This window comes from Micropterus salmoides, unplaced genomic scaffold (genome assembly GCF_014851395.1).
Source record: "Micropterus salmoides isolate LMB-PRFRI ecotype aquatic unplaced genomic scaffold, ASM1485139v1 Ms_hic_scaffold_17, whole genome shotgun sequence".
Lineage (NCBI taxonomy): Eukaryota > Metazoa > Chordata > Actinopteri > Centrarchiformes > Centrarchidae > Micropterus > Micropterus salmoides.
Window position 1 is genome coordinate 21,582,295 of NW_024040817.1, and position 116,870 is coordinate 21,699,164.

The window sequence follows — 116,870 nt, forward strand, 5'->3', positions numbered from 1 at the left end:
AAAGCGCTTGCACATGTTCTAACTAATATACTGCAACAGGAATTAGGTGTATGGACTTCATTAATGATATATAGCATATTGTAGCAATACCACATTTATTCAACTTAATTACATGTTCTATTAATTAGTGCTGGGTAACGATTAAATTTTTTTAATCGTGATTAATCACATGATTTTCTGAGATTTATCGCATAGTTGTGCGCAAAATTGAATAATGAATTCTAAAGTAGTGCATTGCGCACTTTTAATTTAAATGTACTGCTATATAAAAAATGCAATCACATGTGGTTTGCAAACACTTTAAACAAATAAGGTGGTTTTACCAGCAGTATTCCCTTTAAACAGTAGCAATAAAATATTTATTGTAAATCTCAACTTAAACATTGATGTAATCAAATCAAATATAAAACCAAAGCTATTTGCCACTGGCAGGGCGTTACCTTTTATAGCTTGTTAAAAAAAGTTAGTGTCCAGAGCCATGTTAATAGTATCATAACAGGCACCTTCTAAGCAACAGGTTAGCATATATAAATCTGTTTTCTTGGGGGGGGAGGTTTCTGAACAGGTATCAGCAGAAACATTTTCTTTTATCAGGGTCCCTGTTAGATTGAGGTGAAGTGGTCGCCTCACGCACACGCCTGCTGCCAAAGTTGAATTGTCTTGGCGAGGCGGAGCACAAATTATTGGAAGAGAGACTGATGCTCGCTATCTATTACAGTTTACCAAATAGACATCAACAGGAGGGAATTCGCATGGCAGAGCATCCCCGCAAAACTAGAAGGCCTATCAGGTAAAGTTATATAACGTTAGCCTATAATTTTAACTAATTATAACACAGAAGCCGTTGTCATGGTTACCATCCATAGAGTGCCTGCCGTTTTACTCGTGGAGCGCTTGTCTCCCTGTCTGCGACTATGTTGTGATTTTAAGAACGTTCCTAAGACCGACATCTTCCCCAATAATAATCAGCCTGCAGTGTGTAGCTATCCACTTCCCTATGGCATTTGATTGATTTGAGTGGGTGATTTGCAGGCTGATCAACATCCCACCCCTCCTGTGACCCACGGTTTGACTGTATGTGTATACAGAGCCAGTGAGCAACAGACTTTCAAAATAATAATAATAATAACTGCGTTAATGTGCCCAGCCCTACTATTAATGTATGCAGCATTCCAATCTTTTCTCTGCTGTGTAATCATGATACTTTCATGAGGGACTTTTTACCTAACCCTAAACGTACTAGCCATTTGTATGAACATAATAAAATAAAGACTATTTAGGTTGACTATATTTCTACCCATTTTAACCATATAGGTATAACATATAGCACATGTTTCAAATTGATGTTGACAGCACAATATATTCAGGTGAAACAAGACAGGTACAGTACAGGCAAGAGTACATATCTGCAAATTGAAACAATGTGGTTGTTGGGGAAGACATACAATTGACTTCTTTGATCTCCATATCAGGAGAGGTGAGGTAATACTGCTCACACAGCATCTTTGAAGTCTCATAGGCATCTACAAAGTGAAAAAACATCTGTGGTTACTTTTTACTGTAAGAAATTCTAACCACAAAAGACAACTAATGATGAATGGAGAAGAACATTAGAAGACATTATGTTTCCTGCCTTTCAGTGAACTGTTTTTATGGGATTAGTTTTTATGGGAACAGTCTCAAGTATTCAAAAACAAATGTCAAGGTACGTAAACTTGTAAAAGCCAATGTACAATGAAATGTAGAGTGATATGTATCTGTAAATCTAGATCCGTATCTGTGCCAGAGTGATTTGTATATGGAATCTACAGGAAAGGCTCGGTCTTCCCTGCACGTGAATGTTTTGCAACACAAAGGGCGCATGAGGACAGTCTCAAAAGGATCCACACAAAAATGTTGAGATTCACAAAAAAAAATGCCAAGTTGATGAACAAATGACGATATACGTGTTGTAAATTAGACAGACAAATACAGATTTACACATACAAATCACTCTGGCACAGATATGGGTCCAGATTTACAAATGACTCCATGTATTTGTGCATTGTGTTTTATACTTATGAGACTGTTCTAGTCCCCAACAGTTTACACAACACTCAGAGATGGGTCTATTGCAGCCATGCACATCGTGATAACATGTTTCCACTTCCCACTCTGTATACTGACTCTAAAAATATCAGATAATAAAGGGTCAAACAGTCATGAATCTGTACAAACAGAGAGCAGGGTAAAATAGGTAAAGCATGTGTGTGCATATAGACTGCAGTACTGGAGCAGAGGAAGATCCTTCAATACCTTTTACTACCTCCACAACATCACAGGTGGGATCAATGCTGCCAATATGTTTGGGATGGGCTGGGTTCACACTGCCTTCGAAGATTAATGCTACAGGGTACAACACAACAAATGTCAGTCCATAAACACAAACATATATACACACACGATTAACCGTCCATAGATCTTGTACTTTTGTGAACATCAATTTGAATGAGTTCTTCTGCAATTGGACATATTAACAAGAGCTGAACACTATTGCTAACAAAGCAACACAACACTATTATTCTACTTGCAATAATGCCAGATGCATTAATCACTCAGTGCTACAGAGGTGCTGCACTACTGTAGAGCTATCAAGGCAGGCCGGGTGTTGACTATGTGGCGCTGTCTGACAGAAAAAAGAATGTGCAGTGACAGAGCCCCTTTCTCAGGTCAACACTTTCAAATGTCAGCTCTCAAGCATGATTAGCCCTTTCAGTGAGGGATGCACCGAAATGAAAACTCTTGGCCGAAGCCGAAATTGAATATAATGAAAAAAATTGCTGAATACTGAACACCAAACAAGTACATTCTCAGTTTTTTCCATTTATTTAGCCTTTTTTTTACCATTGCATGAATTATATAGTCAAAATGTGCTTTTTACTCTGTCACCCACTGGATTTGGAGAGACTATGGTTGGTGGGTCCGAGGCCCAAGAGGGTCCGGTAAAGTAAATTACATGTGTCCATTTACTTTTAATGTACAACTGTAATATGTTTTATACTTTCTGTGAATATAATCCAATTAATCGTATTTCCATACTGTATAGACACCTTGTGTTGATTAACTCACAGTCAATCACAGAGTGCTATACTGACTGTGCTGGTTCATGAGCATGCGCGTGGAGATGCGGCTCATGTAGAAGCGGTCCAGGAAGTATTGAACGTTCTGGTTGGTGACGGGGTCCACACCGAAGGCCTCCTTGTACTCCACCACACCCTGAGCCATGGTGGGCACCACGTTGTTGTGCCGATTACGGATGTTCACCAGAGTCTGTGTAAAGCTGAGGGCAAAGACGTGACAGACTTGTGGGTATGTGAGGATAGGTAGTAGCCTACACCGTGTTTCTACACACCAGCGTGCACGGTTTTATGTTGCTCCCTTGTCTACATGCCTGCTTAACATAGCACACTGCTGTAAATTCACATAACAACAGGGCTGGATCTTCTGATAAACACATCAAAAACCTATCATTTTTGGCTAAAATTCAAACTAGAACTACTATGACATTTTCAACAAGAATTTTGTGTTGCCAATATCTTCCCAGCCATAACACATAAAAATGCATGCACACACCAGCCTATTAGGGATGTACCAATGTCCATTACCTAGTAATCGAATCAGAGCTGATCCCAGCTAATTTTGACGTACTGGTATCATCGGCATACATGTATTATTTTGTTTTTACCTGCACCTAATCAATGCATCCTAACTGACATGGAAAAAATAATTGCATCAAAACAAGCATCATCCTACACTTACTATCCACCACTTACAGCATACGCAATCAAACAGGTAAACCTATTGTTTGCAGAGCTGTCCAATGGTGACTGGCTGCAGTGTGTTTAATTTTAATAGTACTCCTTCAATCATCAATTTGAAGAAACCCGATTACAAGCAGTAAAAGAAAAAAATTCTAACCGAAGGTGCCCGATTAAAAAAAAGTAGCAAATATTGAAATGTGTGCTGAATAAATAAAGACAAATTAAAGACTCCAAATTAAAGGAATTATTCCTTTTCATGGTGGACCATGCAGTGGAACATTAACTTAATGGAGCCATTGGAGGAACACTGTAATTAATCTTCTATCTTTGAGTGTGACAGTGGCTTTCAGGAGCTGTACAACAAGGTATGTGAACATGAAAGATGTGACCACAGCCATTAGGTTTTCAGGCGTCTGCATTACTGAGTCTGCTCACACTTTTGAAAGTGTCTGTAAGTGACTTACCTTGTCAGGACATCCTTATCATCTGGATCTTGTTCTAAAAAATCTACCAGCTCCAACAAACTCTGTGAATACCTGGTGGAGACAAAAGGGTAGATTTTAAAAGAAGATTCAGAAACACACTTACTGTATAACAATGACAAGGAAGCTCCAGTATTATGAAAAAAGAAAAACATTTATCTGGTCATTGAATTTATGTGAAATTGTGTGTAGGGCATATAAACCAATAATAGAATAACAATGTTCTCGCTTTAGATAAGAGTGGCTTGTTCACAGATCTGTAGGCCAGTGCGTTGAACCGGAATTAAGTGCTGAGCTCATTGAGTCACACTCTCCACCGCTGTCTCACTGTAGAAAAATTGGGTGAAAGGTGAACAGCAGTGTGGCTATGAGTGCTCAGTTTGTCCCTCAACTGACCTCCAGCGCTCTAATTTTGGATTAAGTCCCGTCATGCAAACAGATCTACATCTTGAAATAGACTATTTTGCAACTTTGTTGTAAGAAAGGAAATATCAAGGCGTCGCCTCTCTTCCCTTGTCAACAACATTAACAAGTGGCAATCCAAAGAGCTCTGCAAGAGTGGGAAGAGAAACCCACAGTACAGGAGGTGTATGGCCAAATATAGACACTGCTGCGACTCTTCTGAAAAGTGTGGGGGTGGGGTACTGACCTTGTTGTTAACATGTCTTAATGTGACTTTTACACCAAACATTATCAACATGCTAACGTAAAGTCTGCAGTACAATACTGTGTTTTACCATGATGCAGCTGCGTTGGGAAGACAAACTCTTAAGTAGTGAGATTACCCTGAGAGAGGACTGGGAGCTCTCTTACAACTACCCAGTATCTTTAGCGCTAATTTATTGCTATATGCAATAACAAAAACTGGAGTTTAAAGACAGGAGAATGTGGTTGGAGCCAACATCCCACTAGTGGTCAAGCCTGTCACATGTGTCCAGGGGGAGGTTCATTGTATCTCATCAAGTGAAAATGATTACAGCTATTCTACTAACAGCTGAAAACTATCATTTCACTATCAAATTATCATTTCCCCTACACACACTCTGTATGTGGGTGCATTCGCTATGTTTACAGCCTTAAAGGACTCTTTAGGACATGTACACTGAAATGGGTGTGTGCACACACAAATGCAGGTATAACTCTCCCTGTCTGTGGGTTGTGACCACAAACAAAAAAGGTGGCACTGGTGTTATGTAGTATGACTTCCTCAAACTTCTAAATCTGTGCTACACTCTTTATGGTACAACAAGAAATTGGAGCACATATGTAACAGTAACATACCAACACAGTACACAGATAAATGGCATGTAACCATAAAGTGCACAGAGAACAGCTGGATGTGGGAGGAGGGGGACTGATATATTTAAACAAAACGGACAGTGACAAAACCTCACACGTAAGCCTGTGACTTACTGAATTTACCAAAACTAAAGGAAGCAAATGGCATACAGAATGGATCTGTTTTATATTTAAAGCTAAACATCGGAAAGTTGGAATATAAAGAAAGAGTGATTTGAGAGATAATAAGGAGTGGGCTTAAATGACCCAGACTTTTGTTTCATAGCAATCCCCTGCTGAAACAAGAACCAGTTCCTGTACAGCCTTATATAATCTGGGAACCCGGGGGAAAAAATTAAAATAGATAAACAGTAGGACTCTCACTCTTCAGTTTGTAGGCACCCTACATTTCCTTTCCTCACTCCTGCTATAAAACTTAAAGACTTGATCATTCCCAGATTTTGGTGCAACAGATTATGCAGAAATATATATGTAGTGTCTTGAGATCTTACCAGCTGGTGAGGAGCTTTAGGGATGGAGTGCTGAGGAGCTTGTCAGGGAGGAAATCAATTTCCTTCATGATGTTGGCCAGTCTGACAGGAAGCTCCTGCCGCAGGAACACAAAGGAGGTCTTCTCACATGCATTGGCCGAGCCTGCAGTCACATGAGGGACAGAATCATGAGAAAAAATTACTGAGCAAGCACTGAACTTCGACCCCATTCTGTAAGAAAATATAGACAAATAAAACAGCAACCTTCCTAATCATTAACATTTGGTGGAAATAGGGCCGGGTATCGCTGTATTGTTCAAACTGTTTTGATACCAGTGTCTGTACTGTTACCTTATATTAGTTACCCTATATCTGAACAGTACTGGACTTTGGAAAAAACAACTGTCAAAAGGAACATTAATAACAAACAGAGGTTGCAGAGGTCAAGAACGTGTCAGTGCAACCAGCAGCAACATTGCACACAGCAAGGGCGGCCAGCACCCCAGGGAGAGACTGGTCTCCTGCACGGGTCGTCCCGGACCTCACCAGCTGACCCTCCACTACCTGCACACCTCTTTTCTGCCCTAACACTTGCAAGCCCCCTGCTGCCCCTATGTTTCCGGTCAACACCCGCTGCTACAATTATTATTATCATTAGTCCTACTGTTATTATCATTACTAATGCTATCATTATTAGTACTATTATTTATTTTCATTGATATCAGTACCACTACCACCATTACTATCGTTTTACATCTCTTTCTCTCTCTCTCTAACCAGTCAAGGCAGATGGACGCCCACCCTGAGTCTAGGTTCTGCTTCCTTGCCACTGTTGCCAAGTGCTTGCCCATGGTGGGATATGCTTGGTCTCTGTAAATAATATTACTTGACATTTATGCAGTCCTATCTCAGGGATATGACTGCCAGGTCTTTGGCTCATTCCATGCTTGGTGCATCGACTGAAGCAGTCTAAGGTGTTTTTTGGTTCAGGCCCAGTTGGGGGGTATATCTTATCCCTATGGCCTTCGCCTTTGTCTTGGTATTGTGTGGTAGGATGGGTGGCTGTGGTGCACCAATATTCTGCTGAAGTGCAGTATGGCTTGTGTGGATGCAATTATTTGTGAGCAGAATTTTGCTTATTAAAAAATTTGCTGTTTGTTTGTTCATTTTTGTTGTTTGGTTATTTATGGTGGAGGGAGGTCACCAGTCCCCCATCAAGGAAGCTCAAAGAACAATATTTGTAGCTATGGGGAGCGCCATATAAAAAAATAAAAATAAACACTGTTTAAACTGATAAACAGCCCCTTAGTATCGTTTGACACTCATCCCTAGGTGGAAAATTGTTCAGGATTATCTGTGTACATGGTCTTTTCTTACAGGAACCTGTTGTGCAAATAAAATGGAAAACCATGACGAAAATATCTGCACTTTTCAAGCATTTTTTTTTTGCTGGATTCAATTATGATGTTATAATGTAAGAAGGCCTATTGTAGATTAAGTCAGTCATCAAAAGCAAACCTTCAAAGTGGTAATTGCAGAAGCGTGTACAGTAAAGGACACGATAAAACATCTAAGAAACGTCAGAACCTGCCTTATCTATGTGCATGGGAATTTTACTTGTATTAGCTGCAGCTGTCTGTCAAATAGGCTACCTGCAGTATGTTACTGCAAAGTCAGCTGTGAAGACACACTGAAGGAATAACGTGACTTGTGTGACTGCCATGTGAGCGTGGGGAGGAATTAACGTTAAGTAACGTGCATTGCATCCAACGCAATTAATACTACTCGAGGCACTTACCAAAGTCTATGAATTGCTTCATAGACAAGGGAGAAGGGGAAAACTTAGAAAACCTCTCCACTTGTTTCGGTATCCCAGCAACAGAGCCATTTTTCAGCAAGAACTGAGCGAACTTCATTTTTCCTCTGTTTCGGACCCCAAATGTCAGTGTATCAGGGACAAACTGTCCTTCCTCTGTTCAGCACGCTCCAGTTTGACGACTGCTAAGCTAGCGGGGCTAATGCTCGACGTCGTACAAGACTCATTAAATCTACGTCTTTAAGGATGCTGGTAATGAGTCCACCATCGTTATTTTTCTCGAGCCGTCTGTCTTATGCCCTTCAAACGCTACTTCCAACAGTGCGGGATGTTATTGTTGTCGGACAGGGAAGAGGAGTGATTGACATTCCTATCAACCAATGAGCGCCAAGAGATTCCTGGCAATGGCGCATGCGTGGATTGGTAGGCGGGCATGAATCATGGCAAGAATTGTTGGTTGTTGAATTATTGTACACGTTTAATAGACTTTAACAAACTTGAAAAAAAAATTGAGTAGGGCAGAGCATCGTGTGGTGTGGGGACATAACACACTGTGGGGGAGTGAGAAAACTGTCAGTAACAGATTTGTTAGCTAGGGGGAATTTAGTGTGCCTCAATAATGGAAGGCCTAGCCTATATAACAAGGATATATGTTAATACAGTAAAGAAGTCTTTTATATTAAAAGCATAATTAAACTCATCCTCCTTTACTGTTCAACCTGTTATTTCAATATTCTCACCGTGCCAAATAGGAACAAACTTACATGCATCACAAAGAACGGCACCAAAATAATTGGTCTACCCACCCCCAGCCTCTCTGACCTCAAAAGGAAAGCCATTTTACGGAAAACACTCATAATAGTACACAACATCAGTCATCCTCTCAACACATTCTTTACTCTGCTTACATCAGGATGTGGATACAGATCCCTGGCCTGGAGATGGGCTTGATATAGCAGGAGTTTTATCCCCTCTCCCGTAGCACTACTCAACAAAACTACTTGTTTAGTAAGAAAGTATGTTAGATTGGTATCAATTTGTGTATAAATGCGCTGTCTGATATAGGATATATGTTGCTGTAGATGTGTTTACATTGTTTATATGTGAGGCTATTTATATTGTACATATCCATACTCCTTTATATTTCTTCTTTACATTTCATATTTCTTCTTTTTATGTCGATATATTCTTTACCTTTAACCTTCTATTATTTCTATTCCTTTATGCCTCGATGTGTGCAACTTTGACACAAGAATTTCCCCCAGGGGATGTGATACTGATTCTGATATAGATTGCGGAAAACAATTTCCTGAAAAGGACAATAAAGAATCTAATCTAATCTGTCTTAATATGATATTAAATTGGTTTCAAATATTGCTCCAATTTGTGTCTGGAAAGTATACTAAGAAGGAACCATGCATTATCCAATGTATTGATGCTTTATTGATGCTTGTATGTTGTTCCTCAAATGTAAGTCACTTTGAAAGAATTAGTAAATGTAAATTATGTAAAATAAACATCAGTGCATGTAGACTGTGTTTGAGAAAGCTAACCGGTAGAGGTTTAAGTAGGAAAGTGATGACTATATGGATCAGATTAATGGTAATATGACCCTAGAAACTCTTGATAATTAAATAGAAGAAGGTATTAGAACAGCTGCACTGAGATCCATTGCTAAGAGTAAATGCAAAATAAAGAGTGCGACAGTACCATGGAAGGAGGACAAATGTAAAGAAGATGTGAGAAACTGAAAAAGGCATTTAAAATAATGAAATTATTTTTCATCATATGATACAGTACAAAAACATGGTTAGGCAGTAGTAAGGATGACAATAAGACAAGCAAAAAGGTCATACTGGAGAAAGTTTTGTGGCTCAGTTAGCAGCTCGACTCCAGTAGGAGAGGTGTTGAGAATAATTAGAAAGATGGAAGGGTACAGAGAAGAGTGAAGTTGTCCTGTGGTTATGGGGCTTGTAAAAAAAATTGCAAGGAGATAGTTGCAAGATTTCGATTCTTTGGAACATAGATTGACTCCAGGAGAGAATATTGCATTAAAAATATTGTGAATAAGTGTAAAGATTGAGGACTGGGGAGCGGATTGCATCCTCAAAAATATACATGTTGTTCTAATTACTCCAAGGTTAGATTCTGAAAATGTAGTTTATGGATCTGCATTAAAAACTGTACTTTTATTAGGATTAGATGTGGTGGAGGCCCAGGCTTTCAGATTATTTATTTCAGAACTGTGTGTGCCCTACAAGTTGAGATAAGAGTAGTGCCACTGTGTTAAAGCAAAATCATCATCACAGTGTTTTGTTCACTGTGATGATCCCTATATCACTACAAACTCTAATGGTAGATTTAGAATTACTTCAAATTAAAGCTTTAGAACAAAGTTATATTCCGTAGTCACTCAGTCTTTGCTCCGTCCTGCCAGGACTTACTATTCAAAATAATGGCAATACATTGAAGAGTAATAAAACAAGGCACTGATGTCACATTCATGTGGGTTCCTGCAGATGGTTCCTGCTCGTATGCACATTTGTGGTAATGAGAGAATGGACAAACCAAAGATGTTCTAGATAGAACAATCTAAACAAACTGTTTTAAAAAGAAAACACAGATATACATACTAAACTTTCAAATTCAGAGGGAAAGGGCATTGTATGAAAGAAAATCAATAAAGAGTAGCAACTCTTCTGGGATCAGGAAATGAAACTCATGGCAGTAACACAACCAGAATCTCACACAAAGGATGTCAGCTAGAAGAAGAATAAGAAGGGTTGGAGTACAGGATCCAAACTGTGCTGTGAAATAACAGAATATTTTATTACAGCGTCCCCTACCGACGAACTACAACAAATACATTTACATTATTTTACATTTTTGAACTCGTCTGCTAACAACATTTTTTTTACCCGTCATACATCTTCATTAGCTGAAGACACATCTGGACCAGACGTTGCAACGCTACTCCAACGACCGTAACGTTAGTAACGGTCACCTGCCTGCTGCTTTTTATCTAAATATTACTGGGCCGCCAACTAAATCTAAATCTCCGCAAGCGAGTTAGAGCATCTTTTCTTACCTAACTATGCATAACAGACGGGTAACGTCTGATAAGTATTAACATTTGTTTATTTACTAGGTACGACCGCTCCAACGCACTTCTCCAAATGGCCAGAAGATGGCGGCGTTGCAAAAGCCAGCAGCAGACGATGACAGTGCGCGTCAGAGGCATCCATGACCAGAGGAGGTGGGATTTCCCTTCCTCCTTCTCCTCCTCCTCCTCCTCCTCCTCCTCAACATCATCCTCCTCCTCCCAGGGATGTATCGGCGTGCAGTGCACCTGCTTTATGTCTTATTTGGGTCATCGTCCGCTGAAATGCTCTGTTTTTACCAGTGTCATCAATAGCCACAGGAAAAGGTTCAAACGGCCTGTTCGGTGAGGCCTCGATTCACTGTGATTTAGGTTAGAGGATGTGTTGATTTTTCTTTCGGGGTGCAGCAGTGAGACAGCATCTTTGCCGGGTGACACATCATAATCAATACGAGTGGAAAAGGTACGAGTGGAACAATAACAATAACGTTACATTATGTGGTTATTTATGATTAAATATTCCCCCTTTTTATGAGCTAATCGTTATCGAAGTTCAGTAACATTATTGGGCCTTAACGCTTTGACGCAAAATTGCTGTCAAATTCGTGTTTAGCTAGCTGCGAATGTATAAATGCTCTGCTAGTTAAGTGAACACGTAATGGGTTTGCTGTTTACATATTTATCTATGTGTTATGATTATACTGTGTATTTGTCAGTTCCCATCTATTTCCCAATTTTTGTTCCATATAATTTGCTATGTCTGAGAGATGTGACACTGGCCTAACACCCAGCAAATGACTAGTCAGGGCGCAGACTGCTATGAATAGGTAGCCCACCTTTCTGTAATAACTCATTGTCAGTGAGCCTGAGACAAGATCCTAACCATAAGGCTACCTTTAGTTCCTCCACCCCAACCGCACACACTTATTTATCTTTTTAATTACATGTTAACTGAATTTGAATAGTGGCAAATAAAGTGTTGAGTAGAAAAGTGGCTGCCTAAATATAGCCCACTGGACTAGCTCTACCAGAATAGGTACAAGTGTCACACCAATGTGTAAATCGATCTTGGGTAAGTATGGCCTGTTATTGAAAGCCTTTTTGCCAATATCAACTTATTGGTTGCTGGTCCTGCAAGATTTTTGATGCACTGTATGTGGATGTATAACTGCCACACCCAGTGGGTTTTCAGAAGCATCACTTAGGCTCACTGGATAAACCTATGCTCCTCCATCCAGTATCATGTCACAATGAAACCAGAGTACATTGTGACAGTGCAACACGTAGCTCATTCCTGTTCAAACCTCTTCCTTGAAGCCCCCGTAGGACACCATGTCGGACAAAAGTGACCTGAAAGCAGAGCTGGAGCGCAAGAAGCAGCGCCTCGCCCAAATCAGGGAGGAAAAAAAGAGAAAGGAGGAGGAGAGGAAGAAGAAAGAGGTAAGGAAGAAAGTGAGTAACTTCACACAACTGGCTCTCATGCTGTACCGCACTCTAGTGTGTATTGTTTGTGTGTTCGATTGCTTTTTGTCAGGCCGTGACACATAAAAGGCTGAGGTTGTGTGTGTCCATGCGTGCATACAGTCATCTATGTGTGTGCAGAAGGTTGGTGTTGGAATTTTTGATCAAAATGTGCATGGACATGCATGTTTTAACTTGTCCTTTCGCTCATGATGGGCAAACTGACCTTTCTCTATGTATCCTGAGCAGTCAGAGAGCCAGCAGAAGAGAGAGATGACCCCAGAGGATTCAGACTTAGACCGTAAGCGCAGGGAGACTGAGGCCCTGCTACAGAGCATTGGCATTTCACCGGAGCCTCCTCTAGGTACATAATACTCTTTCACTATAAACCATAAATGAATCATCAAATGGTCTGCAGCTGCCCTTTTGCGATTGTGCTGTAGAAGATATTGTTCTACAGTAAATCTTAAATAGATGTAAAATTACAGCCAAAAAACTTTTGAGGAGCCCTTTAATGATTCAGCTATACTCACTTACATAAGATGCACACGCCAGCCTACCAGATGTGTAATTTGCTGAAATATTTCAGTCCAATAGTGAAATGATCAGAAAAATTAAGTATGTTATTCTATGTGTTGCCATAACTCTGCATATTATAGCACTTCTGTTGTATTTGTTTTGTTTTGTTTTTACAAAAAATTGTAACTTTGTCACACATACTGTTTTAATAGATTTCATCAGATAACACTGCTTTTTATCCTTAGTTGATCCCATAGTTGTGCTTGAACTGTGATCCTTTCTCATAATTACTTTGTGTCACTTTTATAGCAGCTCCCTTTTTTCTGTCCAACTGTGTACCTTATCTTGTAATAAGGAATTTGGACAAAAATAGTGTTGACTAAAAGTATGCTGCTCAACAAAATATCTTCCCTTCACTTGTGGTCAAATCTAATAGATTGCTGCAGCTTGAATTCCCAGGGTGTCTGTCACTTCCAGCAAGCTTTTGGCCTTGCACTGTTCTCTAGTGGTCTGAAATTGTAACAACACTTTCAACACTTCAAAATTGGGTCACCGCTGTCCCGGTTATTAGTTTGATTTATTTATAATGCACCTTCAAATGACACTGAGTACAAATAAATAACAGATACAAAATCAACAATGCATTTGATGCCCTGCCTTCCTTCTCCTTTCTTTTATTTCTTTGTTTAATTTGTCCATCACTCGTTTTACTGTTGCTTTTCATCCCAATTTCTTTGAGCAGTCCATTCTTTGCAGCCTTTAATGTTAGATTCATGTTATTTTCATTATTTAGTCCCGACCCCTGTGTCCCCCTCCAAATCAGTGAGCACGCCCAGTGAGACGGGGAGCCAGGATTCAGCTGACGGAGGAGCAGCAGGCAGGTAGGTCAAAATCACACACTTCCTATGTACCAATGTACAATGTCAGAAGTCTTTCTTGGTTCATGAGTCTTATTTTGCCAAAGCTCAATGGAAATATTCACATTCTTATATAAAACTAAAAGAAATGCTTGATGCTCATATGAAGGAAATATCACACTTGGAAATACTAGAAGGTTTTGCTTACTCTTACTAGACGTGCTCTTTGAGAAGTTACCAATAAACTGTATGTGGTGCCTGAGTCTTCCACAAAGAACGTGGCCTAAAAATGATGAAAACGTGAAGTTACCTTGGGCTGTGGATATTTTTGGGTACTTTTGACACATATCCTGTCTCTTTTCTTGTGTGGCACACCAGGTTTAGGTAAGGATGAGTGTCACTAATGGTGAGGTTGTGGTCCCCTTGTTAGGTTTTGAGTGTGGTATCTGTCTCTTGTCATGGCATCTAGTGTTTTGATGACCACTGTACAGCTGGTTGCTTCTCATAACTAGTCCTGAGAAGTTAAGTTTGATCTCAAGGTAAGTCTCCACTGTAGTCATTCCTGCAAAGAAGCTGGTAGTTTGAAAATACTGCGAGGTTGCAGATTTCCAGATATTATCTGTGCCACATTGGTAAACTTTCAGAAAGCAGCCTTAGTGATCCAGTTAGTGGAATATTTTTTGAAAATAGAGCCTGATGGGCATGAACCATACGCTTGCTGTAAAGGCCTGTAGCTGATTTAAGCGCAAGTGACAAGATGTAAGCTTTTGTCCTTTTGTCGCTGTTCTGTAGGGTCTATTCGCAGTGCTGACTAGCTCATGTCTCATACATGCTTCCGCCACTGCAGCATTTATTTACATGCTTTTACATCCATAACACACCAGACCAGTGGAGCAACTATTTGCCTTTAAGTTCTGCACATGGCTGCTCGGGTGAATAAAACTTGCAGTTGAGAAAAAAGTGGTCATCAAGCGCTTTCCATTTGCTTTTTAATGGCAGCTGACCGCAGAGGTCAGTGTGTGAGTGATGCCCTCAGGGGTCATTAGTGATGTGTTGTTCTGGTATGGCCAAGGGTGGAATTGGGGATGAAGAATGTGTGTTAACTCTGTAAAGTTCATAGCAGAAATAAATTCTCATATGTAAGACTTTTGTTTCTTTTTAGCTTTTACCAATTGGATTTTTGGTGAGTTAGTTCCAGTGCCTGGAATGAAAGATTTTCTTACCCCCCCAAATCCACCCTGGATGATGGCATGCCATTTTGAGCTTCTCCATTTGTGGCTGTGTATGTGTGTGTCCCTTCTTAGGTCAGGGTTCTCTAAAAACAAGTCCCAAGCACTGAGCTCAAGGTAAGCATTTTCACGTCAAACCCAGGAACCCCCCCCTCCCATTTCTTTAGTTGAGTTTACCCTCATGTGAACACAGAGAGGTACCCACAGTGTTGTCAGTGGTCTTATAGCAATGTGTTCCTATCATGCTTTATAAGATCAAAACAGCGCAGTGCCCCTCTGTTCTTCGTTCCTCTGCTCTCCCCTGGCGACTTCCTGTCTGAAGCCCTACTGTCTCCCTTAATACCAGCTCCAAAGATTTTCGCTCGCATGAGTTGAGCCATAGAAGTAATTTAAGCCTTCACAGAGTTGACAATCTGCTGCTTAAAGTGTCATCGCTGTTACTGTAAAACAGCCGGTCTGTCAGGCTAAAGAAATGCCTTGCCACTCTCACCTGGGGCTGTGTGGCACAAGCTGAAGGTCTAATGGGCGTATTCGCTGGCCCTAAAAGGTATCATCAAAAAGTGTAGCGATGTTGGAAGCGCTATCCTTTCACAGCTGGTACATTTCTACCAAGTTGCCATTAAAAAACTCTCTAGGTTTCAGTTGCTGCTTGATTTCCCTGTAAGCAAGTCGTTCCTACCTCCCCAATAACACTGCTTTTTATCCTTAGTTTATCCCATAGTTGTGCTTGAATGAGCTCATGAATTAAGACTTGTCAAACTCATTGATCATGCATGGCAAGTAAACTGTCATATCGAGCGAGTAAAATCTTTATAAATGCAATAATTTGATTTTCATATGCCCAATGTTTTCACGTGAGTATGTATATATAGATTATGTTTTTTGTGCTGTGGTTGTGAGATGGAAAATCCAGTTTCTGGACACATTGTTCATGGCGTTCATGCATTATTTGGCACAAATGTGTCCTTGAAACATCAAGACACAGAATGTCAGACAAACATTAACAACAAAAAAAAGATTAATGTCATACATGTTGCTAAACCTAGATGCTGTAGATGATTAAGAAATCCAAATAAAGATTTCTGCAGAGCTTTCCTGCATTGTATCTGTATCTTAAATGTATCTGTATTTTCCACTTGTAGATACTTGGCAGAAGACCAAGAAATCTATAACAAGACATGAACAGAGCATATTTAAATGAGTAGCATACATTAAAGTATAATGAAATATAATGTCTCCCTGATGCATAGCCCTCCCACGCTATATCCACTTATCTAGACATTGTTCCATCTTTGCATGAAATTCGATGGGAATTCCCGTGTTAAGCCCTTCTCTAGATAAGTGGTCTGTTAGTGAGTGTGAGTGTGCTGATGTTTGTGTGTTTGTTGTAATGTGTCTGTTTGTAAACTCGCATGTCCTCTCTTGCCCCCCCCCCCCCCCCCCCCCCCCCGTTGGTGACATCAGGACGCTGCAGTGGGACACAGACCCCTCTGTGCTGCAGCTGCAAGCAGATTCTGAGCTCGGGTACATCTTCCTTCTCTCCTCTTGTTCACTGCCTGACAAAAAAAATACTGTCATACATCTTATTTAGCATTGCATGACACTTGTTAATAGTCTAATTTAATAGTCCATTTAAAAGGTCAAGCCCTCTAATGATACAGTCTTCTGAATATTGAGCTAGTTCTTACAAGCAGTGCATGGCTCCTCATTTTATTCATTGCTAGAAACATTTAAACAATTTGAGATATATTATCTCAAATTGTATATATCGGACTGATTGGGTTTATGCAGAATATGATTATGCTAATAGGAACATCTTGTCTCTGTTACCCAGGCGCAGGATGCAGAGGCTGGGTGCCTCTAAGATCACACAGGTAGACTTCCTTCCCAAGGAGTTGGTCTCTTACAGCAAGGAGACACAGACGCCGCTCACCGCCCACCTGTCTGAAGGTGAGTATTTGTGTGTGTGCGTGTGCATGAGTGACTTCTCTTTGACAGTCCATATCCACATCAATAGTCTGAGATACAAGCTGTTTTCGGAGTCCGTGGAGGAACAAAGGTCACAGGAGGCAATAGAAGGTTTCACGTTGCAATGACTGTCGACGTTGTGTGGTTGAATTTGATCCTCCTTCGGTTAGCCAGGGCACGGCCTGTAAAGCTGGAGAGATTTAAAGGTTGACACATGATGAAAAGTTACCCAAGATGATTCCTTATGGATGTTAGAGCATCACTGTGTGTGTGTTTGTGTATATGTGTGTGCGCGCGTGTGTGTAGGTGCAAACAATAATATACATTTGTGTGTGAATGTTTATATATTCTTTAAATCATCAAGTTTTCAATTTTTCCATTATGGATATTATTCTTGGGAATAGGAATAGGAAGGACATCCCGTCGTGACTTGGTCTGGGAAGAAATGGTGTACGTGTGTTTGCATGTGAGGTTATGTGTGCATGCATGTGTCTCTGCAAGTGGGCGTGCACATTTATACTGAGCTGCAGTTGCTAAATACATCCATATGGTGAAAACTGAGGTTAGTCCTGCGCTGGATTTGGCATAATGGTGGTGTTCATAAATTCGAGGCTTATACATTTCAGGATTTTTCTGTTGGAGGAGAAAGACAACAGCGATTTGGATGCGTGACAGTTGCAGTTGTTCCACTTAATTGAACTTCACGCCTTTAGTATTACTGCAATAAACAGATATTACACACGTGTAGGAATGCGCATACCAATACTACTCCACTTGCACGCTCTCTATCCAAACTGACTGTCAGACATGTAAATATATTAACTCACAAACACACACACACACACATACACACACAACATGCTCCCTATCATCTTCTCTATCTTCCTCCCTTTAGTTGCCAAGACAGCTGGCAGCCATGTGACTGTGAAGGGGTTGGACTTCCTGCTTCCTGTCATTATAATAGATGGGTCTGGTGTGGATTCCACTGCCTTCCTCCACCGGCGACCACCACGCACATACACACATGTCTATCGTGATCAGCATCCAAACGGCCCACCTCAACCCCCCCATTTCCTTGGCAGACCCAGGAATAGATCATTTATTCAACAAGTGCACAGGCATTGACTCACATATGTGTCCTGGGAGATACACGCATGCATGTGCACTCACACATAGAGAGAGAGAGAGACACACACATCAGAATCAAGTTTTTTTTAGGCTGCTCGTACACACAAGGACTCCCGTTGTCAAAGGGTGTCAGTGTAACTACACAAACAATACAGCTGTTGTAAACTGTACAGAGTGTTTAGGAAAAGAGATAAAAACTATCAATTAAACATCCAAACAAATAAACATGCAGTAGTTACCATATACAGGTCAAGTAATCGGTGTATACATACAAACAAATGTGCGCACTGTGACTGGTCATTGCCTGTAGCAATGCGATATGTCGGCTCATTTAAGTTTGTTTATTTTCAGCATCCAACAGCATTTTCTGGAGGTCCCTCTGTGTGTGTGTGTGTGTGTGTGTGAAAGAGAGAGAGAAAGAGAGAGAACATCTGGGAGCCAGAGCAGAGCTGTGGTGGTCTACAGGGAGGTGACCCCGGCCTTAGGAGACCCTTCCTTTGCATACTACCACAAAGCGTGTGTGTTTGGAGAAAGAGGAGGAAAAGCAGCTGATGGTCGCACCTGCCTGCACTTCTGGCTTTATTGTTTGTTTAGGCCCATTCCTTTTGTTGATTACTGGAGCCAACACGCAATCGCAATTTCAGGTTGCAGCTACAGGTTGTGTACATGACCATTTAGGCAACAGCTTCAAATGTTCTGTCTGCGTTTCCGTCGTCACAGCCAACCAAAGCTGATCTTAGATTTTTGTTGCTATTTATAACGGTAGGTACTTAAACATATTGATTGCTAATCCGTAGTTGATTTGTTAAGGGATGCAAAATGATTCACATTTAATAAAATGTGACTTTTAGGATTAAATATAACAAATAGTCTCTTTGAGCTACAAACATAGGCATGAGTTCAGTATACATGTGTTTGTGTTTGTGTTCCATATGTACATTTCTGTAGGTCATCAGTGTGTATGTAGCTTTGAGCTAAGCTCACCTTGAAGCTCCTGGTGGTTTTCCCATGCAGATGTTTAGTGTTTCCAAAGGTTCTACTCTAATGGCTGGATGAGGACTGACTATCTTACAAACTCTTAACTAATACAATCTTACTTTGAAATGATTTCCAATAGCTACATTTAAATAATGTAAGTAACTTAATTTTAAGTCCCCTACTATGCTAATAACCATTTCATTGTGTTTTTCCTCTTCCACAATTTGGTTTACTTACACCCTAATGCTCTCTTTATGTCTTATACATTCTGATTCTCTCTTTTAGCTCTCTTCTTCTCCACATTGCTTATCTTCCTTTCCTTCATATCATCCTCTACATTCCTTTTCTCCCGTAAGGGTCTGACCTGGGCCAAACTGTTCTGTAAAGTACTGCTACCTTTGGTGTGTGTCAGAGTTGTACAAAGCACAATAGAGGGACCTCTAGTTGAATGGATTTCTATATGTGCGTGTTCAATTTTGTGTTTAAGGATAATTTCAACAGTGATTGAAAATGTCTCACACTTAAGAAACCAGTCCCGGCATTGCTGACCTGCCAAACTGACTATTTTTAAGGTCACATGTCTTTTTTTATATTCCAGACATGATCTCTATGACTAGATGTGTTTTTATCTCTATCAAATGTTATTAGATTTATTAGATATGCCTGAGTTTACTAGATGACCCTCAATATAAGAGGTGGTTTCATATTAAAACTGTAATACTGACATCAAGTGTGTGTGACAGGAAGGATAAGCATAGGCTCATCGTAATCACTTTAAGTCGTTGACGCATGACTTAGGGATTCTCTCATGTCTTCTTCTCCTCATGAACTTCTGACCTCCCCAGCTCTCGTATCATATGAGTGGCTGGCTGGCTGCGCGTGTGTGACGAGAGTGATGCAAGTACACTTTATAGGAGTGTGTGTGCTGGAGACTGAATACAGCTTTATCGAACAGGATTGATTTGATCTGACTGTTGTGTGTGTTCATCTTCTACATAAGAGTTTGCGTTTTAAAGCACACATGGAGTTTGTGTGTGTGACTCTCATTTAAACTAGTTAATGATATGGCTTTTCATTTCCGTGACCAATTGCCTTCCTGTAATCGTGATGTGTAGCTGTCATTGAATGTTCCTTTTCCCAGTGGCTGCTCACTGATCTGTCTGTCCCGAGTGTCCATTGTGTCAGGCAATCAGATTAGCCCCAGTCACGGTTGGCTCCAGCTATTTACTGCTATCCTAATGGGTATGAATGGACATGCCTGTCGTGAGGGAAGGATGTTTTGTCTGACGACATATCAGGGAAATAAAGTAAGGTCTAATGTGGTGTGTGATAGTAACCTAACCTACTGAGGTCAAACAAAGTGTGTGTTGGTAGTGTTTCATGCCTCTATCGTGTGCCTAACCATGTTTACATGTTGTTGACAAAGAGAAGTGGCTTGCATTTTGAATTTTACTTAGCTTTATTAATATTTCCTAAATGTTTTTGAAAGGTGACGCTGTTCAGCACAGAAACTTGCAGTCTTATGGTAAACAGCGAGTTTACAGTAAGACTGTGACTGTTGATAGAAACAAGATTCTTATTTTAATTGTGATGTGAAACAGAGAAAGTCACACATCCTCACATGTGAAGTGGCACAATATTTCTGTATTAACAATGGATCAAATGAAGGGGTCACGCAGTAGTGATGAACCCACAGAGAATTTTCACCCAGCTCTGCTGTTCCTCTCTGCTCTGTGGGGCATTTTAGTGTCTTTCAGCTCGTTGGTTTTGGTTTTTGCGACTATCCATCTTTTCAGTTTTGGTTCAGTCTCACTGCTCTTATTAGCTGCATTTCCAGCTGTAGCGAGCAGCTATTTCCAGAGAAAAAAGTACACTACCCGCCCATCACCAGATGACAGACAAAATCTATAAACTAAAATCAGATGAACAGATTGCTGTTACACCACCAAAAAGCCAGGCTTTTTTGGGGCGTGACCAGAATGTTACTTTGAAGTGACAATCTTATATTACATGAAAACATTTCTCTCTGCTAAATGGAAATAGTGCGATATTTTGTCCTTACGTTTTACGATACAAAATCGAATTATCAGTGTTGAACAACGACACAGGAGATTCACTCAGACTGAACCTTCTCTTATGTCTACTATTTAACCACAGCAGTTGCAATGCTTCACCTCTATTTTCCTCAGGTCTGACAGCATTTTGTAGAGCCAAGTTTAAAACACTATGCATGGGAGGAGGGGGTGCGATTTCACATAGTTTCAGCAAAATGTGGGCAACCTTTCTGTCTCTCTCTTGTTTCTCCCTGCATCCCTCCTCTGGACCAGCCAATCCCTCTTGGCCACGAACGGAGTGAATGTCAGCACAAACCCACTCTTTTACTGTACTGATCCCAATCTGAAGATAACTATCGGTGTGTGTGTGTGCTTACTTGAGATGTTGGCAAGAACAGGAAAGGTCAAGGGGAATGAAGGCAGTTTGTGCATGTGCCTGTGCACGTATACATGTGTGCAGGTTGTGAGGGTGTAGTGTGAGCCTGACCCAGATTGTAGTAAATTGGTTTCGCTCAGTGGAGCCTTAAAAGATCCATAATAGGCCACAGTGGAAAGGTAGCCAACGCAATTGAGAAAAAATGAAGGGAAGGTAGAAAGAGAGAATGTAAATGTGGAGAGCAACTGGAGAATAAAGAGAGGAATGGAGAAGAAGCAGTGACGACCACCGAGGGATGCTGCAGCAGTTATGATATTACAGCAGTAATTGTTTGCAGTGAACCACAAGTATGCCTTCAGAAGTACATGTCTGTGTGTGTGTTTGTTTATGATTTGATGCAACTTTGGAAAACCCTCTTTTTAGGGTTAAAGGTTCACAGGGTCAAGAGTTTGTGTTAACTGAGCGTTTGTATAGAGTGCAAGACTCTCTCTCTCTCTCTCTCTCTCTCTCTCTCTCTCCCCCTCTAGTATTTTCTGGCCCATTAGTTTTCAGGGTCTGTACAGCTTGAGTATATAGTTGGTCAGTAATTCACTCCTTAAGTATATTTACTGCAATAAGAGGCTTTCTTTTGACATGTGGTGGACTGGTAATGGCCTCTAATTGCAAGAGAAAACCTATTTCCAAGCATCAGTCTGAAAAGACACTTTTTTGGTTTGTACTCACACGCATACACATAAGCATACAGATTCATAAATGTAAATACACATGTGCACACTAACATACATGGGGATAAACAAACATGCACACGCCAGCAGATATGTACACGGAAGCACACGTGCACACTGGCAAAGCAGCCACCCACCCGCACACGTGCTTGTACGTCACCTGAGCTCTACATAATCCCATAATGGAGCAGTTAAGAAACCAAACTGCAAATTTATGAAATGATCCTGACCATTGGCAGCACATTGGTTCAATTAGACTGTTTACTTTTGTGTGTTTTTTCCACAAACTCCTAAATATATCAAATATGGCTCAACAGGTCCTGAAGCGGTACATATTTATCAACAGTTGTGCAAAAAAATGTCTTTCAGGATTGAATCCAATAGGCTGGATTTTAAATTGGCACCGAAAGTTTTGTAATCTGTGTCTGAAACTCATTACTACATAAGTTTAACAGTTTATAGTACTAGGTTATAGAAGTTTTTGTGTTGCACATATGAGTTTGTGCTGCATAACAGACAAGCATGGTTCACTGGATTGAAAATCTGCTTAATCTTAATGTGTAATTTATGTTATATATATAAAAATATTTATAGGTTTTATCTGTCACTAAATTTGAGTTCTGGTTGGTGCATTTATAGCCATGTTTGCAGTCATAAAAAAAACAGTCGTATTAAAAACATTAAAGCAAGTATTGCCGCCAAGCCTGGAATACCTTATTTCCTATATGTAGCTTAGGTGCAGTAATGTTCAAGCTGGGTATGGGAACCTTAATACTTTGTGTTATTTACCAAAATGTGTCTGTAGCACCAAGTATTAAAAATATTGAAAGTTGTCATCGAATGATTCGTTGATTAAATTTTTCTTTAGTGTAATATTTAAATACAATTCCAATTCCAGATTCTATTTAGTTTAGGCAAAATTCTTGTACAGCTCCTTATGTTGAAGCAGCATTTAACATTTGAGAGGTTCTCGGCTTCTTCTGTTATATTGTCAAAAAATGTGTTTATATTTCTCAAAGTAAAGTATGGTTTTCATAATGGTAACAAAACTCATATATTGTATTGGCACTGGTAGGAAAAACCTGTCAAATGATACCCAAGCCCTACTTTTAGTCATGTGCGTGGGCTACACACGTTTAATAGATAAACAAGTCAGATAACATATACAGTACGCTGTCAAAAAGTAAAGTGTGTACGGTTTAGTCTGGGGTGCTCAAGTCAGCAATGCAGTAAATATAGCAACCATATGTCAAATGTAGGTTTATGTAAACAGCTTATCTTATTGGCTGTCATTATGCTCAAGTAAGGCCTGATTGGAGCCTTTTTTTCCACCAGTTTCTCCTACAAGACATCATCAGGAGGGAAAGTATTACTGTGTTGGACAGTGGGCTGAGGCTCATAGCAAACACTCATAAGGTTGAGGTCCTTTAAGTTCCCTCAGCCAGTTTATCCCGTGTCTGTCTTTGGCATTTTCTACAATCCAGTGAAGCAACGAGGCATTAAAATGAAAAGAGTGAATGTTAACACACTCCCAGTCCATACAAAACCGACATGACCGAAGGGTTTGTGGGCAGTCTTCAAGGTCCTGGATGGAGGAATGTGGTTGCATGAGTGTGTGTCTTGCATGGTTAGGTACTTATATGTATCTGTATGTGTCTGCGTATGTGCATATATATGTGTATGCAGCAACATATGGAAGTGCTTGTCTCATAAATTGTTGTTGTTCCAGTCAGGCGGCTACAACAGACTGAACAGACCAGAGGTTGCTTGTGTGTGTGTGTGTGTGTGTGTGTGTGTGTGTATGTATGTGTGTTTTTTAAAGGGAAAATTCAAGACAAATCGAGAATAATCACAGCATGTGTGTGAGTATACCCAGAGGACTCTGAACCAAATGTAGTTTTACTTTGAATTTCTTCTACTGAAAGTACATTAAAGAATTGTCTTGTTAGTTTGGCGACTTCTGGACATTTGCAAGAGGGACTGCCTTGAGGTAGCAGCTTCTAGAGATAGTATTTAAAACAAGCGTGCATGTGCTGTAGGTACAGAATCACGCACATGCTGAACTCATACTTCATGTCAGACTTGGGTTTTACCATTAGGATCTCCCCTCCCTGCAGACACACATAATCGTCCAACACTTCTCACTTTCTGTCCTTATAAAACAACCCAGAGTTTGACTTTCATCTTCAAAAGGGCGTAGCCTTCACTCCTGTTTCACTCTCAAAATTGATGCAGGGTCCCAAGTGGTTTCTGTCAAAATGGCCATGGCAGTCAAAACCCAGAGAAACTCTTGATATTAGAGGAATATAATGTCTTTCACAGTGTGTAAGGTATTCCAAGTGAATCACAGATGATTGCAATTTTCCCCTATGACCACCGTATAATAAGGTACATGAACCCCTTCTTCATCTCCCTCCCTCTAGCTTTCTGGCAAAATGGCCATCATCCAAAATAATATTTGCCATCTGATGAGTGTTTGAGATGAGTAGCAATACAGTTTCACATGTCTCTTTTTTCTCTTCTCAACTGTTTTATTTTTTTTTCTTTTCACTTGCATTTCATTGAACTTGACTTTTTGACATGCGTGCCCCACCCTTCCCCCTCCTTGCTGCATTTTTTTCTGTACGTGTGTAAAACAACAGCGGGTCTTGAACGTTTGCCTGGGTGGTCTCCCTTGTACTCCAAGATCCTTTTCGACTCTCCAGGGATTTTCATTTGAGAGAGTAGCGGTTCACTGCCACAGTCCGTCTCTAGCTCATGCCCCTGCTTCACTTAGTTGTTCCAGTTTGATGTTTGTTGAGTCTTTGTTTGTCATGTTGTGCCTTTGACTGTTTTATACTCTCAGTTTAAATACTGCCACCTTTTAACAGACCTTTTTAGCACGGGCAATCAATTAAACATATAAACCCCAAGTCAAAATCAATGTAGGTTGAAACAACATCCGTTTGTTTCCAATTGTTCTTCAGCCAACCCAGGTAATCAAATTCAACAGCCTTTCAAATTATTGTTGCAACTGATGTAAACCTTAAATTTCCAGATCATTATTGCAGTGTATAGCTTGACACTTGATTGAAGTGAAATTTGATAACCATGCTGGTTTTTTGTTTGGCTGCAGTGTGGCATGCTATTCTGCAACTCTCCAGCAGGGTGCACTCTTGGCACATATACTTGAGGGCTCTGTCAAAGTCTCACCAACCCATAGTGTGAGATTTTTATTATAAATTGATATTATGAAATAAAAACAGTTTTACAATTAATCTCAAACATGTGTTGGCTTTTAAAGTCTTATTTTGATTGGCAAAATCTCACTAGATTTAAGGGCAGTGCTTTCTTTGACTTATAAAGGTGTTGAGCAGAATATGTGTTTGTATATTTATTTGACAGTGTTGCTGAGGTGCTGGGAATACTTTTGTCTATTTAAGTACAATCCAGAAGGATTCAACCCCACGCGTCAACCTTTAGCAGGACTATAAAAACAGTCTGTCCCATCTGTCCGTCCGTCCCTCATTAAAACAAAATGAAACACCATCGTCATCCAAGTGGTAAACATAGACCTCCAATCACCATCTGAGCCACACACACTCACAAACACACAGATGCACACGGCCCTATTTCTGAGTGACACAAATCCCAGCTCAGATGACGCGTTGAAAAGTGAGTCGATGCCACAGCGGTGATTTTATGTAAGACGTTTTCTTTCTGTCGGTCTTTCTGTCTGTGTCTCTCTCTCTCTCTGACTGGGTTTTTGACAGTTTGGAAAGTTTGAAGTCATGGGTTTTAATCAGGGCCTTGTGGCCAGGCTCAAAGCATGGCGTGGCGTGGCATGATGGCTCAGTTTAAAGATGTGGGTCTGGGTCGGGGCCAAGCCTGGGTGGCACTGCTAGAAAAAAGGGTGGGGGGACTGAACGAGAGAAAGAGATGGGGAGAGCATCTACTCTAACTACACCCACAGCACAGAGCAGAGTTGGCCGCAGACCCTCAAAGTCCTGAATGGGCTAAAGTAAAGCTGATTTTGTGTGCGCATGCGGATGTGCATACGGTGTAGACTTGTGTGTGCATAGACTTGAGCACACACACACACACACGTACGCAATGTTTGATCAGTGTGGGGAAGTGTGGTGAAGAGATGAATTAATCTAAATCATCCTGTGGGTTTTAGCCTCACCAGTTTTACATCAGGTCCTGCTGCTAATGTATGTGTATGTGGCGAATACTTTTACCCCTACTGTGGTAATCATGAGTTGATGAACCGTGATGAATTTTAGACATTATTTTCTATTAAAACAAATGGAAAGGAAAAAAAAAATACAACATCAACTTAAAAAAACAGAATAAAAGAAAAGAAAAAGAAGTAAAAGGGTTTGGAGGATTATCAGTGCCTGACATGTTATGTACTTTCACTTTGTCTTTCACTCTATGGGAGGAAACAAGTATTTTACAAGCAATTACTCAACATTTGACTGACTTCTTTAAGAGGCTTAAGTGGTGTTGTGTCTTTGCAATACAATTTACTTGCATGAAGTTGCAACTGTGGACTCATACATTGAGTGCATGCCGTATTGTTGCACTTTTCTCTACAGTCCGTCCTGTCTGTTATGACCATCTACAGTGAGATTCTTCAGCAGGTTGGACCGCCCTCTCACCTCTCTGCAAAAGATCTGTTTGACTTTACAGCGTGGCTGGCTCCAAACCATCAATTTACTGTCCAACCGGACTAACAGAGGTCCCTAAAATGTTAGCAGCGTTTCTCTGTGCTCAGAAAGATAGTTTTATGTGAATCTAGCGGAGTATTAACAAAACCGTATGATATGCCTTTGGTTGTCAAGACAGTTCTTAAAGACACTTGTGAGTGGGTGCAAAGCTTGCAAAGAGCTTGACAAAAGCATGAAAACATAGAGCAGTGTTTATTTTAATCTCTAGGTCTGTACCCAAAATGAGCCATGAGCCTGTTCCATATGGGTGAAAACATGATGTTTCTCCTTTAATGTCCCAAAGCAAAAGAGGTCGTTGAGCTAAATGGTGCTAAATCCTTTAAGAATTGAGAAGAGCCACGGTACTGTAATTCCAGTGTTACTCTTTGCTTTATGTATTTATGTAGAGATTATAATGTTTTCAAGATTTATCCTATTGATACGTATCTTTTTTTTAAATGTTGGTGCCAAAAATAATATCTTGTATTTCGGTGGGCCTATCATATCACATTTAATTTACCTCAGAATTGCGTCATTTTATTTGTGACCTATATCATTGTCTCAGTTGTATAAAATCATTGTAGTAATATCTTTTCTTTTTTTTTTGGTATTTGAATAACAAGGATTATATTACTGGAAGTGGGATGAATAAAAGTGAGAAAATTCTCCTGATGCCTCAGGTAATTTGTAATATATGCAGAGGTGAAGTGGATGCAGTATGTGTTTGTGTATTTCTCTAACAATAAGAGTTGTTCTCTGTGAAGTTAATGCATATAAGTGTGTGTGTCTGTGTGTGTGTCTGTGTGTGTGTCTGTGTGTCGTGCCAGTGCCACATTAGAGGGGCCTTTCAAGTCATGTCTGCCTCCTCCTACTCCTCTGCATAGTGCTTGTGTTGTGGTCTTCTCAACAGCCAACCTCCCAGAACCCCTGCGAACTCTGTGTGTGTGTGCATGCGTGTGTGTGTGTGTGTCCATATGAATGTGTATAATGTTGTAGGGTTATTCCCAGTATGTGGCATCCCCCCAAATCTTGCTGTATTTCTTTTTTGTGTCCTTCTCTCTTTTTCCGCCGCCTCTTATCTCTCATATCAGTATCTCTCTTTCTTTGTGATTAATACAAAAGAGATCTATAAAAATTATGAATACTGTCAACTTTGATTGTGTGTGTGACTCAGTTTAGTAGTCACCTCCATACTGGTATGAGAAGTCTGCAGCCCTGCCCCCATAATGTAGTTGATGACAAACTTGGGGCCTGGTCTCATCCTCCCCACTACACACACACACACACACACACACACACACACACACACACACACACACACACACACACACACACACACACAGCTCTTTGATAACTATGCCAATCGCTTCAAGCATGCGATAACACACAATTCCGCACACTAGCACTTACTGTGGATTGGGTTCAGAATAAAAGGTTAGCTAGCACTTTGATCCTTACCAAACAGAACACATGCTAACACAGTACCGCTGTGACACACCATACCATTGTGCTTTAAGGACTAGCCGAAGGGGAGCAGAAGACAGTGTGTACATCTTTTATGTGCTGTCAGTATCTTTAAAACTCTTCTCTCCGCATGCCCGATACTAGCTGCCTACTGTGAAATAATACAAGATGTTTAAACTAATGAAACTCTCAGCAGTGTATCAACCTTCATTAAAACTATGTTTTCTTTATTCAACAAACAGATCAGCCCATTACTCTCCCCTGAACTGTTCACTCTTCTGTTAGTCAATAAAAGCAATAATGATGCTTATACTGGCAAACAAGAAAATAAAGGGTCAATTAGCCTCAATACATTAGCCAGTTGTGTTGTAATTACTAGCTAACCCCGTCTTGTCAGTCTGACAGGGTTAGGAGTGATCTATCTTTGGAGAAGAGACAAGTAAAATTTCAGAATATCCTATTATTATTATGTATAAGCTATCTTATTTGAGAGATTTAAGATTTCTTATTTGTCGTCATTTTTAATAGTTTGCCTTGGAGATGCCAGCAAATGTTGCAGAGTTACATGAACAACAAAAGAGAATAGTGTTGTACTGAATATGATATTTGCGATACAATGCAAAAAGGATGTAAGAACAGAGAAGTCAAACTACATTACTGTAGTTTTTGTAACAGATATTAGTAGAGCAGAAAGTATATTTTTTTTGACATGGCAGAATTACACATAAAGGAATCCATTTTATCTTTAATAATGAGAAAGATTCACTGGAACCAGCTTCTATAATGTGAATATTTTGCTTATTTTCTTTACTTTCTTTATTATGATAGTAAGCTTTTTTGTGCCCATTGGTTGGAAAAAACAAGCAATTTCAAAATGTCTACATGGACCCTTGGAAATTGTGTTTTCATTTTAAAGACCACACAATGAGAAAAAAATCGTCAGATTATTCAATAATATAAATAATTGGCAGTTGCAGTTCTACAAAGCTAACACAAAAATCTTAATTACTCATTTTGTTTGTTTTTAATAATAATTTGCTTGAAATCACAGAGTTGAATTTGAACAAGAACACGTTATGATCATATCGTCACTGTATGATTCCAACAAAAGTTGATATAAACTAGGAGTGCATCGATCCAACCTCTGTTCTCCTAATACTAATTCTGATACCTCAACTCAGGGTATCTGCCAATACCAAGAACTGATCTGAGTGTTTCCTTTTTCCCAGATTTTAAATCTGTAGATCTACTGTAGCTGTGGGGAACTTAACAGAATTTTTGTGTTTAGTAATATGAAAACTCGGTCACTTGTCTGAACGACTGAATTTAAAAACTGAATTTTATGATGATATTGAAAAAGACGTGTTATGGCCAATACCTAATCAGCTCAATCAGGTTATATTAGCACTTGTATGGATATATACTACATATGCAATAATAGTGAATAAATGTCCCACCCAAAATTTAGTGCAGTAGTTCTAGCATCCTTTATTGTAGAGTTTCTCTGCTTTCAAACAATTTCACAGATTGACGTGTGTACATCCCTCAGTTTGTCTGTGTGTGTGTGTGTGTGTGTGTGTGTGTGTGTGTGTGTGTGTGTGTGTGTGGGGATATGCATTGACAAACACCTTTACACAGACGTTTAGACATTTGTGTGTGCGTGTACTTGTGTTTGTATTTCCGCATTGTGAACCTGTGTGTCGACATACCTGCTGGGCTGTGCTGAATTGACTGGGCCCGGTCAGCATGAGTAAGCAGCCAGGGGAAGATTGAGGCAGCCAGATGTGGCGGCCCTGGGCTACCGAGGATATCATTACTCCGGGTGTGTAGCCGGCCAAAACGGGAGCCCCCAAGTGGAGTTTCATCAAGGTGGACCCCCCGTCTGCGGTGAGGGGGAGGATACCAGTTAACCTGTTGTCCTGCAGTGAGGAGCGGTATTAAGCGGCAGGTGGAAAGAGAAAGCATCCCGTGACTAGAATGTGGTGGAAACAAGAAAGTGTGCAGACACATTCAAACTGTGGAAGACTGTCCTATTTGATTTCTATTCCCTGCTTCTTTTGCAACTCAATAGGAAACCCTCTAGTGCCACTGTGTGTGTGTGTGTGTGTGTGTGTGTGTGTGTGTGTGTGTGTGTGTGTGTGTGTGTGTGTGTGCACATTTTAAGTTTTTTTATTATCCTTGCTAAACCATGAGTCTTACTTGTATAGCTTTCACTTTAGTTAAAACACACACAGAAATGTCCACTCCATGGAAATATCCAGGATATTTTTGGTGCAGGACTTTGACAGAACAACTTGATACATGGCTGCTGGCAAAGAGATCAGCAGTATCTTCATACGGGAATTGGACCGTCTCCCCTCAGTGAGGTAACCCATAGGCCATGAATCACGCTGCCTTGCTCCAGAGTCCTGTGGTCCCGGGGGTTGACAGTTTGACCGCTCCTCAATGTGGTCTCTCTCCTCTACTCACGCTCCTCCCATCCCCATCGCCACACATTCCAACCACCGGACCGGTCACGTAAGGTCAAGAAAATAAAATAGAATAGAGCAGGATAGAATAGAAGTTGTGTGTAATGTATTTATCCCAATGTTAATTAGCAGGACCACATTTGCTGTTTCACATCCTGAGGCCTTTGCAGATTGATTACCTCAGTTTGTGGAGGGGAAGAGTGACTGATGGATGTCAAAAAAAGAACAACATCAGAGAGAAATGAAGCTCTTCAAAGTAAAGAATGGAGGAGGAGACAAAGGGGCATTGAAGAAGGGTATTCCTGTGCGTTTCTGTTTGCAGCTTGTCTGTTTTGGCAGGCCTGACATGGAGCTAGTCTGGCAGTCTGCCTGTCTGGTCCTCTCTGGTCTCTCCTCCATACTGGTGGGTCACTGGTGTTTGGATCACTACAGCTGGCTGTTAACCACCGACTTGGATAGAGCCTCATCGCCATGTGTTTGATTTAGCTTAGTCATTTATTATATACACACAGTATGAAAATTAAAGTCATATATCAAAAACTTAATCTTGGAACTGAAAAAGAAAAGAAAACACAAAGACAGGGTGAGAGGAAGGATGTACCGGGAAGCCTAAAATAAGGAATAAAATAAGGCCAGAAACTATTGTAATCATAATAATAAAATCACTGATGTGTCCCACCAGTTACAATCATATTTGTACCAGCGATTCATCAAAAGCTTTGGCGAGTCCAAGTGATAAATGGACAGTTCATCCGGTGCAAGAGCGGCCCTTGAGTGAGTGGTTTTAACTGTGCCCCAGGCCATACTCCAGCTGAGTTAAACACACCCCGACGTGCGTGCATGTGAGTGTGAGCGAGAGACATGACACGTCTGAGGGTGTGATGTAGTCACTTCCTCCCACTGGACTGAACGACTGTTGTCAGCTTGACCCTGCGCCAGTTAACCCCTCTCCACCCCTGGCACTGCGGGCGAGGGCCTCTGGTGTGTGTGTGTTTGATAGAGAGAGAGAGAAAGAAAGACAGATTGTATGTGTGCGTAGCGTGTGTGTTGGCAGACCACAGGTGTCTGGTCACGGTGTCAGGGTGTTAAGAGGTCTTCTGAGAGGCCCTCCTAGTCGGAGAGTCTCAGCATCTGTTTCGTGGGGCGGGGGAGCGGCAGAAAAGAGGAGGAGAGGTTGGCAAGGGTTACCAACACATACCCCGAGGGGCCTGGGGGCTTGTTGGGGGGCAGTAGCTGACAAGCAGGTGCCTATGTTGACAGTAACCCTTCATACTTGAACCCCACCTCCTCCCAAACACACACGCACACTGCACACACTTACAATAAATCCTGGAGAGTCAAGCGTAATTGCAGAGCCTGATTGGGGGGAATGCAGAGGGAATCCCCTTTTACACACACACACACACACACATCATTGAATCTTTTTTCGCTTGGGGTCAGAGTTGAGAGAAAAAGACGAGAGCACACCAAACTCTGACATTTCCTTCTGTGTGTGTGTGTGTGTGTGTGTGTGATTTGCATGCACAGTAACCGAAATGTCCACACGTGCGGACCATGTGAACACACAGGGTGCAGGGGCTTTTTTCCTGCTATGTATCTTTTCCAAGACAGTGCAAACTTAATATACATAATATACATATGTAACAGTAAAAGAAAATCTGCAGAATTTATGCTCCACATTTTTGTGTTTGCTATAAAACAAAATGTGCGTGTGTTTTGTAAATGAAACCCATTTGGACCAAATGTTAGTTAGTCAGGTGTACCGGTGCATGTCTGGGAGTGATTATTTTGGTAAGAAGGGGGGGAAGGCAGTACACAGCGGGGGGTTGAGGAAAATTGGAACAGCTGTTGATTAACATGAGTGCTCTCTCTCTCTTTCCTTCTTTTTTACTCTCTCACAGTAGAGGAGGAGGAGGAAGATGAGGAGATGATGGAGGTGAAGCCAGGCCCTGAGTCGGAGCAGCAGGATGAAGACGACAACAGAGAAACCAAAGAAGGTACAAAGGATGGATGAACGATGGAAGAGTAAAAATGCTCAGCTATTATCATTTTAATGGTTTTCTTAAATTCAGTAAATCTCCTCCTGCATAAATTTACTTAATTTATGTAGCTGTTGTGCCAAACACAAAACTTTCCATTCTTTATCCTCCAGTCTCCTTCTTCCCTCGACTTCTCACATGTTGTTGGTCAAACTGTCACGAAACATGGTCACTTGTGTGTGACACCCTCTCCCAGTCAGTGGGTGTATCAGATGGAAGGGTGGGGGTAGGTTATGGTGGGGGTTAAGTCGGGTCCAGCATATCAGCTCCATGGCATGTTGGGGTCAGTGCTGATTAAAAACCTGTCACTTGACCCCCCGACTACACTTCAAAGTGAAGAGGAATGGAGAAGTGTGTGTGTGCATGCGTATGCGGAGGGTTCATATAGTAAAATAAGGAGAAAAGGCTTTGGGTTGGTAAAAACAGTTGATGGACACACAGATGGGTTGACATATTCATATTCAGCCACACATGCATACACAATCCTGACTGTACTAACTGTGACTCAAACACAGAGACAGACAGATGTAAGCACGCACGCACTTTTAAACACACAGTCATCCGTCTCCTCTCCATCCTGGCCCATTAGAAGGTCTGGCCTTTGATCTCTGCCACTCGATTCACTGAGTCTTTTCTGACAACTCGTAAGAAATACAAAGGGATGAGGGGGATCAAAGTCAAGAGGCAGGGTAAAGGTCGATATATGTGTGTCTGTGCGTGCTTGTGTGTGTAAAATCGCATTTGTGCTTGGGGACAGTGACTTCAAAAAACGGACGCCGTGCTGTGCAGCCATTACGTTCAAAGGGAGGCGGGTCGCTCACAGGGCTTTTGTTTTCCTCTTGTTTATGAAGTTCTTACTGTAGGGTTTTATTAGAAAAGATGCATTAGGTACTGTTTGTAGTTTATTATTTCCTGGATGGGATTCTGGTTTTGATAGAGATGAAGTGAATGTTAATCTGACATCGGAAGCACACAATGTACTCTTTATATTTATTGCAGAAGTAGACATGACAGTACTATATGTACTGTACTATATGCAGTAAGATTCAGTAACATATCTTTACTATTGTCAGTAACTAAAAGTATAATGTCACAATGTCAGTTGATTAGAATAAATAGACATTTCTCAGTTTGGGGCTCTTGAACAGTAATTGAGAGCAACAGTGGTTTTGACAGCTATTTCCAAACTAAAACGTGCCTGTATTTTGCAGGTCACATCAAATACTAAATACTTAATATTTCTATGTATGATCTGTACGTTCAAATGCATGATTATATGTTTGTTAAGATATATAAATAATATCAATGGGGGCCTATATTTGCAAAAACAAAAGAGCTGCAACTCCCTATAATAAACAGCAACGACTTATGCCCATTACTATTTATATTACTTTAATGCAGGTTTTTTCACTTCAAGTTATCAAATTCATCACTTGTTGAGAGAGAGAGAGAAAAAAAGGGCTCCTGCTTTACTTTTAGTTTTACTATTCCACTCTATCTATTTCCATGACCCCTTTGTTCATTATTATTTGTGGTATTATTGGTTATAAGAAACCTTTTCCAGAAATAAAGTACTTTGATAATCGATGAATTATCCAAGTTCCTTTTCATGCAAAAATGCCCAACATTCCCTTTCAAACATATATTTATAGAACTAATAATAGTTATATTGGTGAAATGAATCAATAATTATAAAATACTAATATAACTGTAAACCTTAGTGCTAACACCTTATGCGTATGTTCCTTCCACCAGGCTCGGTGCTGCGGGAGCTGACGGAGGAGGAGAGGCAGCAGATCCTGCACTCCTCCGAGTTTCAGAGTTTCTTCGACTGCAGCATCCGGGTGATGGAGAGAGCTCTGGCTGAAGACAGCAACATCTTCTTTGACTACAGCGGCCGGGACCTGGAGGACAAAGAGGGGTGAGCAGGGAGGAGGGGGGAAGTAGGGAAGGAGGAAAGTCTCTGTGTTTGGATGTGAGAGCACATGTGAGTGTTTACTTGCATGCCACAAACTAGGAGACTGACTCATGCCCACTGTGTCACTCTAGGGGCCTGGGAGCTCCTTTGTTCTTCAAAATACATGTCTTCCTGCTGATGTCACACTTTCACGGGGTTAAAAACTCCTTCTGAAGGGCTGCCTCCAAATGGAGGTTATCAAAGTGTTGGTTGAAGGTATAAGAGTCATAAGTGCAAAGCTGTTTTAGTATACTGCTCTGCTATTATAGAAGAATGCTGCTTTAACCAGCTCACTTCAACTTTGACCACGGCAGCCACAGAGGAGCATCAAGCCTGTGGTCAAATAGAGATTATGTCTAAAACAGGCCATGGCTCAGTGCTTAACATCAGTCCTCTTCTTTTTTCCGTAGACATGCTATTTGTGAAATTGTAACGACATAACCTACATTTCACTACCAGTACCACTACCATACTATTGCAGACAAAGTGGATAATTTCCACGTATTAGTGCACAGAATTCGTTGTAATTAGCACTCAAATAGAAGTCGACCCACAACAGAAGGTCAGCTTTCCTCTCACACAGCTGACATGGACGAATAGATGGAAACAAAAAACAGCTCAAGCTCTCAAGCGGCCAATGACACAACAATCTGCATGGGATCTGATTTGACCACAGGCAACATGCTGGCTGAAATTACTGACTCACTAGAGTTAACAGCCATTCAGACAGCTCTCTCAATTGATGTCAATTCAGTAGAGCCGGCAGTGCCAAAAACAACTATGCAACTACGCCGTTTCTTTTATTTGTTACACAGAAAGACATCAACTGTTTTTTAAAACCTTTGTAACCAAGGTGTGCTTTGGTCCTTAAAGACTATTTTTGACTTAAAGTAATGTACTTTCAGTAAATTTGTGTCATGATATGATATGATATGTGATATAATATGACTTATGATATAATTTCACTTAGCTATCAGTAAAGTGTAGTGCACCTCAGTGATTGTGTCAGTGATTAGTGTCAGCTGTTAAAGGACCCACCCAGCAATACTTTAAGGTTAAAAAGCTTCTCCACCTCCTCAATTCTTACTATAGTTAGTACACTTACCCAGATTAAAGGTACCTTATCAGTGATCACAAATGACCCCTGCCAACAAATGGCTTTTTTTTTTTTTCTTGGCAGGTACCTATTTACGTCGGCACGTACCTCTCGACTGGAACAAATCTGTTGTCTTCAGGTTTGATCACAAAATAATGTCTGACCGTTATCTCTACTGTCTTTTTTCAGAGACTTGGGTAGCGGCTCCAGCCTGTCATTCAGCAGACTCTTCTATGATGAACACTGGTCGAAACATCGTGTGATCACCTGCCTTGACTGGTCCCCCCAGGTGAGGCCTGCAGCTTTGTGAATGTCACTTTGAATTTGTGAAGATTTTCTTTTATTTTACAAAACTATGTGTTTCCAAATTTGAAGTCTTGGCACTAATTATGCTGGTGTTCAGCATCACTATTGTATGTATCTCTGTATTGTATGACCCTCTCTGCCTCTGTCGTCCCTCCTTTCCTCTGTCTCTCTCTCTCTCTCTCTCTCTCTCTCTCTCAGTATCCTGAGTTGCTGGTTGCCTCCTATAACAATAATGAAGATGCTCCTCACGAACCTGATGGCGTTGCCCTAGTATGGAACATCAAATTTAAGAAGAACACACCAGAGTACATCTTTCACTGTCAGGTACTGGGTACTTACACTTATCAAAACTCCCACATGTTTCTAAACTAAAGAATATGATGGCAGCCTTGACTGCAGGTTACTGTGGAGAAGAAGTTAGTTTAGCTCTTTTATTTTTTTCCTTTGTTTTGTTGGGTGGTAAGTTTGAACTTACCAGCAACTGCCACAAAGCTGCATGCTGATAAAAGAACAAAACATCTATTACCTTTCCTCTTATCTCCTTGTTTGTGCACAGAATTTCACACTCAAAACCATCATTCTTTTCCTTAATTTGTCATACTTTATCTAGGAAACCAACTATCGGCCCTGTGAACTACAGCTTGTTTCTCTTCTCTAGAGTGAAGCAAAGGGAAATGAAAGGCAGCACCACATGCGTTCATTTCACTCTCTAGATTGGATTATAGCGGAGCGCTGCCACCGGAGGCCAGTTTTAATGCAAGAAACCCATTGATGGGTGTGATGCTAATAGCAAATGACACTGAGAAAACGGTAGAAGGAGGGAGGGAGGGGAGAAGGGATGGGAGGATTGGGTGTGAGGGCTTCACGGCTCCCACGAGACAGGCAAGGCCATATAGAGACTTCTTGGTAGTAATATGATGTGGCCTACCACTTCCTAATCCATTGCTGCCACATGTCTGTGTTAGCCCACCCACAATGATGCTGCGTCTAATGTCAGCAGTGCTGTGTTTCCCAATAACTGAAAGTCCTCCTCATACACATCACTGTAAATGTGGAAATACACCTGTAATAGTATTAATGTCAATGGCGTTCACCTCATTGCTTAGACGTAATGTTAGAAATGCTCACACATACTCTCACATTCAAGCTTCATTGAAACAGAGGAAATACATGTTCTTTTTTTTTCTCTAACACATGCAGGACCACATATTCCTGCAGACCGCATACTGCGTGCAAATATTTCGATACGAAGCTTGCCATATAAGTCTAGCTCTGTAATGGATTTTTAAAGCACGCCACTCTTTCACTGCACCATAATTTATGCCGCTGCTGAAATCCATGTGGTCTTATGGATAGATTACAGCTATGCATCTTGTAGCTGTAGGATTCAGTAGTTTTTCCATGTGGTTCTCTGAGGAAATATGTACAGTGCATCTGACTTTATTAACAATGTGGTTTCTGAGCATGCTGATCTGTGAATTGTCAGCGTTGAACATTAGACGTTTGGGAACAAGGATATTTGTGTAAGTGGCTGATCAGAAGGGGGCAATCAGCTGCAAATGTGTACAACAGAGGTGGACCCTGTTCAGGTTTTAAGATCACTGGAATACAGTGGTCATCCATCCATCCATCCATCGTCAACCGCTTATCCTGCATACAGGGGGGAATACAGTGGTCTCCAATCACAAACACAGAACTGGTTATGTGTAACATAACAAAGCATCATCATTGTTTTTGATTCTCCTACACATACAAAGCACTTCTGCAAACACAGTCCACATGCAGAGATTTTATTCAAGTGAGTGTTTACTGGAAATATGTGCGTAAGATGAAGTGATACGAGGTGGAGAAAAGACAGAAGACAAACTGAGAGAGAACAGAAATTCCCAAGTGCCCCACTTTCCTAACTTACCCCTAATCCCCCCCACCCCCTTGCTGGTCAGTGAGTTAGTGTGGCCTGGGGCTGTGCCATAGTCTTTTCATGAGGGGAGAAAGAAATGTGAATGACAGAGAAACGTAGAAAGAACGATAGATTGTTGAGCAAATGTTGGGGGACTTTGAAACGGAGTGCCCGTATAAACAGTAGAGGATACAGTGCAGATAGAGTAAAATAGAAAGAACGAAGAAGTTGCACGTCATTTGGAAGCAGCCGTGACTTCCCCTGTCACTGTTTGATTTGGATGAAAGGAGCACAGGAGTGGTTAGACAGAAGGAGGAGTCATTTTTTCTTGCTCTTTCTTTCCGCGGGGGCCTTTTGCAAACAGTTGCGACTCTCTAGTTAGCCGCGGGATCAGATGGCTCTTAATGTGCGAGCATGTTCTGCCGTTTAACCCCCCAAAACCACAGGGCTGGGTGCCTCTTCCCCTTTCTGTCTCTTCTTTCTCCTATTTTTCTTTTCACCTTCCACCTCCCATCCTTAGCTAGAGAAACAAAAGATTCAAGCTTGCATCTGTGATCATACACACTTGCTGTTTACTGTGCAGATGCAGTTCCGCACATACACAAATACACACACACACACACACACACACACACACACACATGGGTAGGCGCTCATTGCTGCTGTTGGCAGCCCCCAGCAGACTATACAACTGTATTTCATTTTTGTTTTTACAGTCTTACCCCACAGAAGCAGCCATCATGTGGATGGATAGGTAAATGGCTGAATACTATGTGTATGCACATGTTTACGCGAGTATTGTACACATGTGTAAAGGCTGTGGCGTGTGTGTGTGTGTGTGTGTTCGTGTTTGGAGGATACAAAAGAATGACAGTGCTGGGTCGGTATTGGAGGTTGGGGTTTGTGGTTGAGGTCTGGGTCTGCAGGGGCTTTATTGTATAAGGCAATGGCTCATAGTAGGCTTCATGTTTCAGATGGGGTTTTGGTGAGGTCAAGCTTCTTTATTTCATGCCTGGCTGTGTGCAGTTAGGTGAATGAGCAAAGCAAAAAACAACATTTAACCTCATATTCAGAATTTAACTCTTTGTCTAAACATGGAAAAATCTACTTGTTGGGGTTAAATAATATCAGTTGTTCTTTTTTGAGATGTATTTTGATGCAAGATAGAATAAGAAGGATTATCCTCTCTTATAAAAGTCTTGCTTATTTGCATTGGACACTACACAATGAGTCCTTAAAGAACAATTACCCAAATTTTACTTTGCAGCAGTGTTGTCGAGGTCTTTGACGTCTAGAAGTTTAAAAGCTGGCGTTGGTTTGATTTTGGGAGGAGTCTCAGTGTGTCAGACAAGTGCAATCTGGGGATTGTGCTCTTAACATTTTTGGCAATATGCAACTGTGTTGTAATATTGCATTCTAATGCAATAGTTAGACTGACAGGTCCTGGTTTGAAAAATGTTGTTCCCTAGTGGAGTAAACAAATGTCGCAGAAATCTGACAGAGATGCATTTAATGTTCCATCTCTCTCTCTTCTTGCTTTGCTGTATCCTTTCCTCCCATATTTAAGCTCTTATTAATTTACCTTACATTTCTTTATTACAACCACTCACAGGAATACTGTGGCCTTCAAGCTTATTACTTGCTTGGCCAGTTGGTTGTGATGTTGATAATTAACTTTTTGAATATTTGTTGTTTTTGGCTCTCGGGATAAAAACTAAAATATTGAAAGCACTGTCAAACTGTAGGAAACACTGAGCTATGTTATACTGCAAATCATTTTCATTTTCAGTTTTTATTTGTTCAAAAAAAGTTGTCCAGTAGCCTAACTTGGAGCACTTTGTATACTGAGATGTGTGTGAGTGAGAGTGAGAGAAAGTCTTGTAACCTGGTACAGTTTTGGAGAAAATGTGAAAGTTACTATAATATTCACTGTTTTACAAACAATGAACATACATTTGAATGGACCCCTGGAATAATAGTGCTTATGCTTGTGCTAATTGGGATCCTAAGAAAGAAAGAAAGAAATGTTACGTTAAATAAAAGTTACAAAAATGTTTATGCTGACAATTATAGTTTGTAAAAAGAAAGCCAAAAATGCAATCAGCCCATCTCTAGGTATTTATGCCCCTTTTTCTTTGATTATCATGAAATGCATGTTACAAACAAAATAGATCATTGTTCTCTAACTGCTTCATTCTAGAAAGTGAATCAACTTTATCTGCAATTAAACAGTATCTCAGTACATTCCCCTTAAGGACCCCTGACAGTTTCATGACCTCACTTTAGGAGCCATTGATCTGTGATATAGTGGAGGAAGTGTGTGATCAATCAGTGCGTGGGTTGGGTTTGTACTTTAGGATAGGGGCTGCCGCTGATGTGGATTCTGGTACCAGTTGAGCGTGCCTCCCCTCATCACGGCCATCCCAGCAGTTGGACCCATCATCGCCCCGTCTCAGTTGGGTCCAATCTTGTAACTTCACACCAGCCTCTCAAGTGGGCAAAGTCACACCACATTAAAGGGCCCGTTTGACTTAAAACCTCTGCTCAACCCCCCAAACCACACACCTCCCTGTAACAACCCCCGCCGCTACTGTCATATTCCATTGGACTCAGTCATATTTTTATTAATATCTTGCTGCCTTGTGTCGGTCCTAGGCCTTTGGCACTTACAGAGAGTTTGAGTAAGAGAAGCAGAGTCGGAGGGAGGGCAAAGGCAGAGAGCATTAAAAAGAGAAAACAACAGTTTTCACTGGCCTTGTTTAAGAGAAGCTGTATTGTGTTCAGAAAGCTTAACAGAGAAATCTTCTATCTGCTTGCTTAACACAGGCGAAAAGACTGTGCGACTGTATTTGATTTGTGGCACATTAAATAGAATGAAACGTCTACTGGCAAAAAAATAATTCAGTGCGTTGAATTTTTAGCAAAATTTGATTATTTTATACAACTTTGACTGTGGTGATCGAAGGCTGTCTATATTGGTATTGTATGAAGTGAGTCTGGGTATGTCAGGACAAGAAGATCTAAAGAAAAAGTTAAGTGTTTTTGGAAATATGCCAATTGTCTTGCTTGACGGGAGTTAGATGATAAGATCGATACCACTGTCGTATCTGTCCGTTAAGTATAAGGCTACAACCAGCAGCTGGTTAGCTTAGCATAACGTCTGGAAACAGGGAAACAGCTAGCGAAAATCTGCATACCAGCTTCTCTGGAGCTCACTAATTAACACGTTGTATCTGAATTCAACCTACATTTTTTAGTTACAAGCAAAGTAGCATATTTACCATAATGTTAAACTAGTTCTTTTAAAAACACTGTCCATACCAAGGAGAGGTATCAAAAGAGGTATTGTTTTGACACCAGTATCAAAAAATGTCTAACAATACATACACACAGCTGCAAATTTTGTCCTGTTGTTTATATTCTCTAAAACTATTCAGTTACTCGGGTTTAGTGAATGTGGCAATATTATCCTGTAAAATGCGATTACATTCATTTAGAAAACAGTCCTGAGAAGGAACTTGTAGTGTGAAATCTCTTTAGTTTCAATATTGGAATAGAATAGAGTACTGTATGATTTGAATAAGCATTATATTTGCACAAACACAAATCTGACATTAAAGCCACAAACCAGCAAAAGCGAAAATATGAGCCAAGCAAACAAACAAGATATGGAAAATAAAGGGAAAGGAGCTCTAGGAGGCAGAGACAGGCCTGTTTGTGTTCCCACAGCCTCCTCCTCATGCTTTCGCTCCGTCAAACCCTCATTCTTTGCTTGGTGAAATTGAGACTTGGCTTGATATTTCTCTCTCCTCGCCAGAAACCACAGAGTGACAAAATCCGTGGGGTGTCATAAACGAGCGAAGCCAGGGGGAGAAAGGAGGAGAGAGGTGGTCGGGAGGAGTGGGGGGGGGTTGAGAACTGGGGATGCAAGGGCAGACAGTCGGATCCATCTGGTCCTGATAAGGCAGAGTGGAAAACAGATGAGTGCGGTGAGCAAGAGGGGGAGGCGGGAGGAGAGGAGGGATGGAGCGTAGATCTACTTGGGAGGATATACTATCTGCTGTGCCCTATCAGCCCTCCCCCACCTCCCTATTTCTTTTCACCATAGCACTCCCGCTCCATTTCTGCCTTCCAAAGCCGACTTAAGCAACAGTTTGTTGCCCGAGGAAAGAACGAAAGAGAGGAGGAGGCAACAAAGGAGGGAGTGTTCGCCTCTCTCTAGCTTTCTTTCTCTGTCATTCCTTCAAACCACCCTAATCCCTTGCTGGGTGCCATCTTTCATCACGGCCTACCATGTGTGTATTATCCTCTACAGAACACTTCCCATTAATATAATAAGGGCTGCCAGAAGCACTTAGCCTCGTGAGCCTGTGTGAGATATGGTAGATGATACTTTGTGTGTGTGAGTTTCTCCCTCATGTGCACACACACAAACACACAACAGACTTTGCCCCAGGAAAGAAATGAAACCCACTGTTCTGACTGCAAGAGTGTCTCCCTCTAAAACTTCCACAATTCATCTCAGGCCCACTATCCCGAAGTGACTCTCTCCGCTGTTTTTTCTTCCGGGAGCTGTCACTCCCCACATCCTCTCCGTGTGGGCTGGCAGGAGATGTCTTGGCAGGTGTCTGACCCGCGCTGCTTGCGAGAGGAGAACCATCCACAGAGCCACTCTGCGTTTGGAAATGAAATGTCAGGCTCGGTATCCAGTCAGCCCTGATATGGAGATGCAATCATAGCGGGAGTGTTGTCGACACGAGAGCTGTCGAGGTGTTATTTAGACAGATGTGGCGCTCATATGACTGGTATGTACAGACTTATAAATCTGAAATGAAGGGGGAGCTGCAGGGGAAGGGAGGAGTGTGGCTGCATTTGATTTAAGGAAAAGTTGGACATTTTAGGAAAATATGCTTATTCGCTTTCTTACAGAGAGTTAGAGATGAGAAAACTGATACCACTATGCCTATGTATGAAGTTACAGCCAGCAAAGGGCTAACTTAGCTTAGCACAAAGATTTGAAACAGCTAGCCTGGCTCTGTCCAAAGGTGACAGCATCTTTAAAGTTGACCATGTTGTATCTCATTTGTTAAACACATACAAATACCAGAGTTCTAGGCCAGGACCAGATACTTCCTGTAGTCTCTCTGTTGGTTGCTTGGCTTGCTGTTCTCCCCTGTTTCCAGTCCTTGTCCTGAGCTGAGTTAGCTGGCTGCTAGCAGTAGCTTCATATTTTACCGTACAGACATGAAAGTGATATTGATCTTGTCATTTAAATCTCAGCTAGAAAGTCAATTTGCCTTTCGAACTTTCCCTTTACTTAAGAATATTAGCTTTACACATAAAATGTTTCCTACAGTGGTGTTTACACACTGTGAAATAAATTTCCTCAATTTGAGTCATTGATGGCATTAAAGTCTCATGAATGAGTAAAAAGTAGACAGAAATACTACAGAAATCCAGCTGAAACATAACCATGCTCTCCATAATTCAGCTCTAAACTGAAGTCATTAATTTCCTACATGACATCCAAATGGAGAATCTGCTTAGAGTCTCAAGCAATTCCCCTTGAGCTTAAATCATACACTTCCTTATAGCGCGGGACAAATTGATTTTATTTCAGCACTAAATGACATACAGTACATTTCAAAGGCATATAACTCCTAAAACATATGTGCTGATGTGACATTTGATTAGAAGCATTTAGGAAGAGTGGCTTTTTATGTTAAGTCCAAGTTGCTGCTGGCAGGCGCCTCAAAGTGCATCGGGACAAAGTCGGGCTAATTTTCAGTAGCTCTTTCACTAAGCCTGACGGTACATGAGGGGAATGATGGCATAACCTGTGGTTTCTCAAAGAGGCGATTCAGAGTTTTGTCAGGATTTTTCCTCTTAAGATGGGGACACTGATAGGGCTGAGGAGTTTAAACTAACATATGGAGCAAATCAAGGGGGCTCTTGATTTGATTTGGATTCCCTTTGTCATTACTCATGTGGGGTAGAGATGTTTACTTAGAGTGATAACTGGTGGAACGACAAGAAAGAGAAGAGAGCAGGGATGTTTTCTATTTATGTCTGCCTATGCTTGTGGATTTGTGTGTTTATTTTTCATTTTTGATGGTGTTAATAGTAAAAGTAGGGTCATATTAGTCTTCACTGGGATGTTCAAAGAGATAAAGGTTTCTTTAGTGAGTATAAATATAACTATTAATATGTGTAAAGTTATGTACCATCAATGTCAAATTGGAACAATCTGGGGTAGAACAAAGATATTTAAAATTCAAATGAGAAATGACACTTTTATAGCAGTCTTGTGGTTTCTATTTCTTGACATATTAAGCTTCAACAGATAAAGACATTGTTTGAAATTTGGGGAAATATGTTGATTTGAGAAGCTCGATACCACTCTCAACTCTGTATGTAGTGTGTAGCCACAGCTAGCAGCCATTTATCTTAGCATGACAGCTAGGCTGGCTTTGAAGCTGTTGTTTGTAGGCTTTGTTTTAACAAACAAGATCTAACATGTATTAGAGGTTCTGGTTGGCAAATTTTGTTACCTTCGGACAGAGCAGGTTAGCTGTTTCCCCCGTTTCCATTCTTTATGCTAAGCTAAGCTGTTGACAGTAGCCTTTTATTTAATGGACACATGTGAGAGTGGTATTGATCCTCTCATATAACTCAGCAAGAAAGCAAGTAAGTTCCCAATAACCAATTTCCCAAAATGTCAAACTATACTTTTAAAGAAGAAGTAGTCAGAATCAATAAACATTTAGCTGTTAGAAACTGTTAATGCTTCCTTCACTCTGATTTTCTGTCTCTTCCAGAGGTTTAACATAGCTTTGTTTCCCTTCTTTTTGAAGACTGATAAATGTTTGTGGTGGAACCATGTGTGTGTGTATGTGTATACCTATTTAGGATATGTGTGTGTGTGTTCGTGTGTGTGTGTGTGTGTGTGTGTGTGTATGTATGTGTGGGTTTATTAGCCCACTGATGGAGGCTGATGGAGGGGGAACAAAGTTCAAACAGCAGACAACCACAGAGTGTAAAGGTCATCCCAAAACTCTAGGATATTAAAAGTGTTCAAGTTGGAGACAGACCCATTTATGTGTGTTTGAGTATGAGTGCTATAGTCTTTTGACATCCTCAGTGGCCAAGTGCTTTCAGTTTTGGTTCCGCTGGAAACTTAAAGGGCTCTTGGCCTATCCAGCTTTAGGCCTATTGAATCTATTATTAACACCAATGGACCTGCATCTCAGCATGGCCCCTCCCAACCTAGTGAGCTTTTAAAAGCACCTGATTTTTATATACCTGTTTTTTGTAATGGCAGGTTTCATGCTGTCTATGCTTTTAATACTTGTGTTTCTAATACTCATGTCTCAACTGATTTTTTTTTATTTTTACAAAAAACATTGTCAGGTTTCTCACCAACAAATCTTTTATTTGCCAGGAATTTATCATCTCTAACCAATTTGAATTGTTTTTCTGAGAATTGTCACAGGGACCTACTCATATCAAAGGCCACACCCTTGATCTTGTCCTTTCACATGGTGTTCACATATGTGGTCCAAAACAATCTGCCCACTAATAAGCCAAACCCTGTATGCGCTTGCATTTTTAATACTTCCTCTGTAGCCAATTCAACAGATGCTCTCCTGTCTTCCTCAGTTGACATTTGCTCAAGTCAAGTCATGACATAATCCTAAATACTTTTAATACACTTTAACACTTGCACCGAGATCCTGGACCAAATTGCACCATTTAAGTAGAAAAAAATCCCTCTAAAGTCTTTCTCCCATGTATAACTGACAGCAAACGTGCCAAAAAGATACCTAAAGAGGGACTGTTGTAGGGCAGAGCAGAAGTGGAAAGCCTCTAATAGTGCACCGTGACATTTTAAGAGACTCTATGAGAAATAAAAACAAATGCCAGAGCATGATACTTTTAGGACCTTATTGAAGAAAAACCACACAGCTCCAGGGTTTCATTCAGCATTATTAACCGTGCCACAGACAGTATGGACTCCACCCCTCAGAAATGTGAAGAATTTTTAACCTTCTTTGTCAGCAAAGTCTTGAGCATCCTCCTCCTGCACAGGACACAACAATTTCTTTTAAAACTGCTGCCTTCTTTGAGTCCTTTGACACAATGTCTATTGACACTGAGGCGATTAATAAAATTAAGCACTCTTCGTGTGCTCTCGACATCCTGCATGGGAGATTTCTAAAAGAAGTAAATGGATCTGTCAGTCCCTATATTGTCGCCATAATTAACATGTCACTATTGACTGGTTCTGTCCCTGCTTATTTTAAGAATGCAATTGTTCAACACTTCTGGAAAAAAAAAACTTTATAGAGCGTAACTACATTGATAAATTTTCAATTTTCCTATTTCCAGACTGCCTTTTCTTTCTAAGGTTCTAGAAAAAGGTTTTGCTGAACAATTGATCGCTTTTTTTAAACAGAAACAGACTTTGAGATATTTCAGTCTGGATTTAGGGCAAACCACAGTACAGAGACTGCACTCCTTAAAATGATGAATGATCTGCTATTTGCCGTTGATGCTGGAAAATGTTCAGTTTTAGTTCTGTTAGATCTAAGTGCTGCATTTGATACTGTTGACCGTTCGGTTTTATTGGAACGTCTGAAATGCTGGGTTGGGACGGATCTCTGGTTCAGTCCTAGTTCTGTTTAAAAGTGTTTTTATTCCAACTCACAAGAGCGATCTTTTAGTGTAGCCATTGGCAACTCACGGTCATCCTCTGTGAAGATGACCTGCGAGGTACCTCAGGGGTCTCTCCTTGGACCACTTTTGTTGTCATTCTACATGTTAACCCTGGGGCATGACCTCGACAGATATGAGCTTCCATTCCTACGCAGATGGCTCTCAACTGTACCTCTACTTTAACCCCAGTGATCACATTAAAACACTCAACAACTGCATCCTTGACCTCAAATGTTGGATGTCCCAGAACTCCCTGCTGCTAAAGACTGTGCTAATTATTTTTGGCCCTGGCACAGCTAACACTCGTGCTTCAAAACATCTCACATCCAACTAAATCTCAGATCTTCGGACAACATGCGTTCCTTGTCAAAACCTGAGGTGCTCAGCCAAGGCTCTACTAGCCATTCCACAATCCAGGCTGTGGACCAAGGGTGACCAGGCCATTTCCGATAGGGCCCACACTTTCTGGAACAACCTCCCTGAGATCAGACTGGTAAGCTCAATATCCTCTTTTAAATCCTTTCTCTTAACCCTTATTTTATTGATTATTTTAATTACTTTACATTATCACATAGACCTTTTGTTTCTGTACACGTAGGCCAGGTGAGGAATATTTAGTTAAATTGTCCAAATAAATTCAGGTTTGGATATTCTTTTAAGAGTAACTTGCACATATTTTAATGTAAATATTATTGTGTGCTAATACCCACTAATAAACTTAAATGCCTGATCCCTTTTTATGTGTGTGGATTAACTTTCGGAGAGTGTCTCAAGCTGACGAGCGACTTTATTTTTACCACCAAAGTCCAGTTTATTTTGAGTCTTGACTTCTGAAGCGACTCCCGAGCCATTCGTCTGGAGGCCGTGACTCCTCAGAAGAAACAAAAAAAGAGAGAAAGAGTGTGCAGTGTTTTCTTTCCCTCTGGTTTGTTTTCTAGTCTCCTTTCAAAATGAACTGGGGTTTGGATTTGGCTGCTTTGCACATGGTGTGGTGGTGGGGACGCAGAGGGAGAGGGGGAGAAAAAATTAAAAGCAAGACAAATGTTATACTATTGAATACTTGTAGGTTGTCTCAGTTCAGCAGGATCATTGTATTGATCTACTGTACACAAGAACAAATGATGTGACTGTGGGTGAATGGTCTATGTTTGATGCTGCACATTTAGGTTTCAGTGGTCCCAAAGAATTGATTTGTATGTTTACGTTTAGTGTAATATACATAATTGTTATTCAGTAATATCTCTTCAATCACATGAAATAACACGCAGATTATAAGAAACTGGTGAAAGAAAGGCTGGGATATTCCAAATGCAAAATTCAATACAGCCACTCACTTAACTGTGGTTTGACTGTTAGGGTATAAAAGTATAACTATGTAACTTCTGAAAGAAGAAATGACTATATGGCGATCAGGTGGTAGACATACAGACATAAACATACAGTTGACATAAAAAGATTTAAAAAAATATAAATATGGAAGAAACAGATACCAGTTTTTTTACTTGTGCTATTTTTACTTAACGATTTAGCATTTGCCATTATACCATAATTACTGCTTGTGGCCACAGTGGCCGGTGTTTACATAGTATCGCTTTAAGCTTATGCTGTCCATTGTCTCTGTCTCACTGGTGTTGAAAAATAGAATCACCAATTAAAAGGTCACCAATCATTTGCAACATTTTTAATACATACTATGCTGGAAATGTATTCACATAAATCTTACACTCATTGCCTTGTTAATACAGTGATTCATTTGGGAGGATTCTGATTATTAATGAGGAGCTTTGCTTCCAAACACTGTCTTAGAGCTGTTGTTCCAACAACAAAACGTCTGACATACTGCTTTCAGGAACACTAAAACTGTCAATGACGGTTCTTCCAACAAAATCTACGACCGTATTGGGCAACAATGCTTTTGCGAAATGCACCCTGCATGTTTTTATAGTTTCAGTGTTTTTAATTGTGATGTGTGTCTGTGAGCTTCTTGTTCAATGCTCTCTTGGCCCTGTCTTGCCTATAAATTATTGCTCCTCCCAACATAATGCTCGTTTACTAGATGGATGGATGGAGGGATGAATTTGTCAATGCGTAACACCACTTACCCTCCTGTAGCACTACGATGCTGAAACATTTTCTCATAACTCCACAGCACAGATGCTTCATTGGCTCTGGGTCAGGGAAGGCTAGCTGCTGCACGCAGAAGCCCATATGGGACGAGCACTGAAGAGGAACCAAAACTCAATAAACACAGCACTGGGGAGAGAGGGAGTTCAAGGGTGCGCTTGTCATGATGGAGGCTACAGTGAGCGCTCTAGTGGCTGCTGGGGTTTTGATGCTGTAATGTGAAACGGCTGGGGGAAAGAGGACTACAATTCCCCTCATTGTCTGGTCTCCGTCCCAGCGTCAGCCCTCTCTCCTCTCCTCAGCGGACCCTCACCGTAGCCAAACTCATCATCTCCCTCTCCGTCTATCTCCCCACGTCTGCCACCCATCACGCTGCCTTGATCACTCGTTCCCACTCGTGCTCCGTCTAGCGTTGCTGCTTTTGCTTCATATCTTTCTTGGTTTTTGCTCTTTCCTCACTGTCTGCTGTCTTGTCTCCCCATTTCATCTGGTGAAACGATTTCTGTCTCTCATCATGTTCCTCGTTCGGTCGGTTCATGATAATATATATTTTCCAGAAATGTTCCCAGAAAATAATATGAACCAGAATAATATGCAGCGATTCTGCTATCTTATCCTCTCCCCTTCTCTCTCTTTCTCCTTCCTCAGTCTCCCGTAGTATCTGTGGGCTTTGCCAGGTTTCATCCCAACCTGGTGGTGGGGGGGACTTACTCGGGACAGATCGTCCTGTGGGACAACCGCAGTCACCGTCGGACCCCAGTCCAAAGGACCCCTCTGTCTGCTGCTGCACACACTGTAAGACTGGCTCCATTATCAATATGACATACAGTTAAAGTCCAATACAACAAAGAGTGGTAGAGTGTCGGCACACAGCTTCGGCACATTTACAGAAAAACTTCCCAAAATTTCTTTAGAAGCATTGTTTGGTTTTTGGTTTAGTTGATCGAGGGAAAGGAATTACATTTTTGATTATCAGTTATCAGTAATCCATTAAGTCATTTACCAAGCAAATATGGCAATTATTTTCTAGGTCCTGCCCCTAAAATGAGAAAATGTTCTGAAGTTTAAGATTGTAAGTTAAATATTTTGGTTGTGGTGGGCATTTTTTACTGTTTTCTGACACTTTATAGACTGAACGATTCATTGATTTATAAAAAAAAACAAAACAAAACAATCACAGGTTTAATCAATAATGAAAATAATTGTTAGTTGCAGTCCTGGGGAAATAAGCTCTGACCTAAATGACAACACTCCCCTTTTTTTTATGAAAAAATTATTCAGAAGGAACATTCCAGATGATAGTTAGATTTTAAAACTTGCAATATAAACATATTAAATTATATTACATCATACTGTTCACACAGAATCACATTTTTCACATGATGCTGCTTTGAGAAATATTATTTTCATAATAGAAACACACAAATACTAGCTGAAAGTACAGCTCAGTTTAGACGCTCTAGTGAACTTGCTGACCCTCGACAAATTACTGACCAACATACATTAGCAATATCTTAAGACCTAGGGCCCGCTTATAACCACAGATACAGACACATGTAGACACACACACACACACTGCTTCATGCCATCCGTGATGTAGGTTTAAACCCCAATAATGAGGCCGTCGCTCTCGTCCAGCTAGCTAGCATGGTGCTGATTGCTGAATGGATTCTTTGTGCTGCCCAGTACGCAAATCAATTACTGCCCCAGTAACGACATAATGGTTTCACACACTGCTGTGGATTTGCACTGTAGCGCGTGTCCCAAAACGTAAGGGACGACTGCACGCTGGCATGTGAGCTGTCTGTGGGCCTGCTGCATCTGTTGGTCCACAAAGTATCTAATGATGTCATGTGTCTAAGGGTAAAATTACATTATCATTTCAGGGTCATGTTTAAAATCAGATTTTATTAATATTGGCATGTGAACTTATTGAAAGTTTTATGTTATGTCCCTGACAGCCTACTACAGTTAGGAATTATCTACATATTTATTATACAAGATGCCAAATGTGCAGAGAAACTTTTATGCTTCTAATCAATGACTAAATCAAGACTAATAATTTGTGACTGTAATCACAATATGCAACAGTCATTTTAGTTGGGATTGCTGCAATCGTGTTACAACTGAGTTATGATATTGAAAACATGTGACATAATCTGTTGCATTGTACAAGTGTATCTACACCAATCTCTCCCATTTGTTTGTCTTGATCTCTTTTTGTGTGTGTGTGTCTGTGTGTGTGTAGCACCCAGTGTACTGCGTGAATGTGGTCGGAACACAGAACGCCAACAACCTGATCACTGTGTCTACAGACGGCAGGATGTGCTCCTGGAGTCTGGACATGCTCTCCCAGCCGCAGGTACACAACACACTCACCGCCCAACACACTGTCCACACAACCTGCTAACAGCTCCACACGAGTCAATAAGTCAAGTGTTGAGCCTTGAGATAACACGGTTTGTTAAAATGGAGAGGTTTATTGTCTATAACGTTTGTTGGATATGTATTGACTTGTTTTTGAATGTGTATACAGTCTCACAGTAATGCTTCCTACTGTGTGTGCATGCAGGAGACCATGGAACTGGTCTACAATAAATCCAAACCCGTGGCGGTGACAGGCATGGCTTTCCCCACGGGAGACGTTAACAACTATGTGGTCGGGAGCGAGGAGGGCACTGTGTACACGGCATCCAGACATGGCAGGTTTGTGGACACGTGGACACACACACACACATGAACAAAACCTCACAGACAAATCTTTGCTGAATCAGTTCCAGTTTTTTTGCTTACATATTTAAACAGAGTTAAACATGAAAGTAAAATAATGCTGCAAAAAATATACATTCAGTCCTGGTACTCCTGGACCTTAGCGCTGCTTTTGACACCATTGATCACAACATCATGTTAGACAGACTGAGGCACTGGGTGGGCATCTCTGGTACTGCCCTAGAATGGTTTTCATCCTACCTGTCAAATAGGAAGTTTTGCGTGTCTGTAAACAACTATGTCTCTTCGTTCTGTCCAGTTAAATATGGTGTGCCTCAGGGGTCGGTCTTAGGACCCATTTTGTTTTCCTTGTATCTGCTTCCCCTTGGACATATTATCCATAAACATGGCATTTCTTTTCATATTTATGCTGATGACACACAAATATACTTGCCCGTCAGATCCACAGACCCTGGAATGCTGAGTTCACTTAACAACTGCCTTTGTGAAGTTAAAAAATGGATGTCAAATAATTTCCTCCAGCTGAACTCAGACAAAACAGAAATCCTGGTCATCGGGTCCCAGCAGATGGCAAAACAAATACTGCCATCTGCTGGTTCCCTAGTAAATTACATTAAGCCTGTTGCAAAGAACCTTGGTGTTTGGTTTGATAGTAATTTAAATTTTGAGCAGCACACCACAAAGCTTGTTCAATCATGTTTTTATCAACTTAGAAATATAGCAAAAATTTGATCTATGTTAACTTTTAAGGACACGGAGACCATTTTATACGCCTTCATCTCATCACGCCTGGATTATTGCAACAGCCTTTTCACTTGTTTAACCCAAAAATCTATTGATCGACTCCAGACTGTCCAGAACTCAGCTGCCAGGCTTTTAACCAGAACAAAAAAATATGACCACATTACTCCTATTTTAGCTTCATTACACTGGCTCCCAGTGTGTTTTAGAATTGACTTTAAAATTCTGTTGATCACTTTTAAAGCTCTTCATGGCCTCTCGCCTTGTTATATTTCTGAACTTTTAGTCCCATACACACCAGCACGTACCTTGAGATCCTCGGGCAGAGGTCTGTTGTCTGTTCCAGAGTCTCGACTGAAAACTAAAGGGGACAGAGCGTTTGCTGTCAGGGCCCCGAGGCTCTGGAACAGCCTGCCCGAGGAAATCAGGTCATCTGAGTCAGTGAACTCTTTTAAGTCCCTTCTTAAAACATACTTTTATAGGAGAGCCTTTCCCGATCTTATTTGACTTTATTTTATCCCTTTTATTTTATTCTATTTTACTAATTTTATATTTATCTTAAACGTGTATTTTAGTCTTTTCAATGTTTTCATGCTTTTATCTTGTATTGTTTTTATATTATTGTCTTTTGGGTATTATTGTCTTTACACTTGTTAAAGCACTTTGTAACTTGTTTTTGAAAAGTGCTCTACAAATAAAAATTATTATTATTATTATTATTATTCACTTTTTTAAAAACTAAATTTTGTGTATTCAAGTGTTTTTTTCTTGTCACCTCGAGATTTCTTGAAACAAGTAAAGCTTCTTAGAATAACAAGTTGAATTAGAATTGTTTTTAAAAATGTTATTTTCTCTCAATTTAAGGAGTTAATCGTTTCACTTTTAATCAAAGCTCCCTGACTGTGCTGTAAATTTATCTGAGATCAGCAGGAAGGCGCAAACCATTTCACTGCTTTATAATCAAATAAGTTAAACCGACTAAAACACTGCAGAGCTGAATAGTGTAGCAATGTACACTCACTGGTCACTTTATTAGGTACACCTGTTGAATTTCTTGTTAGCACATATAGCTAATCAGCCAATCACATGGCAGCAACTCAATGCATTTAGGTATGTAGACGTGGACAAGGTTGTTGGTGCCAGACGGTCTGATCTGCCTGGCCTGATGAGTCTTGATTTCAGCTGCGACATTCAGATGGTAGGGTCAGAATGTGGTGTAAACAACATATGCATGGATCCATCCTGCTTCGTATCAACGGTTCAGCCTGGAGTTTGTGTTGTAATGGTGTGGGGGATAATTTCTTGGCACACTTTTGGCCCCTTAGTACCAATTGAGTATTGTTTAAACACAACAGCCTACCTGAGTATTGTTGCTGACCATGTCCATCCCTTTATGACCACAGTGTACCCATCTTCTGATGGTTACTGCCAACAGGATAATGCACCATGTCACACAGCTCAAATCCTCTCAAACTGGTTTCTTGAACATGACAATGAGTTCACTGTACTCTAATGGCCTCCTGTGACCAGATCTCAATCCAATAGACCATGAAGAATTAAGGCAGTTCTGAAGGCATGGTGTACCTAATAAAGTGGCCAATGAGAGTATGTCACACCTGTGTCTTCCCTCCTCAGTAAGGCGGGCATCTGTGAGATGTTCGAGGGCCACCAGGGACCGGTGACGGGTATCAGCTGCCACAGCGCAGTGGGCACTGTCGACTTTTCCCACCTCTTCATCACATCCTCCTTCGACTGGACTGTAAAACTTTGGAGCACCAAGGTAGGATGTGTGGGGGGTTGATTGTGAGAGGTTGCAGAGAGAGAAAATGTGTGTGAAAGAGAGTTGAGAATGAAGAGAGAATGAAGTAGTTGGGGGGGGGGGGGGCTAAGTTTTCCAAAAACTGAGAAACTTTTTGGAAAATCAGTCTTCTCTTACTAGTTGTGTGTGTTGTGTGTATGTGTGTGTGGGAATAAATTGGGAAAGTTCTGCCACTGGCTTTATGGATACTGGGTGTGTGTACTAATAACACAGTTAGGGTCTATGACAAGTTGCACTTATTGCTCCACATATTGTTTTAGCCTAAATTCAGCCTGTCAGGCAATTTCCTCCTTGGCTGTGCGCTGCCCCCACATTAAGGTCTGCTAATAAAATGCTGTAGTTTTATAGATAGTACAGAACATGCATACAGCCAATACTATCGAAGTAGGCTGGATGTTTACGACAGTGAGGCCTTATTCAGGGCAAAAACAGCCTCTGGCAGATTCACAGTAAAAGTAGAACATTGGTCACTGTCACTTGAGGACAAAGAATAATAATTAACACTGATTAGGTGTAAAAAGGCCTTCAGTGTAAACACTTAGTTTATTTTTAGGATCAAAACTGAACTATAACCCCATTCATTTTATTTATAAATGTTTAAAAAAACTGCACACAGATCTCATTCATAAATCTTTCACCGCAAGACTGTTTTTACCCTGCAAAAGTTAGATCAGACCAGTTCCTCATATCAGGTCTTCATCAGATATTAAACATTGTGCACCTGAGCGAGTTAGTGCGAGTTAGTGAATCTAACTTTCATCTAGCGAAACGATTCTGAAGGTGGCCGCTCCTCCCCTCGCTAGTTTTTGAGTGACCTAATCCAGTGGTTCTCAAAGTGGGGTCCTTGAGTGAGTTGTAGAGGGTCTCCAGCAAAAAGTGTAATAATTTATTTTTGTAATAATTCTATCCATAAGTAACACAATGACAGAATGTCACAGGTTTCATACACTTTCTGTAATAAAAGCTCTAATAGCAAAAATTCTATCAGAATAGGAGTCCGTGGTCTAATTTGAGTCAGTTTAGGGGTCCTTGATATGAAAAAGTTTGAGAACCACTGATCTAGTCCACTCAGGGCATTTGTTTCCCTTTCAAACCGATGTGATGAATTCCACTTGGCAGCACTGCAGTGGCAGCATAAAGCCAACTGTTGCTGTTTCTGTCAGAGTGAGTGTTAGAGAATAGAAAAAGTTAATACATTCATTATGGTGGTGAGACACGGAGGAGTATGCGCGGGTACATTTGTGAATACTGCACAGGGGAAGAAATTCTGCGATGACAACGTGATTATAAACTGAGATATTTCATTGTTAAGTTCATGTATTTGAGTGGAGGAGAAACGAGGATAGTGAGGATAAAGAAGGAAACAGGAGGATGACGAAGGTACGAAGTTAAGACCGATGTCTGTCTGAGGTAGAAAGGGTCAAAGGTAATGGGATAGCAAGAAGTAGCAGAACAGGTGATGCACACTGCAGACAAAGGAGGAAGAAGGAAGGAAAGAAAATGGTGAAAGAGCGAAAAATGGCTGGAAGAGTCAGCAGGAGAGGGCGAAGGGAAAGGGCCAGGAGAAAAATGTTCTGGTTAATAGTGGAGGTGAGGCTAACATGGAAGGACAGAGGGATCAACATGAGCAGGGCATCAAACGGCAAACAGACCTGTTCAATATGAGGAAAATACATAATGTATATTGCATAATACCTCCAGCTTTATGCCAGATCCAGTTACAGTGTTCATACTTGGCTGTGACAACAGGCAGTAAAGCACTCATGTTTGCATGCAGCTAGTCCATAAGTCTTATGGTGCGAAGGGTCCCGTGACACATATTAAAACATATCTGTGGATTTTTATCAGAAGAGTGTGTTATTTTTCAGGATTTGGGAATTCCCTTTCCTTTGAGGGGCACCGCAGGAATGTGTGTCTGTCTCTTATCCCACAGAACCCATATTTGTGTGTGTGTGCATGCAAATATAGACACACCACACATGCCTCGCGTGCACCTTAAGCAAACTGCCTTTGCTTACCTAAAACCCCCTCGAGGTTTGACTTCAGCCCAACTGGTGTAACACACACACACACTCACACATTCGCAGTGAATTCTCTTTGCATTCACACACATTTGCCCTCACACTTCAAAAAGGGCCGTCACGCAGAAGTCTGCTGATGTTGTTTCACTCAGCAGAGCAAATAGTGTGGTTAGTGAAAACATTTAGTCGGCCAGAGTGTGAAGCCGTCACAACAGCCGGGAGTGGGTTTATGATTGTGCATAACTTGAACCATCTTGCTCTCTTGACCCCAAACCCAGCATCTGCTTAGTGATTGGATGGAGCATAATCATTCCACTTTTGCTTTCTTAAGAAGTTAATTACATCACTGTGAGTTCAGGTGATTGTTAACGAGTGTTGATCATGCTTCAGATTTGCGTCTATGTACTGAAAATGGCATCTTGATATTCAGTTAAGGATTACGTGCTGTCGTTTACTTTTTTAGCCCCGTTTGTGAAGCAGTTTCTAACGTGAGTCATCTCAGTCCCCTCAGTGTGTAGCCTAGTTATTAAACCTGGTGTGAAGCTAGTGGGATAGGAAATTGAGACAGAGAGTCATTGTAGTCCTGAAAGGTTATTTATATGTTGTTATATTTCAGTGGGACTTTATTAGCAGGGATATCAATGCCACGGTCAGAAGACACGGGCTGGCATGTATTTTTGCGTCAATATCTAAAGCATTAAATGCTTAATTTAACTTGCACCCATCCATTAATTTTACTGATTTACGTCAATAAACTGACATTGCACGGTGTGTTTCAGTGATGGTTTTCCAGTTCAAACCTGCTTGAGGCTCCGCAGCTTCTCAGCACAGGAAAGATAATGACAAGCAGTTGCTTCATGTGCGGCGCCACAAGGATTAAGCTTCATTTTAAGATTAGTTTTAAGACTTGTTGCTGCAGATTATTTACCTAAATCACCTTATTTAAGAAAGGTAGATTATGGGCAGACTACAGTAAAACAGTAGTTTACATTTTGAATTGTCAGTAGATGCAGTAGATGCATCTCTAACATGATGTATTACTTACGTGATACTTTTAAAAACAGTATCACAAATGAGAGTGTCCACCAGCCCACTTGATGTAATACCTACAAAGTTTTTACTGAAAGTAATAGATTCTGTTGGGCCCCATTTGATCTCTGTTTTCAACAGTGTCCCTGATTATTTTAAAACGGCTTGCGTGAACCCACTTTTAAAGAAATCTGGTTTAGATCCCTCCCTCCCATAAAATTTTAGACCAATTTCAAAACTGCCTTTTATTGCAAAGATTCTAGAAAGAATTGTGTCCGAACAGCTGCTCACTGTACTGGAAAACAACAAAATATTTGAAAAGTTTCAATCTGGTTTCAGGAAGTACAGCACAGCACTGAAACTGCCCTGCTTAAAGTCACCAATGACCTTTTAATGTCTGCTGATGAAGGCATGTGCTCAGTCCTGGTACTCCTGGACCTTAGCGCTGCTTTTGACACCATTGATCACAACATCATGTTAGACAGACTGAGGCACTGGGTGGGGATCTCTGGTACTGCCCTAGAATGGTTTTCATCCTACCTGTCAAATAGGAAGTTTTGCGTGTCTGTAAACAACTATGTCTCTTCGTTCTGTCCAGTTAAATATGGTGTGCCTCAGGGGTTGGTCTTAGGACCCATTTTGTTTTCCTTGTATCTGCTTCCCCTTGGACATATTATCCATAAACATGGCATTTCTTTTCATATTTATGCTGATGACACACAAATATACTTGCCTGTCAGATCCACAGACCCTGGAATGCTGAGTTCACTTAACAACTGCCTTTGTGAAGTTAAAAAATGGATGTCAAATAATTTCCTCCAGCTGAACTCAGACAAAACAGAAATCCTGGTCATCGGGTCCCAGCAGATGGCTGCTGGTTCCCTAGTGAATCACATTAAGCCTGTGGCAAAGAACCTTGGTGTTTGGTTTGATAGTAATTTAAATTTTGAGCAGCACACCACAAAGCTTGTTCAATCATGTTTTTATCAACTTAGAAATATAGCAAAAATTCGATCTATGTTAACTTTTAAGGACACGGAGACCATTTTACACGCCTTCATCTCAACACGCCTGGATTATTGCAACAGCCTTTTCACCTGTTTAACCCAAAAATCTATTGATCGACTCCAGACTGTCTAGAACTCAGCTGCCAGGCTTTTAACCAGAACAAAGAAATATGACCACATTACTCCTATTTTAGCTTCATTACACTGGCTCCCAGTATGTTTTAGAATTGACTTTAAAATTCTGTTGATCACTTTTAAAGCTCTTCATGGCCTCTCGCCTTGTTATATTTCTGAACTTTTAGTCCCATACGCAGCAGCACGTACCTTGAGATCCTCAGGCAGAGGTCTGTTGTCTGTTCCAGAGTCTCGACTGAAAACTAAAGGGGACAGAGCGTTTGCTGTCAGGGCCCCGAGGCTCTGGAACAGCCTGCCCGAGGAAATCAGGTCGGCTGAGTCAGTGAACTCTTTTAAGTCCCTTCTTAAAACATACTTTTATAGGAGAGCCTTTCCCGATCTTATTTGACTTTATTTTATTCTTTTTTACTAATTTTATATTTATCTTAAACGTGTATTTTAGCCTTTCTTTTCTTTATCTTGTATTGTTTTTGTATTATTGTATTTTGGGTATTATTGTCTTTACACTTGTTAAAGCACTTTGTAACTTGTTTTTGAAAAGTGCTCTACAAATAAAGATTATTATTATTATTATTATTATTATTATTACTTGAAGGGTATGGCCAAATGCATCAAGGACATTTTCCAGAAAGACAGCACAAAATTAAATTAAGAGGCGTTGTTGAGTAAAGCAGATTATCAAAATGAAATTATGTTTTAAATACAATCCCATAATATGAAATACTTTAAAGTCAAAGTCTGCAGTCAAAGAGTGCAGTTACAAAGCAGTGGGAACATGGACTAAAACAAAGCGAGGACAAGAGAGAGAGAACATAAACAGGAATTGCTCAGCTCAGAGTAAAATGACCTCTGCTGTCACCCTGCCGGCTGGAAAACAGGTTCAATCGAGGCTTGAAATTGGCTTGGCACTGTTTGTTTGTGTTTGCGTGTGCGTGCGCTGCTATCTGTCTGCAGGTCTCGCAGCCTTTCAGGACAACCGTGGAGGGAGAGAATAAAGGTGATGGAGAAAAAGGGGAGGAATGAGAGGATGAGGAAAAGAGGAGAGAGAGAGAGAGAGAGAGAGAGAGAGAGAGAGAGAGACTACATTCCTTCATTTGCTCTTCCAGCCAACCTGTCTCCTCTCCTCCACCCCTCCCACTCTACCTGTCAGGAATGCAGTTTGTAAGCCTCCAAACAGCCGCTTTGAGAGATGGGCACACACACATACGTGCACACAAACACACACACACTTGTATTAAGCTATATTCCCACACGTATTCAATTTATCCTCCATCTTTAATTGCAGCACAAGCAGTAGCTTTCAACCAAGTCAGTGCAGCTCTAGGTCAAAGTTCAACAACACCAGCACAAGACCATCGGCAAGAAAAACAAAAACACACCACATACACAATTATGGAGCGTGCAAAAGCTGGATTTCTACACAACAAAAAAGATGTGTACACGCTTTTAGATCATAACGTGACAAATTAATTAGTGAAATTTAACCTAAGGGTCATTTTGTTGTCCTGCTCGACTGTTCAGGACAGTTGAGTCTCCATAATCTTGAGAATTTAGATGTCTTTTGGCCAATAAGTAACAAGAAAGTGCAAAAAAGCGATGCAAAGACATGTTTTAGGCAATTTCGATGTCTCCTTTAAATAGTTTGTCCAGCAGAGAGCACTGACATGTTTCATTTTCAAATGTAAAACATCCAGCTCAGCACGTCTTTTGTTCGTGTTAACAGATGAATATCAGCTCATATGTTGTTGTCAGACTTTTGTTTTCACTCTCAAATATTGACATCATTGTAGGCCTCCACACACGCATCCTATTTCCAATGCCCCTTCCTCTCCGTCCATTGTCCAACCCTCCTTTTCCTCCCCTTTCCATCTCTTCCCATCTCTCTCTTAGACAGCTGTTGTGTCGAGGTTACAGTACACCTTGTGGAGGGGCCCTCCCTTTCATCTCTCCCAGCGGTTTTATGGCGCTGTGTGAATGTGCTAGGCTTTTTAATTAGGCTCTGCACCCAGACAGGCCCCAAGGCTGAGGCAGCGCCACTCTGTCTGAAGCTCACTCACTCCCTCTCTCCATTCCTTCTCTCTCTCTCTGTCTTTCTTTTCTATCTCTAATGTGTCATCTACTGTAATCTCTAACTCTCTGCCTATTTCTCCGCAGTGCTTTTCCCCACCATCTCAGTCATACACACTTACATTAATATCCTCTCTTTCTCTCTTTCAGCACAACAAGCCTCTGTACTCGTTTGAGGACAACGCCGACTATGTGTATGACGTCATGTGGTCGCCCGTACACCCGGCGATCTTCGCCGCCGTGGATGGCATGGGCCGCTTGGACCTGTGGAACCTCAACAACGACACTGAGGTGTGTGTGTGTGTGTTTGTGTGTGTTTGTGTGCACTGGTGGGTAAATGTAGGTCATTATGGGCGTGTTTTCTGTGTCATCCCTTTGTGTGTTGATGTGCGTGTATGTTTGGTATCCTCAGGGCCTGTTGCTGGGCCTCAGCCCGAACCGCACAACCAAACATCCAAGCCTTTTCCCTCCCATCAAACCCCTTCACACACACGATTCAAGATTCCCCTGTGGGCGTTTCCCACAGCCATCGCTTTAAATCACACTTAGTGACATCTCCTCATCCCGGCTCCCACCCAGACGTCCCGCTAACATTCCTGCAACTTCTGTCCAACGTACAGGCAACCTCAGGACCCCGCCATCTCCTCTCATCTGCCTCCCACACTCTGTCCCATCAGTGAAGCACACAGATGTTCAGGAGACCACAAGCAGAGAGCCCCAGCCCTCAGTCCGCAGTCCATGCTGGAGATGAAAATAATAAAAGGAGAAAATTCAGGCCAAGGGTTGAGTTTCTCTGCTGTGGGACAAGTTTCATAAACACAAATAAATAGTGTAAAATAAAATAAATTACATACCTGTTTTTCCAAAACAGCAATCTCAACTGAATTATCTCATGGTCATTGTATTCTCCAAATCAATTTCGTTTGTTTGCAGTTACTTATTGATAAAATAATTAGTTAGAAATTTTGGGAAATAATTTCTTGCAGAGAGTTTGATAAGAATATTGACACCACTCTCATGTATGTGTGGTAAACATGAAGCTACAGTAAGCAGCTAAAGACTTAAAGCAGGGGGAAACATCTATACTGTCTCCGTACAAAGGAAACAAAAGCCGCCCACCAGCATCTCTAAAGCTGTACACTTCAGTTTTTGTACAGATTAAACAAATGAGACATGTTAGTTACCGAGCTTCAGAGATGGTTTTTTTTACTTGGCCAGGCTAGCTGTTTCCCTCTGTCTCCTTTCTTTATGCTAAGCTAAGCTGTCTCCTGGATGTAGCTTCTTATTTAGAATACAATGAGAAGTGGTATGGATCCTCTCATTTTCTGTAACTCTCGGCAAGAACGCAAATAATTGGATTTCCCAAAGTGGAAAGGAAGAAAAAGTTACATTATGGTGTTCAGATGTCTTCAGCCATGAGTCCTAAAATCATACTTTACTGGAGTGGATACCAACCCTTTGATCACTCAGGTAAAAGTGAGGATAACAGGAGCCTCCATTCTCCTTCTCTCATGGTTTCCATGGGGACAACACCCACAGAGCCTTAATACAAGTCTGCTTCTCCACAGATGCTCTCCTTCCTCTGTCATAATGCTCTTCTTTGTACTGTCCACATCTCATCTCCCACCGCAGTTCTCATCATCAAATCTCTCTCCTCCTGTTTTAACCCCGACACTCTTTCCTACACTGATCCCATCAGAAGCGTCTTCCCCCTCTGCAGCACAGACGACGAGATTCCCATGGTCCTCTCAACAGCAGCCTTTCACCGACAGAGGAAGAGTTCATTATCGACGGCCTAACTCAGCTAACAATGTGCTTTATGAGAAACATTTGCTCACACACACACAAACGGATGTTCCAAACACATTGCACACATTCACTCATACACAGTCCTTCTAATAGCCACAGACTTCCATTGTTGCCATCATTTAAAAAACACACGTAACGACACTAACGGAGCAGTGAGGCGCGCCTGGTTCTCATTTCCACCACACACACACACACACACACACACACATATATACAGCCAATTTAAAGTGCTCAGTTCAGATCCACTCGGGCGGAGCGGTGGAAGCTAGCAGGCTAATGGCAGTCAGTCTGTGGTTAGCGCTGCTTTAAATACGCAGAAGCTCGGTGTGTGAGGCGACATGATGCCAAGGCCCCTGTCTCCACTGGTGACATGTGTCAGACTCGCCTGCCACATGTCAGGAACATTTTATGGATACACTGCAGATGGTTTTAGGTTTTTAGGAAGGTGCAACACGAGCACTGCCATTTAAAAGAGCACCAGCTGACCCCCGACAGCAAACATGAACGCAGTTATTACACAGTAAATAGCCTTGTGCGTGTCCACATATGAATGAGAAGTTGCAAATTTGACAACCTCCAGGGTATTTGAATAAAGTTGTGCTTTCAATGGAGTACATTTGTTCTGTAAATGACACTGTACTGGCATAATTTTCCAATAAACAAACAAGAATAGCTTAAACTGCAGTTAGGGTCATTAAATAAAAAGAAACACGGACTCAAGAGATACAGTGTAAATATGATTCTTTATTTCAGTGCGTTTTGTTTAGAAATGTAATATCCAGGAAGCTGGTAAAGTGCTTCAGAGATGGACTTGGTTTGTAAGTAACTTACAAACTCACTCATTTACATTCAGCAGGTTATATCTATTAATGAGAAAAATATGAAATGCTTCAAACACAAACAGCTGTAACAGAAAAAGTTTTAACACCACTTGCCTACAGGCAGAAGACTGGAGGGTTTTATAAAGGTTTATGTGCCTTGTTAGAGGCTCACATTGCATTGTAACTTATTTCCAAAGTGCACAATGAGCGGTCTTCCGGAGTTCTGGTCTTGCCAGTTCCTTGTCTCGATAAGTTGTTTGTTATACAACTCATATTACATAGAAATGTCTGATTGCATGAATGTAAAGTGATGTGGAAGCTGAAAAATGTTACATTTGGCTTGATACTGAACACTTTTTTGGTTTATTTGTTGATGTTTTTTGTCCACCAGGTACCAACTGCCAGTGTAACCATTGAGGGCGCTTCGGCCCTGAACAGGGTGCGCTGGTCGTCAGGAGGGAAGGAGGTGGCTGTGGGCGACTCAGAAGGCAGAGTCTGGATCTATGATACTGGAGAGGTACAGCTATTAATCTTTTAAAGTACATTAATCACACAATACATTGCTGTAAAGTGAGCAGAATCTTTTTTTGGTACCCAGAAATAAGGGCGGAGTGAGACTACACCAGGTATAGTCTTAATCATTACAGAATATTAAGTGTGACATTTTAAATAGTGTTGCACTCAGGTGTTTCTCTTATAATCTTAATATTTTGGCAGAATCTGTTGAGCACATTGTTGTTGCATTCACTTTGAGCGCTGTATGCATGGAGCTGGTGGTTCTCATGGGTTTAGTTTTCAGACTAGATTTAATTACACCCTAGGTGCCAAAAGCATGGGTGAACTACAATGACCAAAATGTATTGCACCGTTGCAATGAAGTTTAACTACAGTATAGAGAAAGATTTTAGTGCCTGAAATTGAGTTACTGGCACCACTAAATGAAACATCAGTAACGACTCAGTATAAGAACCTCTCTTCTGATTCTTCAGGAGTCATGTGGTGGGAAAAACTGCTGCAAATAGTCAAATGATGTACGTAACTGTGACTGAGTGAATGAGTATTTATACATACTGTACTCTTGTTGTGTTTCATGTGTATTTGGTCCAATGACTTTGGTGAAAGACTTGTACTATAAGAGCAGAAGTAAGCCAGTTCTTTTTTAAAGTAAAACCTCTACATACACCACAACTGACCATTTTAGGTCTTCTAGTCCTGTATGTTTAACCAACTGTCAGCATTGCCATGGATGTATGTGTTTGATTTTTCCCCCTCCCTCTTTCGTGTCCCTGTAAAATGGCCTCCACGTGACTTTGCCATCACCACAAAGCGGCCAACCACCCTGCCTGTTCTCTCATGTTTGCAGGGTTCTGGTTAGGATCCCCATGTGAGGGCGCGTTAGCCTAGCCGCTGTGCTAATTTTAGCGTCTTTTTGTTGTGTGGTAAGTTGGAGAGAGGCTCGGCAGAGCTGGTGGCCTCAATGGCTGATGGTAACAAAGAGTCATCAATAAAAGTGAGCGGGGTTGAAAGGTTTTATGACTGTAAAGAGGAGTGAGTGTGTGTGTGTGTGTGTGTGTGTGTGTGTGTGTGTGTGTGTGTTTGTTTGTTTGGTGGTGATGGGGGTATTTACTTCACTAGAAACTCCCCCCCATATGGCTGGAACAAGTAACAGCATGTGAAAAAGAGATGCCAGTAGTTCCAAATACTTTTTATTATTTTACTCAGTGCAAATTAGTTTTAGGTCATTTATCAGCAGGGATTAGGGCTGTTTTGATTAGCACTCTACTGGTGCTGCTCTGTATGGAAAGTCTTTCAGATGGCTGTCATGGGACAAAACTTTAGTGAGTGTGAAATGAGTTGGACAAAGCCTGACAACACAAAATCCAACAGTGTTTCTTTTTTACACTTAAGCTTCTTGTAGTCTGTTAAAACGCTGATGTCACTCAGGCACCATATACATGATGCCAGAGCCCCCTGCTGCGGCCAGCCCAGCTCTGTGGGGGGTTGGGGGGGTTCAAAATGGCTACCTCCCTCCTCCTGGTTCCCGTTTAATTACAGCCTGGCCACGCAAAGCGGTTGCAGACTGCTTGGGTGGCGGCTTCTGTCCCACTCATTCTGACTCCCACAGTGTACAACTCTAGGTAGACACTTAAAAGAGGAACTGCGCTCTGTTTGACATCCTGTATTAGCCCTGCGGTCAGTGCAGTTCATGTGAATGTTTAGCTCTGATGGTCGATTAACCTTTTTGAATGAATTTGAATTAATTCATTCAAAAGAATGAGGGGGCTTCTTTTCTTTCCATGCAGTGCTGAAGTCGGCCTGAATGCTGCCTTATTTTTGTTTATTTCCCATCGTTGTCCACGGTGGCAGTGTTAATAAAATAGTCTTGTAAATGTTCTTTCTTACAGCTGTCAGTGACTCACACTGATGACTGGGGGCGCTTCGCTCGCACCCTGATGGAGATCCGTGCTAACCGGGCGGACGGCGAAGAGGAGGGGCCTATGGAGCTGGCTTCATAGAAGAGGACTCCAAACAAAGCGGAGGGAATCAGAGACCTGGTGTGCTTTCATTGGTGTCACTGTAGCATGTGATTCTTCCCCTTTCTGTACACTTCCTGTCTGATCCAAACAAAACCCGCGCTTTTATTGTTTACTCTCCTGTAAATGCAAACAGTCTGTAACTGTTGATCTTTGATGATTTGTCCACCGTTATTTATTTGTTTACTGATTTAAGGTGATCAACTCGTCCACCTACAGTATGTACAAAGTGGCAGTCTAATAGCCTTATGAAATTGTGTGTACTGTAACGACGCTTTGCACTACCGTAAAAATAAAGCAGGGTCCATAGACTAGTCATGTATTGTTTACAAAATGTCATGTTCACTTTATGTTGTGCTTCTTTTCTGTGTATTATGCCTGCATGCAACACATTCCTGAAATATTCCAGATGCATAAACATGGAGCTATTATGGTGGCGTTTTCACACGTGGGGCTTTGTGGCTGCTTTGTGTCAGTGTTTCAGGATGTCAGAAACTGAATCAAGTATTTTGTTCTGAACAAGAGCAACAACTGTATATTCTTTAATGAACTGTAACAATTATCAAGAGATATATTGTAATGCAGAGTGGCCGCTGTTAAACCTGCTATGTTTGCTATTAAAGCATAGCTGCTGAATTCCTGTCTCGCTTTTTCCTTGCGGTGCTCAACTGGGAAGGAAAATGTAAACTCCGGCATACGTTCAGTTTACTAATATAAGTTTCTTTTTACTCTCAGTACACATGTTGCTGCCATACGCACAGTAAGGCACAATTATCACACACCATATGTAACTCCTACATTCTCTGTGTTTGTACAAACAAAATCGTGACATACTACAGAACTGCAGTCGGTGCCAGCAGTCTCTACAGATATTCACACATCTGCATACATTTAGACCTGGAACCAAACATCTTACACCAGTAAACGTGTACAGTCAAAATGTTGTGCTGTGTCTTTACATTCAAGTACCTTTTGGTTCTATTCTTATTGATACATTCGATCAAATCAGCACACTATTGGAAGAGCAACTCAGGACAAAAATAGCCTTATAGATGTTAAAATATGTCTCTGGATTTCTTGTATATACAGATGTGCTTATTTATGATAAATCTTTTTTCAAACCAGCTATATGATCATTTGAGGATAAAGCAACAAAGGGCAGACACTGGAAAAAGCTGCAACTGGGTGTTTGACACTATTTTCCCAAAAAAAGCAAGCAGTGTGTTTAAACTTCTGCCAGGCCATCAGCTGCCTGTGTGCTGTACATACTGTATAAACCACATTATAATAAAACTCTATACAGCGTCAATCAAAGGTAAATAAATACTGCATGAGTCCTACAAAGAACTTTCTTTGAGTACCCATGCTTACTAATCCATATGGTTGAATATAGGCTGCCATACAAGAAGAAAATATTATAAATAACTTTAAATGAGTAACTTAAAATTCTACAAAAAATGAAAAACATTTTAGCCTTCTCTTTCACTTACCACCCCCCCCTCCTCAGGTTCAGGGGGTGCTCACAGTTGAGGGGGGGCCCCCCGCTTCTGCTGCTGTCGCCACAATGTAGCTTGGGAGATGGAGTCCAAACTTGCTCTCGATGCCAGCGAACGTGGCCATGGCCAACCTGAAGCCTCCGATGTGGTCGGGGTTGGGCGCCGGCAGGCTGATCCGAGACTTGGGGGTGGGCTCCGAGCCAGCCGGCTTTCTGTGGTGTGGAGAGGGGGAAAGAGGGAGCCAGAGGCACAGTGAGAGAGCTGAATAAAGGAGAAAAAGGTGAGGACCGCTAGAGTAAGCGGGGGCAAACAACATAAACACGGGGCAAGATGTTATTTTAACCAAAGAGGGGAGAATGGGAGCATGCACAGACTGGAGTTTTATTATTATCATTAATTATTATGATCATATTCAACCCTGTTCACCGCAACTTGAACATTTCTCCCTTAGAGTAGAACTAAATCAAATCCCTTACTAATTTCATGTTGAGCACCGTGATTCACTTCCAATGTGTACAGCGAAGGAGCACTCGCATCAACTTGCTCAAAAACACCACCAAATCTTCATCGGAATTGCATCTGGTTAAGTTTCACTGTCTTTTGGTAGAGAGGGAGCTACATGTAAAAATCCTGAGCCATTCAGCGAACACATGCATGTGCAACCCTGCTGTCCATTATAAGGAGCACTTTCTCAGTCATTTTGGAGAGGTTCACCACCTCTCTTCTCCCCACTGGACCTTTTTTAACTTTAGAAAAGGAGGGAATTATTCCAGAGAGGGACCTATTTTGAGGAGGAAAATGAGCTCGTTCAATCCCAGAAGTGGAGAAAATACATGCACAAGTCAAATGGGTGCTGCCTGCCCTGATCACTGTGCGGTAAAACTCTTGAGTTTGAGAAAATTGTCACATCCTGAGCTTTGAGTGAGGGCTTCAGTGTGTCAGCTAATGTGCACAGAAATTATTTTTGGTCTTGTGGCATTTTCTTTCTCTCTGGTACAGGAGGGAGGACACCAAGAGCAGCTACTGTCAGTTGAAATTAACCCCATTGTTCTGGAGGGAGATGGTCTTTGATAATGAGATGAACTTCCTGTATTGTTCTATCCTCAAAAGAAAGAAGGCAAGAAGAAATTTCTGTGTGCTTTATATTGATTCACTGGTCAGTTGGAGGGGGTGTTGCTTTTGTGATGACAGTAAAACATGAACTGTTGGAAGGGTTGTATGAGAGAAGGAGACTTACTGTCCTCCAAAGTCGATATAGAACCAGCGTTGCAGGAGTTCATAGGTCACCAAGGTCACTCCAAACTGAGGTGAGGATCTGAACACACGAGCTGCAGGAAGGGGTAGAAATGGGTTTCTTTAAATTTATATGGACACTAATCTACACAAGAGTAAAATCAAGGTTTGGTTTCAGGTGTGAGGGGGACACAAAGAAATCAGAGGTTCCACAACAACAGAAATGGCAAATAATGACTAGTTATGTTTCCCATAATGATTGTAGTATTCAATAATTGTAATCCAATTTTTATTTCCATGCTATGCCATGCCGAACATTTGGCCCATTCCACATGGGATTACAAAACGCTGTCATTTATCAAACATCAAAAAACTATATGTGATTTCAGTTACACGTGTGGAAGCAAATGAAAATAATCATTATGAGTACTCAAATAACATATTTATGTTCTTCTTCCAGACTGACATAACGTCCAGTCAATACTTAAAATAATGGATGAAATAATGATGTGTTAAATTCATGTTAAAACAAAGCACAGTCCTTTGCTGCCTTATCCTTGAATGATTTTAAATTCTAGCACCTTTATGGGTGAATATTTCCCATCAGTAAACATATAGATAAAATCTTTCTTTCCCCTAAAAACATGAGGAGGGGATGGAAGTACTTTTTCCGTTTCTGCAGCATTTCTCTCAGGCTGCATATGGCCCAACAGCCTCCACCAATAAGGCAGGGCAACCTGTACGTGGCCTGGGAGGTGAAGCAGTCTGCAAAGCACTCATTGCACCTCCTTGTAAATATTATGACTATGAGTGCAACACTGAAAGTGACTCAGAGCGAATCAACTCATTTGGATTTTGGTGACTGGACAGTAAGAGGACGTGTTCAGAGAGTGTTACTGTACCTGTATAAGTGTGTGTGTGTGTGTGTATGTGTGTGGAAATCACACCCTTTGTGTATAATCACAACTGTTCTTCTCCTCATTAGACACTGGCCTCAGTGAACATTACCTTCAGCTCCTTTCCAGAAAGCCCGGGGTCCCTCTTCTCTGAGAATCTTCCAAAAACAGTCCACCATGCCGCTGTAGGTGGTCTGACCGGCACGTGCCGCCACCTGTAGTCTGGTCTTAATCACGTCTGCTGGTGTCACCAGAGAGGCCGCTGGCATGCCTGGAAAAAAAATGCAAGAGCTGTTTAGACACTTCTTTTTATTTTTAAACAGTTGGATGTGTTTGATTCTGCACAAATTTAAAGTCAGCCCCAAACAAATGAGATGATTTGTAGAAAGCAGCCATCAGCGACCGAATGAAAATGAAAAAGAAAATTGCGTGTCTTCGTAACTGCATCTGATAGAGTGGCTTTAGCGTTCTTTGTTCCCTCTTTTAAAACCACGTCATCTTGACCATCTTGCAGTAAGTCTGCCGCATACATACACTATACACAAGTAGGGGCCAGTTCCTATCACTTCACCATCAACCAATCCATACCACCAGCGAGGCCATTATTTAATCTCTACCTTTTTCCTTCCTTTCCTCTCTCTCCCACTTTTCTTACAGCCCTTTGAAAGGGGCCAGACAATGGACGGTAATGAGAGCAATGCACACTGTGCCCCGTGTGCCGGCGAAAGTGACTGGCTGACTAAAGGCAGTGACTGCAAAGCCCCCACTCCAGCCACTTCAGCCATGAATGGACTCAATCATTGATGGCTCGGTCATTACCATCAACTGCCCTCTTGACGATTTACTCTGACTTCTTGGTTTTTGTAACGGCCAAACGAGCTATTCAGCAAGCCTAATCAACTCAGCATTAGGTAGCAGACTGGCACCCGGTGGAGACTGACCACCTGCACTGAACTGAGGGGAGGAGTGAGGAAGAGGGAGAGGAGAAAATGAGGAAGCTTCCTGTGATTTTTTGAGGAGATGTGGCAGAGTTAATGGAGACAAAAGAAAGTTTAGGAACAGGTAGTGGTAGAAACTCGAACTCTCCTAAAGCAAATAAAAAAGAAGTTGCAGAGGAATGGCACAGTGGTATATCATATAATACTAAGTCTTTATAACACGGTAAATGGAGCTTGTATTGATACTTATTTAACATTTAATTGAAGTCTTAAAAGTGTTAGTCCTAAAAAAAAAATATACATCTATAGGGCTGAGAGTATCATTTTCATTACCGATTAATTATTTTCTCTTCTTAAGCAATGGCTTGTTTTGTGAAAGATTTTTAAAAAAAAGTAACAATCTTGTGCTTACAGAGTAAAATAGAAAAAATTACATTATAATTTCCCAGAGGTCAAGTTGTCTTCAAATGTTTTGTATGAGCAATAGTCCAAACCCCAAACATGTTCAGTTAAAGCTGCCCTGTGGAGTTTTCTCAGAAAAATGCATTGTGTATCCTCGAGGTCTAACAAATGCGTCGAGTGCATCTCCTTCTTCAAAGAAACATTTGCAAAGAAGATCTTTAAAATAGCGTTCATGTTTCATCAATGCTTTTGTTGGTGCATGGCTGCGCTTCGCGACATGTTACTGTCAGTTTAAAATCAACGGCAGGACAAAAACAAAACAGGAACCCTTTGTAAAACCGTTTCAACACATTGAGTAGAGGTGTAACGATTAATCGAATAGTCAATTAGTTGTCAACTATTAAACTAAACTAATTGTAAACTATTTTTGATTCATTGATTTGAGTCATTTTTTAAGATAAATTATTTGATTCCAGCTACTTAAATGTGAATATTTTCTGGTTTCTTTACTCCACTATCACAGTAAAGTGAATATCTTTGGGTTGTGGACAAAACAAGAAATTTGAGGACATCTTCTAGGGCTTTGGGAAATACTGATCGTCGTTTTTAACACTTTTCTGACATTTTACATTTATTGTCATATTACAACAGGGTTGAAAGATGAGATGCAGTTATAGAAGCTAAACAACTAATAAACTAAACAACTAATAAATTCATAGAGAAATTAATTGACAGATTAATCAACAATGATAAATAATCGTTAGTTGCAGCCCTAATTGTGAGACAAGTGGTCAGAAACTTCACAGGGTACTTTTATAACTGATATAAAACAAAGAAATGCTGCAAAAATTCAAATTTGGGAAGATGTTCTCAACCAACGAATGTGTGACAACTATTTAACGATTATCAAAATAGTTGCCAAAATAGTTGGAGATCAATTGTCTGTCATTCAAATACTCGATACATTGACTAATTAATATTCATATTCATAAATATTCATGCAAAAAATCATGGTAGTCTGGCCAGTAGTTAATATACATAGCAACATGGATATTCCTTACACCCCACAGCAAGTAAGGCCAAAAATTCCCTCCATAATTCTTTCTCACATACAGGGCTAATGCGAGTTAGAGATGGCCAACACTATGTTCTTCACAGACCGGAGTAATGCCTAGCTAAATAATGCTGTGCAAACTGAGCGTGTAATTCAATTTCCTGTGCTGACTGTAAAACACTAATTGCCAAAATGCTGTAACCGCTGATAAATATATGTGAAAGAAGGATGATAAATGTGTCGACGCAACGAAAAAAATAAAGAAATCATGAGGCTCGTTTCAGCTCGGAGTCTGTGGGCCGTGGCTGCCAGTCTTGTGGTGAGAAACCAGAGTAAAAATGGAGGAGGGAGGCAGGATTTATGATTTTTCCGTGTTGTGCTGTGCCTCTGCGTCAAAACGAGAGTGCTGCTGACACATCTCTGAGGATTCAAAACAAATATGAAGTCTTTTATGCAAATGCTCTAAAGCCTTTTAACTTGGCAGGGGAGTGCTGGTCTGTTATTAGTGTTTTCTTCAGGGATGAATCCAATATTAAAACTCATACATTCATATAACGTATTCATAACGTATTTTCATGCAGAGGGTAAAGTTAAGTCATTTGTGGAGGTTGGTCCTCTTGGCCTCTTTGCTCACTGGGATGCCTAACTTACAGACAGAACTGGGGTAAACGTGTATAAAGTATGCACAGGGATGTTTGTGTGCTTGCCTTCGTGTGTGTGTGTGTGTATATATACAATATATTAGGATTGGAAAGCCTCTCTGCCGGCCTGGTTGGCAGGCATCGGAGGCGCTTCCCTGCTGCAGAGCTCCAAAACCCCAGTCCCCAATCACTGAGCAGGGCTCTAATTAGCAGCTACTGCCATGGAGCCTGCGGTCAGAGACTGCCTGGCTTCCAAACTCCGAGCTCTGCTACTGTTAGTGTAGCCCTGTGGAGGTCTGAGGCGAGAGCACTGAGACCTGCTCTCACACTCTTTAAAAAACAGGACCTGACCAAAGACTTTATTCCATAAACTTCAGACGTGAGTGACTTTTTCTGTTAGTTGTCTCGTCTAAAAAGATCTTGGACAACAGAGGTGATCCCAAAATTTTAAAGCTGCTGTAATCAATATTTTTATATTAACAATGGATCACATGACTTCTTGTAAGTGAAACGGGCCCATAACTTTGTTGTTTTGGTAGCAGGCAGCAGTTTTCAGCAGAAAAGCTGTACGCTACCTATCCTCCACCAAATGGCAGACTAGCTGGTGATCAGAGGAGAGCATTTAGCAGGTAAAGAGCCAGATAATTCCCTCTGCAGTTGGTGGAGACCAAAAATGAGAGTAAACATCAAAGTTAAGTTCGCCAGGTGGCCGCAAACATGACTATAAATGAATGCTAATATTGCTCCATAACTTATTGGTTGTGTAAATAGACTGCTGCCCTCACGTGGCCAAAGAAATTGCAGGTTTTAAGTCTTCTGGTCCATGGTTGTTTTAACCTGACAAATATTTTTTATTTGATGTTGCTCACATATATTGTTTAAGGCCTGCTTAAAGATGTTTAGCAGGTACAATTCTTGCAAAAAACAGTTTTGTTAATGTTATGTGGAAACTTACAACTTTCTTTTTTTCTAAACCTGATTACAAATTTACCTGCCAATGCTCCAGCAAACAGCATCTTGGCTGGCCCTATCCTTCCGTCCTCCTCAGAGAGGTAAGCCTTGATGTGGGCGTAGCAGGGGAAGTAGATGCCTGAGAAGGGTATGTCCCGCAGGAAACAGGCCTTAGAACCCTTGAGAAAGACAGTCAGTGGGAAAATGAGATGTATTAGGTTCATAATATTGGTTTAGGAGTTAAACTCTCAGAAAGGAGAGCAGAGAACGAATGACTGGGATCGGGGCACTCAAACCTTGACTTCTGGCTCAGGTCTATAAACATGGATTGTTTTTGATGTCACAATATGTAACATTAACCATCTGTTCACAAACCAGATATTCAAGCATCAATTGATGTTACCGCCAAAGACTACTTCCAAAAGACTCCTGGTACTCCTATGGTGGAGTGAAATACTGCATATTCTTTCCATGTGTCCTCAGCAGCAGGTTAGGGAGGCAACTCCGAAAGCTAAGCTGACAGAAAAGACAAAAAAAAAAAGAGTGGGAAAACCAGAGAAAGACAGACTGGCTGACGAAGATGAGTCCTTGTCTGTCACTGTAAACAACACTATATCATCAAGCCTATTGAGTTTCCTGCTGTATTTCAAGCCTGTTGGCCCGCTGCCACCTTCTTGATACAGCAACTACCGTCAACAGAAGCAGTTTAAAGAGCTGGGCAGGCTCTCCCTGTTTTGGATAGGCTTCATTTAACTCCTATGGGATAATCCTTTGGTTCCTACACACACACACACACACACACACACACACGCGCACAAGCACACACACACACACACACAGACACACGCAAACACACACACACACGCAAACACACACACACACGCAAACACACACACACACACACACACACACACAGAATTGGCAGATACCTGTGCTATCTCTTTCCCTCTCTTTCCTCTGGCACTTCTTGTCTGCCTGTCTCCCCAGCTGGCTGGCTGGGGCCCGAGCGGCTGCTGAAAGCTGGGAGATTCTATCGAGGCAGGACAGACAAGCAGCGTCACCGGGACTGGGACAAGAAGCCTTGATATTGGGATAACGGTGTTGGGTTAGGTAATGCAGTGGCAGAGTGGCAGCCATGAGACGAGTGTATGTATAGAAACTGAAATACAATTAAATTGAGTTGAAATATGCAAAATGTACTCCTGCATATAGAAAAACTTAAACACAGTAAGTCCAAAAACATGAAATTCATCTTGGTTGATATTCCTACACTGACAACTTTCCCCCAGTGATGAATGGTGGCGCTAGTGCGTTAGCCACCCTACCAACTGGTAGCTCCAATAGCGAAGGGTGAGCGTCAGGATAATTACCCTGACAAAGGCAGCTCTGTGCCTGGGTGCAGCCCCTCCGGAGCCAGCCCGTCTGGGGCTTGCAGGCTGGAGCTCGTCTCCTCCCTGCCTCCACTCCACCTCCACCACCACCAACACCAATGCACTTTGTCTCCTCTCTATGCATGGACCAGGAGACGAACATAATGAAGCATGTGCACATTTACACACACTTATATGGGTAACGCAGCATTGAGCAGCATTCTCACAACCAGCTGAATGGAGACACACGCACAGAGTCTTAACTTACTAGGAGTTAGTGCACAACCACACAAACACATGAACAGGTAGGCAGGTAGGCAGAGACAAGAGGAGGCTCCACAGCCTATTACAGCCTTGTTAACAGAACCAAACTTTTCACATGGAAGTGCTGACAGGTGGTCACATCAGCAGACAGAAAGAAGAAGTCTGAGTGATTTAGTGAAGTCTAGTAAATAATCAGCAGACTACCAAAACTTAAGACTAGATCTTCCCTGAAAAATTGTTTAATACTTGGAATTTGAGTGCCATCATCTTACTTGCAAATTAAGAACACAACCGCAGGTATGAGATTGACATTTTCACAGTTGATTGTGTTTATAGTTGAAGCAGAATCTCCCCTGCCACGCTCCATTAGGACTTATTTATGTAATTTAATTAGACATCCTCTGTTTCACCCTGAGGGCTAATGTCCTTGTCTAGCCAGTTAAGCTGCTAATGTTAGCAGTAGCCGCAGTTCTCCCGTCCAACTGGTCGCATCCAAAATACACTATGTGGCCGTGCAGGGTTAGCGTTAGTGGTGCAAACCGACCGATGCTAGAAGTCATGCTATTTATAATAATAATGATTATGAAAATACAGAAAATATTATTTAAAATACACCAACACAACAATATTTTTGGCCCCTTATGACACTATAACCGTTCACACTTGCTTTACAATGTGTTGGGTGCATAATATCATACACCCCTAATATGCTCAAACAGTGTGCAGTAATTTTTAGCCCTGTGCCATTGAAAAATACCAATTATGGCAATTAAGGTTAAATACAGCTTTTAGCATAATTTGTGCCTTTTCTTGTTCTTGAACAGAAGACCCCATGGAATTGTTGATTTAAATGATAGCTGATGTGGGGTAAGGTAATATGTATAGTTGTACAATAGTTAATAGAAAAATAACGTATGATTTAGTCATAACAGTAATGAGAAAGAATGGATTGTTGTGAAACTGTGAGGCTAATGAAAATACAATAGAATGGATACTAGACGTCTGGCAATGATTTGCCAATTAATCTAGTGGCAACAAATCTAACTTGACTTCAGCGTTGCATAAAATATGGCTTTTGGCTTCCTCCACAACGGTACCTCTTATTTAAAGATTGCATTTTCATATTGGAAAACTATCATCAAAGTGGTCGATCGCCAATATCTTCCTACTGATACGTTGTAGTGGACTGATTTTTAACTGTTCAACTGAGTTCATTTATTCAGCCCTTTCAGCATGACATTAATGAGCTACATGCCTACATATCAGTAGAGAATAAGACAACAGCATGGGTTTGTGTGTGTTGGGGCAGGGGGACAGATCTGATGTTGTCATAGTTCTCAGCAACAAATTATACTATGAGCCAAAATGCACAGACCTCCACAACACATATCCAATGGGATTTTGGATTTGATCGCAGGTGGAAGCTATTTTACTGTAGAGAGGAATGGAGGAAAACATTTTGTGCATCTCTAAATTCCCAGAATTATGTAACACTACTCACTGATCCTACTGGGACTTGAGCAAAAAAGCTTGGCAGAAAGTATCAGCAAAGAAAGAATATTGTGTTTACACGCCAGTGTAGTCTTTAGCACCCTAGTTAGCCGCTTTGTAGGACTATGCTGCTCTTCATTCTGCGCACTACCTCTCGAAAACTAGTTTCTTGTGTACATTTGGTCTTAATAGCTCTCAACAGTTCACACTTGCCACCAAGACACGTCAGAAAAAGTTCAATTAAGCACTGAAACCCTAATTTCTCGCGTAAAATCTATTAGAGAAGAGAAGTTGTACACTATTCCTGAAAAACTGCACTTTCATATATACTATACATTTCTTCATTGTATATTCTATAAACATTGCCATTACATCACATTCAGAAGCTAAAATCCAGTATTCTATGAAATGATGCAAAATAGACCACATGTGGTAAAATACTGTTATAAGAGTGAAAACAAAGACACTTGAATAATTTGTGGTTCTCAGACATGAGTTCAACCAGGCAGCGGACATTAAGAAGTGAAACATCTATATAAGCTCCACCACAGAAAAGCATCTGAACTACATCAGCTACACACGGGCCTTTAGTTTCCAGTTGTATTGTGGGCAATGATCAATACATGCACCTCTGACCCCAACAACATTTCTCACCTTGTAAAGTCCCAAGAATCCTAAGTCCCTGATGACGGACAGAGCGCTGACCCTTGGCCCCGTGGTGATCTCTCCTGCCACCTGCAGACGGATCTTTACGATCTCCAGAGGGTTGGTGAAAATCACCTGGGAGCCACCAGCCTGGAGGAACAGAAAGCCAAAAAGAAATCATTGGAATGAACTTCAATAATAGAGAAATTGATTGGACCCTTTAGTTAGGCATGAAAACTGACTTTAATATATCAGCTGCCAAAAATAAATAACTAACTAAAAATGTATTTTGTCTATGTTTAATATGAGATTTTGACTGTGGCTCCACTGAATTCCACTAAAGATGAATTGTTTATTTCAACAGAACACACCAATAAAAAAAAAAAAACATTATCATACAATCAAGATTGAAAATGTAACTTTTATCTACTTGTATGCAATTGCGGCAAGTGATGCAATAGTGCCGCCTCAGCAACCAGCTGCAAAACAAACATGTAGAGAGGAGGAAAGTGCAGGAGAGTACCGGGAAATCCAGCTGATGCAGTCGAGTCTGTCAGCTGTTTGTCTTCATCACACAGACCCTGCGGGGACTCTGACTTCTCTTTTTCTCTCTAACCTCTCACTTCGCACTGTTCTCCAAACCTGTACTTGTGAGGGGAGGGCAACAACGCTGCAGCGAGTTCAGACTGGTTTCTGTGCCTTTCAGGTCGGCAGAGCTTTCAAGTATAAGATGTAGCTGCTGTGGTGGGGTTGTGGCAAGACGAATGGTTAACTGTGTCTAGTCAGGGAACACGACATTATTTCCAGAGTGCTTCTTGATACTGAGAAATGATCACACAATAATACATTTTGATTTAGAAAGTGGGCCTTTTCTGACTTCTGTGTCTTCCATTTTCCTTTAATTGTTTCTCTCCCTCTCTTCCTCCTCTGAATGTCTTTTTCCAATATTGCCTCTCCCTCCGTTTCTTGCTTTGGTCCCTTGCAAAAGAGATTTTTAATCTCAATGGGTTTTTTCCTGGTTAAATAAAGGATAAATAAAATAAAATTTGACCTCCTCTGAAACGATCTCTCTCATCTTCTACAATATTGTCTCTCTCTCGCTATGGTTGCCAGTGGTTACTGTAGCTAAACGCAAAAGGGCGGCACATCGCAATTAGACAGCAATCGGTTGCCATGGTGCCATTTCTGTCTTAAATAGGCCTGGTCTGTTTGTTGTTGTTTCTCTCCCTTGTCTCCCCCCCCCGCTTCACGAATGTTGGATTGTGCTTGTCGCCTCTTGCCTTACGGGAAGGCACCATGCTTTAATCTGCAAAAGGGGAATATTTTTTTTACTAAATGTCCCTCAGTTTTAAGTGTTACTATATATTCCCTAACAGCATGAGCAATAAGACGCTATTGACTCCAGCCTGCTTCAATTGGATACTAATGAGACTGGAGATGGAGACATTGTTTACTCAAGGCGAGCAAACAACAACATTGTTCAGAGAGATGAGCTGACAATTAGACCTGACAACACAAGATAAAAAGGAGTGACAATGTCGAGTTTTTTTTTGTGTGCTTCACCATCCCACAATTCCTACTCAATTGCGGAAAAACAGCTCAAAAACTTTCAATATCCGGGACAGAGAGGGCGACGGACAGAAAGGAGAGATTCCGACAAATAAACACAGCGAGCTAATGAGAGAGGGAAAGATGGTGAGACAGAAACAGAGAGAGAGGAGCAGTCAAAACAGGAGAAGTGAAGGAAGGTCGAGGTTGAGGCAGAGGGGTTGAGGGTTGTGATTATGGAGTGACAGCGTTGGCGGCTCTCTCATGATTCCCAGGTAATTACAAGGCAAGGTGATCCTTAGAAACCTGGGATGTCAGCACCTTATGCACGCATCACAGCTCCTGGCCATGTGTGTGCTGCAGAAAGAGCTTAGTAAAGTTTGAGGAACTCCCCCCCCAACACAAATACACACGCCAACCACTCAATCATGGCCATACAACAGATTAGCACCCACTGAAATCATTAGCTGCTATCCATAAATAAAAATCATACTTTCATTTGTGCTTAACACCCTTCACGCTACATGTGCAAGTCTGAGTGTGTGTATTAGATTCTCTGTTAATGTTTTCATAATTCACCTCAGTCCTGAATAACAAACCCATTACAAAGACTTAAACCAACCATGCAAACTGCGATACATTCACGATGAACACGAACAAAGTATTACTGTATTTTGCCTCTCAGTCTTACCCCACTCCTCCTCTCAGCAACAACCCAGTAAGCATTTTGTGTAACTTAAGTCCTAAAATGCAGGCCAGTAACTGCCAGATAAGCATCCAGCCAGCTCAGTCAACGGAGCATGCCATTCTTACCAAATAATCATTAGAAACTGGCAACCCGCGCCGGAGCTTAATGGTGCTGAGCCCCGGGTTTAGAGAGGGAAAGAGGCGGGAGCAAGAGGAGGAGGTGAGGAGAGGAAAGGGTAGAGGAGTAGAGCAGAGGAAAGGAGGAGACACAGAGGAGATAAAGAAGTTTCTTTGAGATAAGTTTATGACACAGAAAGCAAACTTATTCTGAAACCAACCCCTGTTCTCTCTATCTTTCTGTATTTTGCTTTATAGACTGCGGGTCTTAGGCTCACACTGTGGTCCAAACCAACACTTTCACAGCTACCAAATGATATAAACAGATTTCATGTGCTGTGGCTGGAGCCTCACTAAAACAGGGTTCAGTAGGGTTCGACTTCTATGTGTGTGTGTGTGACAAAGTGGCAGGCAGAGTGCAGTGCCAGCACTAACACCGGGGCCTCAGCCAGGATGAAAGGAGCTGTCACGACGGCTCACGGAGGAAAAGAGGAAAAATCCATCCATCAACACTCCTCTCCTCTCCCTCTGCATTTGTTATGGTTCTGCTTCTCAATCCATATGGCTTGTATAAAATAGGCAACCACTATTTTTCACACCAAGTACAGCACAGAACATTTTTTCAGTACATTTGCTTTCCTGTAGTTACTACACTTTTTTTCATTTTTGTCTCCATCACAAAACAAAATCACTTTCCAAAGTGGAACGCAAAATTACGGCAAATGTACCGTGCTAAAACATTTCTTTAACATATTCCTAGAACTAATAAGGTCAATTGAATGTGCCTGAGTGGAGCTAAACCCATAATGACTTGTGTATCCTGAAATACTTTGCTTTAGTGATCAGCATCAAAAGAGGGTTGAGTGAAAGACCTTCTTTCATTTGCTCAGGATAAAGCTGCCAGCCTTGGTGGACTCACCGTGTGTGTGTGTGTGTGTGTGTGTGTGCGTGTGTGCGCTCGTTGGGGGTAGACTGTGACAGCTCAGTGATCAAAACCTATGATGGGAGGGGAGCAGGTAAAAGACTGGTGGGAGTGGGGAGTAGTCTCAGGTAGCAGCCGCTGTCAATCTTCGTTTCCTCATTGGAAGTGTGTGTGTGTGTGTGTGTGTGTGTGTGTGTGTGTGTGTGTGTGTGTGTGTGTGTGTGTGTGTGTGTGTGTGTGTGTGTGTGTCCGTGCACCTGTGTGCTCTTCTGTTTGTCATATATGCGCACACTCCTGTGAGCATGTATAGTATGCACGTTTGCTCTTTCATGTGTGATTTACACATTCCATCAACAAACGCCCACTTCTGGCCTCCAAACAAGTCCATATCTGTCTGCTCAACTGTCAGAGGGGCGGCACTCACAAAACAGGTAAACATAGTTAAGAGATGTGTGCTGCCTTAGTACTGTATACACTGTCTGTGTACTGTACTGCATCATTGCAGCACAGTGCTCTGGGAGTGAAGAGGGACGGGCTCCGTGTTTGGACTTTTATGGAAAAAAGGTGGACACTGAAATGTGTAATGTTGACTGTATTTGACTGTACTTGGACACTGTTGCAAACATGCCGAATATCTGTGGCCGCACTCACACTGACAACACTCTCATAGAACTTGTAGGAGAGATTAGGGTTCTCAGAGAGAGGAGCTGAGAGGAGCCTTTACCGTGGGGAAGAGATGTGACTGCTAAATATGATTTGACACTCTCACTTGATCAAGAAGTATTCCCAGCACTGCTGTTTTAATCATTTAGAATCCATATAGAACCGGACACCATAATTACATGTAGGCTATGTCAAGTATGGTTTCAAATATGAAAATCCCTCTTTAATAAATACTGAGAGTGACCTGATGCTTTTGACAAAGCAATTTAAAAACCTTTAGGCTTTTAGATGTATCTTTTGACTCCTATACGTGCCATTTATTCCAGTCTCTACTTGTGCTTTTGCACCTCCTCACTAAGCTGCATTAAAGTGCAGTGCATAAATGTAAAGCTTTAGCGATCAAATTGATCATGATGTCCAATGTAATGTAAACTCTAAAGGGTGTGAAGACCTTATCTTAACCAATACTCTGCACCATACCTGCTTTCTTTCGCATGCAGTATCCATATTAATGTGCTTACCAAACCACTTCCAAACTACCAAAGTTTCTCCCTTTTTTGGAGTGCTGCTCTATACAGTAATCTACTATCTACCAGTTATTATGAATAATATGATATGGCACATGACTTTTGTTGGGATTGTTGGGATGAAAAAATGCTCCTGAATGTAACACTTTTAGGTTTACTGTAGTTATTCCCTTTACTTGCAAACGAGTGACTAAGTTCTCATCACGAAATGTAACAAATGTAACAGCTGACTTGAGACGTACACATCCACCAGCCAGGACCTCCGCTGCCAGCGGGACTGTGCCATCTTTCTGTCTGGTCTTTCCCCGCACAAAGTCATTCACCTGGAAACACAAAGGTTTTAATATCAGATCTTTTGTAAGTTGGTATAGTAATGCAGGAAGGTTAAGCTGGTGATGTGCATGTAACTATACCATAGGTCATATATTTGTCTGTTATGTGTGTAGTATCCCATAATATAAAATCTATCCAAAAGACTGAAGCGATGAAAGAACCTCATGGATCTCCGTCTGTGTGAATGTGCATGCATGTGTCTATGCGCTTTCTAACGCACTGACTTACTGTGAGCTTTATGGCTTTCTCGGGTGCCACACCCAGTAGCTGTGGTACAAGACCTATCATTAGAAAACGACAAGATGATTAGAAAAAAAAGAGGGTTGTGGTACCCCTACTCACTCACTCACACACACATACATATACATATACCACTTGCACACACTCCACATGATGTGTGGCTTCCCGCTGCATGAGTCCGACCCTGCAAGATCCCCCCAGACGCTAATGAAATCTACTGATGTGGAGTGTGGGGACATCAGAGTAGCAACAAGAGAGAGAGGAAGACGGGGTAAAGAGAGGATAGAGAGGGAGAGAAACGGCTTCCCAGAATAGGAAAAGAGGGCAGAGTATAAAACAAACCAACCAAAAGTTTATGCAGACCTCAATTACAACCCAGAGCAGGATAAAAATAAACAAAATAATCACAACAGAGCACAATGAAACTTGGCCCCCTACCCAGCCCCAAGGCAAGCACGCACACAAACACACACACACACACACACACACACATACAGACACACACATTTCCTTAAAGCGACAAACACAGTTAATAATCTACAGTAGTTTGTGTGTAACGAGGCCACACACACATAATCATATACTTAATTTGGAACTTGGTGAAAGGACCTACGCGGACATCAGAAAAAAGCAAAGCAAACTCATTTTTGAAATATTGTTTTTCCAAATGGTGAAATGGTACTTTCTTCAACACAGAATATACATACATGACATAAATACATACACATATGAAAGGACATGGAGAAATCCTCCCCATAAAAAAAAAAAACACATAGAAAGATGCTCCTGTTTTTCTAGTGCGGTTTTGTTTAGCGTCATCATGCTACATTAGTAATTGTCCCAATTTTGCGCTGCTGATTCCACATTCTACTCTCAGCAGATTTTTTCCGAGGTTTTCCACGAAGGCACTTTCAATTTATGTTACATAACTACTGTTTGGCTGTCAGGACACCTGTCTGGCCATCTATCTGGAGCCAGACCTGTCTGTCTCTGTGTCTGTGAAGCCATTCCACTCTTGATGTCCTTTGTGCTCCCCACAGAAATTCAAGCATTCGAGTTTCCTCTCCGGAGCCCAGTGCTGTCAATCAAAATCATAGAATTTTAAAAAGGCCCCGCCACCGTTCCAGGGGACCTCTTTTCATTCCGACCCCAACAATACAGACACAGACACCCTAACCCAAGTTTCTGAAGACAGGGAAGGTAGTCATTAGTGATGTCGTTCCCAGGTATGTGCGTACCTGCATGCCCAAGAAGTCGCCTGCAAGTCCATGTGTGCATGCCTACATACATGTGCGTCTGCTCAGTGTCTGTGTATGTGTGAGTGTGTAAGTCCAGACATGCGACATCACCACATCGTGACACAGGCCTAAAGGTATGTGGCCTTGCGTGTGATGTTCATTGTCTTGCTCTGAAAGTCCCCAGCCAGAAGGTAATCACTTCAAAGGAGACAGGTCAACAGAGAGGTGAACTCACACCGCCCTCTGTCCACCCTACACTTTTCTTCTCCTCTCGTCTCGTCTCCCTTCTCTTCTCTTTTATTGTCCCTACTACTCGCTTCTTCTTTCTTCTCTCTCATCTTAGCTCTTTTTTTTAATAACCTGTTTTGTGGATTTGACTGCCTGCGAGATGATTTTCCTAAAAGTTGTTTGTAAATGCAAATTTGGGAATGGATGTTTGGCCAATTTATTTTAGCTTTTACTTAATAACTTATTGTTATGTAACACTAACCATACAGTACACTGCTCTCTAGCATGACCATGATAACCACCATGATGTTGGAAATACTGTTATTGTGTTTTCTACATGCAGGCAAGAAAGATCTGAAAATGATGCATGATGGTGAAAGCATAATAAACATTTCAGCACATATAAGCTACAGTTATACAGCTACAAAAAAATTGGAGGTTTTAAATCTGTGTTTATACATACTGACCTCGGTAAAGACCGAAGAAGCCTTCATAGCGCACCACCTTCTTGAAGCAGTCAAAGCTATTCTTGTACATGAGCTCTTCCACCAGGGAGCCACTGCTCCTCTGGTTTTGCATGCGTGTCTTCACCAGATCAATGGGGTACACTGCTGTGGCACCAACGGCTACAGAGAAATAAAAAAATGCTTAATTAGATTCTGGTCACATGTTACAGGGGTACTTTTTGTTTATTTAGACACACCGGAGATATATTTAGATTGAAAAGACATAAAAAAGTGGATTCTGCATAATATGGGACCTTTAAGAGTCATGTACAAGTTATTTACAACTTTCATTTGGACTTTTTACCTAGGTACAAATGAAATTCAAGCGTGGTCCAGGTTTGTCTTAAGAGTCATGTAGAAATAGTCCGACTTTCTCCACTGGGGAAAAACCTTTGCTTGACTTAAGAATTATAATGCCTTAAAGGTTCAGTGTGTAAGATTTAGTGGCATCTAGTGGTGAGGGTTGTGAATTGCAACCATCTATTCAGTCTACCAGTGCCCCCTAACCTTTCAAAGAGCGTAGGACAGCTACGGTGTCTGACACAGCACAAAAGGTGTCTCTTTGGAGACAGCAGCCAGTCAAGAAATTATGTTTCTTTAGGTATATTTATAAGAAATTATATTTACTTAATTATTCAGTAAAACCATATGTTATTGTGATTTGGCCACTGACAGATAACATGGAAAATGTAAGCCAAGAGTGTGAAACACTGTCACTGTTTCTGCACCCCAGTCCATTATAAACCACACATTAGATAAAGTTTATACAAACACTGACAAGGGAAACACATTAATTCTCTCTGTGATTATGGATCCTAGCCAAAACTGCCCCCCAATATCTAGTCCGCTGCCAGATTATGGCACTTTGATAGCGGCAAAAAATATAAATAAATACTCTGATAGTAGTGCTGAAATAGATCTCAGTCATGACAGCAACTGTTACTCACATAATCACTTCCTCTTTAGTGGTTTTGCCTTCAAAATAAAAGCATGAGAAGCTTGTTTACTGTAATGCAGTATTTGGAGTTGAACAGCTTTTAATTCTGCACGACATTAAATGAGTCTGTAGCCTGCTTGACACACCTCTGATCACTTTGCCGTGATCTGAGAAACATTCGCTGCAGTAGCCATTTGTTGAAGAGAGAAAAAAAAAGCTGTCCCAAGATGGGATCAAACACTGAACCCTTGGGTTGCGAGTCCTGCACATTACTGACTGAGCTAACCAAGTATTGGCATATATCAGCAGGGCAACTTATACTGGTAAGTAGTTGTTAGGAAAATTCTCTCACGCCAAAAGCTGCCTCAGATGCAGGTTGCATTTCTTCTTTTAAATCTATGGTAACATTTTTGTGAAAGAAACAACTCTTGTGAACAAGCACCAACTCATGAACAGGTTGAAACTTGCAATTTATGACAAGTCTGCGTGGTTAAGAGTTTAATAATGCGAACTGAAGCTCTCATACACGCAAACCTCACAGAAAGAAGTAAGAGAGGTTTTGGATAAGAACATGAACATTTTTAAATTCCATTCAGATCCATTATATTGTGGTGGAAAACTAAAAAAACTACCTGCTTTGCTGAATACCACTGGAAATAGGCGAGAAAATATGTCTTTTTAATTTGGGTGAACTAACCCTTTTTAGAGGAAGAAGAGGAAAAGGCGGAGGAGGAAAGGGAAGTCTGGAGGGGAAATGTTAAGAAAGACATTGATTTGCTTTGAATCCCAGTGTCTTCGGCCCGTCAGACGGACACAAACAAAAAGAACCGACCCAAGGCGACAGACTTAATTAGAGAGAGACTGAGAGAGAAGAAGGGATGGCAGACCCATACCTCCTTATTAAGCTGTCTCTCTTGGGATAGAAGGAGGAGGAAAAGGGAGGAATGAAGGAAGGGAGAAGAAGGAGGAGTAGAAAAACAGTGGGGAGTCTGAAGCCAAACACAAGGCCTGGGCACCACCCTTCACCCCCGCCCTCATCCTCCCTCTTCTGATCGCTCACACAGGTACAAAAGAATCCACACAGGAGGGTTTTCCCATGGCACGCAGAGAGGAAAAAGACAGGACAGAGCGCGACAGAGAGATGATAGAGAAAGAGAGAGAGACAGAGAGATTGAGCGAGGAACAAGAAAGAGAGGGAGCACTTCTCTTTAAGCAGGGGAGCAACCGTTGCTCTTGTTTGCAAAGGAAAGGGCAATAGAGGGGCCATTGTCTTCTCTCCCTCACCCTTTTATTTAGAGGGTGGGGGCAGGTAGGCACACAAGCAGGTAGGTGGGTGGGTGGTTGGTGGGGTGAAGGTATGCAGGGAGCCAATGGGGCGTGACTCTTACCCCCTGCCACTGAGCCAAGGGTGAACCTATAGGCCGACTCTGCCACCTGGATGAGGACGGGGCGGGAGCCGTCAATGCCCGACTGCTGCTCACACAGTGGGAGAGAGACAATAAAGACAGCGCAGAAGTGGAACACAACAAATTAAAACAGTTAGACAGAGCAGCCAATGACACCAGACAAACCACCGTTTCAGACATTGATACTTCAGTACTGTTTCTCATAAAACATTGCATTCCACACATCTAATTCCACCATCCTGCAAGCTCAATTACAGGCTATTAAATCTTAAATCATTCGCCACACCTGCTGTATAGTGTTTGACAGCAAATCTCAATTTCATGACGGACACTGATTTGCAGTGTAATGGTCATTTAATAAAACTATGCTGATAAGAAAGACTGGGAAGCTACTTGAATAGAGAATAACTAAATGTTTATAATTGATGAGAAGAAGTGTTAAATTCATAGAATACAAAAGTGTCTTAATATGCAGTCAAGGCATTCAGTATTTTATTATGACATACCTGATATACCTGATTATAATATTTAATAATAATTGACGATGAAATCCCAGAAAGCCTAGCTCATCTCAATTTACAGTGATACAGAGACAGAAAAGCTGTAACCAGACTATTTTTAATTGAAAAATCAAATAATCAAATGATTCAACTTGTTTGTTTGTTTGTTTGTTTTTTGTTGATAGACCAATCAGTCATTTCAGCACTAGATAAAGTAACTGGTGATCAAAACACAAAGCCCTGCACAAGTGATCAGGTCGTACATTAGTGGTTCAAATGGTCAGAGTTAGTAAACTTTGAAAGTAGAAGCTGCTGTTAATGGAATTTCAATGGGCCTACCCGTCTACTACAGATATGTGATGTATCTTGAGTTAGTAGGAAGTATTTTATCATCAATGTTTAAAGCTTTTTATTACTCACTAAGCTTGACATTATTCTCAGAAAACACCAGTGTTTAAGAGCATTTGTCAAATAAAACTGGAATCAAAGTGATCTTAGTGACCCTTGTGATCATCACCACACTACCCAAAGAGTAGAAGAGTGTTAGTAGGCAGCGTAAGCCACACAGAAACATCAGCCACACTACCCCCTCCACCTGCAGGACCTGTTGCCTTGTCTGGCCTGCCCAGCCCTGGGCTCTCGACCCTGGGGAGAGGAAGGGGTGGACTGTGGAAGTATGTGTGTGTGTGTGTGTGTGTGTGTGTGTGTGTGTGTGTGTGTGTGTGTGTGTGTGTGTGTCTGTGTGTGTGTGTGTGTGTGTGTGTGTGTGTGTGTGTGTGTGCACGCGTGTGTGAGGGGGATGGCAGTATCTAGAACAGGTACACCTGTCAGAGTGAACTCTCACCCCCCTCTACAGTTCATCCCCAGAGCTTCATCCTTCCTCAGCTCTGTCTGCCTGAGGACTGGTGAAACTTGGCAAGACTGTCAGGATGTTTGCAAGAGAAGGAAGGAACAACTTAACAGGATATAAAGAGAGAAAAGGCGAACCAGCTAACAAGTAGAGAAATAAGAGGGAGAGGGAGAGAGCGAGAAGGAGATCAAAAAACAAAATGGAGAGAACTAGCAAAAGATGAGAGAGAGAGCGCTCCAGCTAGCTGGCGGCCAGCCCCCGAGGCCAAACCACAAGGGCCTAAAGTGGCTCATTGTGGTGGGACTGGCGTCTGTGTAGTGCTGGGCCCCTTTGCTTTTTCCCCTTTGGCCCCCGCCTGCTCCAGTATGGCCTGGCCAAGCCTTCTGTAGCACTGGAACCCACCAGGCAACACAACTCTGACCAAACAGCCCAGGAAGGAAAACAGTCCTCTGCTCATCTGTCTGGCTGTCCATTAGTTCTGTCTTCCTCTTCTTCATTACAAATTGCTCTTGTTAGCTGCTGTGTAGTCTCTTCACATCTATTATTTGCAACTTGAAGCACGTTTGAGGTTTATCAGGTCTCAAGGATTGCTCATCTTGTCGTTATTTCCCCAGATATGTGAGTTTTGTGTGTATGTTTTTTTTAAGACATTCAACCACATGTCAGGGAGACGTCTAGTGGTGTTTTCTCTCAAGAAAGTCTCTTTAAGGTTAACTCAGTGATGGGAAGTTACTTGGACAGAACTTGGACCTTAGTATGAACTTTTGAAAATGACCAGTGCTGGCCGACGGGCATTTTGGGGGCAAAACTTACTTGGATCTGTGTCTCCTGCAATTTGTTTTTCTTGCACTTACACGTAATGTCTCAATGAATTAATTGTCTAATTCATGCCAAAATCAAACAGATGCTTTGGTCTGGGGGATTAATTACTCGTGAACAGGAGATATCATTATCCTTAATTATATTATAAATCTTAGTAATCTGCATGGTGACATCTAGCCCTAGAGAATGTACTGAGGCGAAAAAGAGCTGCCAGTGTGGAAGAGGAAACCAAACACATCAACAGGTCTTCATATTCTGTACCTGTCTCTGGATCTCAGCCAAGTTGTAGGGCAGGGCGCCTTCCTCCAGCGAAGCGATGTTCTCAATGTCCACTAAACCAACACGTCTGATGAAGAGAGAGAAAGGAGAGAGTGGGAGGTTTCAAGTAACCTTCATCTGTTGTAAAGACTCTCAGAGGATTATCATTTTTCATCAATGCATCACCAAGTCCATGGCCTTTGGAAGCACTATCTGTCAGTCTGAAGTTACTCAAGAGTTTACGGATACTTTGCTGTCGTTCCATGTGAAAATACTGTGGCATTCAAAAATCCAGACCTTGGCATGATTGAGTAAGACAACCCATCTATAAGAACTGACAACTCCCACTCATTTATTCCTTCATCCAAGTATAACAAAGACATTAAACCTTTGGAAGTCTTTCCGTTGCATCTCTATGATGGTCCCTGATTTCCCAGGCTGAGGGAACGGGGAACGCCAACCCCACCCCCCCTTCTAAATATTGGGGCTATTATCTCTTGCATCTCCAATCAAGGGGAGTGGAGAGAGCTATTAAAGTATCCCATTGCCCAGAAATAATAATCAGGTGGTGTCTCAGGCCCGGGTTAGAAATTATGAGCGCAGCGGTCGGGCCGCGAGGCAGACGCAAAGGAAGTGGAGGAATGTGAGACGCATACAGTTGTTGTGTGCCACGGCTCATAGGGACTGGAATTGCCTCTTTTTTTTTTAAGATAAATGGGAGTTTGGATTGGTTTTGGAGTGAAAGAGGATTTTCTGGCACTAATGTAGTCATGTCTGATTCTTTTGATCCTTTGCAGAGAAGTTTGAGAAGGAAGAAAGCGCTCATCTCTCTGAGGTACGGACCCTGGGGCTAAAGGTGCACTTTGGGGGGCAGGTGTGGGATAGACTTTCTCTGCACAACTCCCTGACTAACTGAGGACAACTTAAATGACTTGGGTATAATTCAGCTGTGAGATGATATTCCTATTATTAAGGTATTACATCAAAGCTAGCATGATTTTTGGGTGTGTCCTTTTTCTCTTTAGTGAAGCTTTAAAGATGTTTTTTGTCTGTGTATTTGTGTCCATCTTACCCACGAGCCTCTGACAGGTCAGCCAGCTTAAAGAGGATGTCGACCTCCATGGGCGTCACCTGGCCAAACCTCTGAGCAGCCACAATGAACTCCTCTACAGAGAAAGACAGATTTAAGTTTAGTTTTAATAAAATGATGAGCACCACACCTTACAGATATGCACATAGATTGAGAAACGGGGAAACACAATAATATATAAGCATTCGCACAACATAATGTCAATTACAAATTATCCATTTTTCCACTTTCTATGTTCCTGCTGAATGAATCACCTAAAGCCACAATTAGTTATCACAAACAAGAGCTGTTTCATGTGACTGACAACTGTGACTGACATCTCCTTTATTCTTTTATTAACAGTCCATGATACTGTATCATAGACAAGTATCATCATTTGATATTTTGCTACATACAATGCACCAACATAATATGATAAAGTGTGCATTTACCACTATTATGATGTGCAATAAGCACACACAGTTACAGTTAAATACACTGTTTTGCCACAAGTTTTTGGGTGTTTTCCCATAAACTGCCTCAAATACATCTTCATTAGTCAGTGATTTCATGTATTTTTCAGAACTTTTGAGAAGACTTTCTACTTTCAATTTATGGTGGGCATTTTCATCTAAATACAGATAGATGGCCACTTAGTTAATGAACACCAGATCATCCTCCTTGGGAAAAAGTTGCATTTCATTATGTTCTTTTATGGGTCCTGTCAATGTAGGGGAATATACATACATAAAGGAATTAGAAAATTAGATTGATAAAGTTGGTTCTCACATGAAGAACCTATTGCCAGTAGCTGTTTTAAATGTTACACTGTTTTACAGTGATTTCCTCTACAGGTCTGTCAGTCACACCAGTTACCTTCTGTAACTTGGTTGTAACTTACAAGTGAGAAGTGTCAAAGCATGGTGAATTCATCATAAGAAATGATAATATAAAATATGGCCACGGAGAGTTATGGACTTCAAGAGTTCTTCTGAGGGAGCTTTAGTATGCCGTAACTTAAGACCTTGTCTATTGTTGGAGGAATAAAAAACAGGTTGACTGTAGGTTGGCTTACAGTGGTGGAGTCAGCATTGTTTGACCTGCTTTATTCAAAGAGCAGCAGGCTGGGGTTGTGACAAAGTCGTCCTACACTGGAGCCATTCAGCCCGCCGAGGCTCAACTTACCCCTGAGGCATGCCCTTTCTCTCTCTCTCTCTCTCTCTCTCTCTCTCCCTCACACACACACACACACACACACAGGTAATGTTCACAAGCATGTGAGAGAGCATACTTACGGAAGAATAAACACACACACACAGACACAGACAGGTTATCAACATTGTGATCTGTGATCTCCCCAGACAGAACCCTGTAGCCTGTAGTGACCACTACTTCTCTTTGTGAAGTGGTCCAGCCCATAGACTATTTAAATAATACACAGAGTCCCACATAACTGCCTTGTCCACACACAGTACCTTGATAGTGTGTAAGCTATAGCTAAACCTGAAAAAAGGGCTTAAGGGGGGAACCACAAACATGGAAAGCGTTACATGTATGATCAACGTAGCTTTAGCTAGCAATCTAGCTACCTCCAACAATGGATCTGGCTGGGGATAAGTCACGTGAGGTGGTAAACACAGTCTGGTTTAGTTTTAAACCTTTTATTCTGTTGATGTGTACATTTTATCTTTGTTTGAACAAAATTACTAACAAGGTATATGTCACAGTACTAGCCTTTGGTATTCATGCGTCATTCATGATGGTGGTCATCAGTCACCAGCCACCAGACTCACTCACTGAAGATGCAACTCACATGCTACAGAGATGGAATCTGGTCCAATCTTTCAAAAGCAAGAAAAGGTATCAGGATGAAGCAATCCGTTAATTTAATTTCCCAAATTCCCACTTAGTTCAGCAACGGTACAGACCACTGAGCAGGATACATAGGGGGCACATTAAAAAGTTGTGTTTATGTGTGAGTGGCTTCTATTAAATATATATTTGCAATTACAGAATTTATTTTTTTTAAATAATTAGGGCGGACTAGAGACAATTGTACAAACAATTACAAATGAGTTAAGAAATAATGAAAGCAAGGCAAGACAAAAAAAAAGCAAGTTTAAAAATAAAAAACAGGAGTCTACAGCCATGCTAGCAGATCCATAAGGCTTTACTTAGACACAGCAGTGCTAAATGGTAACATCAGCATGCTAACATGCACACAGTGAAAATCTCAACATAAACATTACAACAGCAGATGTAATGTTTACCATCTTAGTTAGTTCAGAACAAACATTGGGGTCGTGCCCAAGGATCTTCAGAAGTGGCTCAAATATCATCAGTTCTAGCACTATCTAGTAAAGACGCATTTACACAAATACTTTGTCAGGGGTCACATGCTCTGGAGCAACTAGGGGTTAAGTGTCTTGCTCAGGAACACATTGATGGATGTGCTGTAGTGGGAACCTCTCCCGCACCAAAGTCACGTATCTAATGAACTGCACCATCGCCACCACCTTTATCAACACACACCTAATTTTAACCTCTTCACAAACATGCAAAGTCATGACGTCCACTGATATACTGCGGGCTCAATAAAAGGTGTGTTCTGTAAAAAGTCTCCTGTGCACATGCGCACACAGATGCTCACACACACACGTGCGCACTCCCTTTTGTATAGCTGTTAAGAACTGTAATGGCGTCCCCAAGGCAAAAGAGTGGCCTTGTTGCACATACGGAATCAATCAGGATTATTACGCATGTGTGCATGCTTGGCTGTGATAATGTATCTGAATGCTTGTGTGTATGTGAGAAATGTTTGAAATAGTGTGTTTAAAAATATGTACACACTTGATACATGCGGGTGTGCGTTCAGTATGTGTTTGTCGGCCAGCCAGTACATGGAGCTGAGCACTTGCAGTCCCAGAGGAGACCTTAATGACTCAGGGAGTGGAGGGTAGATGGGTGGCAGCTGTGGAGTTCTGGCTGGCTACAGGCCACCACGGGTCAAGCCAAGCCCAGCCTCAGTGTACCCATGGTGGGAACAGCCTGGGGAGTGCATGGGCTCATGGTCTGGGTCGGCTATGGTCCACACCCCTGATAAGGCTTCAGATAGCATCATAAGGCTGCACTAGTGGCCCTGGGCCATGAGGAGAGAGGTCAGAATGGTTTATTAAAGACGACCAGAGCAGAAGAGAGGGAGTTAGAAAAAAAAGACATAGAATGGTAGAAAGAAAGAGAACGCTAACTAGGCTTCCAGCCAAGTACCGAGGGAAAGCAATGAGAGACAGCAAGTGGGGCGAGCAAGTGAGACAGACAAGGATTGAACAAAACTAACCATGGGAGACAGAGAGAAATAGAGAAAATGTCTGAAAAAGACAGGCTATTGGATCAATAGATAAAAATAGAGCACCGTAATTGAGATTTTTTTTTAGTTAAGAAAAAGCTTATAAAACGGTTTTAACTAATCTGACGTGCACTTGATCTACACGGTGAGACTTACACACATCATCCTCAAAACTGTAAACAAATCAAGCATTCCTCATTTTTGTGTGTTTTTTGAAGAAATAAAAATCTCATTATCAACCAAAAACATCCCAGGGCAAATAAAGTGGTCCTCAGATCAGTGCCAGGATGCCTAATAGACAGGCTCCATCAGGCATTGTGGGTATGTCGTACGTGTGTTGGGTCAGATCCAGCATGCCCATTTAAATGCCACCGGGAAGGAAGAAAACCTAAAAAAAAATAAATAAAAAGCTTTCCACCCTCCCTTTAACACACACAGATGTAAATAAATTATCTGGAAAACACATTTAAATACTGCCTGTAGTGCTGTGTCCATTTGTATGATACCTGAGCACATACAGTACATTCTCACATTTGTTTTGTAAGTGTTTGTGTCCTGTATGCTGTATATCTTCTTCTCATGGCTCCCTGTCTTAATATAAGCTTGTATAAGAATATTTGTATTTTTACAGTACCTTTGGTTACTTCCACATCTCGCCGGTGGCCGGCCAGGGTGCTGTAGATCTTCCTGATCAGCTCCATGTTGTTGAGAAGTGAGTTGAAGCCATTGAAGAATGAGAAGCTGACCTGATGAGATGTGCTGCCACCCGCAACCTAGGCAAGGACGAAGACACATATTTTAACACGCAATAATATCTTACAATAACCCACAACACGCACTGCACTCAAACAGGGTAAATGCATGACAGATGCATATAGATTTAATGATTATGCGGAAGTACACAGAAAACACTAAACCATCACAGGTCAAGATGAAATCTTGACACACAACAGTGGTTAATCAGCAACGTTCCTCTTTACCATCGCTCCACAGGGAGAAGTAAACCTGTTTCAACAGCCACTTTTTCCATCACACAACAAACACTCTCAGGGAGTTTAATTAACTTTCTTTATGAGGTGAAGGAAGTGATAAAAGAGCAGAAAATAGAAATACAGGTAACAGATTAAAAATAGCTGGGCACTTAAGGACATTCCTTCCCGCAAACTCTTTTATGTGAAGCAGCATCCCATCTTCCTCAAATTGAGCTCTCAAACTCTTACAGAAAGCACCTCTAACAGCTGTCTGTTTGGAACCGTGTGTTCGAGTAATGTCCATAAATGTTGTTGCCTGTTTTGGGCAGCTTAGGACAGAGTATCAGATGAGCCTTGAGGCTTTGCAGTTCCTAACTGTTTTGAACGTTGACGCAATAGAAAATCAGGAGCTTCCTTTCACTAGATGGCACTGTTTCCTTTACAGACACATTCAGGAAGGTTGCCTGCAGCTCACTATGTTTGTAAGAAGGGGTGGAAGCTCTGGCTTAGGTGAAGCTGCCCTAACAGAGAGACACTTTTGCATCTGTTCATATCTATGAGCCTATAGGCATGGATCTTCCCACCATATCCAAAACAAAGTCTTTAAAGGAGAGAAGAGAATAATATTTGGGTGAAAAGAGTGTGGCACTGGTCATTTGCCATGTTTGGTGAGTGAATCAAAGGTTGCTGTTTCACTGTTTGTGTTCTGGTATAATACCGCCTTTAATTTGTCTGTGGTGTTTATGGCGTTTTGGATATGTGTATGTGTATGTGTGTGTGTGTGTGTGTGCGCGCGTGTGTGTGTGAGAGAGAGAGTTTACTAACAGCACACCAACATGTCTGGTCCGTGAGGTAAACACAGCAGAGAAAATGACAGAGTCTACAAGGTGTTTATGAAATAGGGCAAGACATGGACACAGACACAAGACGTGCACACGCGCAACAAAAACACTGACACACATAAAGTAAAGACAGGACACAGACAATACAAACATCTCAGAGTTCAAAACAAATAGGAGTACACGCACACAGCAGCTCACACACCAACACAGAGGCAAAGATGATGGACTGTAAAACTCCAGTCTCCATCTATCTCTGTCTCTATCTTCCCATTCAGATGGCCTGCTTGGTGTTGACACTGCCAGAGAGGTTAGACTTAATGACATGTTGGGAGAGAGACAGAGACACAGGGGAGGGAGGGAAAGAGGGGCGGCTGAGAGAGAGAAAGAGAGAGAAGAAAATGAAAGGAAGAAGAAGAGAGCGGACGGATGAGAGGTGACAGAAAAAGTAAAGAGGAAGAAGAAGAAAGGAGAGATGGACAGCTTGAGGGAAAGAGAAAGCCACGGTGTTTGGTTGTGGGGGTGTGAGAGAAGGAAGCCAACACAGGGAAGAGAAAAGACAGGAAGTAGTGAAATGGAAGAAAACAGTCCTGCCTTTAACTCTTTTATGGAGAACAGAGTAATGTTAGGTTGCTAGCCTTCCTAGCTGGCATTAGCAACACAATCAGTAGCAAACACTGCTTATACCGTACATAGAGGCACTCCTTATGCAATATTGTGTTTGTTTATGAAAAAGTGTACCACATCTTCCATTTAATCATCCAAAGATTTTTTTAAATATATACTTTAATATATCACAACATCGCTAACACATGATGAATATGGACGTACATTCACCTGTACCAAGATAAATATTGCAGCTAAGATGTGAAATTAAATTGCAGTCTTGCAGTGACATTTAGCTGCTGCTGAATAAAGAACACCAAATTTGTATGTAATATTTCTTAATATATAATGAAAAAGAATCGGAACTCCAGGACTGAATGATCTTACTATTTTCAACCAGCCTGACTTTGGCTCTTGTGAATGACAGTAAAACAAATGGAAGAGAGAACCGCAGAGCCAAACAAAGACCCACCGCCACGAGGCATTCCTCCACAAAGGGTGTGAGCATGTGTGGGCGGATAGTGACCATGATGTCCCTGAAGTCCAGGGCTGAGATGGAGCCGCTATGGGCTTGGTCCCGCTGGATAAAAGCCTGCCGAGCATGTTCCAGCTGCATCTCCTGTGGAAGGGAGTGGCCAGAAGAAAGCAGGAAAGCTTGGGTTTTAGATCACACAGTAAATGCATATTATTGTACACATATATGGGTCAAACACCTCTTTAAGTTGCCTTTGTAAATTAAAAACGGATGCAAAAAAACACAGCATTTGTTTTGATGGGCCCCCTGGTACCGTCTCCCCCTCTCAGTTACAGGGGAGCCGGAGTTTGGCCAGGCTTTACTCTCGTCCCCTCTCCCAAAAGCGGCTTGCCTACTGTGAGGCGTCGCTTGGGCTTTTCACACCCTCCCCAAATCCCCATTAAACCCACTTGAGGGAGAAACATGCAAACATACACACACACGCACACACACATGTGCACACAAAGGCAACGGCTAATCACCAAACTGCTCACTTTGTCTCTCTTCTTGCGCACACATACACACAAAGGTCCACAGGGACAACACCAGGCTGTGGTGGGAATAGATCCCACAAGGCCTTTGAAATTAGCAGCCATTATCAGTACCTGCAACCACAAGTCTACAGAGAGAGGCTGTAAACAAACCACTGCCACCGATGCTCCCTCTGTCTTACAACAAGAAACTCGGTTATGGTAAAAGACAGGGATATCAGAACAATAATAATCCACAGAGAGACATTGTGAAATAGGGCCATGAGCTTGAGGACAGCGAGCTAAAACTAGCAGGTTTGGCTGTTGACTCACTTGCGGTGTATCATGGCCTTCAAAAACGCAAAGAGGCAAAATATCTGGCTAATGTATTTTTATTCATGAGGTTTCTGACATATGGTGACACAATACCTAAAACAACGTAAATGACCAATTCAAGTTTACTTACTTTTAAGTACATATCAATGTGTTTACTCACCTGAAAAATCATGCAAGCTTTTTTAAGAACTTTTCTGAATTCTCTTTTGTAGTTTTCCACATACATGTAGAGCTGAAAATGAATCTGCAACAGTTTTAATAATTGATTCATAAAAGAAAAGAAAAGAAGACAAAATTGAACTGTTTTCAGCTTCTGAAAGTTAAGATGTGTTGCTTTTCATTTGGTTCTCTGACAGTCATCTGAATATCTTCTGATTTTGGACGGTTGGATAAAACAAGTAACTTGCATAATGAGACAATTTTTCGCTATTTTTTGATATTTAATAGACCAACCAATGAATCGATTAACTGAGAAAAATAACCATTACTCGCAGCCCTACATGCATGTAGCACCAGAATCTTACATATAAAATTATATATTAAGTTATTTCGTTACAGATATAACCCCATATCCTAAAACTACAAAAAAAGATGAAGGAGGAAAAATATTTTGTGTAAATGCCATAATGTCAGGGGAAATGTTTTAAAATGAGTAAGTAAGTACTAGCAGTTTTAGTAGTAGTTTTAGTACAATAAGTTAGTAATTCAGTTCAAAATTAATGATTATGAATTTGTCGAAGAAGAATGGACATTCTTATTCAAGCCACACACATTGGACAAAAAGGGGGACTGATTAAATCTTGAACATGCATGGCATTATTCAATTGATTGATTCAGATGTTATTGTTATAAATGGAATTCAAAAAAGTGGTATTACCACAACACAAAACCCTATGAGGCTATGACTTATTGTTGTGTTGAATTTGAGTGATATTTCACTGACAGCATAACTGATCGAACTCTAAATTTGCGGCGCCTAAGAGAAACGACTGGGGAAGAGTGACATTTACACAAAGCTGAGTGGAGACCGGAGGGGAGTAAGAATAGGCATTGCAACAAAAGAGCCAGATTTGCAAAAACAGCAAATGTAGCAGCCATGTGTCAGTATCACCTATGAGCACAGCAGGGGCTTCGGAGAGTGTATAAGTGAAAGGAAGGCAGGGAAACGAAGAGAGATTGACACGCGCAAACACTCCCAAAGTAAATAAGGTGAGATATTTTGGTGTCAGCATCCTGAGTGTCGTGACTCACTTCTCCGGTCGGTTGTGAGTAGGTCAAAACACTTTGGTGTGAAATAAACTAGGAAGAGGAAAGGGAGGATAAGAGATGAATATTTAAAGTCAAAACAAAAAAAAAAAGGAAAGTGAAGAAGATAATGTTTTGCATGCATGACCGTGTGAAAATAAGGGTATTTATCTGTGTGTTTGTGTCCATCTGTTTCTCTGGACGAGTCAAAAGCCTGAAAAGCCACACACAGCAACACAACTGTGGTCCGTGGGATGGAGCAGTTTATAGTCTCAGCCTCTTAAAACCTTAACTTGTTGCAACGGTATGAGTCGTGCAGGGACATGGTTTTTATTTGGGAGGGGAGTGGAGGAGGCAGGAGACATTAAGCTGGGGGCTTAAGACAGCCAACAAGAGACTTCGGAAGCACTGGCCTTAATTGTCCTTGGATGAGAATAAAAACACATGACAAGCCACTGCTGTTTGTTTGCTGAGATCCCCCCCCACCACCACCACCTCTTCAAAACTTAAACAATAGATGTGAGTGGAGCAGGATTGTTTCTCTCTTTTCCAAAGCTATTACAAGGAGAAGCTTAAGCACAACTGCCCATTTACATGTGTGCCAGTGAGCCCTCTACACAGTAATGTTAAGGGCTGCCCACTGATTCTTGGGAGAGTCAAACATATAATTGGGACTTTTAAAATCTGAGCAATGCCAACAATTCCCTTTTTGAGTGCTCAGGAAAAAGAAGTGGGACATGTGGTGTGTCCCCCTCCATGTAATTCAAGCCCTTTACTTGCCAGGATTTATAATATGGGCTACTATGTGCCACTTCTCTGGACATCGGTAATGCCATTGCCAGAGACAACCACACTGACAGTGCGAGCTGAGCCTTGGCCGGCGTCCATGCGTGAGACGGGAAAAATGCATGTAATTGGTGAGAATCTCTGGCTTCCATCAAGACAGTAATTGGCCAGAGAGAGCCCTTGTGAGAAATATGCGGCGCAAACGTTTTCCCCGATAATCCCATCTTGTAAGCATCTGGCAGTGGCGTGGTTACAATGGCAGAAAAACACAATAAACACATGCATGTACGGCAGGAAGAGGAGGAAATAAAGGATGGGAACATTCTTGGGGGGGGGGGAAGCTGGGTGGCAGGGAATTATAAAAGTAACTGAAAAATATTCAGAATGTGGTGTGTTTTCAAAACTCCCTGAAAACTTTTATAGCTGCAAAGTGTACTTTTTTTCTGGCTGACATTTACAAATGCTTTGTCTGTTTATAAAGGTATCATAACAGCGTTGGGTAGTAGTGCAATCATAAAGTATGTAGTAATTGCACGGGTTTAAATTCTGATTCAGGAAATGTTGTTGTGCCTATCCTAATTGCCCTGTCATCAATCACTAGTGGAGTAGCTGATAACACACACAGAGTGAACTGCCACTACCTGAATTTTACTTGTTCCTAAGTACTATAATTGCATAAGTAACACACCATCACAGTGATACTTTAACAGAACCTACAATAGCATTAGACCTCTCAAGTATATTCAAATATTTATAATATGCTATACAATATTTTTATTTTATGAATATCAGTATACTGGAAAAGCAAGTGATAAATAACCGGTATTTACAACACTAAATATATTATCAGTTGAATATCACCTGGACAGAGAGGTACAGTAACATGAAATTCACTTTCTTCTGTCATTTATTAAGGCATGAATCAAAAGCTATGAGAAACGATCAAATACAGAGAGCATAAGCAGGAAATGTGCATTTCATATTGAGCAATGAGTGCGGCTGGCTGCTGGCCTGCTGCTGTGAGGAGCTGGAAACCACTGAGTGACTGACTGGGAGAGAACTGGGCCCTCTGTCAAAGCAAAAGTACAGTGTCCACTGGCCACAACGCCACAGACTTGCACTCATGCACACACACAAACACACACACACCCACACGGACAAAAACAAGCACACACAAATGCACAAACACAGACATAAACACAAACACAGATGCACAAAGTTTGCATGCCGCTGCTCACACATATGGTAAAAGCAGATAAGACAAACACACATACATAGAACCACACATATACAGACACACATGCTTTATGTTCAAACACACACACACAAGGACACACGAACATATAACAATGTCCCAATATCCATGCGCTGCTGCCCACTGTGTATAAGCCATCTGGTCTAAGTTAAGTGTAATATAAAAAGCTCATTCAGATACATGGTGAGTGTGGATGCAAACTTGGCACAGCTCAGGCCCTCTCTCCCACCCCCTCTGCCACCTCTCCCTGCTTAGGCCTGATTTAAGTCTAGACATCATATTGGAAAATGGCTCACACACCACAAATACACTTGGAATATTCCAGCTATACTATTTATGGAGGTAGAACTGCATCTCCACCTGCTTCAGAGTAGGTGGAGTAAGGCTAGGTGTACGTCAGCTAATGGAAAACAAATGCAGAAAATATATAACCTCAGTGTTTCATTAATGACTAATCTGGTCAATATGGAGGGCTGTTTTTGAGAGGGAACGGAACGGCGAAAAAACCTGCGTGAGTCTGAACGCGTGCACGTTCAATACAGTTACATGACAGGATTGTATGAACAGCCTGTAAACAGTATGGGAGGATAAGGTAAAGTGTACAGGCGCATAAATCGGCTGATACAGATTTACTGACTATCATTGACGGTTACTGGATAATAGAAATAAGACAGAGTTAGTTAGACAGACTGACAAAAAAGGGCCAAAGACATGAATGTAGAAAGACAAAGAGGAAAAGACACAAATAGTGTGGGGGAGAAAATGGTAAGTGAGAGACGAGGAGAGCAGGTGATCAACATGAAACCTACCAGGAGAAACTGGGTGAACTCTCCATAGCTGAGCTGCCTGTCCCTCTGTATGCCAAAGTGCAGCTGTATGAATTCACAGTCCCAGCTGAAGGGGATGTGCTGGTGGATGGTGGTCTGGCTGAAGACTTGTTTCACATCCTCTGTAATGGAAAACAAAGAAAAAGACAATCTGCTTTAATTATGACTGAATGATGACAAGTTGCTCTTGACAGCAACATAACAAGATGCAACAACTCAATACGGAAGTGTACCAGCATTGCCTGCAGTGGTGGAGGAAGCATTTTACTACTCAAAGTATCAACACAATGGCGTAATAATCTTAACGTAAGTAAATGTACAGAATTATTATTAACAAAATGTACTTGAAGTACCAGAAATAAACATATTTATTATAAACAGCCCATGTGATTTTTATACATTACGTCATTGGATTACTGTTAATTATGCATCCGTGTATTAGATGTATTTTACGGTTGTAGCTAGAGCTTATGTAAACCACATTATCTACTCTCCTAGTTTGTAAAATTGTCATATTTTAAGAGCTGATGATATGTACATTTTTAATTAGCAAAGAAGCCGCCCCTGTCAAGCAAATATATAGGTAAAATATACAATATTTTCTTAAGGAAATGTAGAGGCAAAGAGGTATAATTTCACATCAAATGGAAGCACTCAAGTAAAGTACAAGTATCTCCAATTTGTACTTAAGAACAGCTCTTGAGGAAATGTACTTAGTTACATTCCACCACTGATTTTCTGTGTTGACATTATGCAGAACATACAGAATTTAAATACAAATCGGCAAACAATGAGGCTAAAGCAAAACAATTTTTCTTCAAATAGTTTACAATTAGAATAACAGTTCTGTTGAGGTTTTACGAATTAAGAGCCCACTTTTAAGGCTAATGACCATAAATTAACCATGTATGTACCTTCTATGTACCATCCGTATTCTCACATTATGTTCACATTTTTATGACAAACATGCTTATGCTCTTATAAAGACCTAATCTGTTGGTACAAAGTCTTGCGAGTCAGGTCTTAATAGCATGTGTTTCCTATTTTGTGGTTGCCATTAGAAATTATTTGATTTGGGGGGGGTATGTCAGTGACTGTTTGTGACAAAATGTCAACGTCAATCTCCAGAACGCAATTCTGCTCTGATTGAGACTTAAGTTCCTCAACTCTAAATCAGTGCTGAATGACACATGGCAGAACTTGTTTGAGCTGTGTAGGCTCTGTGTTCAGAAGGAAAAGCCTTTTCGTCTCACTCGTGTTCCTCTGCCTGAACCCTCTAAGCCTCTACAGCCAGTGGAGTGGAGAGACACTGAACATGAGGCCTAAATTACAGCCTTACTAAAGAAACAAAAACAAACCAATAGAGCGACCTGTTTCTTATTACCAAACAAGCTGCGCTGAACGGGTGGAGAAAGGAAAGGAGGAAAGAAACAATTTTTTTTATAAAGACAGAAAGGGAGGGAAAAAGAGAGAACGGGGATATTTACTTCAGCTCAGCCTTACCTTCTGAAGGAAGACAGCTTGTGCATTGTTTTTTCACACTTTAATGAGGCAATAAATATACAGCCTTTAACTCTTTAAAACGAGAGGCCACTCCAGAGCCGGCCGTTTATATTATCATCTTTTATAGACCTGTCAACACTCAGTCCTCTTTAGTTCTTTCTTTTTTTGTCTTTCTGGCAGAGGCACAACTGCATTTCATATGCCGTGTTACATTGCAGTTTTTATGAACTCAACATTCCACCAAATTATGCATTTATTTTTTAAGTGCTAGAAATTCAGAGCACTGTGCCGCCTGTACTAAACAGAAATTACTCAGGTTATTATCAAATAAAAACGGCTTTATAGAAAAATGAAATAAAAAGAAATCAGGGTACAGACATTTATTGCATGGGAAAACAAACGGGCCTTTAATGCAATGTAAGCTGCAGCTATTAATGTTTTTAATAGGTAATAAAGTAGGGAGTTCTATATTTTGTGCCTTTGCTCTTTAATCTAATAAATGGCAAAGAGAAAAAGGGGAGAATTCTGTAATGTATCACAATAAAGCAATTTTGACAAGTCTATAATCTAAGTCTTAAGTTATTTGCGTTTGGTGAAATGTTACCCGATGCAAGTGGCAGACACCGTAGTCAGTGTTTTTACATGGCACGATGTGTATTGTGTTTGTCATGCAATTTTCCACTTGTATGTGAGTCTCATAACTCACAGGCATTGGGATATTCATTAACCTTTGGGAGATGCAGAAAAACAGCAGACCTTTTAATTGCCACCAAGACAACGTCACTCTAATTGATCCTTTTAAATATGAAAATTTACATATGTGCATATATAATAACCCGCAATGATCTTGCACCCTGTCGACAGCAACAATTAAAATGAAATTCACTTACTCTTCCCTGTTTGCGAGCGGGATGTGTGCACTGCATTTCAAATCAAGCCTAATGTGCTAACGCCTCGCACACCTACAGAAGGCTTGGCATTAGACTTGTTTAAATCAATTAGGCAAATGTGAAATAAGCAACGAGTACAAATGTCTTCCCTTTTCACCTCGGAGCTTCCAGGCATCAGAGTAATTCTGCCAATCATGCTCTCACACACACACACACACACACACACACACACACACACACACACACACACACACACACACACACACACACACACACACACACACACACACACACACACCGCAGAGAGCTACCCACCCCCTCCTCCATCTTCATCTCCATCCTTCAATTGCCACACGCCCTATCCACCTCCAAACCTAACCTTATTTTCTTTACAAGCAAGATACAGGAACATGGACAGTATTTTTGTTTGTGGGCGCAACCATAACAAAATAGATGAGCAGAGGTCAGAATTTGTATGAAAACTTCTTCAGTGCTGCATTTAAGAGGAACATGCTCAGTGCTCTGTCCAGGTTGGCTGAAAAAGTCTAATGTCAAATGCAAAAAAATATAGCCAGTGTTAAGATTTGAACTTTTATTTTAAAGTTACATGATAACATTAGACATCTATAAAAATCTTCACAATTTCCTTTTCATAAAGAAAGAATGTGCCTATCGCTACAATTTGGTTTTCCTGATTATTCATGAAGAAGACAAGAGTAGTATGATAGTTATTTAAAGATCTTGATTTGAAACAACGCACCCAGTAGTGGACATAATAAATACATAATAAATACCAATATTTAAAAATGAGCAAGAAACATGTTTACATTAGTGATCATGAGTTTCTGGGGTTTGTACTCTTTAAGGATCAGTACATATTTCCAGGTCATTTGTAAAGCGCATCACAGCACCTACCATACACATGCTAATGGTTCAGTAAGACGCTAGGTACATCCGTGCAAACTTCACTACAGTATTCCTTTATCCAACCCTGTAAATCAGAGGCACAGTTACTTACCAAAAGTGGTCACTCCATTCCCTGCTTTATCAAACAGCAGGAAGGCAACCATGAAGAGGGAGTCTGGGGCACACAGCACTGACTCGAATGCTACAAACTCCTGAAAGGAGATCAACCTGAGAGGAGAGAAGGGTAAAAAGAGGATAGGTAGGACTGTAAAAGACTGGTAATTGCGGTCATTTAAGTTGATTTATTAATGAGGTATTCATGTTTCACATTGCCTGTATAAATACTTAATCAGCTACACGTGAGACACTGAGTCTTTGATATTCATTTAGTCATATCATACATAATAAAGACTTACACTAATAAAATTAAATACTAAATTAAAAAACAAGCTATTTTAACACTGCATTAAACTATAAACTCCACTGTAATTACTGCCACACAGTGGCAAACCAGCACACTTAGACAACCTATCAATCTGCACTACATGTAATTCAAGCAGCCCTTTATCCAGTAGTCTGTTATTCCATATGTAATGTCATAAACTCATCAAGTGTGACAGTAAGAAAATAAAACATTTTAAAAAGCTCAGTGTGTGTTCCCAGTCTGAGGTGGCAGCTGGTATAGAGAGGGCCAACTTTACACCAACAGAAAAGATTAAATATGAAGTTTTATATTTTAGCGTGCCATTTTAAACAAGTGGACAGGCAAGGAGGGAGTCGGGAGCCAGTTACGGAAATATAATTCCATTCAACATAAACGTAACACAATATGAGGTTTAGAGTGAAAGTCAAAAGAAGCCACGGTGGAACAAAAGTTGGAATGGAGAACTTGATTTGTCTGCATCAACACTGAAACACAAGTTATGAGTTGGAAATAAACACAATGTTTGTTTTTCTCTTTATACCACTTCCTCTTTTTCCGAGTTTGTTGGTGTTCTGATAAATGCTATTTTATCTCCTGTTTCTCTGGAGTAACACAAATGCCCACATGCATCATCAACAACAAATAAATAAACATAAACATTGCTATTGTGTGAAATAAATAAACATAAACATTGCTATTGTGTGAACCCACTGAGAGCCCCCATGGGAGAATCATGCTGTGGGGAACTGGACCACGCAGTGTAGCCTTTATTCAGGCCCTGGTTCACAGTTGCCACAAGTCCATTATGAATTCCACAAATGGCTCTGATAATTACAGGAGGGGTCAGTGCTAATGAGCCGTCCCTGAGCATCCATCTATTAAACCTATTTCAATTTCCAGGGGGGGGGTATGGAGAAGGAGGAGGGGTGCAATGATTACATTTTCCTGTTTGCTATAATTAATTATGGTACTGATGAAATTTAGAGGTGTTTGTTTGGACTCGAAGTGTTCCAGGTTTGCATGTGGGTGCTTATGCGCACCCTTTTATGTGCTTATATGCAGAAAAAAATACTGTATAGATGAAACAGTCTGAGAAGGCGAAGAGCTGTGCAACGACAAAAGTATTGGTTATCAATATAATACAAGGAAAAGGGAAATATTCTTAAAATTGGTGAGTGCCAGAGATATTCAATAAAGGCTGAAAAGCATGTTTAGATTACTGGATTTAAGTCTTCTGAATGTAGTCTGCAAAAATGTTATTCTTCCCTTCAACTGTACATTTAAAAAAACCAAAACATCTTACACAAAAGACTTGGTTTCAGTAAAAAATCTGAAATAAATACTGGTATGATGGCATTAACACACTTCCAGAAAATAATAATTGTGTGTGTTGGAGAGCGAGCAACAGAGGAACTAAGAGAAATATGGAGAGGGAATACAAGTGAGCACACAAGTTCTCCCCAGTGGCGTATATAAGTCAGCTTTCGTTGTTTCAAAGGAAAGACAAATTCTTTTATCAACTAAGCGGTGCCATGACGGCCCTGCTCATGGCAAGTAGGTGGACGGGGGCACAAAAGCACACTGCTGCGACCGTGGATCCACTGCTAAAAACAAAGCCAACACCAGCGCCACAGAAGCTGCAGGAATATTATCAAACTCTCCAATAATGATCATTCTTTTGTGACAGACGTATAGTACACTCTGAAATTATACCACAGAGAGGTTAATAAAAGGACTTTAACCAGGTACAGGCTGCAGTGGAAAGACTCAGAGAGCACTAGTGTTCCCAGACAGAAATGAGGGGAAAAGTCAGATTTCTTCTTTTTCACACGCATCAGTTTACATGCGCGCTGGTCGATCCTGTCTGTGTTTTCCCAGACGTGGATAATCAGCATATTAGTGTAACTGAGAGGGCTGTTGATCGTGAAGGGATTGGACAATGGTTAAGACCAGGCAGTCCAGACAAGAACTAGGGGGGCATCTCTATAGAGCAAGAAACATTCCACATACTCATAAGCATTTACACACAGCTCTGTAGCCGGGGATGAAGCTTATGATGGTTGATTAGCAGCGCCATGACGGCTCCAAAATGATTACCATGAGAGGGGGAAGCCATCGCTTTCACTATGCAGACACAACCCCAACGAGACGCTCAATAATCAAATCAACTGACGGCATCTTCCAACCATCAACTGCTATGGCATGTGTCCAGGGCTGCCCGATCCATGTACGCAGCCCGGGATGAACTTCGGAGACAGGGCTAATGTGATACTATAGTATGGCATCTCTTCAGTGTACTGTGTGCTACTTACTTTACGCTGCAGGATTTTGTTAAATCTTTAAACAGGCATGTATCAGACGAGAGATGCAATGCACAAGACAAACAAAGACTTGATTAATAGCATGTGCTTCTATAGATGACAGCTGAATGATTTTGTTAGGATGACAATACATTGCAGTTTAAACTGTGTGTGATACGTCTGTCCAGCATAAAAACGGCATACTATATTCCATATATTTTTGTCTGTTTTTTTATCTTATCTTTGTCACCCGGCTTTTATCTCTGTACTCAGCAGGCATCTAAATACACTCCTCTGAACCAAAAGGCTTGCAAACACTGTTTACAAGTAACATAAATGCATGGTGTTGGTTAGGCCCGGCTGATAGAAAGACAGCTCTCCTTCGTTGATAGTAGTGGGAGAGAGGGGCTTAGAGGGGCTTCAATAATCCCCTGTCCCTGGCATCTTGGCATCGTTACTGACAGCCTTCCACCCACCTAGAGCCTGCTTGCACACAGACATACAAACAGACACACCCCAAAAAGACACACACACACCCAGGTGAGTGCTAGCTGCCAGTATCTGGTCGGTTTCTAAGAGTGGACACCCACCAGTCCAAGTCCAGAATGTCCTCAGCAGCTGGCAGACTGCTATTTTCCCAGCATGCTCCCTTAACAAAGTCCCCCCCCACCACCACCACCTTTTTTTAAACCTCCACGAGTCTATGGGGGAAGTGGGGGGATGTTTCACACTTGAACAAACGCTTCTATCAAAATATCAGAGGGACGAAGGAATAGAGAAGCAAAAAAAGGTAGGGAGTCGAACAGAGCCAAAAGGAAACGGAGGGAGCTCCGATTGCATTATGGTATGTGAGAGAGTGTAAAGTCAGTGATGAGGAAAAGAGGAAAGTCTTCCAACCACCTTGCAGTTCTGTATGTCAGTGCACACATACACAAAACATTTGATTCCTGGAAATTGAGACATCTCCACCCTCTAAAGCCCTGTCTCTCTTTATCTGTCTATCTGTCTCTCTGTCTCACTGGGAGCAGAGAGAGTAAGAGGGAGAAAAATGATTTCCACATAACAGATTGTTATGACTGTCACTATATCCCCTGATTTACACATTCTCGGCAGGGGGGGGGGGGGCAGACAAATGCATTTTCACTGTTTACGTCCCCACACACACATACACACACACACGCACACATACACACTCAAACATACACTGGCATCTAAGTCAAATTTCTCTCTCCAACAGAAAAGTAAGCGAGCATGCTGCCTGCCATCCGACCCCCTGCTAAATCTATTACTCCTGACTCATCATGTTGAAATGGAGTCCTACCTGGCGAAAACAGCAGCAGGCGCACAAGTTTCAAATATACTACACTCATATACAAGCCAAAAGTTATTGTTCACGAACATATTTGCATGAGATTGGGCGGCCTGGATGAAAATACAGCCACTAAAGTGGTTTGTTTTGTCTTGCGCTCCATTCTTTTCATAAGGTTTGCACAGATGAGCGCTTGAAAAACAATGCACTAGCACTGACGGTGCTGATGCTGCCCCATCTCTACTTTCTATATCCATTTGTTTTGTGATACAGGTCTGCAGAATAATCATCTAGACTCTTTGTCTCATCAAATCATTTATCTATCAAAGTTCAGGAGGAAAATAACACGTCACAAAGTATGAACATCATAAGGCCTTTACAATGTCAACTGTGAAAAAAAACGAATCACATCTAAACTAAGGTCTAAACATTATTTGGGAGAACGGATAGGGGGACTTTTTTTTCTGTTTTGCCCTCATATCATTTCCATTCCCCTCCACAAAACCAAAATGAGGTTTAGATACAAAGCCTGGGCCATGGGTTCCTAATAGATTTACCCTGATGCCACGGCCACCATTTATCCTGCTCCAAAGCCGCACAATGCAACGGAGTGCTCCTGAATAGCATGGGCAATTACAGTGCATGTGTGTGTTTTTTGTGTGTGTGCGTGTGGCTGCCTTGCTCTCTCTTTTTCCAATTGCAAAACCCCCACTACTCCATCTCACCATACTCTGTGCACACACACACACACACACACACACACACGCACGCACGCACGCACGCACGCACGCACGCACGCACGCACGCACGCACGCACGCACGCACACACCTTAAAGCAGATGTAATAACATGAAACTACGCAGCCATGTGCACTTTGCTCTTTGTAGAAGCCCAGGTGGTTACCATGACAACGTGGGGGTGGGGGTGGGGGGTTTAAGTCTTTTTTTGACTTACCCTAACATTTTATTACCCATCATTATGTATCATTAAATACATACATATTAATGTAAAAAAACAGGGGTGATGGGGATGGGGGGAGGAGTAAGTGTGAAATTGGGGATATATCTACAAAGAAGGAAACACCTGAAAGGGGCCTTTGGTGGTTTGATGTCTCTTCGCTATATAATTCAAGTATGAACATCCCTCTGTGAATTTTTTACACCAAAGGATTCAGTCATAGGTTTGTTTATAAAATGCAAAATAACACTAGAATGGTAGACACACAAGATCAAAGGGATGCATAATACATGTACCGATACCTTTGATAAGAGTCTTTCGTAAGCTTACTACTTTGCAGTTGGCTCGATATTAATGAGTGGAGATAAATTTGTGGCTTAAAGAGAGACTCAGCATAGCAGTTTCCCCATTCAGATCAACAACTTGTGCCAGAGATATTGTCAAACAGTAATGATGTCAATTCTCACAAGACTCTCGGTTGTTGATCCTCTATTTTTATCATTTTGTAAAAACATCCATGACTATATTTGCCCTCTTTATTCACTTTTATGTGTGACACAGCATTTCACTTAATCATTCCTCCACACGTATACTCTACAAGGTGCAAGGATTATCTAATGAATTTCACTTTGAATTCAAAGTGGAACCAGCATCTTACTTTATCATCAGGACACAAACCCATCTTTCTTTTGATCCACCACTCCAGCCAGCAGCTTTGTGGCCTCGTCTGACAAATGGATGTCTGTGTGGGCATGAAGGAAACGGCTCACAAAGTCCTGCGGTGACATGAAGTGCTCGTCATTCTTCTTTATGCTGGCATACTGAAACAGATACAGACACAAGGACGCATGCTGAGCATTTTTAAAGAAACAAGCATAAATCAAAACACGTGAAACAAAAGGCAAAAACAAAACAGAAAACAAAAAATATATAGGTTATATAGGTACCCTACCTTTTCAAAAATGGCTTTCAATTCAGTGAGGTCGGCCCTCCTAGGCAGAAGTACCTGCAAGACAATAAGTGAACATTTTATGAACACGATGGCCCACTTTGCATCGTGCATCGTTTGAGCAACACCGTAGAACAGTGGTTCAGAAGACTGAAAACTCAAGGTTCACTAACTAGCTTTTTATGAAACTTTGACTGCATCCATTTGTGGAACTTTCTCAGGTGTTATTATTAAACTACTCATGTGACTTTACCTGAGCCAGTTTCAGTGACTGGGGTGGTGATGGCGCATAGATAAGATGACACCTTTGGTGTGGGAGATCTGGGTTCGATTCCCACTGTGAGACATCAACCAATGTGTCCCTGAGCAAGACACTTAACCCCTAGTTGCTCCAGAGGCCTGTGACCTCTGACATATATAGCAATTGTAAGTCGCTTTGGATAAAAGCGTCAGCTAAATAAATGGTGGAAATAAAAACAGTGCCACTGCAGCTACCTTAAAACATCTGACACCTGCAAGTGGTTTATGACAGGGATGCCATAACATGCAGCATAGTGCTAACCAAGGTTACCGGTGAATAACCGGCGTGGGAAGTGCAGGGTGGAAATGATGCTGTCGTTTCGTTTAAAACGAAACGACAGCATCATTAACTTAACGTTAACGTTACTGCGCTTAGCGTCATTGTTATAGAGAGACCTCAGTAAGTTTGAACTGGTAGCCAAATCTACATTAGCTAGCTAACCGATTAAAATAGTGTCACTGACAGTGTCAACCTCCAACACATCCTCTAAGCAGGCGGCAAGTTAGCGAGCCCTCCAGACATCCTAACAGGCAGAGACACACTCCCGGGACCGAGCACATCACCGACAAGGCTACAGCTCCCCAGAAAGAGGAGAAATTGCAGTGGGAAAACTCATCAGCTTACCTTTGCTGCCATGCTAGAAGCAAGCTCACTATCAAAACAACGTCCCGTTCACTTCCTCCTGCGTGACGACGTTCCCATGGAGATCACACGCGCCGGTGCAGTGAAAGGAGGATGAATACAGATCAGCTGTGCACGTGGTGCGGGGGCGCGAGGTCAACTGGTCAGTGGCACGTGCACGTCAGATCAATTAATTAATCCGTTCACGTGTGTGTGGGAGAGAGGGAGTGTGTTTCTTCATACTGAATACAGCTGCACAATGCATATAGGCTACATTAAGCCTACATTAACACTAAAGTAATTTAAATGGCCTTGCTTGAAGAAATCTGCGGATTAGGTTCCTATAATAAAAAGTATCCTGTATCATTTTGTATGCTATAGCATTTTGTAGCTGTGAAGAGGAGTGTCAGTGTGGATGGATTTGGAAACAGCCTCTCTTTATACCAAGCATGAACATAAAACATTTTGACCAACAACAAAACTTTACAGTTAAGATTTAAAGTGTAAAATACCACGGAAAACATGCAAAGCCACTGCTAACAATATGGGGGGTTGCTCTGGGATTAAGAGATGGGGCCTTTCACGTGTCTGTGCCCAGGGGCCCATTAGCTCATAATCCGTCCACTGTGATCATTTAAACAACTGGACTACTTCCTTCCTGAAGAACTCATTACCATACTCAACAGTGCATGTGTTATGGCATTTAATTATAGCTCCTATGGTATTACTGTGATCTGGTTTCTCATAGCATCAAAGTATTTCAAAGTTTTTACCTCAAAATTCACTCCAAGCTTTATTATATATTAAACATGGTTATTTCTGCGTGGGTTTATTCTTATGCGCATTGAGTCTGCACTGTACTAAGGAACAGAGGTCTGTAGACATCAGAATAAAAGCCTTAGTTCCTTCCTCACACCTATTCTTTCCTCACAGCAAATGGTTCCTATACTTTATTTCACTTTTCCAGCCCATCTATGCTTTGTGCCAGGAGGGAAAAAGGTGCAGAGAGAATTTCATGACTACAAAAGCAAAGGTTAACATTACTCACAGCATAAAAACAATTTAAAAGGGAGCAAAAGGGCTCTAATGGCCCGACAGTCTTCAAAGAAAATGTATTTTGCGCTCAAAATAATTCATAGCTTTTTGCCGGTGGCTTTTCAGCTTCCCGGAGACCCAGCATGAACCACTGTATTTTTCCCAGCAGGCTCTCTGCTCCTCGCAAAATGGCCTTCACTAGGGCATACCTCGCATCCCCTCCAAATATTGACAGCACTGAGTCCATCGCTTATTGGAAAAATGGCTGTAAGTAATGTTTTATCAGCCGATGCAATCTCCACACCTGTATTTTCCCCTGTCATATGACAATATTTGACAAGATTAATGATTTGATCCCATGACATTTTATTTCCCATCACTGTCAATCTGCCAGCAAACAACTCACTTACTTGTGGCATTTGGTGTAGGAAGCATGTAGCAGCATTTGCTTTGCTTGTGTATTATTCATGAACTGCAAAATTTACTTGAGACATGTAAACTACAGTGTCTAGCAGCTTTGACATGAAACTCTTGACTGTTTATTTGAAAAACTTTAAAACTTACCTTCTTTTTCCCCCGTATTTTTAAAATTACTTATGGGGACATTTTTGTAGAAAAGCATTTCGGCCTCTATTTTTAGCAATCAAACCAACAATGATTCTGTCAACCGTCACAGAATAAGTGGATAATAATGATAAACCTTGCGACCTTTGAACTTTAGTGGCTTGAAGGGTCTCCAGCCCAGGTCCCCAAGGGCCCACGTGTCCTGACAGCTTGAGCGATGAGTGGCGGACGGCTGTCTCAGTCTGCCTCCTTCCTAGTTTTAACCCACACTAAACACAGAGCTTCCAAAATAGGCCCGAGCTCTAAACAAATGATTAATAGGGCACTTAGGGTCTCCCCACTGACCAGCGTGTCCCTATTAACAGCCAATAATGGAGGCCCTCTGAGGTCAAAAGGTTTAAAGACTTTCTAATAAAAGTAACAGAGACATGGGGATGTGTTTTGGTGGAAAAAAAGTTGTGTCTCAGTTTGAAATGCTGACAAGTTAATAATCCCTTCTAAAATGGCCCTACCGCAGTAAAATGGCCAGTTTGTTCTTACTTTTATTGCTATCATCTGTCAGTCACTCACATCTTTCTCTTTTTTTCTGCCTCTTCTTAAGTGGACTGAAAGAGCTAAAACAGCTTTACAGTAATGTTCTCGATAAGGCTTTATTCTCATTCGCCCCTCTTTCTTTTCTTTTTTGCTTGAATGTGAATTCTTATTGTAGTTTTAGGCAGGAAATGCCTAATGGATTCCCAAAGACGTATTCATGACATGGTAATGAGATTCAAATTTGTAAGACATTTCTGACCTGAAAAAAGAGGCTGCTTGTGGCAATGGCTTTGTCCTGTTTTCTACAACTTAAGAGTACTGTTTCTCAGTCGCTCTCACTATTCTTAATATAATTTTAAAATGTACAAAGTGGAGACACAAAGCCAAAATAATAATTTAAAAAATGATAAAAACATAAATTTTAAGTTAAGTTTTTGTGTAACTCAAGAACAGATTCCATAAAGAAAGCTGTGTTGTATTTTGAGTAAATCCCGCATACACCGTTCTGCTGTCAGAAATACTCGATAGAGCACCAAATGTGTATTAATCCGCTGCTGAAAATAGTCCCAAACAAATGCACTGTTTACTCCTCTTTGTGTTACATTTGCCAAAAACTGAAGTGCCCATCCTCAGTAGGAAACAATAAGCTTGGGGATAAGTGCCACAGATAACGTAGGGAAGTCTGAAAGCATTGGGAGACGGACTAACACATTGTTGGTTTTAGTCCTTTCGTGGTATTTGTTGACAATAAGAATAATATACAGTAATACCAGATTTATCTTTTAAACATTGGTCGAAAATGAGAGACGGAGTACATAGAATAAAGGTTGCCAGGGTGCAGACTTGTGTCCAATCTACATACAGGCAAACAGGAAAAAATATTTTTTTCTTATGAGGTTATTGGCCATAGAATAAGCTGAAGAGGAAGGGTTATGATCCCTTGTTAGTGACTTCAATTTATAACTCAGTAAGCATACAGAGCAAGTACAAATATTTAAAATGGAGATAAATGGGTTTTCTACTATCAGATTGGATTGAAAATCTAACTATACGTCCGCAATTTGGTGGCCCTGACCTAACCCACATCTTAATTCTTCCAAGAATCACTTCTTTGTTTTGTTTTACAATTTCATGTTTTCATTCAGATCTGTCACTTGTGAGAAGTTGAATGTATTGCTCAACGACACATCAGAAGGGCACATGGCTGCTGTTGGACACAGTGGCTACAAACCTGCAACCACTTGATTATAACCACGTAGCTTCCCCTCTAATTAAGAATGTTTCATGTAAGAACCAAGATTGATGCCAGCGTCATTCCAGTTGTGCTCAGCATTTGGAAAGCTCAAAATTCAGAGATGAAAACACCCATTGTGCAATAACAAACCATTGCAAACTTCACACTTGCCAAAAGGGGAACGTTATATAACTTGTGAAGTGTCACCAAAACCACACAGTATATAGACTGCCCAGATAGTGTGGGGCGACTCAGAAAAATCTGTTTTGCAAAAAGGGCGAGAAGGTGGCGGGGAGAGAAATTATGGGAGAAAACATCATAGAGGGGACATTCTTATGAAATGAGCCTTCTAACCCATCTAATATCTAAACCCATCTGCTGTATTTTGTCATTGTCATTTAGTGCTTCTTCAATGCTTCTTTATGGTGGACTACTTCTTCTATAAGCAAAACACTCTTTGTGCTAATACACAAAAGCTATTATGTCATTTCTTTATCAGTTATATATGGAGCCTTTTAGCAAAATAATAGAGTCTACTCTGTTTGCATAGTTTCTGCTGTCTGTCTAACAACAAAACAATGCCTCTTATAATCTTTCATATCTCCAATCAGTTGGTTGTCAAACACTATCCCTAATCATCATACATAACATGCACTGCATTAAAGTGGCATTCTTGTAAACACCGTATCTGTAATAGCGTGTGACAAGCCGTCTTTTGTTTACACCATAATAACTGGGTGTTTGAATAACTTCTCAATGACTTTAAGTAACCAGCCAGACTCACTCTGCTTCTATTCAGCTGTGCCGCTTGATAACCTAGACTGACGTTTAGCATGGAGTGGACTGTGGATTATACCAAACAGTAGGGCTGAATGGACTTCTCAGTCATTTCACCTGCGGTCTTGAGACATGGGAGTGCATTTCCTACGCACACATTGCGGATGTAGTGTACATCCGCCTGTCTCATTATGCAAATGTTGACGTGTGCATTCATAAACATGTGAAAACGTTAACATAAGCCCCACCCACCCACACACACATTTATTTGAAGCACCAGCTTTGCTTCCTCTGCAGGCTCTCTCTCTTTTCCATCTGCCATTAAAAACTCTCCTAAACCTCAAGGCGGGCTGTCTTCACTGTAGCTTCTGGATGAATCTGTTTAGGATCTTTCAGTTCAGATGAATGGCTACACTAACCATGCTTTGGGGCATCTGGGATGGACTGGGGACCTGGTGAAGCAGGGAAAGGGGTGGATGGGAGTTTTGAGATGGTCCAGACAGGCTAGTGGGCAAGCTCGAGCTCCTCTCTTCCACAACAACAAGGACCCACACTGAAGCACGCTCAGACCCTGCAACTCGAGAGGGCACAGGGGTCCTCCAGCCTGCCTGGCTTGGGATAAATGAAACCAGATGCTTCCCGCAAATGCAGAGCATCCAGGCTAAGGGAATGAGGGTGGGGGAGTAGGTGGTAGAGACAAAAAAAGAGGAGGCTTACATATATTTTTTTTTCTTTCTTCCCCTGGTTGAGGCAGTTATCTGTCAGATTCCTGCACTTTCTCATAACCACTGATCACAGAGGCCTCCATGCAAGGAGCATTGTGGGAGATTATCAGAGAGGCATTCGTCTTTGAAGGAGAATGAGAGCAGCAGCAAATCTTTAAGTCCTTTCCTGTTCCTCTTCCTGTCAAGCTGCCACCTGGACTGAGAGAGAAGGCGGGAGCAAGAGAATGATGGTCGCATTTGTCCAAATGACTTAATTGAAGTTTGAGTTGGTACAAAAAGTTTTAGAAAGTAACATAAATAGTGTGATTAAATGTTTTTGAAGGATTTATTTTACATGTGGAATAGCTGTTCGTCTTAACAGCACACTTGATTCCAGACAATAAGCTGTCACTCTGCTGATGGTTACCATCTATAGAATAATACCTCAGGAGTCATTTGTTTCTGGCTGAGAGTTAGATGAGAAGAAACTGGCCTTATAACTGTAAGGTAAATATGAAGCTACAGCCAGCACATAGTAGCTTAGCACAAAGCCTGGAAACAGGCGGAAACAGCTAGCCTGGCTCTATAAAAAGGTAACAAACCACCGGAAAACAATGTTTTGTTGATTTTACAATACTTTTTTGTATTTGTATTTGATTAAACAAACCACATATAGGCTAAAGTACATGAGCTTTGGAGG

At 41.2% G+C, this 116,870-nt stretch overlaps 3 protein-coding genes across 18 annotated transcripts; 1 reads left to right on the forward strand and 2 right to left on the reverse strand.

The window, feature by feature from the left end:
- Positions 1–1,445: 1,445 nt before the first annotated feature.
- On the reverse strand, positions 1,446–8,223 carry LOC119907792 (pyruvate dehydrogenase (acetyl-transferring) kinase isozyme 2, mitochondrial-like; the record flags this gene model as incomplete). The annotated part of the gene is given in 6 exon segments (XM_038725473.1): positions 1,446–1,523; positions 2,296–2,385; positions 3,135–3,319; positions 4,265–4,336; positions 6,073–6,214; positions 7,850–8,223. Coding segments are annotated over 6 exon segments (685 nt in total), but the record flags the coding sequence as incomplete, so codon positions are not given.
- Positions 8,224–10,802: 2,579 nt separating this feature from the next.
- On the forward strand, positions 10,803–66,371 carry LOC119907632 (cytoplasmic dynein 1 intermediate chain 1). Of its 15 annotated transcripts, none has more exons than XM_038725357.1 (18): positions 10,803–11,430; positions 12,285–12,419; positions 12,678–12,792; positions 13,690–13,828; positions 15,109–15,150; positions 16,498–16,557; positions 16,868–16,983; positions 32,790–32,882; positions 34,680–34,845; positions 36,167–36,266; positions 36,482–36,607; positions 49,671–49,817; positions 51,271–51,384; positions 51,595–51,728; positions 54,129–54,273; positions 60,722–60,862; positions 63,593–63,718; positions 65,607–66,371. In XM_038725357.1, the coding sequence occupies exons 2-18, from the start codon at positions 12,300–12,302 to the stop codon at positions 65,715–65,717; spliced, it is 1,995 nt and encodes a 664-aa protein (XP_038581285.1). In that variant the 5' UTR covers positions 10,803–11,430; positions 12,285–12,299; the 3' UTR covers positions 65,718–66,371. The 15 variants fall into 15 exon arrangements, with proteins under 15 accessions (XP_038581285.1, XP_038581292.1, XP_038581289.1 ...); XM_038725358.1 differs by having other exon boundaries at positions 10,805–11,430; positions 12,285–12,407; positions 32,787–32,882; positions 65,607–66,049; XM_038725356.1 differs by having other exon boundaries at positions 10,806–11,430; positions 32,787–32,882; positions 65,607–66,049.
- Positions 66,255–111,513, reverse strand: LOC119907631 (calcium-binding mitochondrial carrier protein Aralar2). Of its 2 annotated transcripts, XM_038725353.1 has the most exons (20): positions 111,326–111,513; positions 110,404–110,457; positions 110,130–110,272; positions 104,574–104,689; positions 101,145–101,284; positions 96,202–96,348; positions 93,948–94,086; positions 89,971–90,064; positions 88,902–88,986; positions 86,451–86,535; positions 84,087–84,245; positions 82,142–82,194; positions 81,823–81,903; positions 77,126–77,266; positions 74,717–74,853; positions 74,276–74,426; positions 73,387–73,525; positions 69,473–69,631; positions 68,469–68,559; positions 66,255–67,443 (listed from the first exon to the last, which is right to left on the reverse strand). In XM_038725353.1, the coding sequence occupies exons 1-20, from the start codon at positions 111,335–111,337 to the stop codon at positions 67,245–67,247; spliced, it is 2,325 nt and encodes a 774-aa protein (XP_038581281.1). In that variant the 5' UTR covers positions 111,338–111,513; the 3' UTR covers positions 66,255–67,244. The 2 variants fall into 2 exon arrangements, with proteins under 2 accessions (XP_038581281.1, XP_038581282.1); XM_038725354.1 differs by lacking the exons at positions 74,276–74,426; positions 74,717–74,853 and having other exon boundaries at positions 111,326–111,505.
- Positions 111,514–116,870: the final 5,357 nt, after the last annotated feature.

Bases quoted from the DNA above. Each gene is read 5' to 3' on its own strand.
- LOC119907631 (XM_038725353.1), bottom strand. The intron at 74,427-74,716 runs GTAATTATCCTG...CCCAATATCAAG, and splicing joins ACAGAGCTGCCTTTGTCAGG to GCTTCTTGTCCCAGTCCCGG. The intron at 73,526-74,275 runs GTATCTGCCAAT...GTCTTTCTCAAG, and splicing joins GAGGGAAAGAGATAGCACAG to GGTTCTAAGGCCTGTTTCCT.
- LOC119907632 (XM_038725356.1), top strand. From the start codon at position 12,300: ATGTCGGACAAAAGTGACCTGAAAGCAGAGCTGGAGCGCAAGAAGCAG. The intron at 15,151-16,497 runs GTAAGCATTTTC...TGGTGACATCAG, and splicing joins TCCCAAGCACTGAGCTCAAG to GACGCTGCAGTGGGACACAG. The intron at 63,719-65,606 runs GTACAGCTATTA...TCTTTCTTACAG, and splicing joins GGATCTATGATACTGGAGAG to CTGTCAGTGACTCACACTGA.